This window comes from Megalops cyprinoides, chromosome 7, assembly GCF_013368585.1.
Source record: "Megalops cyprinoides isolate fMegCyp1 chromosome 7, fMegCyp1.pri, whole genome shotgun sequence".
NCBI lineage: Eukaryota > Metazoa > Chordata > Actinopteri > Elopiformes > Megalopidae > Megalops > Megalops cyprinoides.
The window spans coordinates 9,171,566-9,315,744 of record NC_050589.1 but is presented as its reverse complement, the minus strand read 5'-3'; the positions used below and the strand labels follow the sequence as shown (position 1 = coordinate 9,315,744).

General features: G+C 40.1%; 1 protein-coding gene across 1 annotated transcript; it reads left to right on the top strand.

The window, feature by feature from the left end:
* Window positions 1–56,350: 56,350 nt before the first annotated feature.
* kcnd1 (potassium voltage-gated channel, Shal-related subfamily, member 1) lies at window positions 56,351–138,098 on the top strand. Its single transcript, XM_036533918.1, has 6 exons — window positions 56,351–57,827; window positions 124,829–124,991; window positions 125,733–125,816; window positions 133,802–133,897; window positions 134,336–134,574; window positions 135,396–138,098. The coding sequence occupies exons 1-6, from the start codon at window positions 56,713–56,715 to the stop codon at window positions 135,598–135,600; spliced, it is 1,902 nt and encodes a 633-aa protein (XP_036389811.1). The 5' UTR covers window positions 56,351–56,712; the 3' UTR covers window positions 135,601–138,098.
* The last annotated feature ends 6,081 nt before the right edge of the window (window positions 138,099–144,179 follow it).

Here is a 144,179-nt window from a genome sequence, read left to right as displayed (position 1 = left end):
ACAAAATTTATATATTGGATTACCATGCAATTTATACTAAAACTGACAGGTGCTCATACGACAACAGCATTTTAATAGAATTCCAAATATCAAAACTGGTTTATAATTTGTAATTTTGTTAATTACTTGAAATGAGCTTTTCCCAACTAATAATTTGTAATCGCAATTTACATACAGGGTCCAATTACTTCAATTTTCCATTTCCATTTCCTGCTTTGTACCAGGAAAATACCTTTATCTTATCTAGAAGTTGAGAATAAACTTGAGCGCTGTTTTTCCATTTTATTATCACAGATATTCTATATTATGGCCAGATATTCATCAGATGTTGTCTGTGCTGAAATGTTAGCCATGGATAATCCATTTTAGTTCACGTGCACCTTCAAGAGTGTTCAAAATGAGCCAGCAAATCATAGCAAGTACAGCTTCAAAGACAGAGACAGAAATTTGTAAAGAACACAACCAACCTACCTATCTACACCATTGCATATATATTTCAAATGCTTTAAGCACACCAATTACATAGTAGTTACTCTCAGGTTCTGCATAAAAACTACTTACATCACCATTAACAATCACTTAAATTCATGGGGAAAACTCTGTAGATACGTTTACATACCTTTTTCCTTGTACCTTTGCCAATTATACATATGCTGCTATTCTAAATATTCTGTTGTTTCCAATAAACATGATTACAACACTAGCTAATGGGGGCAGGAACAGACTGGATTATGCCTCTGTACAGTTTACGGCCCATACTGCCTATATATTGAGGTAGTTAAATACAAGGGAAATTGGTAATGACCTTACAAGCATTTCTTCTGTTCAAGCACCATTACCAGACAGTTATTTGGCAATTACTTTGTAATTATGGCAAATAGTTTTAGCAAATGAAATAACCAAAAAAATGTTCGTTTCATTGATATTACTGGACTATTAAGTAAACACAAACTGTTAAAAGCACATTACTAGGCATCTACTCTGTTCTTAAAGCATTGTGAAAATAAGTGCAATGATTGCATCTTCCCATGTTTGTGGCTGCATTACTCATATACAGCTCGGTGGATGTTTCATGTTCTGAAAAGGCACGCGACTCCTTTACATGTGGGGTGTAATTCCATACCAAAGGTTGTGGTGACATGGGTGGCCTGGGACTGTCTGCTCTTTCATAGATGGACGTGTTATTGGAACCTGCCCGATGGAACCGTAGCCTGATTGTGTGGGCACACTTGGGTGGAACAGTCTCCCGACATGAATACAGCAGGAACCCTCAGCCTCTCCTTGGTCAAGACTCCCTCACCCTCTGACAGACCCCGAACCTGAGATAGCATCGGCCCTCCCCCACCCCCCGTCCCCCGTCCGACCCACCCCCCGCCCCCCCGTCCCCCCGCCCCCCTGCTCCCCGCCCCCCCGTCCCCCCGCCCCCCTGCCCCCCCGTCCCCCCGCCCCCCTGCCCCCCTGCTCCCTGCCCTCCTGCTCCCTGCCCTCCTGCTCCCTGCCCTCCCATAAGTACTTATAATTCTTGGCTCTCCCTTTATTTGGTTTGACAAAAGTGCTCCCTCTCCTCTATTTTACAGCTTGCCTTTAACCCTGTCCCTTTGATTAGCAGCGCAGAGCTTGTAAACGCGTACCCTGTAATGCACTGCAGAAGGGGTTATATTGGTCGTGACAGTCCATTAAATTGGCCAACTGGAGTCTATTTAATTCCCAAAGCCAATGGGCCACTGTGCCAGGGTTTTCTTGTGTTTTAGCAGCCAGGAAAATAAGAAAAAAAAAAAAACGGTAATACATTTTCCAGCACAAAATGTCGCACTTGCTGTTTGTTCTTTGTGATGTTTTCGGCATTCTCCAATGAGTAACAAAATGCTTCAGGCAAATCTACAGAGGTAAGGATTCTCTCCCTGTCCCAGGAGCTGAACAAAATGCTGAGCAGCACCTCCTATTGCAGCTCCTCTCATACAGTGAAGCATTGACAGCAGCTTGTGGGAATGAGGGTTTTTTGAGAATCCATCCGAGTGAGAAAATAACTGGCCTGAACTGCATACGCGGTCATGTCGGATTATCTCGAAAATGGCTGGAGCACAAAGACAGAGACATTATGGCTTTGAAACAATGCCTTCCTGATTGAATACCTCCATTGCACCCCGCTTAGTGCACTCAGCTCTGTGGATGCGCTCTGATTCATGGCTGTTTCTTTTTTTTTTTTTTTTTTTTCCCTGTCCTTTTCAGGTATACAACAACGAGACTCATTATGTAGATAATAAAATTTGTGGTGTCTCACAACAATAAACACACTGGTGTAATCCTCTGCATCGTGAAAAGGCCAAAAGCAAAGGTCACCGAATGTGATCCGGTACATCATCTCCTCTGTGATGTTTAAATATCAGCCACGCAGCGTGGCGGGTAGGGAACTGAACCTGCAATCAGTAGGTTGTGTGCTCAAATCCTGGGCATTCCACCCTCCTGTAATTACTTAACCTCAACTGTCTCCATAAATATTCAGATGTATAAATTGATAGTATGTTGGGGGGGAGAGTATTTTTACACTAAACATATAAATAATGTACTACACTATATAGGTAGCAGTGTGGCATAGTGGTAAGGAGCAGGGCTTGTAACTGAATGGTCACTAGTTTGATTCCACACTGGGGCACTGCTGTTGTACCCTTGAACAAGGTACTTAACCTAGAATAGAACTGTAACCTGTGTAAATTGGTGTCTGCTACATGACAATAATGCCATATAATAATGCAATCCAACTGGTTCAAGACATAAATGAGCAAAAGCCTTAAATCTTGTGCCAGCTACACATTTAGAGAAACAATTATGGAAAACTTGTGAAATGAGAGATGTAGAGAGAGAAGGGGGATAATCCTAAAGGGATTTATAAACTCAGAATACACAGAGTCGGGATGTGCTTCCCAATAAGGTGATAAAAAAACAGCACTTCTAAAAAAAGCTCTATTGGCAAAAACATTACGACTGTATAAACCCTCTGCAATTATGCAACCAATTACTCACTACATGAAGGAGACAAGGGAGGGAGTGCTCCCTGACTGGCATAACAGGCCCCCGACACAAAGATAAGCATTCTCAGTGTAAATACTGTAAATTCAATATTCTCTTCAGTCACCTACTGTCAAGTCTGCTAGTGTTGTTGAGAACAGGAGGAGAGTTCAGGAGTTTAAAGGGTATTTTGGCCCATCAGAGTGGAGTCTTCAGCACCTGCTGAGAGCCAAAATACTCACTGCTTTTGTTGTCCTAAATTATTTAACCTCTGAAGTGTGTCAGTCACTCGTAAAATACTTCAAACAATTAGTTTCAACTTATTTACCTTCACCTTTTCCAGGTCTCTTGTTTCATGAGATTAATGAAATGACTGGGTAATATAATAATGACCCAATACACAATGTTGTAAAATTAAACGCTTCTCTTCAGTTCACTTCCTGTGAATGGGGAAAACTAAAGAGCATTACCTCTATTATGAGCACATTGATATAGGCATCAGTTTAGCAGCCATTATAATGACACACATAGCAAAGGATTTATATAATAGAGAGTAAAGACTGAGGCCAGTTAATGTAGGACAGTGAAGCTGAAGCAGCTATGAAATAGCCTTTATAAAGGAGGAACACTGCTCTCTTTCAGCTAATGGCCTGAGAATTTAACAGAGGCAGAACAGGAAAGAGCGTAAGTGTCCAACTGAAGTATGCACCCGGACATCTGTATTGGGAGCTGTGTTATTGCTTCAGCCTACAACCAGTATAAAGTACTATCCTTCTTTCTTAGTATTCTGCTCAGGATGTTGTGTTTAATATCCTCATTTTGTGGCATGTCTAGTAAATTTTCCATGTTTTATCATCCGTATCCATATCTACTGCATTTTGAAGTGTCACAGTGTTGCATGCTGTCACAAAACGAACATAAGTTGTAATTACAATATTTTACCCCACCGTGATTCGCCTCTGAACTCTAAATACAAAATGCAGGAACACCAAAGGTTGTCCGTTTTCATCAGGTTTATGCTTAAGACAAGCTACCTAAAGAACCATGAAACCTGTTGAAACTCTGTTACCTTTGTGCTTATCATATTCTCCAGGTTAGTCAAGTATGCACCCCAGCTATTTTAACAGAGAAACCATGTGTCTTGTCCAAGCACTATGTACTGTGCAGTGAGGTGTAGCTCCCAATTTAGGAGTGACAGCCGTTTGATGCAGGTCCTGTTACATGCAGATAGCCATTCTCTCTTGGCTGTGTAATGGTCCTAGCAAAACCGTGCAAGCGAGAACCAAAGTCATCATTCCAGAAAATTCATACAGGTCTTAATGAAATGTAGATGGATATAGTGGAAAAAGGCAAATATATACAATGAACAGAATCATCCATTTTTGCGGTAACAACCGAAAGACATCTGCACAATGCCCTGACTCACTGTCATTCTTCTGCGACTGTCTTGATTCTTACCAGATAAATACTCTCCCTGTCACTGAAAGGTATTCAACACAAAACAGCACTCGTGATTTTACCTGACATGACACACCATCCAAACACGCTGTCAGCTGGAGAAACTGACTAAACTCAAAAAAGAACGAGCTTTGTCACCATTAATTATGACAGAAGTGTCAGATAAACATGGCTCAGGATATTTAAATGAGTTACACTACATGCTGTAAAGCAAAGCGTAGTTCTAGGTGCTTGGAAATGTTAAACTTCAAAATGTGTGGCCAGGGCATCAAAAAAAAAAAAAAAAAAAAAATTACCTTTGGCTTCCATATAACAAAACAATGATGTTGGGGGCTGAATAGCTGCCAGCTATGCTGTTTCTATATCCAGATGTCAGAGGGCTTCGGTCAAATTATAGCCTTATTTGTATGAGGCCAAAACTGGCATCTGTAAAATGAGGATTAGGTAAAAGTCATGTTCTGGATTGAAGACAACTGTTAGCGATTTTGTTGTGACAGCTATGCGTCTAAATCACCTTGTCTTGGGCACTGTGAGCTGTCATGGAGCTCTGTATGATGATCATCATCATCATCATCATCATCACCATCATCACCACCACTTTGAGATCACTTGCAGTAAAACATTACAGTTCAGAGACATACAAAAGTCACCAATACATCACTGTCATCACCATCGCCAACAAAATACATTCACTAGAACAAGAAATGGAAGTAAAACTGGGATGAAATGTATTTGTTAGAGTAAAGCAGAGTGTTAAATCAATGGGAAGCAGGTCTGTTGGGACCTTTGGGCCTTCTGGAGAGGGCAGTTCCCCTGGCTTTAGGACAGGGAGAGTCCGCAAGGAGGATAGGAGATGCAAGGGGTGGAGAGAGGAGAGGGGGTGGGGGTACAGGAACAGCTGATGCAACAGGAAGGAGAGGTTGGCGGGCAGTTTTATATATCATTTGCTTGTTTGGATTGGTTTGGAGAGAGTAAGTGTGGGTATAGGAATTACCTGATACCCAACTATTTAAACTTTCATAGTTCAGAATCCTTTACAATCTACAATTAAGATGAAAAACCTTGGTTGTGTGTACACTATGTAAAATGTATGGAGAACAACTAAGACCCTAAAGTCAATATTGATGGTACAACAGTCTATTCTGATGTGAGATCAGATCAAACTGACAGTATATTTTTCTTTTTTCATAGATTCATAGACTGATGCATTTATAGCATACGGTGGATGAGACAATCTGAACTAGATGGTCCTCACGTAGTACCTTTGAATGGTACCAAAAACCTGTATCACAACAGTGTATTCATTACCTTTATAGCATGTTCTTACAGGAGTACTAAGTTCAGAGGTCAGGTTGTCAAAATGACTGTTCTCTTGAATATGAAAAACTGGCGATAGCCAGATGGAATATTTGGAATCAGTATTATAGAAACCTCAGATCTTTTTTTCCCCTGGAGGAGAAGGTCATCATGGCAATTAGTAAGCCCACTCAGTACTTGAGGCAAAAAGTCACTTATTACAGCGGCTACCTGTGGCTTAATTATTTCCTTAAGTAAATGATGTAGCGGTTAAATGTCATCATAATTTCATCCTTTAGTTTACAACTTACTTCGCTTTTTCTCTGAAAAACCATTTTGAAGCAAAGCCTGAAAATGTCTCAAACTGACATTTCTCTTTTGATGATGTTCTTCTCTTTGATGTTCTTCACTAACTAGTTTACAATCATCCAAACATATGCATAAATGTCTCTCTAAAGACTGTAACCTATGAAATATGGGTTCTTAACCGCAATTCAGACATTACTGTTGTCTAAAATGTTAAAAATGACTTGGTTATTCAAAATGCTGCAATATCTCCAAATGGAGCACATCAACTAGACAGACGGTTGACCTCATGATGAAAAATGACCCTAATTCCATCAGAAGGACATTTTCATTGTTTGATCTGGACTCATGACAATGGCTTGCTCGGACCGCAGACCGAGACCCAGTTTAGGTTTCAAAAAGGTATTCATTAGATTGACCTGGGCTCTGTACCTTGTATGACAATACAGAAACCTGTGGCCCAAATGAACACCAAGCCCTGTCTCCTATATCTGTGCCTGTAGTTCCAGGATATTACGTTTCAGACCCTCAATGCTAGCTCTCTCTAGCCAGCCTCATCCATTATCCAACGGCTACCTGAGGCTTAAAAAAAAGTTTGACATGCCACAGCTAGACACAATAATGAAACGGATACGTGGCCCGCAGTAACAGAGGCAGCAAACCCCGGTGTGTGAGACTGGCATTGAACAGCACTGATATCACTGACAGCAAGTTACAGTAAAGTGGCAGGCTCCTTTCACACAAGCCCATTATGTGCGCAGTCGAGGAACTGCAAATTGCTAAACAAATCACACGCCCGGATCTCTTATGGAAAAGTATGAGTCAGACACAAGTGCGCAACAACCAGAACTGAGGTGAGGAGAGACAAGAGGGTCGGACTGAAGAGCTCGGGTTGTCGAGGAGTGGAAAGATGGCCCTGCGGGTTTTTACACACTGAGGGTGAACCACCTTGGCACACAGTTAATAAGCACGTCTCCCGGCATCACACAGATAAATGCACATTAAAAACTGAACAGAATCCCAAAATGCTGAGCCTTATACTTTCCCCAGGCCCCGATCCAGAACCTCTCAGAGATGTATGTTTTTTATGCAACAATGTAGTGTTAGTGTTAGAAAGAAACTTAATTTGTGTTAGGGGTAATGACCCGGTGCATAAAGCAAAAGACAGGGGCAGTAAAACACATTAGGATTTATGACAGAAATGTTGCCATTAGACATTGGGTTCTAACAGAGGAAAATCAATTTCTGGGGGTCTGGTTTTTATGGTTTCCCAATTTAGAACACATAAAAATGTACTAGTTCTGTGTGCTATGCAGGAGGGATATGAGTATGCATGGGAAATGTTCTCTTCCCTCTGCATTGGGAATTGGAATAAATATTTACATTGAGAAGAGCAAATCTTCGCTGAATAAATAACGTCAGAATTACCTACAAACACAGTTCAAAGTTGCAGAAATTGTGCACACAATGTCAAAAACGTTCAGTAAATAAGCTTAAGTTCTTCTCAGCCTTTAATGTGTTTACTGACAATCGACACAAATTACATTCAGCTCAGGGGAAGCAGATTATGTTTACCCCCTCTCTATTATTTCACTTTTTGAAATTTTTTGAGCAAAACTCAAACCTCCAGTCCAACAGTGATGGTCAACATCAATCATATTGCTGTGGTTACTACAATATTGATGCAGAAGAAAGGCTTGAATGGGGACTGTTACTATACAGGCTGTACCGGGGGGCAGAGGGTGCGGCTGCCCCAGGCCCACGGTTCTTCCAGTTACAAAGGGGCCCAATCTGCCTGACTCAACATTTTTGTTGTTTAGTTGAATATTTTGAATAAAGTTTGTTAGTGTGGCAAAAAAAAAAAAAAGTCGGACTGAGGGCGTAATGGTTTCAACCGAGCCCTAGCTAAGTTTCTCACCGCGATATTCATTTTGAATGAGCAAAGAGACAAGTTACAGAAAACTTTATTTGCGGTCTAGTATCCTTGTGTAAGTGTACAAACGGAAAAATTACACCCCCTGTTCGAGTCCCAAAATAGGAACTAGGCGATCATGACTCTTGTTTTATTCCCGTTGCCGTCACTGCTGACGGAGCCATGGTATTTAAAAATGGTCTCACGCAATGAGGTGTGCTGAAAAGCACACCTCATTATAATCGGCTTCTCTCTCCGTTCCGCCCTTCCGTCTCCATTCGTTTCCCCTTGGATCTGTCTTGCATCTCCATACAGCCTATAATAGGCTGTATAAGGGTCCACCACAGGTCCTTGCCCCCTCTGCAATGAGCCATCGCCTCCGCCCCTGTATACAGGTTTAGGATACAGAGGTGGCTTAGAGCTTTGAACCTTAGCAGCTATTGGCAAGCCCCATCAGACTCAGGACTGCTTCAGGAACATATTTTTGAGCAAACATCAAGACTGTAGTAAGACTAATGCTGGACATGTCTTATCTGGATGTTCTTACATAGATTTCTTACAATTGCAAATTGAAACTGCATTCTGATATGAATATTTGTATGCCATTAATTTGCGTCTGCTTGTTTCAACTGACGTATTTGAATTAGATGGTCAAAAAAAAAAAAAAACCCACAATTTTGCATTTTACTCATTTCTAGACAAACACACATGCCACACACACACGTTCCCCACACACACATGTGTGTGTGTGGAAAATAAAGTCAGCTCCACACTTATGATCTATTTCAATGCCAGGAGAGTACATCCTCTCTCACTTGAGCTGTTTCTCAATGTGCAACATATGTGAAGGTATAGAAATGGAAACCCGGGTTAGTAGAGCACACATAAAACCAATAACAAAGTCTCGGGTAGTACAAAGTCATTCAGCTCCTTGAAGCAAATACACAGCATAATGTTATATTGTTCAGTCCAGCTTTGCTAAAAGCATATAAAATAACTCACCACACTTTTCTGTTACAAGGACCACTGTTTATTGATACACCTGGAAATGGTGCAGTAGTACATCAAACTACATCTATAGTGTGGACTGCATACCTTACATTGCTCATACTGATTTCATTTCAGCATATCAATATTTTTTTATTCACATATAAAATGCAGCCTCTTCCATCTCAAAAATACCCCTACTAATATACAAAGTAGCTATATGCTATTGACATGAAAAATGATTACTCTGAGTATGACTTGATTTGTGGACTTTGATTAGGTGAGATACAGCATTGATGATGTGTGTGTGTGTGGTGTTTTTTTTGAGCAGTCACTATTAGTGTAAACACTATGTATGTACTTTCCCCTGTTGCTGTGGGTTTGAGTCCATTTGATGGGGACAAATAAAAAAGTGAAGTGAACCAGATTCAGGTAGGCTGTGGTCATTTCAAGCCTAAATGTACTCTTAAGTAGAACACATGTACAGGTGCCCATCAACAAAAACGAAAATGATGTGATTACCACGCGCTGGTGCAGGCTGTAGTTCAGCATGCTTGTAAAATTCTGCAGCGACTGGAGTCCCTTCTTTTGAGCATCTATTTTTCAAAGCAAAATATGCCTTCATAGGATTTATGTAGCCAAACTGAGGTGAGGTGTGCTCAACAAAGTACATAAATGGTTACTGTCTTGCAGTGCTTTGATGGATGGGTACAACAAAAAGTTGTTTGGAAGTAGAGTGGTCCTGTTGTGGACAGGGAGGACATTAAAAGCCAGGACTGATGTTTTGCATTTACAGTGATCTATTTTTATAGTACACATGACAAATTCCATAAACAATGGGAACATTTTGCAAACAGCTGTCACAGAAAATCAAGTAATTGGATCTTCATGGCCCAGCTGAACATGTTGTCATATGGCTAAATTACTTGGATATTTTGTGGAGGGCAGTTTGTAGCTCTTGGGTTCTGTGGACTATGAAAGAACAATGGGTTCGAGATCTAAATAGGGCCCAGATTTTCTTATATGATCTTTCCACCTTTTTCAGAGACAAATTGGTCAGTAACAGCCTTAGGGAGGGAAATATGCCAACTAAAGTAATCTCCAACCTCCCAAAAAAAAAAAAAAAAAAAAAAAAAATAGAACATGCTGCAATTTATACTGAATCTATTTAGTTGGTAAAAAAAAAAAAAAAAAAAAAAAAAAAAAAAAAAAAAAAAAAATTTACAATTACACTACTACTTTGATGTAAACATAATACATAGTAGTACTATTTTAGTAACTGTTGAAGTTCCAGATGAAGATTTGCGAGGAGAATTTGCAGACTATCCCTATGCAATTAACAAACCCGTGTTATCCACAGGTAAAAAATCCTTCTCATAACTTTTGTGTCAGCTGTTCACGGCATCCCTCCTCATCGCTTTTTACTTATGTCCCTGTGTATGATGTCCAAAATTGGGGGTGTACAACCTCAGTCTGCAGCAAGGTGTGATCAGACTCCAAGCCGAAGATAAGCACACCATACCCTCTTCAACAGTAACCCTTACACTTTGTATTAAAAATGATATCTATTGAACTGTTTGTATAAAAACAACTAGGTACCATGGAAGCATGAAATATCATTGACTTGAATGGTGTTCCTCCCCTTTGGTTACCTGCCAAATGTGCAGTACATCTTCATTCTACAAATGTCAAATTTACCTCCACTTACATCCGCAAAGACCCATTACTGTATTTGCCTGTAGCCAATTAATCATGCAGTGAAAGATTGTCATGCAGATACATGAAATTCAACACCAAATGTCAGTCCGTACAGTCAGCAGATACATAAATTCCACACCCTTACATGCTTACACACCCTTTCCAGAAATTACATATTACCTGAATTTACAGATACCTAGTGCTGCCAGTGCAGTGTGAAAGTAGTCAATAATCTCCAAAAAAAAAAAAGGGTATTTTTTTACTGTCTGTTAGCCTCTGCAAAAAAAAAAAAAAAAAGGTGTCTGCCAAGATCCAGTATTGTTCAGACACAAAACCATCAGCTTTTCGATTATGTCTGTCCTGTATTGGATTACATCTTGGAAACTCTACAGCATCTGATTTTGGTGCATCCCATTTTCTGTCTTTTGTGTGGCTAGGATGCTTATCATCTCTTACAACAAAATGCAATGCTACCTGTGCAAGGCTAAAAACATTTTATCAGAAAAGTACTTGCTTTTCACAAATTTTATTTATATAGTACACACACACACACACACACTATATACAAAAGCTTGTGTGAGGCTTCATGCACCTGAAAACTGAAACCAGATATTTTATAATAGTGTTCAAAAAGATCAAATAACCCATTGCTTATCAAGCAGTATAAGAGAAAATGGTTGATAACAAAAAGAACATGGTTATAACTGTATGATGGCATTGCCATTACAGGTGAAAGTACTCTACTCCAGATAGTTTTGCCTTTTTACACTCCACGCTGCAGAGTGCGTCTTCTTTTGTTGCCACATATTGGTAGTGAAAAGTTGTAAAAGCTAGTCTGTAGTCTTGGAAAGGTAACTAGCCATCTAGTCAGAATAGAGAGAGTCATATGCTAAGTGTTTTAGTAAAAAGTTGAACCCTAACCATCACTTAAATATTGAAATACATAAAGTTTGTCTGTGCAACTGATGGTACTCTGTCAAAACTTGATGACATCCACTTAATATGGCCACAGTTTTGAACAGCTCTGAATGATCCATGTCATTCGAGTTTATTCTTGAATTGGTCAATTTTGTGAATGCTTCCACTTGTATAGGGATTAAAGGGAGATACTCGCTGCAACCTTAAATCCTGACTATCAATGAAGCACAGAACTTTCTCAAGATTTAATTAAGTAAAAGTACAGTTTTGCCCTTTGAGCCTTATTCTCTGGTTTCACTGTATGAGAGATTGTCTGATCCATTTATTTCCAACAACAAAACATGTCATTAAAGAGCACCAATCGTCATTATTCATGCCCTCTCAGCTGGGGCTAGGGACAGGGCTTTTCCCTCCAAAGGAAGTCCTCGCTCTGAAGCTCTGTCTCCTCCTCCCACTGACTTCACTTCTCCTGGACACCGCATAGGCTTCTGTTCCGCATATCGCTGCATTGACTTTATGCTCTGGCGCATAAAAATGGCGGAAAAGAAATATAGATAGAAATAAAAGAGAGTGGCCATTAACAGAGGGCAATCTATCTGGTAATAGAAATCATTAGAGGTTTCATGAATAAATAATGTGTCCTCTTTCTTTCTCCCCCTGTATCTCTCTCAATCTTTCTCTCTCTCTCCACCCCTTGTTCTCCCTCTCACTCTCCCTCCCTCCCTCTCCCTCTCCTTCTTCCTCACGCACTCCACAGGAGGCTCTCTCTTTCTCTCTCCCCTCTTTTACCACCTTCCCGAATTTACTGGGGTAGAAGAAAGGGAGACTTAATTGAAATCTAATCGAGTCGATGAGGCAAGCTGGGGTAAATTTATAATGATGCTGGGAGTGGGGGGTCATGGGGAAGACAGAGGGGGTAAGGGGGAGATGGGGGTATGACTGAGGTAACGTCACGCAATGCCAAACAGAATATCTGAGGCCGGTCTGCTTAAAGGCGCAGTATGATTTGAATTTTAAAATGTAGATACTGATATCTGCCTAAAGATAAGCACTTTCAGACATACAGTATGTTGTGGATTGCTTGCATTAGTGCTTTGTGGGGGAAATGCAAGGCTTTAAGTTGTGCCAAGAAACTACTGATATTACCAAGAGCTGGGGTAACTAGTGCCACGTGTTTAGATGTATGAGGTATGCAAGTAAATCTTTAAAATATTGTGGACCTGTGGTTCACACCAGGGATTTGTATCAATTTACTGTGTTGGAAAATATCTTTATCAGCATATACTAAAGTAATTCCATTGATACAGACATATATTTGTATATCAACAGAATTACTTTAAGGTATGCACCTATACTACAATGCATAACAGTGTCAGTAACAATTAATCAGGTGTATGCATTCTCAGAATTTTATAGAAAAGTTCTGTCTAAAGTCTAAGCCCTGACAGTTCAGTTTACAAACAGAAATATTTTTTCTGTGCTAGATGAAAAGGTTTCAAAGACAGAGTAATATCTATTATTATCTGCAGATGCTCAGTGGAGTTGTGCAATATATCCATGTTCTTTAGTGAGGTAACCCCCCAATCCTCAAAAACTAACAAACTAAAAACCCTTAAAAACAATAGAATTCACATTGCAAATATAATGAACATCCCACATGGTGGATTTGTCCAGCTCCTTTTTAGACCTGCATGAGATAATCCTACAGGGTTTTATTCTCTTTATGTTCTCACAGGTTTTGTTCCACGTTTTTTGGAGGATGCAGATTTCTGCGTTTCTGGGTCTTAACGTGGGTGTGCTCTTCAGTTTGGGAAGCTGAATTCCTCTCCCTCTGATTTTCATCGTTGATGCATTTTAGAGATGACAGCTCCTTTTAACGAAAATTGCCTCCAGCTTCCCTGCATTTACCAATTTATTGAAATTAAATAATTAATTATCTGCTCATATTCTCCTCTGCTTTCTTACCCATGCCACTTCCTTTTTCCCACTGACGTATTCACAAGTGCGAATTATATACACATTATAACAGATACGAGTTACAACAGTACAAATCTCAAACTGCCACTAATGGAATTTTGCCTGAATTATGACAGGGAATTGTTTCTATACAAGAAACCTAATTAATGTCAATTTTAAAGTACAAATATAAAGCACATACATTGGAAAGCTTTTTCTTGTTTTTTTAATTTGCATAGGGAATACCCTTTGGTACGAACAACTTGCCAGCTGTGGTTGGTCTTCACATGGAGCAAAGTAAGGTTAAATATGCACATTAATTGTGGCTGCTTGCTTACTGACTGCCTTGTGTGTGCCATAACTGGGTTTGTGCCTCAGTTTTAGATCACTGTTCATAATTCTGTGTGGACACAGAGCAGGAAATCACTCTCCATCACATGTTTAGATAATGTAAATCTTTATGATTGTCAAAGATAATTATACAACATGACGGGTGCCCACATATATGCTGGGTATTTGATTACAACAGCTGTAATAGGCTTCTACAGAATTGCTTAGATGCAAGTATCTTTGAGTTAAACATCTCAACCCTTTCAGTCTGCAATTTGCCAGATCGTGACAATACAACATGATCATATTTCAAACAATAATCTCCAAGTAATTTCTGAAAATCATGTTGTTTCAAATTAATGATGTGACTGTGGGATATTTCTTTGGCAGCGAATTCTTGTAAATGTCTTTAATGTAGTGGAATGCATTAATGCAAATTTTCCAAGCCATCTACGCAAGTTTGCGTTGAATGCATTGCATTTGACCCAGACTGATGTCCTGATGGCTGTGCTTGTATTCCAAAATGAGGTTCCCAAATGCTGCTCATTTATGGTTTTTCATGGCTCTAATGGCATCTCTGTATGCAGCTAAACCTGTTTGTCTTTTCACAGTATAGAATCGAGGTTTTGCATAACTTGAGAGTAGGAGAGATGCTTATCATGTACTAATTGGAGGATACTGCTTCTACTTATCTGCCGTTAGTAAAAGACGTTTGTTATATACCCACAGACATCATAAACTATAAAAAAGGTCATATGTACTAATCCCAGTTTTACCTTCACTGTGTGTTGTGCTTTGAAATAAACTGGATAGCAGTCATACACCGCAGACTACAGTAGTAAATGATCACATATCAGACACCCATCACTTCAGAGTACAACTTCTGAGGTAATTCATATTTGATTATAAAAACTGAGGGCTAACCACAGGTTAGCTTTTGTTTCTGTCATGTCATGCATTTTAAATGTGCACTGCTGGCGTTAAAAATGCATAAGCAGCCACTTATAAAGCACTAATCTAAGATCCTAAGATGCTATACTAATTCTAATTGAGCCTAAGATGCTATACAGTTTTGTGAATCCAAGATTCACAATACCCTATAATCATTATGGTATTCTTTTTGAAGAATGTTTTGTCTTGACTACTTTGGAGGCCCTTGTGTTTTGAAATCAAGGTTAAGAATAAATTTACCCCAGCCATGATTTTGGCCACGGTTATTAGCCCACAGGTACAGGGCATTCATAATGCAAACATGAGGTATGTTGCCTCACAGTGCAACCTTGTTTTGAGGAGGGCAAGGTCTTAATACATCAGTGTGATCACATTAGAAGTCAATAAGGCAATGCACAGGTTTGGATCAGTGCACAAATTAGATTAGAAACTATACAGCAACACAGATTTATTGAATGGTCAAACTTTGTACACAAAGTCACTTGTTAGTAATAAATATAAAACCAGCCCATCACGAAAAAATACAAATCATTTTTAACAACTGAAACTGTAAATGTAACACCAAAGAATATCAATTGTTTGTGCAGCTGAAAGAATCAGTTGGCAGAAGGTTTCAGGATCAGCTTTGCCTGCAATTAATCATTCACACAGAACTTTTACCTTGATTTGATTTCTCCTTTGCTATCTACATACTTACTTTATTTATTTTTTCCTAAACAATCAAGCATCATCTGTACAGACAAAGACAAATGCCACTTCTGTCACAACCACAATGAGACCTTAAAAATTGCTGTGTTGTTCAACAAGTCAATTACTGATTTTACTTAATCACCCAATTAATCAAATTTGAACAGAGAGTCCAAAAGTCAGTACCAGCTGAATTACAGAGCAACAAACAAAGCAGAGTGTGAATCACGCAGAAAGCCAATATAACAGTGGTCTTTTAGAAGATCACCCATTAAGGATATTGTAAATATTCAGCCAATCACTAAATGCTATGTACCTAGCTACAAACTGCCTGAAAAACATGAAACAACCCAGAGAGTTTCCCATAACCACCCATAAAAAAAAGTTGTACCAATGAGTCACTAAAATATACGTCCAAAATCAGCTTTCCTAGGAAACTAGATGTGAAGCAGATCACTTGGATAATCAATTTCTTTGGATGGCACTACTGTCTGGTAGGTAATGGAATTGTATGAATCGTCATGCGAACAATGATGCTATTAGCAAACAGCACAAAGTTTCCACAGGTCAAACTTAGAAAAGCCACTTGCTGCAGCATTAAGAAATAAGAGTTAAGAGATAAGAGACTGTCATTATTCAGGAGAACAAAATTACAGTTTCTACCTGGTGTCAGTGCCAGGACAACATATAAGATGAACTTCAAAGCAACTAGAATGTATACAAAATGTATGAATATATAAATTGTGTATAAAAAACAAACAATATACTGCCTGTGCATTCACAGGAACTGTCAGCAAGAGTATGTAGATTATACATCACATATTACTGCCTCTATTGGGATTTTGATCAAGAATTTTGAAGAAACCCAAAAAGGTACCCCTTAACATTTTTAATTATGAAAAAAAACAAAAAAAAAAAAAAAAAAAAAAACCCACACACAACAACAACATTTACCCTACCTTTGATAATAACAATTTAACTAGCCATTTCAGTGGATGCAATGTAGTGTTTTATGCCATTACATTAACTTCACACACACTGCAAAAGTCTACTGATTTAAAGTGTAAGATATGCAGACAAAAATTGACTTGGCAAGCACAAGCAAGTAGTAGGTGCCGAATATTGTAATTTGGAAAATCATGTAAGCACAATGTCTATTTAGCATACCGCTTATTGCCTTCTGATATTTGCATAAACCAGTCCTGCTGAGGAAGATAGTGAGTTTAACAGTCTGCATGTACCTCCAAGAACTAATGATGCACCAATATTTTAGAGCTGATATGTGCATGTGTGGCCATGTAGCTATACATTTTATTTTAAAATCAAGACAAAGCAAATAACGGAACACACGATTGATTCAGTGCCAAACATGGCAGGACAATGCAATACATTAAATGAACATCCATTTCATTCCAGTATAGAATCAAACTAATTCATTACACAATTTAACATCATAAAACTGCATAGCAGTTATTCAGTGCTCATGAGATAATAAAATTACACTTTTAACTACAATATAAAAAGACATTCTTAATGTAAAAGTACAACCATCATAATAAACCAAATCATAACTCAATAAACCTCTCTCTAATTTGAAATAAGTTTCAGATATATGGGAATAAGTTTTATTTAGCAAAGGGTCAAAATAAACTGTTCAGAAGCAGCTGGCTATTGCGAGCCTTGTTGAAATAATCAATATTTTAACACTGAAAATACTCCTTTATAAAAACCTGCCAGAGTGCACTTCTACTCACTTAATGAAGTAAATACTGTTACATATAGCTAGCTACAATGAACTCCTTCAAATGTCACAGTAACAGAAGTACAAAGCCAGCCTATGGCCACCTGATTCTCACAGCTCACTAAAATAGTTTTGACTCTGCCTGGCAATTAGACAGAATGACAGGGGTTCATAGTAATGTATTCCAGAAGTTCACTGCCCTTCTTTATAGCAAGTGATATATTATTGGTAGATAACTGTCAGAAGTTATTCTGTGCTGGTTTATACAGCCAAAAGCTCATCCTTGGAACTGTGTTGCTTTAGAGTGATCAGTTTTATTCCTGAACTACACAATCAGTTTTCACAAGAAGTACTGAGTGCTAATGCACAACACCCTAAACCTGCCTCGCAGTATGCTGTGACATCAATAATCAGGACCTTATAGACCAGAGCCTGCCCAGAATTTCCTGAACCACTGCCTGCGATTGCTTATGAGGTGAAAAAGCAGCCCCAGGCACTATGGGAAATGTGGTTTACTTCTCATGTGTCATTTCTGGCTGATACCGGTCTTGTCACAAATATCGTAATATCCACATTTTATGTAGAAGTGCTGTTTAAGAACGAGAATGAAGACAGAATGACCAGCCTCAATCGGGTGGCTTTCACCAAGATTTCATCAGTGTATTTTTTTGCATGATAACATGTTAACACTTTTGTTAAAAAAAAAAAAAAAAAAAAAAAAAAAAAAAAAAAAAAAAAAAAACCCTGCCATAACAGACTAAATGATACCCTTACCTCAGATCTGCTATTAATCTGTAACCTTTGCACATGCTGTTCTCATCTCTGAAAAGCTGTGGCCAGTCGCAGTATTTATGGGAACACCTGCACTCAGCTATCTGTACACTGCTGCCAAGAGTGGCCGTTTACTCTTCCCCTAATCATGCTCCTGGGGGTTATTTGTAAGCAAAATGCCACTGTCCTACTTTTTTTTTTTTTTTACTTTCCTCCAAAAAAAGTGAAACTGGCATTTTTACCGTGAGACTTATTGCACAGTGAGAACTGCTAAAGGACTGACTGATTAGAGCCCTGAAGTGTGCATCAGTCGGTGTAAGACTTTTTAACGTCTTACATCGTTCGCTCAAGACGTTTTAACGGGACCATTTAAAACGGTGCTTGTTTTCTTTCCTTGTTTTTGTTTGTCTGAGCAGCCATATTGGATCATGGAGGTTTTGGGATATTTCAGCAGAACAGGGTGCTAAAAATCTGTCAGAAGAGGGCTGGGAAGCATGGTGAAATGTAATGATCCCAATCATCAGTGTGGATGATGTCAGTGTGACGGAATGCTGTGGCAGCTGACTGCTGTCTTGACTACAGTCCTTCTTACAGTATGGCAGCTGGAGTTGAACCCCCCCCCCCCCTCCTCCCATGACTTCACATGGGTTATGGGCTGTGAACAAATTTTGCAGTTGGAACTTAGAGGGAAGGGAGTGGTCTGGGAGGGTTGTTAGCCTGCTGCACATTCAACTTGAATGGACACACTTCTGTTCTTTTGTGCTGGGAGTCCCTCTAGATACGAGCTTCTGCTCAATGAATGTAATGTAATGAAATGCAATGGAGGATTTCAATGGTACACATCATTTGGCAAAAGAATTGCATAAAACACACAGAACTGAAAGTGGTCATCTTTGTTGCTTTTATGGATCGATGTCCTGGGGAACTTTTGTTTTCATGATCTGTCCTCAACAAAATAGTCCTTACATTGGTCCCCCTCAATTAATCAAGCATCTCAAAGCGAAATATTATCACTTCAACGCAGGCAAGAGATGCAAAAGTAATCCCCCTAGTGACGGGTGTAATAATTAAAGTGGAAAAAAGGGCCTATTTTTGAGACGGAACTAAATAAGTGCTTTAATTAAGGGAGTTGTCCGTGTAAAAGATGGTATCGTGCCGTTTGAAAGGGGACAGTGACGCACTAATCCTCCTTCTGATTCTGTTCCCGCTAATGAAGCCCGCTGACCTTCCAGATGAAGCGTCTCTCTCGGGTGGGGGGCAGAATTAGACTTGCGTTTATACACTTGAAACCTCTCAGAAAAGAGTGAAGGGGGCTTCCTCCTCCCCCCCCCCCAACGCCCATGGGGCTACACAACAAAATGGACTTCATCCTCTAATCACAATGCGATTAAAATCCAGCACGTGATTTTTGCCCTTTTTCTGAATGCATTGTGGTCCCACAGAAGTGTTTATCTGCTAAAAAACACTAAAAGACCTTCCTCTCACTATTTCAATAATTAAGGTCCAGATAAGTAAAGCAATGGCAAAAGACTGCAGATTGCCATATAACTGGAACTCACTCTTATTGGCGTATAACATTTAATGTTAGATTTAAATTTGTGCCCTTTGTTGTCAAAAAAAAAAAAAAAAGCCTGCTGTTTTGATATTTTTCCCTCTTTTGTGAAAAAACCCATGCATTGATGGATTGTAACAACACTCTAAGTGTTGTTTGTATAGTCTGATAAATGTTTTTGGAAATAGCTGCTCCCCCTCTGTGTGCCCCAAATGGCTTAAAATGCACTGTGGCTCCCTGTAAGTACAAGGGAAAGTCATCCCATCATTCAACTGTTAATGTAAAGTTCTGTATTACGCGTGCTGAAAGTGCATCGATTGTCATCATTTGGCCCACCCTTCAAATTATAACAGTGATTTCAGGCAAATGACTACAATCCTAAGTATACTGTAAATAATGTCTCATGTTCCCCTTTACAAATGCTGCTTAATGAGCTTGGAAGCTTGTAGTAGTGCGTGCAACCTCTAGTATAACAATGTAGCCTTACATTGCCTTTACCCCTTGTGTTATTAGATTAAGACAGATGCTCGGTCATCTTTGTGGATTTATATCTATGCTTTCGTTACCGCTTGATTAAACTGTAGGTCCTTTGGAGTCATCTCTCAGGATAGTATGACCCAATTCTCTTTTCTTTAGTCTGGAAATTTAACAGCCAGCAATTTTGGTGCAACACGAGAGGGGGGTTGCATGAGTTACAATTCAGTATACTCAATGGTTCCCTGTTCCTCAGATACTATGTGATGTTTCAGAGGCCATCATTCTTGTTGAAATGTTACACATTTTCACTGCATATATTAATTGAATATTCAGGACCCACTGCTAACACCTGCTCCACATTCACTCTACTTCCCCTCAGTATACACTCTGAATCAACGGGGGAGAAAAAAAAAAAAAAGCTAAAAGCTAAAAGCTCTTAATGCTACAGTGATAATGCACGAGACAATGTATATCAGACTATTTGGTTGCATGTGCAAAAACATACAAGGCTGGTCACATTCTAGATCAGCTCCCACTATTCACATACTGATTCTTCTAATATCCTAATTCTTTCACTAACTTTTATAAACGCTTCCCCTTTCTCTTCCCCCCCTCCCAAAAAAGTAAAATAAAACCAAGAACCAGACCAACCCCATCCCTCCCTAGTTTTGGTCTTGTACCTTTTTCTCAGAACCTACTTAGCTTTGCACTTGGTCTTTTATCTCAGCTAAACTCGCATCTTTACCTGGCAGGTGCAGCCGTTCAATTAAGAAATAAGCCAATTATCCAATACTTTTCTAGCCACACACACACATTCTCATGCTTTCAGGCTTTGCACAAGGTGAACCTGATAATGAGAAAAGCTTCTAATTTTGCAAGGTTTGCCTACTGTGAAGACACAGAGCAAGCAAAAAACAGTTATACATTAAACACAAAAGAACATGAAGGAAATTGTGTACATAATTGAAGATTATGTCATCTTCACATTGGGGTATTCAACTTTTTTCTTTACATTTTCAAGTAATTTCATTTGTGAAAAAAAATAACCGTCACCAGCACTTTTCAGATTTAATTGTCTCCTAATTGTGTCATTGACCCTGTTGGTTAAGATGGCTTAAATTTTTAATGGATTAGTTAGACTCACAACAGACATGTGGTAGAGAGAGCATTCTTCACATGATTGGAATATGTTAAGTTCTTGCACTGGATTTTTAATTAGTTTATGAAATTGTTTTGCATACCATAGCATTTTGAAGAGACAAGCAGAGTCATGTGTAAAAAGGATGACAGAGTGTTCTGTCATTGAGGGCATAATTCAGTGGCCAAGTCAAATGTAAAAGTATAAATACATGTTTCTGTAACTACTGTGGCACTGAAAATGTGAAAGATCAATGTTAACCCATTGTGTAGTTTGTGTGAAATACTGTACTGCATATTGTACATGCTCTGATGGCTATAATTACCTTGAGACGTGCAATAAAAATAATAACAGACTCACTTACCCAAGGCTGGAAAATTAATTAATGAAACCATGCATTGTGAGCATACACACATTTCTGTAACATTAACATTATACAATGTAATAAACAAGAGAAAAAACTTTTATTAGACCATTACATAATGAGTCGGTTTTGGTTCTCCACCTATTTTAAACAGACCAAACATTCAGTTCCTAAATCACAGTGAAATATTAAACAACAGAAAGATAATGGTAATGCATGTTCAAATATGTTTTCCAAAGAGTGCAAGCTTTGTTGTGATGTTATTTTTGTAAACACCTAGCCATTTAGGTAATACATATTGTAATAGTCACAGTGAGCAGTGATACCAAGAACACAGTATCCCTGCTAATCTCAGAACAGTTGGAGTCTAAATTGGGTTTTGGAAATGCAAACATATTTTTACAAATTGTCTCACTTCTGAGTCAGAAAAATATTTCAGTAAATATTGTCTTAGAATGTTTGACTGTAAATAATGCAGCTGAATACTCTTATTGAAAAAAAAAACAGTGTACTTTATGTCAAATATCAGTTTTTGAACTTTGCCAGCAATTAGATGTTATCATGTGATATTATGTAGTGAATGCAAATTCATTCATATTTATTTTTTCTGAATCACAAATAGTTTGTGAATGTTCCTAGATCACTGAAATTCAACACTTCCTGACCCCCCTCCCCGAGGTATACTGTCACTGTCCTTTTCTTTACTGCTAAGTAATCAAACGCTGTAAGACCAACCACATCAAAGTCTCAAGGTCATTCGGTGGCTGTAGGCAGAGTGCATGTATTGCAAGTTAAACCATGCACACACACACATGCACGCACGTGCAAACACGCACACACACACACACTCAAAAAGTCTACCCAATATTTCATCTCTTCTCTCAGATAACTTGGCCTAACAATAAGGAAAAAACTATTCAAAGAAAGGTCAAACCTATGGAGACCAAACAGAAAAATATATCTGCATTCTACCTTTTACATAATCTCATATTTTTGTTTTGTTCACTTTGAAATATCCCTCATAGTCTGTTCACCTCTGCTATTTTGTCCTCTCTGTGCTTTATATTTAGAATGACACTGTTGTGTTGCATCCCATATGCAAAATAATCACAAGTATACAAAGATTTAAATGATTTGAGGTGAATGATGTTTACACCACTGATACTCAGGCGGAGGTAAACTTTTGGTAAAGATAGAATTGTATTTTGAAAGCCTGTCTGTTCCCTGCACTTAGAGCAGATCTGATAGACCTCAACCTGGCAGTAGAAATATATGTACAAAACGGTAAAATTATTGCCATTTTATGCCATATAGTAGTGACCCCCTCAAATGGCAACAGATAAGCAAATGCAAAGCATTTTAATAAGTACATGACATAACAACTTTGCAGTAAGACATAACACAAGGAAACAGCAACACCATATATAAGAGCTGCATAGGATCATGGTAAGCAAACTGTCTACATAAATTATAGTATACAACAGCAAGGCTATAGAAGTATTTCTCCACAGCAAATGTTGGTTTATGTATTTAAGGCATGGACCCACATAGCCCTTCCTTCTGCTTCATCACAGGTGGCTGTGGTCCTCTCGTAGCATATCTCTGTGTAGCGGTTAATTAACTTCTCATCATTTCCCATTGATATTTTGTGATACAGCTAAAAAAACTAACTGACAGAAAAAAGCAAATTCCCCCAGGTTCCTATAGTACATAAAATCCAATTAACAGTGTTAGTACTGTGGAATTGACAGCTTTATCAGTGAACAATACAATCACAATCACAGAATAACATTATGAATGCAAAGTATAAGGTTGAAAAGTTAGGAATGGAGGATTATTTATAAGTTTAATATCTTCCACAGAGCAGAGACTGTGCTGATATTTTATTTAAAAAGACCTACGAGGGACTGAATGGTGTGCAAGAGATTTTATATTTATAAAATGTGGCTGCAAGCTGTGATTTAAAAAAGCACTCAGCACAAGGGGCCCCCTAAAATAACTAATCACATTCCACCCTGTCATCATTAGGGGGTCGAGCCCTGATATAGCTTGAAACCAGCTTTTAGTGAAGTGTGTAGTAATGTTGCGTGAATGTTGTGAATGCAGTAGAATGTGATTGGAATGTAGTTAGAAAGCAGATAGGAAAAGGGTGTGAATGTGATTAGACCATGGGTTTAGAATATGACCAGAAAGTGGTTATAGTGTCATTTGAATGCTGATTACAGTGTTGTTAGGTGTGATTAGAATGATGGTGATGTCACAATCAGAATGGCAATGATGAGAAAAGAGGAGGAAAAATGGCCAGAAATGTAATAATGATAGAACTAATAACAGTGGCAATGCTAATAATAGCGAGCAGGAGAGAAAGAGGGAGAGAGAGTGAGATTTATATATGATCATTCATTCATGTCTGTGAATATTGTTAGGCAATGTCAATATCGAGAAACTTAGTGGTATATTAAGTTTAATGTCCAGGCCATTTTCTGCCAGCCAGTTTCACAGCTTTCAACATAAGAGTCTCGTTATCCACTTCTTAGCATGCAGCTTCTGGAGGGACATATGCACTTTGATGAGTAAGAGGAGTAACATCCATTACGACGGTCATGAGATTGTTGATTACTGATAGCCTTTTCTTCCTTTGGCGCTATAAATACATTTCCAGCCGGCGTCGGGGATAATTCATTTGCGGAAGAGAGTTGCGTCATGTTGTCGTCATCTCACAGAAATGTGAGCTGCTCCTCTGGAGCTATAAAGGCTCTTCCTGTCACTCCTCTCATGATTTCCTTCCGTGCTTTGACCTTGTTTCAGCCCTCACACTGGATGGAGAGTACCGGTCTAATACATTATCCGGCCCTTTATACTCGGGGAGAGTACACTGCTACTATGGGAAGGACATCCTCGTTTTGTCTTGTGGTGATAAAGCATTAGTGATAAAGGAGTGCCTTAGTGATAAAGGAGTACCTGTAATGCCCACATGCTTTCACCAGCATCTGTATCACTATGCTGTGAAAGCATGTGTGGGAGCTACAACAGTCAGGCACTGTTTTTTTATCAGTGTATCTAGAGTTTTTCCCAGTCATTGAAAAGTTATAAATGTACAGATGTTTTCTGTTGCACCTCAGTGATAAAGGACTAACTGTAGTTGGTCCAGTAGCGGTGGAAGTGATCTTCCTCAGAATCTTCCTCTTCCTCTTCGGGTCTTCACCAGGGTCAGAGTTTGGTGTTGCCACTTTAGTTGAGAGACTGTGAATAAGCTTGGATTTCTGTACCAGTTAGAGCTTTCCGTTGTCTTTCAGAGTGGCAGGAAAGCAGCTGAAAAGCTAGACAAAGACACCATGAACATCACTAGCAATCACTTGAAGCTGGTCCTTGAATGAACACAAAAGTGCAGTCCTTTCAATGCACTGATAAACTTCTGTTTTTGTCTCTGTTTTCATAAAGAGTAGCAGTCTTTTGTGCAGCAATGAAGTGGGCTTTGTCTGCTGGTGACTAATGGGAGCGCATTACAAGGCTGCTACTTGAAAGGATTACCAATGTCCTGTGCGACTGTGAGCAAGTGCTGAAGTCTCTGGGAAAAGAAGCAGTTTCGTCTACTCATTTTTGTGGTACCTTTTGCACCCAACATCAGCTTATGTTCAGCAATTAGATCACTCTCTTCAGGATGAGACCCCATCCATCTTCTAATGGTCGATGATAAAGGTTTTCTATTGGCAAGCCTTTTTACTTTAATTGTTGGCCTTTACACAAACGACCTGGGATTACTACATCCATCTTCTATTTCGTGTTATGTTAGTGAAAATCCGTAGTTTCCCTGCGATGTGACTGTTTCCAGTCTAATATGCAGAAAATGAAGTTGTGAATCTTCTGTAAACTTGTAATTCCTAAAGCAATCACAGTTCTGCAAAACTAGCGTTGTAAACAGCTTCTCTGTTGCGAGATCGTATATTCAGGGTGTACACATCGCCCCTACACTTGTTTATTGTAGCCTCTTTTCAGGAGGTGCTTGTTTAAGGAGCGAATCCTCCATAATGCTGCTTATATAATTACCTCTCACAAACCTCCCACTTACCACAGTCTAATCTCGGTGTCAAATTTTTTCCTGTGCCTCAAGCACACTCTTCTGATGCAGCGCGATCACATGATGAAGCCTTTGTGTGTACCCCTGGAGAGGCAGTTCATTGTATCCCCATACAGTCACTCAGCGCCGCGGGCTGTGGGGCATGATTACACGTGTACTCTAGTGTACAGTGGCGAAAATCGTTCACGGCATTCGCGGAGCGGTCCACTGGCTCACAGCGGCCAGGCGAGCGGCTCGGTGAGTGTAGGTGGGATACATTCCGAGTTGTGTGACCGACCGTTTACCAACCTCCCACTGTGTGCCACACACTGTTTGTGAGGGCTTTGACCCCTGCAGTTTGAGGAATTCATACATTACAGATGACGTTTGGCCAGCTTGCGTGGATCTTGGTTACAGTGCACACACAGTGTGAGTGGTATTACATTGCATTATATTATTGTCATTTAGCAAACGCTCTTATCCAGAGCGATTTACATAGTTTACAGTCCTTACATGTTATCCATTTATACAGCTGGATATTTACTGAGGCAATTGTGGGTTAAGCACCTCATCCCAAGGGTACAGCTGCAGCAGGGAACCGAACCGGCAACCTTTTGCTTACAAGCCCTGCTCCTTACCACTATGCTACACTGCTGCCCCTATATATTAGTCTGTGAAGGTGAGATTGATGAAATTAGAGAAGCAGCTGAAAAAAAAACTTTGCCATCCTAGGGGCTGTTACCTCTTTAAGCGCCATAGAGATTTTCATCCTTTTGACAAACACTTGAGTGCACATGGGAATGTTTTCCATAAAAATGGACTGATGAAAAATTGATCATTCCGACGTGCAGCATGTTCATTCTTTCTTTCCCCCTTTTTTCTCATGCGTGGCTTGTCTGATGAGTTTTCCAATGGCTCCTTGCAGAGGGGCTAAACTCGCAGATTAACCCTGAAAATGACACGGAGCAAAAAAAAAAAAAAAAGAATGGGCCCCGGAGAATGGCGGGGGGGGGTGACTGAAACATCCCACCGTTAACCTTGCAGCATTTGTGTGACTGTTAGTGTTTGCGTTGCTGATTAGATGAGTGCTGCTCTTTGCTGACACATTATTTCACAGGTTTGCATAATCAGTAGCCTCTCGCCGTAACCGCTTGATGTTGCTTGACAAAGGCAGACCCTGTTAATGTGCTTCATTTAAGACCGGTGCTACAAAATGCACACCTCAGGACTTTGCGTGAGTTTATGTGTATATGTGTATGAGTGTGTGTGTGTCTGTGTGTTCAGCCATGCATGCATCTGTGTATGTGTGTGACTGTGTGTCGGTATGTGTCTGTATGTTTTCTGATCACTATCAGCTACATTCAAAAATTTTGCTTTTGCAAAGTCATAGATCATTATCATCATTATTGGTGTCTTGTAACCAGAATTCAAATGACATTAAACCATACAATCATAAAAAAGGCAAGAAGTTACTTTTATGTAAATTGCAATAAACTCCTTTTATGCATTAAAAAATATGCCTACTATTACCTGAAACTCCAGCCAGCTACCATCTTGGGTTTGGGTATTTTTCTATGTATACATCAAGAAAAAATAACAGGCACAAATATAAATGCACCGAAATGTAGCCATGTGCTCAGTTGGAAATAAATAGTCACTTTAGAAGGAATTAAACTAGTAGTTTCTTCCATTTTAGGTCTCAGCAATACATACATATATGCATTTGCAATGTATCATTCTTAGCACCTACCTGTGCTTACTGGTCAGTCTCTGTCCATGTTGGTGCTAATGACCTGTGCCTGATGCTATACACTATTGTAAAATTAATATAACGGCAAGACCTAAGAAACTTAAAAAACAAACGACAAAACTATCACCACAGAAATAACCAGATTTGCAACATGAAATAAAACTGAAAGAATTAAGTTGCCTGTAGGCAGTCTTTTATAACATAAATATTCATGTTTATGAAGATATATTTTACCAAGCAATACCAAGCCCTGTTTAGACGGATGAAAGCAAAACATTTCGAACACTGGTCACAGACAGTGCATTGCTAGTTGTCATAGTCTATGAAGAAAAGTGTTCTTTGGCCTGATGATAGCCTCTCTTTCTTCGTTGATGGTTTCCGTGAGAGATTTCATTGCAGAATGTCCCTGTGTGGTGTAGATTGTGTTTTTATAGCTGTGGTCTCATGCACTCAGGAGGAATGGTGCTTTTTGTTGCGTTGTATGCTTTGCCACTGAATGAGATAAATTATAGGCAGACAAAAAAAAAAAAACATGAACATAACCTTAATTTACAATGGCAATAATCAATGAGGTATTTTAAACATTTCTCGTTATGACCCCCTCCCTGCAACCACAAACACATCATACGCAATTCTGTTGTCAGTTATGCGTACTCAGATTAGATTGCAGGTCAAAAGGCAATTCAATCTAGCATTCACATAATCGGCCCGCCCCCGCCTTTCCCCGTGCCCACCAGCCAGCAGTGAAAATCACTGAACTGCTTATCCCATCTACATAAACACTGCATGAAAACCCAAGGTGCTTCTCTTTAACTTTTATTAGTCCTCCTTTGACTGTATTGTTCCAGGGGGAGGGGACATAAGACAGCCAGGGCCAGCTGTCTGTGGGAATGGCCACACCAAAAAAAAAAAAAAGAAAACATGATCTCATTCTTCTCTGCGAATAAAGGAAAACCGTGTTTGTCTCCATTTTGTCTTGAAGTTGTCAGAAGCCATCATACGCACTCACAGGCTTTCAGCGAAGTGACACCGTCTCGAAAGTGTCTATGACCTTGGTAAAGTGGTCTGTGACTTCTGACAAGGTGAATGTCAGAACTCCATGTCCAACACACAAAGCCGTGTTAGATGCCTAATAGCTAATATGATGGCACAAGGTCGAGGTAGGGTCTCATTGTGGCCTTGGTTGTACCATAGCTGAATGCTATCCATTTCACAAACAGTGATTTAAATGGACAGCTGACAAGCAAAATCATTTGCATGTTTATACTAATGGAACAACAGAGATCCTTGCTTATGGCCATCCTACAGGTAATTTTTTGGCACTCAAAATGGCAAACAATTCTAATGGTATTTTGTATGGAATATGTGTGTATTGTTTAAGAACTATATTGATTATTTTGTTGCCAGCCAAATTATAATATTTGATGTGTATGAAAGGGTAAAAACAGGGACAACAACCTTAATGCAACTGCTATATGTATCACTGCTTCAAGAACTGAAAAAAAAAAATCAATCATCAGTCAATCAAACTGCATTATGTCATATTTGAGTGTTTCCTTATGAAATTCTGTTGCAAAGAATTACATCACTTGTGACAGGCAAGCATCTACAAATGCTTGCAGTGATGCTTCCTGTCACTTGGGGCATGGTTTTTCCTAATGTGTGGATGCTATTATGTCATGTCTGAATGTTATGTCTTTTTACGTATATGTGGAACACATTCATAATGCATCACATAGAGCCGCGCCATAGAAAACGGTACCCTTGGCAGCTCACAGTACAGCCAGTAATTGAAATTCCTTTGCTTGCTAAAAAAAAAAAAAAAACATAGAAATGATTGTATGTGTTCCTTACAAATGATATTTTAATATTCAGGGCTAGGAAGGTTCCCTGCCAACAAGTGATAAGTGAATTTTGAATGAATTCTATTAAGCATCTTTAAAGTGAACAAGCCAGCAAGAGCTATCATACCCAGTGTCTTTGAGTTATGAACAACCTGATGATTTTCCTCAACACAATAAGCATGACCCAATAACAGTGGCAATTATGCTGACTTTTGACTTGGTATATAAACTAGGGCAAAAAAGGGACTGACAACAATATTACTGTGTTTTTTATTAATGTTAACTGATGTATTAAATCCATGTTGAATACCATAGCTTTTGTAAGGGGTAGAGTAAATCAACAAATAATTTTTTACAACCTGAAATGCACTGTATATTAAAATATGAAAAAAACACCAAAAAGATTCATACTAGAAATGCTATGAAAGAATATATAGATTTTTTCAACTTTTAAAACATTAGCTATGGCTTTCAGTTAGTTTTTTACAGTTAATGAAAATATAATTTTATTTTCTTCCCCCACAGAAAATATAACCCCACTCTGTCTAAAATTCGTATTTTTAATGGGAGGTGCATAGATGTATCTCACAATACTCTTCCACTCTTTACCAGAAATACACTATAAGTTCCATTGAAGTAACAACTACCTTAAACATTCATATGAAAACATTCGGCCAGGCTGAGGAAGAATGATTTTGTGGAAGTTGTTTGGTGAGGCTATTGAAAACAACTAGAACGGAAAGCCCATTTCCAGAAGTTCTTTTCTAAATATTTAAAGATCAAAAGGAGAAAAAGGAGAACTAAGGAAGTTTAATCTGGGAGAGAGAGCCCTCCATGCCCCTCTAACAAGCCGCCACCTGCAGAGTTCCCTCCTGGCTCATTACACACAGGTGTGCTGGCTGTTACTGCAGAAACAGGGCCAGGGCCCTCCGTGGTTCCGCAGCCCAGGTGAGGTGGGCGCTGTCCATGGTGCTGCGCCATCTCCTGTTCCAAACAGCAGCAGGCTGTGACTCCAGGCCAGGATACAGTTCCTGAAAGTTTTGATCACTTCAAATTCAACTCAAGCTGCTAATCTGTTACAACCGCACAGTAGTAAAGCATATCAAGGAACTGCTGATCAGCAAGGTCATCTTTCTGCATCAAAAAGTAGCATCCACGCTGCAGGGCTTAACACCCCCCCCCCCCCCCCCCCCCACATTAGGAAATGAGGGAAAAAATGTCATAACCTCATAAAAAACAAAAAACCTCATACATGACCGATCACTAAGATGTTTGCTCAAGATGATATGCTTTTGAAGGAACCATGCCAGTCAGAATATGCTGAGACAGTGGCATACTAAAGCAAAGCCAGAACAGCTGCCCTATTTTAGCTTGACTAACCTGAAAACATCTCCACAGGTGCTGATGAAGCAGGTATGGTGATTTTTTTTTAGTGTGGCAGACAAAGTATTTGGGCCAGAACAGTACATTTTAAGAAATCTGAGGAGCTTCCGTTTGTCTACTATACTACTGTTGAAGTTTGATCTCAAGCACAGGCTCACAAACCATCTTTACACAATACATTATCTTGGTATAGTGTTTATTACCAGCATGAAATTGCCCTAATGGTGATTTTGTTTAAAAAAACAGTGTTATATGCTTGCCAAAAGTCTTTTTTGAATTTTCTTAAGAAAGGCTGATTTGAATTTTTTATGGGTGTGATCAACGGCAAAGTCTAATCATTACGGTGATGCTAGACAATTACTGTTCTGATATCGGGTCAAGGCTGTATATTGTAATCCTGTTGCCTGTGGTCTTTATGTCAATTTGCATACATTCCTTTATATTTCTGACAAGTACAAAACAAAGTAAATGTGTCCACATTCGAAGGTACTGTTGGGGTACAACTGTAAGTACAACACTGCACATAAATAGGTGTTGTGTTGTTGGTATTGGTCTTTAACTCAAAGTATCTTGATCTTAGTCTTATTCTCAGACCAGTGTTATTATATTGTTCTCACTTGTTCATAGTTGCCATATGTGACCATACCATTGTAAGACCAATAATGATATTAATTAGAGTCACTTGAGAGTTCTGTAGGACCCGTATTTTGGTTTCCCATTCATTCACTTGTAATGGCCAAAAGGAGTGCAGAGCAGTGACATAGTTTTTTGTTACCTATTTTTTGGCCCCACCTTCCCATGCCTGATTGGACGCCAAGACTGTTGAATGACATTTATTTCCTGATCACCTCTTTGATCAGATGTCTCTCTGGCGCCACTGATCTCAAACAGAGACACAGTGCAGATCAATGTCTGGGGCTGCTTGCACAAAAACAGAAGCAGTGGGAAAGGTTCTGGTCAGAGGGTATGGACTGTCCTGATCACTCACTTTTACTCTTACTCTCTGATTGGCTGACACACAAACACAACTTTCATGGAAATGCTTCTGTTCTTGTGTTTGTTTTGCCGCAAATAAACTGCAGAATGGTGAGCAGAGAAGAGGGTTTTTTCATTGAAGAAAAATGTACTGGTTGTAGACTGCGGGCTGCACTGTTGACATGATCAGAATGCCCACTCTGGACTACTACCAATTTGACCCCTCACCCCCACTCTCTTGGCTGTTATTTCCCCCCAGGTCTGATGACTGACCAGGTGGACTTTTTCCTGCAGCAGAATGCCTTGCCCCACATGCTGATGCTGGAGTCACCGATCATTTGATTGACTGGTTGAGAGTGCACATCGATAAAATATTTATTACTGCACCATTTTTTTGTCTTTAAAAATAAACCTGTATGAGACCCCTTGCCCTCCCTACATCAAAATTTCATATGAAAATTGTTCTTTTCATTTTCTAAAATACACCTATTGAACACATGTTGGTGTGTATTTGTGTGTGTTTTGGAAATGGAATTTCTTTTTAAAGAGAGGGCAGTCTAAGTCTGGCAGGGGAGGAAAAACAGGTACATGCGAGAGGTCACAGACAGCAAGGCTTGTAAGCTGAATGGCTGGTGATTTTCAGCAATGCTCAAGTGTGCATCTATAGAGCGTTAGAGAAATGTTGTATTCATTGTCAAATATTTTATCAGAAAATAAAATTATACAGACCACAGTACCATTTATCATATTGGGGATAGCTGAGTGTAACCAGGGGCCTGGAGACTTCATGCAAGTCACAGAAAAAAAGAGGCATTCTCAGGCATATTCAGTATGACCAAGGGGAGTCTTTTTTAAAAAACAAATAAATGTACCAGGTTTGCTTGGATTCAGTCTATATCAGAATGAGTTGTGATGCAGGCAAAAAAATAAAAGGAAAAATAAGAAAGGGTACAAGAACAATAGGCAAACAGCTGCTAAACATTTTTATCCATTCTGGCTTGAAAGGTTAATTACCACTTGAAAGAAACAAGCTTTCTTCCAAATTGGTCTTGCATCTGGTAGGGAGACATATTCTTCCAGTGTTCCAGTGCTCCTAAATTAGGACAAGCTGTTTTAGATTTCGCTGCTCTCTGCCTGTTGTCATTGACTGGATATTGGACTCTGTACTCTGTACTTACAGAGCTTCTACAGTTATTCCAGACAAAAAAGTTTTAAATGTTCTCTGTGTGGAGTACGTGATGGAACTCACTTCAGCAAATATGGCCATGCTGCCATATTTATGCCAACTTTGGCGGATACTGCTGACATTTGGCTATATCAGGAGTCCAAAAAGGTGCTGACCCCCGTGTTTTGCTTAAAAAAAATGAATGTGGCCTCGTCCAAAATTGCATTCCTGTGACAAAGGAAAACAACGGTGTTTGTCATCATTCTACAGCAGCGTTTCCCAAACCCCTCCCGGAGGACCCCTTGTCCTGCATGTTTTAGATCTCTCCCTGCTCCAACACAGCTGATTCAAATGATCAACTCGTTACGAACTCCTGAAGCTGCTTAATAACAAACTGATCACTTAAGTCAGCTGTGTTGCAGCAGGGAGAGATCTAAAACATGCAGGACAAGGGGTCCTCCGGGGGAGGTTTGGGAAACACTGGATTCTACAGTGTCTAGACATGCAGTGCTACCAGTTTGTCTCGCTTGTTAGCGCTGTGAAAATATTAAATGTTACCTCAAACTGTTGAATCCCACCACGAAACAAGTGCGGACTAATGATTTTACAGCTTTTACTTCATAGTCACCAATTACACACAGCAAATATGATAAAGGCAGTGATGAGTAAGAGAGGGTTTAAAAAATACTCCAAATTGCAATCTAAAGCATGTCTTCAGTTCCTAATCCACTGATTAATGGATAATGGTGTTAGCGCAGAGAAGCACTGTTATTAATATTATTATCCTTTTTCATAAATTTATTTTCAAAATGAATCAGGCACATGCAAGGACAAAGATGGCCAGTCGTGAGTACTCCTGTCTTTTTTCTCTTCCTGCACTGGATATAGTTTCCGTAAAGCTGAACAGCATGGGTTTAAAACAGCATTAGTGAAAAGTGTCGATCCAAGCACTAGGACTTCTGGCCTGGGAATATCATTGATAAAAGAGCAAAATAATCAAAAATAAAACAGCTAAATGCACAATAAAATGAAACTCTTAATAGCTGGCACTGTCGGTGCCACAGCCAGATATTAGGCAGATTCAACACACACCATCACAATAAAACACACTTAACAAATAATGGCAAAATAGGGATGGAGGGAAATTCAGCTCAAAGAGTTTTTCATCCTCATTTTATCCACCACTGAAGGGAGCAGCCTTAATTACTGTCCTGATACAGACATCCTTCTTGTGTTACTGTTTGTAAGTACAGTGGAAATGCTACAAGATTGCACTTGCATGACCACTGTACTTTGGGCTGGATATGTGATGACCTTTTGACCTCACAGTAACATCAGTCTCTGAAGTTAGGAGGGGGCTTAAAGCAGTTCCCAAACTGTGGTACTCCAATGTGTTCCTTGTGGACTGGCAGCTGATGCAGATTTATTTAAAAATCGTTTATAAAACATTAAATGTATGTATAGATTATAGTCAATAAGACGTTACACGTGAGGTAACAGAGGTCGACAGTAAATTCGGTTTGCAATATGGCTAAATTAAACAATCCAAGTTCATGAAGTATGTAGGCCTAATTTACAGTGTTACTGATTTGATTTGATAGTTTAAACTACACCTGTAATTGAGCACATGCAACTGTTAGACATCAGCAATAAGCAATATTTACAACATCTAAAATGCTAGCAACACGTGCCTGAAAATATCTCGCTAGCGGACGTAACGTAGTTACAAGACATTAGTTATGGATAGCTACGTAACGTAACGTATCTCTCTCTTTTTTTTTTTAGCTAGGTAGCTAACCAGCTAGCGACGTAGTAACTACGTTTCAGTTGAAAAACGGAGTTTATCCCATTTTTGCGTTTCTCATTCTTGCTGAAACAGCGAGATGAACGCGGGTCAGCCGAATGACAGTAATTACATTACGTTATTGTGATTTAGCATACAATCCAGAGCGATTACATAGGTTACAGTTTTATCCATTTATACAGCTGTATATTTACTGAGGCAATTGTGGGAAAGGCACCGTGCCTAATGGTACAATAGCAGTGCCCTAGCAACCTTTCCTGCTCATTACCGTTCAACCAGAGTGCTGGCTAAAGTCGAAGTAATGCGGCTCAAATTTGAATCCGACTCCGATGCGAGATGTAAACAGTAGACAGACATCACATGAAAACAGGACCACTCGCTGCATTAGGATGGAATATGGAGAGGACGGGGTAAGTGCAGTAAGAATGGTTTAGTCACAGTAATTCGATAGTTATATTTGTAGTTTCCACCGTTAAATAAGCAAGTGTATTCATTTGTGAATACACTTGAAGCAAGTAGTTCATTCATTCATTCATTCACTCATTCCTTCCTTCAATGAGTCGTCCGTGAAATAAACTTTACATTGGGGCCGCCATCCGAAAAAGTTTGGAAACGACTGGCTTGAAGTACTGGTAAGAGGTGTTAATATGCGTATGCTGAGACTAATTATTTATAGTACTTCCAGTACATCTTAATTTTATTCTTTTTAGTCCACTTGTAACCAGAATCTGAGAGACGTAGTTCACACAATAGTGTTGGAGTTTTTTTTCTGCAGTTTTATTTGGGAAATTCTTTAAGAACTTCTCGTCGTTTGCTTATAATTGCTTTCGTTCAATCATCCGTTGTGAATGTGCTGCAGTGATATATTGCCTTTTCCCATTCTGTTAAAAATGTTACCACGTAGGCTACCAAGTAATTATTGTGACGTTAGCACTGACAGAGTGAGATGTACTATAATGAACCTGCAACACTCTGTCCCCTTTTCCACACTGTTCTGTAACAAATACACCAAACTAAATTTAAATATGAATTGTTGTAAGCATTCCTATTTGTCTACTTGATAACATTGTTGTTTCAGTTGCTTCTTGCAGTTAGCTATAAACATGTATCGCCACACACATGCACTCTCTCTCTTTCTCTCACACACACACACACACACACACACACACACACACACACACACACACACTGTGAGCCTGAACTGCAGTATCCCTAGGCTATTTGCATGCAGCTTTGGTGCTGAACTTCCAACCAATCGGTATCAATTTGTGGCTGGAGCTGAGTTTGCATTTCGCTGTATCTGAGTTTGTTGTGTTGTGATGTTTACCTGATCCATCATAGGGAAAATTAATCAGGAAAAAAACTATTGAATCCAAACAGTAATGCGAGAGAACAAATAAGCTTTGAGGGCCCGTTTCGCATTATGTACTCCTCACTGGCTAATATAAAGAGGTGGTGATGAAGTGGCAGTGTTTATTGTAACGATTATGAGTTTAACGTTACGTGCTCCTATTGATGATCATTTTCAGTTGGAAGGATATCAATCAGGTAATGTGGAGTTAAGTGTGCTGTCAGCACAATGCACAGTTATCTTATTAAGGTTTTTTTTTTTTGCATACTTTGCTTACCTTAATTTCAATTTTCAGCCGCCAGATGTAGCTTACACATGTGTGTATCGCTTAAAAAGGCAGATTAAAGTTATGCATTTTGAATAAAGTAATTTCACCCTGGAAACCATACCTCACTTCTGAGAGCCTGGTGGCCAACACAAACTCTCACTGAGTAACAGCCATTTGTCCTTATGCACATGTTCAGAGAACCCATCCACAGAACACACGACTTTCATCATGAAATCCGAGCAGATACATCTCAGAAACTGACACGCTTCTGGAACTGCTGAGCTGTGCCTTTTCAACGTATCTGCATAAAACGATGAAGTTAGAAATGTCAATATCAAATAATAGGAATGTCAATACCAAAAAAGGCCTCTGTGAGCTATAGTGTCCCACAGACTGACTGGCTTAAGCACCTTGACAGTGTTGACTGGAAGGTGCAAACATCATCCCCTGACGCTCTCTGCATCAACCCTGTGGCCAAGATTGAAAGTACACAGGTTATTTTCAGCATGAAAAGGACTGTGGTGGATTGCAGTGGGCTGAGTTATTTGGCTTTCTGGTCTTTGGAGGAAAGCTGGAATAAACCCTCGCAGCTTTGTCCAGCCAAAAGTGCTGGACACTCTGTTAACCTTGTACCATCTAAGTGTGGCCTGGGAATTCGCTCATTCCTGTTTTTTGTTATCTCTGCTGCCTTTGCCACTGCCTCACAGAGGGGGCTGAAATGTGTTTTGTGGTCCAGACCTTTAGCTATCTTGGGAGCTAGCTGGTATAGTGGTCCCTGACATTTTCTGACTGCCCCTGGGTAACTGTCAGCTCTTTCACAGATTGTGCCCTCTCCGGTTGGCTGTTGTTTAAGCTGTAGGGAGTGATGTTGTCAAATGGAAAACTGAATCGTCATGTCAATCTCCCCTTTCAAACAGCATTAAAACACAGTCTGCTATAGTGAAATGATTTCCTTTGGTTCTTGCTATCTAGCTAGTTATTGTTTCAAAGGCTGCAGACCACAATGTCTTACTGCCGAATAGCTTACCTCAAGAACGTGAGAACGTGCAGTGCAGGTCACGTGGTAATTTGTTCTTATAGAACACTGCACGACAGAGGACGTTATTTGATGTTGTTTGTGCACATATGGTCAATGAGCACGTTAGTGTAGCCAAATTAATTGATCACACTGGTTTAGTTAATTAATAACTCAGTGAATGGGATGCATCTTGCTGATGTATTTTATTTGCCTTCTGTGCCTCCATATTTCAGACCTCAGAGAGGATATTATGTTTATAGAGAGTAAACATTCTGCATTTTATTGACAGTTGTGCTGGGCTATCATATTTGATGAATTAAAATTTAACGTGTAATATTTGTCAAATATGAACTCAGTTGTCCATATTTGTGCACATTTTGGGCAAACTACACCCCAAACCTCCATTTCCCACTCTTGCAACTATTCTGGCAGGTACTTAAATGAGATTTATGCACACTTATATGAATTGTATGAATTGGCCACCAAGTCAGCATCCTGAATCTACTTTTAGATCCAACCAGATGCAGAAAACACTGAAAAACAACAAGTTATGCAACCAGAGAAGCAGGGACAGTCGTTCCCTCTGATTGCCACCTAAGCCATCACACAGCGAGTGAAGATGATAATGTTGGCACAGAGGATTACATTTCATTTCTTTTGTTCTACAGACTCCGACGTCAAACATGATTTGCTTGCTTATCCAGATGCCCGTGGTCTTCGGGGCCAGCTTGCTCTCTAACTAGAGGTCTGCAGGACTTCATAAATAATTTAATTAAAGATTAATTACTTTTGTTGCAAACTCTGTTTACCCCAGATGAGATTGGCCTAGAACCTGCTGATGGCTTTTGAAATTAGAACTCCTCCACGACGCAGACGGTGAGTGTACACAGCTGCCATGCGGGCAGTTTTTAATGAGGTACAAATTAAAGGAACGTCTGGACTCTTGATAAAGCCCTGTGTGCTCTGAGAGAGAGTGGCCCTTAATCAGAGCAAGTGTTGGACACAGGACTCAGAGGCCAGCGCTTGGATGTGTACAGTGTGCTCTTGTGGCTCCTTTAGAAGTTTACTTACTGTAGCGTCATAAGAACCTGTTCACATGGCACACAACTGCCATGAGGAAATCGCTGATGAAGCCGCCTATGCTGGTCACACTCAACTGAACAACTTCTGAAAAAAAAAATGCAAATAAGATTGAAAAAAGACATCAGATGACACAAGTTATGCAGTGTGGTATTTTTACCCACTGTAAGAGTAGTCTCCAGTATTTACTTAAATCAGCAGATGCCAGCAAGTATCGATATGCACATGCATACAAGACAAAGAGAACTATCAATATATAAAACACAAGTTATCCATTAGAGCATTCATTCCTGCACATTTCTACAGTACTGAAATCACAAAATAAAACAGCCCAGTCATGACAAAATCAAGATTATGGCCATACATCCCTTTCCCAGGCAGACTACCTGGTGTTCCTGTGACTTGGGATCTTTCTGAATAGTGGACTTAATCACTCAAGCTATCAGAAGGTATTTAATTTATTCACCAGCGCTCCACCAGCCAAGAGATTTGCTTTTCCAACTTGAATTCTTCATGTACAGACGAATGTGGTAGCCATTTTATTGCTTTGGCCTTTCTGAAATGAAATGATTGTAATTATTTTCCTGCTGAAGTCAAAATCTTTACGGTCCCTTAATTATGATTAAATGTGTCTTCTTGATTTACTAACCACTTGCATTAAGAGTAAGGCTGTCTCGAACTGAGGTTTTTCACTGCTTCTGGAGATTATACAGACAGTGGAACCTTTGAGTGATATCCTGAATTCTTGTGGTCAGGGTCTTTGGAAAGGGAACGAAGGAGGAAATCTTAACCAAAGTGCAAGTGGGGAAGGGTTACCTTGCAAGTTTTTGGCTTTTTTGTAGATTTAAGATTAAAAATCTAAACTGACCCCAAGTCAGCCCACCTCCACAGTGAGTTGTATGTGTGTGTGTGTGCGTGTGCGTGTGTTGGTGGGGAGGGGGGGGGGTACCTGTAAAGAAGTGTGGCTCTATGAGGTTGTACTTGTGTTTTTAAACAATTCTGCTCAGTGTTAATAAATGGGTCTCTCACATGTGAGGTTAAAGTTTTCTTTTAGTTGATTATCTTCAACTGATGATAGCATACGTTAGTGTATTCCAAACGTATAATTGTCACAGCACTGCTATTTGACACATGTTGTGACATTGCTTTCAACCATGCGTTGCTTTGCTAAATTGTACTGTACCATATTTGGCATAACTCCACCACTCAGCTGGTCAGTGGAGTGGGTAGTATAGCCCAAGGCAGAGTGCTGTGATGCCCTTATATTAATTTTCATCTTAATTTGCCCTTGCTGTCAATTAAAACCTATATTTTCTTTGCCATTCCCATGGTTGTATGTTTTATAGATAACATTGTTATACAGGTAGGAGATATTTGTACAAGCTTTAAAATTAATTATTGATTAAAATCAAGTATTGATAAAAAAACAACTGCACAGAGATATGAGACACACTCCATTAATAAAAAAAAATGCACCTAACATATATTCTGCCAGCATTTGCTTGAAATAATCTTTGCTCCCCTCTGTGATGATGTTACAATAGCTGGCTGTTGCTAGTTACTGACTGAACATGTTTGTGAATTTGCTTGTGAGCACTGAATATGAAACCTAGCATGCTACTATGCTGTACTTAGGCGTAACAGATATCTGTTGTTTTTTTTTGTTGCCGTCCAAAACCTAGGGAAGTTAACTTAGGGAAACTAACTCATTTCTTCTACAGTAGCTTCAGTGTCCCAACAGTGTAACATACAGAACAGATAACTGACAACTGTTTTCATAGTCTTTTCTCAAGGAGGACACAGTGGAATATTGTAAAGACTGTTAACTGTAAAATTAACACTGTTGTTTACTAGAAAAGGTCAGTTATGAACCATTTCTCTTTTGCAATGACAATGTGGGGAAGAGAATTATAAAGGGTCAGTTAACCCAGGGGATTATATGGTGGTTACATTGAAAGATCTTGGTAATTTAGCCAGGACACCATGGAACCCCCTACTCTTTGTGATAAGTGTCATGGAATCTAATAATCATTATAACTTGTCATTGGATTTAAATTAAATTGCAAAAACAACAGTCCATAATGCACTGAAAAGACATATAGCATAAAATTTAAATCTATTTGGTCTGTTATCACTATGGCGATAATGGAACACATGAAATAATGTTAAATACTTTCCAAAACCACAGGACATTCTTGTTACTACGTCAACATAATGCTATGGTCATTTCCAATATTGGCAGTATTAATGAGCACACATGACTAAGCAATGGTCTGTGGAAGTTAAATGGTCCAGAAATGGGAAATCCTACTTACATGTTATAGACAATCTACTTTACTGTAATGGTAGCGTCTCCAGTGACTTATTAATTAATTGAACCATATCTTCCACCTGAAATAGAATGCCTTTATTGTCATTGAACATTGTTGTACAACAAAATTAGCAGTTAACTAGAATTGTATTATACACTGTTAGATACAGAGGTTGCTTTAACAAACATGTATACACAAATCATACATATGGTATTAAATAAAGGGGGAAAAAGATATATTAGAGCAGAAAATGTCTGCATGTGGAAGGTTGCTGCTATTGCATGTTCTGTCCTTTTAAGATCCTGCACAATAAATAACTATATGATAACCCACTACAGTACTTACTGTCAGTAACATGATGCCCTTTGACTTCATTTAAGAGCAAGTAATGGTTCCAGCATATAGAGTGTCAGTAACGCTAGTTTCTTTCCCCTTATAATAACTTGAGCTCTTTATGACAGACAATGATCATCATTTCATCATTTAAGGACTGCAAATAGGATAAAGTGAATGTCAGGGCACACAAGCCATAAATTGTCTGCCTATGGGCCAAGCCTCCAGAACTCCAGAATATGGAGAGACTCCACAAGTCTCTCCATATTATTATCAGATATTTGAGATCTAAGGCCATTTACAAATTTGGCAAAGACTGTGTGTCTGGTTATCATTTAGCTGTAAACCCTTATCTGGATGTAGCTGGTTGGAATGTTTTTTTTTTCAGTGGCCTCTCCATATTTTGCCATTAAACTCTAAAAAGATTAACTTGGCTTGAGAAACGCTTCATAAAAGCTGTGGTCCGTTGCACAGAGCCAACTTATGTAAAGGGAACGATGGTGTCAATATGCAGAACTGTCTGTTTCATTTAGAATGTGTTACTTTTTTTTTTTTTTTTTTACAATTTTTTGTGTTTTTCTACTTATTTTGGAACTTTTAGCATATTGACAAGACACAAGATAAAAATGTGAGATGCTTCATTGAGAATGATAAATGCTGTGTATGTTTGTGTGATTTCATTGGAAAATAAAAGCATAGAATAATGTTTGAAATATGACTTGACATTTGGTCAGTCTAAAAAAAATACCTTAGGGAGATAAGCCTCGCTTCCAATTAGTATTTTTCTTGGAATTATTGATGGACATGTTGCATGCGTGTATTGATGGATTCCTGGATTCCTACATTGCAAACCTAGTTAACGTTTTCTTTTTTTTTTTCTCCAATATGGACCATCCCAGAGCTGATCATAAGGGAGGCCATAGCTGATTGCTTTCATGGGACATTTACATTTCAAGCAAAATGGATTTTGCTGATGCTGACAGATGTTCAGGGGCTGTGACCATAAAAGAATCGGGGGGAGACTGTGTGTGTTGAATGCCACTGCTTTGCTATTTTGGTAGTACGGTAAATATAAACAACATGCAGGACCGGCCACACATGCATACAAGAGTTATTATTATCAGTAAATGAATGAATGAATGAATAAATAATCGACCCCAGCTCTTTGTGTTTCTCTTGGCCTAGTCTTTGCATGGTAATGTTAAAGATATATGGTTGGCCCCATGTTTCAAGCAATCTAGGCGTACTCACTTCTAAAATGAGAAAAGTAAGAATTTGGTCTATTTCTCCCACCTAAATTAAAGCATTAATTTCAAGTATTTTTTTATTGTGCTTTCCATTAGCAGAATATATGTGTATATTTTTTTTAATTATGGTGCCTCGTCAACATGAAAAATACATTCTTGACTGTGCGCGTCTTTAAAGCTAAATTGATTAAGTTGACCCTATGCTGCTGAAGCACTGAAATATATGAGCATCTGTTGATAAGCTATTGATATTTAATGTTTGCTGAAACAGATGTTTACCATATAAGCACAGATGCTTTCCACATGCAACCAGTGTGCTCATCGCTGTGTTGATGGAGGTGCGCTGTGAGGAAAAATACACCAAGTCACAACAACGGATCAGTCTCTTTGGAAGAGAGTTCACGCAGCGTCTCGTGTTAGGAGCAGGATTCTCTATCTGTATTGATTTCGGTGTGCTAAAGAGGTAGATCATATAAAGGTGACACAGAGGCGGGTAAGAGGATTTACTGCTCTAAAGGGAAATGTCAAATACGCGATTTGCTCTGTTCCGTATTTTCTCTATTCTGTTCCATTCCAGACCCCATGCCTGTGTGAAGCTTGACTGTAAACAAATGCATTACTATTATGCTATAAAGGAGATCGCAGTGTGGCAGGCGTATGAATAACATAACATAAAGTCTTATTTTTGAAGACATTTACAGCTATGATCTGAATTATTAGTTCCCTACATTCTGCTCAGGTCGGTTCTGTCCTGCAGAGATCACTGTGGCAATTCAGGCAATGATCCATGGGTTTCTTAAGGAATGCATTTATCAGTGGTACAGAGGCCTTTTGTTTAGAGGAAGAAGCTGCCTCTGCCAAGGCTCTCTCTAAATCTACTCTGTCTCCGGCCTGGGTGCCATTTCTAATAGGAGGCAGCTGCAACAGTAGCTCCTCTCTGGATGTCACTCCTTTGCCAGCTCCTTTGCCACAGTTCTGTGGCCAAATTTCTGCCATTCATTTGCAAGTGGGTAATTTGGTTTGATTTGGGTGATACGGTAAATTGTGTGGTCGGGGACGGCTGTCAGTTTTGGGCACACGTCGGCACACAAATAGGCACTGTATGGGTTGGTTTAATGGGCAGACCCAGGTGTTCCAACGAACGTTTGAACTAGCAAATTCTTTGTTAAAGGGCACAAATACTGTATATTTTCACAGCAGAAAATAACACAGACAACAGGAGAAGCTATCCTTAATACATATTTATGAAGCAGACAAACACAGTTACCAATAATTATAAAAAAAACAATTGCTGAAATTGAACAAAACACATTAGCACACATAAGCAGCAGCAAAAATCTCAGGTTAATTCTCAAATAAAGGAAATGGCCAAAGACCAATTGATCAGTGTTGTTGAGCTGGTCCCATGAACCATGGCTGAAGAATTAGCATTTAGAATTTAAAATTTAGAATTAGAATTTAGCAGACATTGTTATCCAGAACAACTTACATTGGTTACAGTCTTACATGTTATCCATTTATACAGCTGACTATTAACATTGCAGCCAGATAACTTTAAAATGCATCCCTGGATCATTCAGGGATATTTTAGCAATATGTGTAATAAGCAATAGGTGTACGTTATTTTGCAGACCCTGGTTGTCTGGAACAGAGGTGTCAGCATTGCATGAGAGAGAAACTGTTTTGTGAGATGCGCACGCTCACAGCAGTGCAGTGGGAGTGTGGAGACGGGCTGAGACACTGGGCTGGGTTTTCTAAAGCCCACAGTTGAAAAGGAAAGTGAAGCGTTCTGAGTGCGCTTTCCGGGAGAGGCTCTAAACAAGCTAAAGTGCTGAAATGGCAGCAGCCATCCACACGGGCAAACTCCACCAGTAGCCATTCAAAATCAACTGCTTCAGAGCCACGCTAGCTCTTCAGGCATCAGAGACTTGCGATGCATTTACTCAGCAATAATCTCTAAAAATGCTCCAAACCTCCTATTCCCTTCACACAGGCTGCTGTAGAGTCTATCTCTCTGGGTGAGGTAGACACTTTAAGCGCATGCCTCTGCTTCTAGATTGCTGTGTTTGATTTGAGATAAGAAAGAATGTATGTTAACTGTTGTTTTATGTGTGGAACCACATAAGAAATCAAAATTCTCTTCACTTGATGTTATGCTTATACGACTGCGATATAGAATTGTTTTTTTTTTAGATTGCCACCATAGAGTCTCTCACTGAGCACATCTGCATGTGCAACACCACTTACCTTTCAAGGTCACATGCATGCTGGGGAAAAGGGAAACCACCAAGGTGCCTGCTAATGCCTCCCCCTGAAAAGAGACTGTTTATTATGATTATGGTGGAGAATATGATAAGGTGTTTATTGGTTGTGACTTGGACCAGAGCCACCAATTTCTTTAAGCAGCACTACACAGAGTAAGGACAGACCGCTAGGGAGATGCCCACACACCACAGTGACAGAGTCCTATAGGAATTCAGAGTCCTTAATGCTAAGCTGCTCTTCGGTGAAAGACACCCCCAGCAGCTTAATGTGTTTGACTAGATATTGACATGACAAATGCTACTGTTTCCGGGCCATTTCATGGCTCTTGTAAATGCGGAGCTGACTCGGCAGAAAAGTATTCACAGTCGTATTGTCGCCTGACCTTACAAATGTACTCAAAATAAGCAATCGACCCCCGGCATTTGTAATGTGCTGCTGCTCGTGTTTTATAAGAAGGGGACCAAGCTGCTGTTGCAGAAAGGGTTAGCATTTCTTTTTTAATGAATAGTTGTCAGTTATCATGAAATGAATACAAAGAAAAAAGATCATACTCTATATTGTATATGTAGATATTCATATGCACTGCAGCTTGTGTTTTATAATAAGGGGACCGAGCTGCTGTTGCAAGGAGGGTTACTGTTTTTTTAAATGAATAGTTGTCTTCATCATTATCATTAAATGAATACCAAAAAAAAAAGATAATATATTGTACATGTAGATATTCAGCACAGAAGTGGCAGTGTGTGATGAAAGGGCGCGGGTGTATAATCCTTGGCGTTCGGCGGTATAAAATGAACTCGTGTTTTGCTGGTCGTCCTCCCAGAGGATGAGCAGGGGTTTGGGAGGTTGTGCTCTGAATTCTAAGCGTGCTGTCAAATGCAATTTCCACCACACTTTCTGTTCCATATTCAAAGCTTTTAACTCATAAGTTAGCAAAATTCCAGCGGCTCCATGCGGACCTTTCATATTAAATTTATCTATCTGAAATGCTATTTTTTTCTCTCAATATTTTTCCATGCTCCTATCCTGTAATAAATTTTTCACGGTATCACTCAGAGAGCTTCCCAGTACAGAAGAGAGTCTGGATCTTTCCTAGTTTACCTGCCAACAAATGACAAACAACGACCCTGCCGTTTTGGATGATGTCCTTGCGTATGAATATGGTTAACACCATCATACCACGTCATGTTATGTGTGTTTTTAATTCTCATTGTTCTGCTACAGGCTGGCACTTGCCTTGGCAAATAAATCCTCTGGTTTTACTGAAGTTTTTAATTGTTTTTAATTTGTTTTTATCTTAGTTTATATGAGAGTATTGAGCTGTGGGAATCTGATAAGAGCAAAGGAAGAATTAATCCAAGTGGGGACTCTCTGGCCAGTGATTTTTCAAATAATATCTGCAGTATTTAACTAAACATATACTTTCAGACCCTTCAAGTCCTGCCGGTATTACTCAGGTATCTCTATAGCTTAAAAAACCTGAGGCAGTCTGAAATGATAGAGCAAACCCATATAGCCAAACTCTTGAACTGTTTTAATGATGTGTTTATGTGTTTAATGGAAAAGTTGCAATTTAATTAGTTCATGACCTCTAAAGTTTCTTTTTATAGTGCCGCTTGGAATAAATAAACTGTTTACATGAGTTAACATAAGTTTTTTGTTTAGATATTAAAAGAAAAGATTAAATTTTAATCATTGCAACACATACATCATCACAACCACCTGCCACCCCTTCTCTCAGAACATATTGTCATTAATAGGATCCAAACAACACCTGTTCATTGAGAATGCTATTCTGGTGCTATGGTAGCAAGACCTTTTCATATGAAAAAGCTTGCAGAAGCTTTTTAACAGACCTCATGAAGAAATAATATACCGGTCAGGTAAAGGAGCACCTAATGTGGTTACACACATCAGCTATTCTGGACTCATTCATGGTCCCTGTTTAAGATTCGATCTCCTTTTCCATCTCTGTTAACAGGCCTGTTTGAGAGCTGCAGAGCTCTGTATCAATGTGTAAGTATCACGGTCCCAGCTATTATTTGTCGAAGAGGCCACATCTCGAGTGTTGAAATGAAGTTCCAGTAGCCGCATGAGGGCTTTTTACACTCCTGCTTAAATCATTCATAGAAAGACACAAATAAATTAAACATGCAACAAACCCTACCTCGGGCTACAGGCGAGCACGCAAGGTACTCTATGCGAGAGGCAACTAAAAATAAGCAAATGGTGCTTATGAGAAGAAGGTTATTACTGAAGTAGTTAGAATTACGAGGGCTGAGTTTTGCTGGAAAATATAGCATCCGGTGGCGAATACAGTGTTTTAATAGATGCTGAACTGTGAACTGTGACTTTCAGCCATTCATGAATAAACTGAATTCACAGTATGCTAGTCAGAGTTGTCTGTCTGGGTTGTGAAGCCAGTAACGCTCCAGGCTATAAATGTGAGAACATGCTTTACAAGATGACTGGAGAGATGTTACCTGCCTATAGCATATCCCTGTAGGCATGTGCAGAACATGTGGAGGTTAAACAAAAACATAGAAATAGCCACACAATCCTACCATGACCTCTGACATCAAATTGGGGGGGTACTAACCTGTAACTAGTACTAGAATGAGTTATGTGACATGAAATCTTCAAAAACTGGAAAAAAAAATAAAAAGCATATGTATTGACAAAGGGGTCCCAACATTTGAAAGATAACTTCTCTGAGCAAAGACATAATGGATGAGTAAAGAAAGCCTGAGCATACATGTGAAAACCTGACATTATGTCATTTATTTCATATTCTTTACTGCACTACTGTAATTCATTATACACTTTCAAAAGAGAAATGACAGGATCAGATTTACTATGAAGGAGGAGCGGGCCCCAAGCCCCCAGAGTGTTTTAATGACTCATTTTTGGGCGGTAATTTGGGATCTAAAACTTTTATTTAGTTTCGATTGCAGCAAAAGCATGGATCATAAACCATACTGTACACATAAAATGTGTCATTTCGGTAGGTACAAAAGTTATTTCATTAAGGAAAGCTCATTACAGTTTCTTCCCCCCACAGAAGATTGAGCATCATTCAGTTTTTTTTTTCAGTTTACTTTTAATCCCCTGCAGAAAACTTTTTTTATTAGATTCCTCAAATAATCAATCGCTACAGTCACGTTAGAACATAGGTTTATATTATCAGCCCTGCTAGGCTTGTCATGCATATTACGTAAGCCTGCAGAACATTCAGTCACATGCTGATATAGTCTCATTCTCATGCCCGTTTCCATAATTTTTTTTCATAATAATGAAAATACATACACCTGCAATTTACCTTGTGCAGCAGTGAGGGGACTATACTTTCTCCTGTTCACTCCTGGAGTCCATAGTCCTCAGACAGAGACCGAACCAGCTTTCTGTCTGGAGGCTATTTCATTTACATTGTATTCATTTACACTGTATTCTGCCTGTCACTTTCTTTCCATAGCATTAGGCATGCTTTTAGCCTCACTCTCTGCTGTGACCATGGGGGGATATTCAGCTTGAGATGGACCCCATGGGTTAGCGAATGGGGGAAAACAGGTACCCCGGATAACCCTGGGCTGCCCTAGTCTCCCACTATCAATCCTGTGTCCCACTCCTTTCAGCAACACCGATCTCTGATCTGCTTCGGAGCAGTGTCCCCCAGGGAAAATGCATCCTGGCCTATCAACATATTCTGGGACAAATTCATTACCATGCTATTTCAGGCAACACCCAGCCAGGCCCCTTGCACAGAACAAAACCTGAGCTGACAATTTAGAATATGCTATACGACATAACATGTCACATCAAACTAATGAATTGAATCAGAAGAAATTAACGGCGTGGTGTGAAATTACAGTAAACTCTAAGATGTGAATCTGCTGCTGTAGGTAAAGTGTAGGTGCACAAGTGAAAATGATGCTGCCCTGAGGATCTCTGACATCGCTTCTTTTTTCAAGGGCTCTACTGTATCATTTTGGACATTTTCACAGGATATTGCTTTATCATATTTCTTTAGATCTGCTTTTAAAAATGCTTGTTAAATTGCATTTTGAAATACAAATCCAGGTGCATCTAAAGAGAATTAAAAATCATCAGCACTTTCACACAGTTCAGTTCGGAGCAAGAAATAATGCTTCTCTGGTCCCATTTATTTTTACAAGCTGAGAAGAATAACTGAATGATGAGGAACTGAACAGATTCTCTTTGTCCTGGCCATAGAAGGCAAACAGAATGCAGTCTGGAATCTGGTGCACCGAGCCATGACACAGTCACAGTGGAGGCTGCGCGGATCACAGCAGGGACGGCTGCTCTGTAATCTTAAGAGATCTCTCTGGGACCTGTCCAAAGCAGTTTTTAGTTCTGCTGATGTTCCACTCCTGGTTCAGCCTTAAGTGCATCCATTCAAACAAACTCAAAACAAATTTTCGCCACCTCCCCTTTCCCTGATCTCTGCCTTCAGTCAGTGTGAACAGTGCCTTAATGTCTCCCCGTTGCAGCCAATGATTGAAGGTGCAACACAGTGATAAAGACACACATAAGTGTTGAAAAATTAATTCCACTCCATCATGTCTGCAGAGCAGGCCAGACCTGACAATGCCTTTTCTTTTAGACACACCCACTTCTTACACTTACAGCATTTTAATATTGATTTTTTTTATGAAGTACACCCTGACTTAATGGTGACACTTAGCTGTTCTGTGCATTGCTATGCGACAGTAGGAGAAGCGTATAGGGTGACAGTCACTTTATTGTACATGCTGTTGTGCAGTGTATTTGTTGTAGAACTAGCTGTTCAAGGTCACTAACAACATTATGTCAAGCGTCATTGATGTAATTAATACAGAGGGAACACATGGCAGTGTAACGCAATTAAAAAAACTGTGTCTGTACCTAACATTGACATTTATATAAGGAGTCTTCAACTGTATTTATTTAATAAATTCATTTCCTGAATACATGAAAATGTTCATTTTCAAGTCTACATACATTGTAGACTTTTTGGTGAAACTACCTGCCAAGGATGTCTTTTCTGGTTTTGTATAAAATGTCCTGTCATTCCATTGGAATGGAAAATACTCTTTTCAAAGTCAATTTTGAAACTCAGATTTGACTTTGGACTTACACAGAAATTATTTGCCTGAACTAAGCACAAATCCAGTGGAGAATCCCTAATGTTATCAGCATTTACATAGTTGCTGGCTACCCCCATTACATTTACGAACTGAAGGGCCAGCTTCAGCTAACACTTACAGCAAAGAGTGCAATAAGAGATGATTGTAATAAATTTGCACAATTGCAGAGCTTTATGGAAAACTACTATGTTGGCCCAAATGTTATGATTATGCAGTTTACAAAATGCTGCTCGTTCTACTCTCAGATTGCTAAAGCAGTGGTACAGACAAAGCCAACAAAGAAAATATCTGACTACGGTAACCACCACAGAATTTTCTTTCACAAAATTAGCAAAGTTGAGTCAAACAAGTCTCCTGTAGAATACGTTTTAAATTGTATATTTTAAATGTATGAAATGGATTCATTTACTTGCTTTTGATTTTTTGATCTCCACCACCAAATGAGTATTTTATTATTTTATTATTTTTATCAAACTTTTCTGAAATATATATATTTTTCAAAATCACAGGTGATCCAAGCGCCAAACATTTTTGAACTCAACATCCAGGCTGGCCTGTCGTGAAACCTGTATTATCACATTTGAATTGGCGCACCCTTTAAAACCACCATTTTCAGAAATTGCATTCTGACTATAGATACCACTTTTTGCTCTGTGGGAAAGCAGGCTCAGTAAGAACTGTATCCCAGCTGCCGCAGACATTCTAAATGGAAATGATGGGGCTTTTGAACCCGAGTCTGGTGGTTTGCTAATGCTATCCTGTATTGGCTATACTGCTGGTCTGTGTTATAACCTGTACCATCTTATTTTTAGTATCAAAGTGTGTGAGCTGTAGAAAGAATATCCTGATGGGAGGATGCTGCTGTAGATGAGTGTAATATGATCATCCAAGTGTTTTTGCCATTGAACATTCAGTATACTTTCCCTTGTTTATATTGCTGTGTGTCTCTCTTGGATGGCAGGCTGGTGTCAGAAGTGAACATTAAAATGGTGAGCGTGTCTTTCTGATGCAGTGGCCACTTCTGGTTCTTGTGGTTTTCATACATATATGCATGAAAGAGTACCTCGATGACTGAGATTGATGATGACTGAGATTGAAGCCCCACTAATCCAGAATCAATACTTGATGGTTGATGACATCACAGGAATGACAACATCCCTGTGACATATTTTTTAAACTACTGCAAAATGATCTGTTTGTCTTAATGCAAAGCTGTTTGCACCGGGATTTTTGCTGTTCTGTCCCCAGACCATGAATGGTTAAAGCATTCCTATTAGAATGCAAAGTTTGTTGATCATCAGATTTATTCTCTAAGACAAGAATTCACTGTTTAAGTGGAATGGATGTTACAACACAGTCTACAGTATGGACAGCCCAGTGAGACTCAGCTGCAAATGGAAAATATCTATGAAAACAGTGCATGTTTTGCCTGTGTCACTGAGTCAATCTGAAGATGTTTTTGTAAAAGCCACCAATCACGGGCGGTAGCTCACGTCATCCCTTTCTTGAGAAACCAATTGCTTTTTTTTTTCACTTTATTGTAACCCAAGGATGTTGAACCTGCTGGAAATTGTATTGTTTGAATTTTATCTGAGCTGACGCCTCTCAGCTTAGTGAATGGGATGTTAAGGCCCGCCAGGGACCGTCCCATGAGGACAGGACAGGAGTGAAAAAGGGACCGAGGAGCCACACGGGGCGCGTGGCGTGCAAGCCAAACACTGCCACCCCAACAAAGGGAGGTCATTTGCAAACCAACAAAGAAGAACACCAACGTGGAAACAGCAGTGTAATGGAGAGTCAGGTGGAAACTGGCCTCAGAACTCTCCTTTCTTCTCCCCTCTCTCCCCCCTTTCTCTCTGTCTCTCTGTCTCTCTTTCTTTTCACTCCACCACTAAATGTTTCCATCCCATTGCTTTCTGTCAGCGGAGGATCTTTTTAAAATCCGTAAATTATTGATAAACTTCATGCACCCTGCACAAGCAGCCTTTAAAATGTATCTGTTCCTTCTCTATTCTGCTCTTTTGTGCCAGGGCTGCAGCTTATTGTGTGCTGTGTACACTCAATTCCTGTTCAGGAGAATAGCCTTCCATCCTCACACAGTACAACCGCTCACACTGTCTGACTTTAAATTGTGTTTTAAATCTGTTGACTTGGGAATGGCAGGGCATCAAGACCTTATTTTTGGGCAATGTGCCGTGTCCCGGCTGTTTCCAGTGTGAAGTCGGATCTTTTGGATCAATCCATTTCAGTACATTTGACTGATCAGTTTTTTGTTTGAGTGTATAGTGCTTGTTACCCATGTGTACCCAAGTAACATTGACATCTATGTTTTAGATGTCAATGTTACTTGCCAAGGAGACTGCTTATTAAGTGTGTTGTTCCAAGAATAAAATAGATAGAGACAATGATTGTAGGAATGAATTGAAAAATCTTTTTGATTAACTGATTGTTTTGGCTCAGTGGTTTTTAATAGTCTTATGCTTCAATATGGTTTTCTCAAATGAAATTTTAACACCTTGATATGGGCCTGTGGGCTATGGTTTAATGCATCAACCTAAACGCTGTTAGGGAATGCTTTGTTGTGGTCTGATCAAGGGCAGCGCCATTTCAGCATGAAGTCCTTGATCTTAGTCTCACATGAAACAGTTTTACTCATTTTCAAAAGCGATAACTTGGTCGACTAATCATCCCGTGTGAAAAATTAATCAACGTTAAAAAAAAAAAAAAATCTAATCAGCTTTCTACATACTGAATGCAAAATGCCTCATATTCACTGAAATGTTACCATAGGCGTTTTTTTTCTCAGTAGTCCCCCCCCCTCCTATGAAGTCAATCATCGCAGGAATGCGGAAATCAATTCGGCCATCCTTCGATGAGGAGCCCATTCCCCCCCCCCAACCCTCCCACCTCCCCCTGCCCTGTTAGAGCTAAACACTACCTCTGCATCTGTCGTTTATTTGCCTCCTCAGTGCTGGAACGAGGGGCGGCCATCCCATAAAAGATCAATACTGGCTCCTGTGAGAGAATCCACTTTGTTATTGTTGTTGCATTTCTCTTATCAGTTACAGTTTCCTGGATGGCCAGGAAATGCACTTTGCACATTTTGACAAAGCCGGACTCTATGCAACGTGAGCAGTGCAGCACTGAATGCGTAGCGTGGCTTCAGTGGAAGAAGAAATGCATCTGAGGCACGAATCGAGCACGGAACTGCATTAGGCCAATATGCAGCCTGGTGTTTTTTTTTTTTTTTGTTATCTGCTTATGGTGTTTCTACCTGTGCTGCAGTTTTGTAAGGTCAGTCTCATTTGTGTTCCTGCAAAAATAAATTCACTCAACTGAGGACTTTGTGGGGAAATAAATTCGATACCTTTTGATACCTGATTACCGATTGACAGGCAGGTTGATCCATTTAAAGGATCGTCAGTGTATGTTTGGCCTCCACGATGCATTGTGCAAAATGATTCTTCGGCCCTCAGTTGTATTCCATGATATGGAAATCCTAAGTTGATCAAAGGCTGTGTTGACTCTACGTTAGGATTTCTTTTGGTGGTGCTGTCTCGATTCAGTCATTTAAAACAGTGCGCAAAGTTTTACGTGCGCAAGGTCTGGAAAAGGATCTAGCAGAATGGTTGAGGTGCTGTTGTCTAGAATGGGTTGTCTAGAATTGTCATCACAGTGACAGTGGAGGCTTCTGTCTGTCTGTTTGCTGCGGTCATTGGCTACGGTTACAGATGGCCAGTGAGCGAGTGTCAGGCTGCTGAATGCAGTTTTAGCCCTTATGAATAATTAAAACAGAGCGATAAATACAGACTTGCTGCCGTTTTGTTTGCTTTTTCCCTCCTGTTTGTTTTTTCATGTCGGTGACTGTCGCAAGCGTCAAATTTCTGCAGTTTTTTTCCATACGCTACACCAGCACGGCACATTCTGCAGGTGTATTCCCGCCACAGCTGTCAGAGTTTTCCTATCGCGCTCGAAAACGATTGTGCAAATTCAATACCACCTTGCCAAGTGCTTGGGGAATATCAGGCCTGCCTCGTCTTCCTCCTCTGGTAATTAAAGCTTAAACACTTCTCAAAATACCATCAGCCACTGCTGGTCGTCTGCCTCTCTCATGCTTTCTCTCCCCCTCTCTCTACAGCACAAGAGTACACAAATAGAGTCTTGTGAAATCTTGTGTGGCAGTGTATTCCACGGAGTCACACTGTGGCCAGTAAGTGAGCCGAGTCGAACTTAGGACAGTATCCTTTCATGGTGTGAGCACAGTGACTGCCGTGAGCCCAGCCACGATCTTGGAATTCTCTCAAACCTATCAGTGTTGTCTTTATACCAGCACTCCCCTCATAATGTGAGATGTTCTCTCGTGTCCTGAAGTATTCAACATTAAGGAGAGAGAGAGAGAGAGCGAGAGCACGAGCGAGAGTGAGAGAGAGGGAGAGGGAGAGGAGAGAGAGAGAGAGAGAGAGAGAGAGAGAGAAGAGAGAGAGAGAGAGAGAGGGAGAGAGAGAGAGAGAACCGACAGATAGGGAGGGGGGTTGAGCAAGCAAATGAGAGAGAGAGCTAGAGTCTGCACAGACCAGAGTGAGAGAGAGAGACAGAGAGAGAGAGAGAGAGAGAGAGAGAGAGAGAGAGGGCAGGGAGAAGCTGGAGCACATCGCTGGAATCACTCCTGTACTTTCTATGTAGGATATGGTGCGATTGCAGCAGAGGGGGCTGGTTCTCGCCTGTTAATTCTATCCTTGTTTTTGCCTGTTTCCTCTGTTCTGACAAATTGGACCCCTTCACACGTCTCCTCTTCAGCTTCCAATGAAGGTAACTATGAATTTTAAAAAGTCATGAATACAGCATGATGCCTTTAAACATACCTATATGTATATATTTAAAAAAGCATGCATGCAGGAATATGTTGCACATTCAACTGTATGTGTATACATTAACACAGGCAGAGACATAGTAGAATCTGCATTGGAAATATTAGCGTCTATTTTTGACAACTGATGAGAGCATGCTTAAGGATGGGTGGTTGTGCACACAGCACAGAGCTAGTTTTTACTCATATTACTATTAATTTGCAGCAACTGCATCAGCAGTTCCTTTCGGCTTTAGGCTGCAACCTGCTGAGACCGGGGCAAATCTTTAAAGTAATGTTGTGCCCTTTCAGAAACAGGTGAAGAAGATAAAAACAGGAATGCTGTTTCACTCCTAAAACCACATCTGAGTCACACTGACAGTGGTTGGTTTTCTTGATTTTTGATTTTTAAAATTAAATTAAATTCTGTTTTATCCTATGCTAAGCGTAACAGGAGTTGTCTGTTGTTGGTGGTTGTGGGTAGTCAGATTGGTATTTCGTTGGGAGAGGAATGTTCTGTGCTGACAGTATCGTAGCTGGGCTGGGTCACCTGTCTGCTGAGCAGGGTTATGGTCCAAACCAAGGGGCACGTTGTACATGTGGCTGTGGAATGCGTTTCGTTGTGGGTGCCTGTCCGTTAGCTTACGTTTAGGTTAGGCCATGCTGATATGATTGAAATGAATTTGGTCTTGAAGTAGCAATAAGAAAAATGCTTGTAGATGTTTGGTAAAAGAACCCCAGGCAAAAAAGCAAGAAGAAAGAGAAAAAAATCCTCATAAGCACTCTGTTTACTTATTTTATTTTTCAAGTTTGCTGGACTGTAAAAGTTTTTTTATTCCTCATGGCAACCATTACATATTAAAAAGTACGATCTTTTTTCAATATTTCAATATGAACAAGTTTCACTTGTTTCAACTCTAGTGATAGCAAAAAAAGTCATTTATATATTTTTGGTAGTATGATTTCCTGTTTCAGTTTTGTTTAGATTTTTTGGTTTTATTCGGAGGTTTAGGCTTTGTTCTGCTCGTAATTTTGATATTAGTATTGATTAATGCTTTGCAGTATGTTAAACCTTCCACTTCGTATTTCAGAAATGGAATCTAGATCCTCAGTCTACTTCCTGTTAGTTGCTGTAATCTACATATCATACTAGGCATCATTATTAGTGAGTTCCCTTCTTTTTATCATAAGGATAATTTGCGTTAGGTTTACATAAACCTAAGTCCATTAAATCTAGGTCCAGATATAATACCTGATTTCTGTTTTTAAAGATCAGTCTTGAAGTAGTGGGATTAATTTCAGCTCCAGCTTTTACTAAATAAATTTGACCCTCTTCAGGGCTAAAGGTCACTGTCCAGATTGAAGCCAATGAGATCTGTCTTGGATGTGAGGCACCTTTGTGTGTTTGTATAGTGCAGCTTGCCTTTTTTTAAACCAAACAGAAAGAGCAGACCCCCCCCCCCCAGCCAGTCCTGCACAATATCTAAGTTGCATGTGTTGTGTGTCTTGACAGGTATATAGCGGGCCGACCATACAAGGAATAGAAACGCCGAAACAAGGGCCTTTCAGACAGCAGGGACACTGAATGCTCTCTCTAGGCTGGCTAGAGAGTGAATGACAGAGTGAGACACCCATATACTCAAAGCCGGAGAGCTATCCAGAGAGGGAGAGGGAGAGAGGGAGAGAGAGAGAGAGCAACAGAGGAAAAATTGTCTATCTTGCAACTTCGGAAACCATCATCACAATTTAATGTGAATCTGAAACGCAACAGCACTGCATCAAATCTGTCTTCAGTGAGGAGACGCGGCGAGTGAGGCCCAGAGACCTTAACCATTTGATTTCCTGAAAGCCTTCAGAGCATCATTTATCAGCCAAAGATCACTATTAAAGGAGAAGAGTTCTGTGTGGATCTGTATAAAGGAGGTCTCCTTTTCCAGTTTCTCTTCGCCTTAGGCCTGGTTTTCCTTTGGCTATTCCAATGGCCTGACATTTGAGTTCAGTCCTCTGTTGGCATCCATTGTCACCTTTCTCAAGCTCTGACAATGAAAAAAAGCACAGTCCCTCAGCTGGCTTTAAATTCTCCTTGAGAAACAAAAGTACAAAGAAAGAAAGACCTGGGGGGAAAAGAACTCGTAAATCCTGCAAGCCAGACCTGCCGTGGATTTCCCGCAGTTCGGATGATCAGATCGAGAAGACCAGCGCTTTTCCTCTTGATCCGAAAAGGTCCCGTGATAGCCGCTGGGCCCCGCTGCCCCTCTCTCCTCTCATCCATCACCCACCCCATCTGTTCCAACAACACCACGCTGAGCCACTGAGACAAACATGGCCGCCGGAGTGGCAACCTGGCTCCCCTTTGCCCGGGCGGCAGCCGTGGGCTGGCTTCCGCTGGCCAAGAAGACCATGCCCAAGCCGCCTGTGGACAAGAAGAGCCGCAGCGACGAGATCCTGTTCGTCAACGTCAGCGGGCTCCGCTTCCAGACGTGGAAGAATACCCTGGACCGTTACCCCGACACTCTGCTGGGCAGCTCGGAGAAGGAGTTCTTCTACAACGAGGACACCCAGGAGTATTTCTTCGACCGGGACCCCGAGATGTTCCGCCACATACTCAACTTCTACCGCACGGGCAAGCTCCACTACCCGCGCCACGAGTGCATCCAGGCCTTCGACGAGGAGCTGGCCTTCTACGGCATCGTGCCGGAGATCATAGGCGATTGCTGCATGGAAGAGTACCGCGACCGCAAGAAGGAAAACCAGGAGCGCCTGGCCGAAGACACGGAGGCCGAGATGGCCACCGACACCCCTCTGCCCCCCGACAGCACCTCCCGTGAGCGCTTGTGGAGGGCCTTCGAGAACCCCCACACCAGCACCATGGCCCTGGTCTTCTATTATGTCACAGGCTTCTTCATCGCCGTCTCCGTCATCGCCAACGTGGTGGAGACTGTCCCCTGCCGAGCGGCTAAGGGGGGCGTGAAGGATCTGCCCTGCGGTGAGAAGTATTCACTGGCCTTCTTCTGCATGGACACGGCCTGCGTGCTCATCTTCACCTTCGAGTACCTGATGAGGCTCTTCGCTGCGCCGAGCCGCTGCAAGTTCATGCGCTCAGTCATGAGCGTGATCGACGTGGTGGCCATCATGCCCTACTACATCGGCCTGGTCATGCCGGAGAACGAGGACGTGAGCGGCGCCTTTGTCACCCTGCGCGTCTTCCGGGTCTTCCGCATTTTCAAGTTCTCCCGCCACTCGCAGGGCCTGCGAATCTTGGGCTACACGCTGAAGAGCTGCGCCTCGGAGCTGGGCTTCCTGCTCTTCTCCCTCACCATGGCCATCATCATCTTCGCCACCGTCATGTTCTACGCTGAGAAGGGCACCAAGGGCACCAACTTCACCAGCATCCCCGCCTCATTCTGGTACACCATCGTCACCATGACGACGCTGGGGTGAGTCTTGTGCCCTCTGTGGGATTTTTTTTTGTATTTTCTAGTGATACCGACACCTGGTTGGTGTTTTTGAATGGTCCCATGTTACAAATCCACTCAGTCTAAGGTGTTCCCTTGGACCCTCTGGGGCTTTTCCAGACTGATGGGTGTGAAGTCATAGTAGCAGCTTACAGCTGAATAGGAGAAAGAGTGGATTTGTCTTCACCCCAGAGAAATGCCTTGGACTCTTCAAAAAGATCCCAGAGTGCTCTGTGTGAGTCATTCCCCAGCTACAACCTCCAGTCCACACCTACACTGATCTGAAGGCTAATACTATCAAACGCACCAGCCTCCCTGCATCTGTGTGATGAATGAGAATTGAATACAGTACAGGAGGCTTAGGAGGGGTGTCACAGAACTTGAAAGCATGGTATTTTTTGCACTCTGTACCATGCAGCTGGTAAGCATTTGAATAGGGAATAAAAAAAAAAGGTAGCAGCCGTTGTGTAATCACATTAGTGCCTTACGCTGTGTAGCAGAAAGCTGTACCGTAGGTGTGAATGTGCCTTTTTGGTTTTGGAGGGATGAAAGCTGAATTAAATGTAACTTAACAGTGTTTTAAAGCAATTAGAATTGGTTTCAGATCAACTTAATCCAGTGAATTAAGCATGTGTTTCACAATGAAGATCAAAGGTTAGAAAATTAATTGTATTAGGGGGGAGAATGATGGTGGAATAAGTGTAGCAAATGGAGAGACATGGAGAAGTTTGGAAATTAGAGACTCAGACTTGACTCGACTGATGTGTTTTACTGAATATTTAGGCTGCATCTCTTCATGTCCATATTTGAAATGATCTTGTTAACAATGTGAAAACGTATGCCATATTAGAAAATACAAGGGGATATATAACAGAGTAAATCTGGTAATTCTCCTGTGTGGAGAAAATGGAGAAATTAAACAATATTAATAGGTTTCAACACTGAAACTTATGATGAGTGAGTTTTTGGACTCAGGTGGTATTGAGCAGGCTGGGATATCAAGTGAACAGCTACTAACCAGTATTGTCTGTTTCCTTTGTTTATTTAAATGTGCGATGCACTTCAAAATCGACAACAAAATTGTCCCAATTCAACCAAAATAAGCATGTTTTCAGAAATTCCTGTGTTTCATCAAGACAAAACGTATTGCACAACCCTCCATCACCTGCTGAATATCCTTCAACAGAATGAGAGAGGTGTGACAGGACATATTACATATGGCCATATCTGTTTCATGCAGGTTAATCTGTGGAATAATTTAGCATCAGTAGCGTACAGATTGAAGCCTGCTGAGCATGGGGAAACTCCTCCATTTCTGAAGCTTCCTCTGCATTATTACATTCTGAGTCATCCTGCTTGTTTTTTTTTTTCTTTTTTTTCAGTGGGGATGGCAATCCTCCAGTCCATTAAACACAAATCAGTATGTGTCTGTACATTTAATGGCTTCAGCCGACGGGATTGCTTTTATTTCATTCCGTGTTCCTACCGATAAACGCGTTGCGGCTTGAACGCTTTTCAACTTTGCACCAAAAGGTGTATTTTTTTGGGGGGGGGGGTGGGGGTGTGGGGGGGGGGGTGAGCATGTAAAACCTGGGAGAGGTGTGTAGTGTGAAACCGTAAAAAGTGATGGGATGGCGCACGCGCGCTTGCCTGTGTGGAGTTATGGGCTGGGTTGAGTTGGGTGTCTCTAATTTCAATGCAGCCATTTGTTTGGTTTCCAGCGTGGCACTGTGTCCGCTACTGTTGAATACTAGAAAATGGATGCTTTTTATAGCAGCTCCCTGGTGGTGAAGCCGAGTCAAGTTCAATTTCTAGGCAGGGTCTGCTCGTCTTGCCCTCCCCTGGAACACCATGTTATCATGTGCCGGCTAGTTAGCCCTACGCTAACCTAATGATATCTTAGCGTCTTTGTGTGCTACATGCAGCATGCAGTCAGTGAAATAAACGAGCGCTGTCAGGTCTGCCCAGGTTACTATGTATTACTGATACAGCATAATCTTTCCTTTTGAGTGATGAAGGCTGGGTATGTTTCTGTGTCAAAGTGTCAGAGAAAAGGGAATCGGTTTTGCAAAGTTTATTTTTTTTATTTTATTATTTAAAAAAAAAATATATATATTTGTCACATTTAGGTGTGATGTCAAATGGCTTGTTTGGACCTTTCCTGGATTTCTCTTTTGTCTGACATGGGAAGCTGCTGCTTTGGTGATGGATGGAAGCTCTGTCTTAAGCAATCAATTTCCTGTGCTTTTCCAGCACCGGGAATCAATTAACACTACAGTTACAGAGGGGAGTCATCCATGCCAGGGCTTTCGGATTTGCATTGGATCCGATGATATACACAAACTTGACAATATGGGGAACTGGAGAATTGTTGCCGTGTTTTTCAGCCGAGCCTCCGCAGACGAGGAAGGAGCATTAAAAGGTGTCTTGTTTATGTTTCGGGAGGCCAGTCTGCGGCAGTCGCCTGCGGCTACAAACAGTTTTACATACCTGCCGCCTCTGTAAGTCTCAGCCCTGGGGAGGCCCGGTCTGAGAACGGTGAGACTGACGTAAAAACCTCGTCTCCGCCGAACAGAGTGACATAAACAAAATTAACACATCCTTAAGCCTTGTTTACTGTTACGGTACATGGGAACAGAGTGGCACTGTGAAATACACTTTCCCTGAAACAAAAATGAAATGCTGGGTCAACATAGATGCGGCTATGATTTAAAAAGTGATTCGGTTTGATATGTGTGTTATAAGGGAAAGGGTCCACACTGACAAAATAGCACTGACATAGACGTAGTATGAGCAATGTATCAGGCAATGTAGATTAACCTCTTATTTCATATTAAAAGTGGGACGGAAATTAGCCATAGTGATTTTATTCGTATTTGTAATGTGCTGCAAGCAGGTTTGGCTAGTATGATGGTCATGACATGGTCTCAACAACAAGGAACAGTTACAGAAAAAAAAAACAGAAAAAACATAAGAGGCAAAAACAAATGCTGTTCCCATCCCTAAAAGCCGCCACTCCTTTTTAACAATAAAGACTTAACTGCATTAATGTAATGTTCAATTTAATAATGACTTGGCACTGACAAAATCTGGACTGTAATGACTGTAGACATCTGTTCAAAAGCACACCGCCATGTCCTCCAATTCCCTCCTTCTGATGCCCACAAATTGCCTGTGCTCTCCCTCTCTCACACACACATGTAGAGTCTCAGCAGGTGGGTTAATGTTAGCTATCTCTGTACGATGGCAATTACGCTAAAGACAATGTACCTAATGTAAAAAGGCCTTTTCAAATTATAACTTAACATACTCATTCAAAGATAGCTTACTACCTCTACATGCTTTAAGTGTATTTCTATAGCTAGGAGTTTTCCTGTTCATGCTTGAACTGTGCTTTGCACCAAAAACATGCATAAAGGTGCAGAAATAGTTGATTAAGCTAGCATGTTCTCAGTTAATGTGTTTCCTAGCTTGATTCAGTCCAAAGAAAATTCTCCTTCTGTTTGTTTTTGGCAAGGTTCTTTGGTTGTACGTTGCAAATGATGATGGCTGTACACATATGCCAGACAACAGGTAGCACATTCGCGCATGCTGATGAGATCCAAATCCAGATCTCAAATGGAAACAGAGGGGTGGGAGGTGTCTATATTTCTTTCAAGCCATTCTGTGTCTTAAGTGACAGTAAGTGTTCCAATTGGCCACTAATGTCATTGGTCTAATTGGTAGCTACCATAGTAGTGGGCTGTAAGAGTAATGCATTACTTGTAGCTTAGTGTGCTGCCTCTTCACTTGTTGAATTGGAATTTTAACATATCAACTCAGAAAAAATGTGGTTGTATACTAAGTAGCTAGCTTAATCTGGAAGCCTAGTGTCTTTTTCTTTCAGCTTCATTGCATTTTCCCAGGATCCAATATATGTGGATTTGTCATAAGGGTAGAGTGTCATTGAGAAGGATTTGTTTGGCGGAGAAAATATATCACTTACATCTTGAAGTAGCTATTACACATATTCAGAATTGACCACAGAATTTGTACCGTAGTTCACATGCAATTGCCCATCATATCCCACGCACAATTCCTCCATACTCTGCGTCCCTGGATTGAATAATATCATAGTCTCGATATGATACATGTTATCACACCATCTTCTTTGTATGTTGCAACATGCAGCCCCTCTCAGAATGTGTCAGTTGGCTGGTTCTGTCTGACATGCATTCATAAATCATAAGCGGATGAAATTTGTCTAGCATGCTAATGCCCGCAATACAGTAAATCATTGCATACCACAACATTCTGGCCTATGCAGACCTGAAGATTATTGTAAAATGTGAAAGGTTTTGGGGTGAGTGATTTTGGTGGTTCATAAATCACAAAATTAATTTGCACCGACATATGTGATTCATTGTTGAATTCCTTTATTATTACCACATTATTATCACATTAAAAATGCATTGAGTCAATATAGCTTAGTGTTAAAGTTACAGTCGTAGAGATAGTCAGCAAGCAGGAAGAACCAGTGAAGAAATGACAAAGGTACTGAAGTAACGTGTCTCTGAAATGTTCTATAGTTAAACTGTGTGAAGTGTGTAAGATTTAAAGCTGGATGCTGTTTTATTTATATCACAGTTCACACCAGGTTGCTGGTATTTCACTGATATGGATGCTCTCTTCAGGTGACACACTTAGTTAGGCCGCCTGAGATTCCTTTTTTTTCCCCTTAATCATTTTGTAGACAACCGACCTCGTTTGATTCAATTTTACAGTACGATTACTACTGAGTTTGGTTCCTTTGGAGTTCATCATGTCTGAAATGATAATATTGTTCTCATGATATGGGATGCAAGTAAAGTAATGAATATCATTCATAAAAATAATTTTGGTCTGTATGTACACAGTGAACCTGTCCCTTCTTTCCTCTCCAAAGCTTCATACCTTCAAATTTGAGTGATGATATTCTTGCTTGAAAGTCAAGCACACTTGAACTTTGAATATTGTTCAAGTTATAAAATAGTCCATCATAAGCTGTTAGGAAGATTACATGTATAATAGAATAATTATTCAATTTTGAGCCAATTGGTGGCTGTAAAATGCATTGTTTTTGAAAATCAGAGCACTTAATTAGGTGGTAGCTACATACAGTAATGTGACAAGTGTCCCACCAACACAAAACCTAGATCCTTTTCTCATCAGCACCTGGGATGCATACAGGAAATATGTGTGGGGTTTCTTTGACTTTGTTGCCTGGAAGTATGACTCACATGCAGTACTGTAGGTGTCAGCTCTGAGGGATTGTCAATGCAGCTAACAACTGATTAGCAGTGTGTAAAGGGGTTGTGACCTTTCGGGCATGTGGCGGGGAGATCATTGATACTGGCTGGCTCCTGGCAGAGTTTCACTGATGAGCCAGAGAATGAAGGGGCAGGATGTGCACTCTCCCCACATACCAATAAGTGTCCGAGCAACGAACGCACAGACCAGCAAATAAATGCAGGAAGGACAGAGGTTACCTTCACGATAATATAAATCGGAGACCTGGATCCTCGCCCAGAGTCCCTCCCCAGGTTCCTCCCCGGGCGGATTACCTTACACGGTTACCTGGCAGTGTGGGGAGCACTGCAAAACTCTCATCTGTTCATCCGAGCTGGGATTTTGTGCGTGAGGCTAACATGCTACAGAGATCACCTGAGGTATTGTGCGCTAAGCCAGCCTCCTGTTGTGTGCCGCACTCACCAGCGATACCTTGTTCGGCTTCGTGCATTAATGCCGGTGTGCGCAGAGATTGCCCGTAATGTATGCTGATCAGAGCAGGGGAGACAGACTCTTCTGAGACTCCTCTCAATGACTGCGAGTTTCTATTTGCAATTACTTGACCCTGTCTCTGGCGGCAACTGACTTGATTTCTCATTAATGGAACTTAATACTTACGTTCTTTTCTTCCTCTTTTGACCTTGGGCCTACTTCCAGACCCAGGCCAACACTTTTTTTCCCAAGGAGTAAAGTCATTCAAGCCAGCACAGCCAATCAGTCCCCTCCTCCCCCTCGGTTAAAGGAACAGGGTTATTAAATTAACCCTGTGTGTGCCACGTTGCCTTATATGTGCTGCACATATTTTTTTTTCCTGTGTAAACTCTGCCCACATATTTCAGGCGTCAGCAAAAACCTTAGAATATATACTTTTGCTGTAATAACAAAAAGAACTGAAAACTAAAAAAGGCTCTTTTTTAACAACAAAAGCCCTGTAATCATTTTTTTAATCATCCAGTGTCAGCAAGAGACAAATGGAATTTCCTCCATGCCTTACTTACACGAATAAAACATCTGACAACCTGGCTACCTCCAGCTCAAACTCGAATTTTTCTAGAGGCTTGATGGTCATGGGCTTAAGAGGGTTAAGCTTGGTTTGGTTTCATATTCCCCTCCAAAGATAACTTGACAGTAACCCACTTGGGAATGATCCATTTCTGACAGATTCTCACCCACTGCGAGTGAAACACAATCAGCTGCTTTCCTTTTTAATAGAGGTCGAGGAGGACCTCAAGCTACTTCACATTGTGGAATAAAACAAGCACCTTTAACATGAAGAATCATACTTTCACAGCAAACTGAAGTCCCTTGTGCACTTGAATATAGGTCCAGATATCCAACCCCCACAGCAGACTTGTGTAGGAGGAGATTCGACTCATACTTGGAGTAAGAGGAATAAGAGAGATTCGACCAGTAGCCTGCAGACTTGGGCTAGTATCACGGTAGCCTGCAGTGAATCATGGGAGTTCTCTCAAAAAAACTGCAAATATGATCTTCAATTTAGTAATTCTGATTCACTTGATCATTCCATCATACCAAGACTAATGATATTGGTGTGTAGCATATCAACATCATGCAAGGTTACTTAAAGTTTTGTGTAAAAGCAACAAAAACAATGACAATAACAGCTACAGATACAACCTACAGCTCTCCAATGGTACAGAACTGGCGGAGAAAATCGCTACACGTCTATAAGCAATAAGCTGTTCCAGCACTGAAACGACCCTGTCTTCATGATAACCTGCATTGACTAGAGCAGCTTTGGGTTAATTAACAGGTCATAAAAGTTATATTAATTATTATCTGTGGCCTTAACTGTAGACTCACGATTTCACAGTTCATGCCTCCATTTTACACCAGTTGAGGGCTGGTTTTGTAAGCAGCATTGCTCTTGCATACGGGTCCCATCAGGTGTTGGATTGTGATGCTTCTCCATTACATTACTGTCATTTAGCAGACGCTCTTATCCAGAGGAACTTACATCGGTTACAGTTTTACATTTTATCCACTTATACAGCTGGATATTTACTGGGGAAATTCTGGGTTAAGCACCCCGCCCAAGGGTATAACAGCAGTGCCCCAGTGGGGAATCAAACCGGCAACCTTTCAGTTTCGATCCCTGCACCTTACCACTGTGTTACACTGCCATACATCAGTTACTGAAAGTGAAATGCATGAAAGTGCATGTACCGACATCAAGTCAGTGGAGGAAATATTCAGTTAACTTTGAGGTACAGTGCCACTAGGGATACTTTACTGAACCTATTTAAACCTGATATTCTGAAATGCAAGTTTCATTATGAAAATGCTATTATCATATCTGCCATATCATTTACTGAGCATGACACTCTTTATCCTATCTGTTAGTTTCGGACAAGCCTCTTATCCTATCTGTTCGTTTCGGACAAGCCTCTTTATGCCCATTGCCTCACTTCTCCCCAGAGTAATTTACTCCTAATACCTAACTCTCGCCATCTGCTATTGTATTATATAATAGTCTTGTTGGAAAAAAAACACTGTCCTTGAACAATGCTCTACTCTGTGGAATTAGTGACGCCACCCAAGTATTCCTCACAGAGAACACAGCCGTGCGTATTTGTCATAAATTTTGAAATTTTTTCAGTTGTCATGCAAGCTTTCATAAAATGTGTGAAATGGGTATATGCCCTGGTTCATACACACTAGCTTTGTAGTAAGTTAATAGTTATGATATAATGTAGCTAATGGTTTTTTCTTTATTTATGGGGGGGGTCACTGTAGGTGTCAAAACGAATTGCTTTTATTTTCCCACACTAAATCACAGACCTCCCAGAATTTTTCTACCCCCTGTAGGATGTTGGAGGTACCTCTATATTGTGATTTTTGTGTTTTCTGTGAATTTGTACAGTGTGCTCTGTTTACCTCTTTAAAGTTTTCTCTGCTGCTATCCATATTTCACATCTCTTAAAACTGTGGGTATACAGTACCTTCACACTGAGCTTTGGCTAGGGAAGTTGTCTAATTTTGCTCCTCATATGAAGTACTAATTTGTTTTACTGATTCACCCTGACAGCTAAGCTGGATTTGGTAAACAGTGTGCAGACTGCCTGCTTCACACAGAGCTACGCTGATAGGTGTTAGCTCCAGTGTTCTTGGCAAAGCCACTCTCTGGCTGTCCCAAACTGACCATGTAAGCATCCCGAAGTCGGAGCAGCCGAGATAAATCAAAAACAGCTGATTTGTGTTGAGTGTCGAGACGCGAAAAGGTCTGCTGTTCGTTTCTCAGCTCGGGGTTAGGCGTAGCGGCAGCGCGTGAGGTGAGTCACCACTTCACCTCAGAGAGCACTCCGAGATCCTGGGATGATATACAGTACGAATTGCAGCCATCACACCTGTCAGGCAAAGTGACATCCCTAGTAAATTCTGTACAGGATGACATTCCAGTCTGGCTATGAGGCCCACAATTCTAGCAATGAGATAATATTCCCTCAGTCTCCAAGCCTGCAGGCAGTCTCCATCTTCACCATCTAAAAAAAAAACTTGGTATAGTTACATATTGTTATGTCTGTCACTTGTAACCTGCAGAGTAGTTCACGGTAAGGCAGCTTATGTTACACTGGTTATATTATACATTGCTTGTATTGTTTGTGAGTGGAGTGGGCGATCTTTGTTCGTGTAACATTTCTTGTCATTTTGTTGGATGAACTTAGTGCTTATCTTTTGGAGCTGCTCTGGCTAAGGTCATTTGTTAGATGTTAATATAACATTAAATGTACTCATATCTTGTGTTTCCCCCTGAATGGGAGCATCTGCTGGATTTCAAAAAAATGTAAATGTGATGTTAAATGTACTCATTCTGTAAGTCACTCTGGATTAGAGCGTCTGCCAAGTGACAAAATGTAAATGTAGATGTAAGTAACATTGGACTCTGGATCAAAGATTCATGGCTTTAAATCCCACATGGGGCGCTGCTGGGGCACCGATGATTAAGGTTCTTTAATCTCAGGCGTGCCATTAAAAAAATCCAACTGTAGAAAGCGGTCGCTGGAAGTTGTAAAAGGCACCCTGGATAAAGGTGTCTGATAAGCTGATGATTAATACTGCCGCTTTTATTATATCGCGCTTATCCTGTGTTCTTTCTTAGTTTGTAAGTGAATGCTCCCATAAATGTAATGGGAAATATAATTTGTCCTGTGTTAGGGCTTGCTGCAGAGCTCTCCCTCATTCTCATTCCTTCCACTCGTGCAATGTGTCTGATCTCAGACTCCTTTCTGCTGACCATCTTCAGAGCACAAAAAACCTCTTTTCTTTTTTCTTTTTTAAGTGACCCTCATTAAAACCCATGGCTTGTTACAGCAAGGCCGTCCAGCCCCCCCCAGCTTTGACTTTGAGGCAGGGCGGCGCCGCAGGGGACAGAAGGCTGCTATTCTCCTGAGTAACAGATGTACTGATATACCCATGTCTTTGTGTGTTTTCCCTCTGTGGGTGTTTGCGTGGGTGTGGTCAGTCTGTGGTGCGATAGCCAGAAGCTGATAAATTTATGTAACATTTACATACTATACATCAAAGTACACACATAATCTTTGGCCTGTGGAACCCCCCCTTGTGTTTTCACTCCCACTGTGTTTCACTAGTGGTATGATGTCTGAAAGTAAAGCAGTCCTCTAGTCCTCATGCTATGTGGGACAGGATGAATGGAAAATCTCTCTCTCTCTCTCTCTCAAATGCACATACAGTATAGGAGGAAGTTAAGCCTGTAGCCCTCCTGTCTGTGTCATCATATATGCATGTATGCAGTAAATGCATGTTGGCTGGCTGCACTGCGGTTGACGTTTCTTTGCTTAGTCGGGGGCCGTTTCTGCGCAGGGGAGTTTTGTAACGTGGCATCTGCCTGAGTTTACTTACACAAGCCACTCTAATGCTCCCCTTCTTCAGCTGGTGCCTCTGCTGACAGTGTTCCTGACAGTGAGTGTGGGACAGAGAGGCAGACAGGGAGGATCGGTCTGTGACAACTGCACAGCATTTCCCGTACGCTCATACACTGGGAGCTGGTGACGTTTTGACAGACCGGTTTCAGGCTGAGTTTCTCATGAAGAAGTTTTGAAGTCCTTTAGTGTTCGACTGTGGTTAATGCTTGCACTGTCATTTTGACAGCGCCTTCGGCATCTGGACAGTGACAAGGCTGTATATAATCTCTCTGGAAAAAAAAAAGCAGACAACTGGATTTGCCACAGATAACTGGATTTGCCTACCCGTGAGGGTCCAGAGAGTGTCTCTGTATTGAGAGGATTAGTGTCACATAGCAACCAAACATCCCTCTTTTGACCCTCAAGTCATTTGAACGTTAGTATTATTACTACTAAAGTAATCACGATCAACATCGCCGTGGCGCAATGCTTTTGCAAAGTTAAACCAGACTGCGAAACATTGCCAAGCCATTTATAGCTACTGCATATAGAAAGAACCTTTAAAATTCAGATCTTACAAAACCAGAACATAAGGTTGTCGTTCACCTGCTGAGAAATACATTACGGGTCAAACCAGCCCTAAGACAAAAGGCGCGCAGCTGAATAAGCAGTTGAAGGAATACTCTCAAATCAGTCCATTTTAGAGCAAGGACATACCATAGTATCAAAGGCCTAGAGGTGTGCAGGTTCACTCGAACCATCTAAGGGTATGTGTCTCAAGACTGTGATTAGGGATGTGGAGGAGCGTACTGTCTAATTGTGCCGGGCAGTGCACTGTAGCAGTGAGAGGTAAAGAGGAAGCGAAACAGCTCTACAAATGGGGGAACAGATGGAGGGAGAGACACAACACCTGTAGAAGAGGAGTGTGTAGGCAGAGAAGGAGAACGGTGAAATATGGACGGGAGCAGAACTGTTGAGACAGCAGCGAGCCAGACCAAACATTATAAAACGGTCATGCAGCAGAGGAGTGGAACCATTGGGTGTTAAAAGTTGACGAATTGAGTGTGGGATGTAAAATAAAAATTACAGCGGTGAAGGCAGGAAATGACCTGGGTTGTGATTATGAAGCAAGAAACTGGCCGATTCAACATTTATTTAAAAAATAAAATAAAGCAGAAAAGCTTGGCATGAAGAATAAAAGCCAAGGAGTGTGCAGAGGGGAAAGGCAAGGGTATAACTGCAAGGTTTTTTGGCAGGAGAAGAAAAAAAAAAAAAGCTGATTGCTTTACTCCAGAGTCCACACACAGGAAGAGGTGAAAGAGACTGGGAGGAAAGTGCAGAACAGAAACTGAAGACAACTTTACTTTAATCTGACTGAGCATGAGGAGCACTGCATGAGACAGCAAAGAGAAGGGAGGAGACCTGAGGGTCTGGGGGGGGAGCGAGAGAGAGCTGAGCATCACCAGAATGGAAATGATAGAGGAATAATGGCAGGGCCTGAACCGGGCCCTAGGGGAATGCCTTTTCCCCCTCATACGTCATGCTACACTGATTTAACAAAGCCACTGCAGAAAGGGTCTTTGAGGAGTACTACACATCGTGCGCTCTTTACAGAAATATTAAAGGAAAATAGTCTATATTTAACTCTCTCGTGCACACGTATAAAAGAACAAAAAAAAAAAAACCCTGTCTTGTATTTTTAGCTTACATACCAACGTAGCATTCTGTTTTTAGCTTTTGAGGTTAATAATTTACCTATGTATTCACAATTGTGTACAAGACGCAAAAAAGGAATGAAAACCACTCTAGCTCACGCTGTGTGTAACGCTCACGCTTTGATAACCAGTTTTGTAATAAATGGTCCTTGCTGTGTATTCCTCTTTGCTGTTTCAGAGCAGACAGTTTACTTGCAGACCTAGTTTGTGTTCTTTCCCAATTTATCATTGAGCGTTAGCGTGCCTGTGCTTGGATTCCTTTGCAGCAGGATAAACCCTTTTGTGGGTGGATACTTTTAAAAGGACTTATAAATAGTTTATGAACATATGTTAATACATTTTGAAAATTTAGAACCATGGAAGAGTGAATATAAATACGCGCATAAAATAACAATTTACGTGAGATTTTAGTGCTGCGGCTAGATCAGCCCAGTGAAGGATTTTATTCCTTCTAGCACCGTGTACACAATTGTGCACTGATACAGGTTATGTAACACCTCTTAAGCAACTCAATGAACACAGCACATGGGCAGAATATATTTGTAATGGCATAAACAACGCAGTAATGGGAAAGCATAGAAATCTAGAGCTTTAAAAGTATTGAAAATGACTTTATTATTCCTACATAATGTAATTATGCATACTGCACACAGGAGGGGGAAATAAAGTTGTGGGCTATGTTAAAACAGAAGAAAAAAAGCATTGCCTAATCTTGTGTTAGGCCTGATTTTTAGTGTGCATCAAACGTGCAGAAACTGCTGAGGAATGAGAGACTTTGTGACTCTTTTGGAGTAAAACTGCCAGCACCTCTTCATCTCTCTTTCTCTCGCTTCCTTTCTTTCTGACCCCCCCTTCTCTCTGATCTAGGTACTGTAGCTTCTCACCAGCAAATTTATTTCTTCTGGAAATAATTGGGCTGCTCTCTCAGTCGGACAGCCTCTTGCTGTGGCCCTTCTGTGTTCTCGGGCTGACCTATTTACTGCCTGCGCAGAAAAGTGACAGCGCTGACGCTCCCCATCCCAAGTTAACGTCTGCCTCTGTTTTGTCCGTACTTCTCCCCCTGCGGGAGTCCCAGGGCAGACATCACACAGCTGCTTCGATTAAGCACGTCTTCTGTAAGTGCCACCGATGTAGAAATCATGTCCCCAAAGCCCTCCCACCCCCCCCAAAAAAGAATGTGTCTGAAACCATGTCTGGGGGTAATTGTAAATCTTTCAGTGCTGCTCCTCACTTTCTGAATGCAGTCTACCCAACATTTCACACCTGAGTGTAAGGTTTATACTTACCCAGCAGCTTTCTTGACCCCCCTTGCTTACTGTCAGTTGTTAAAAAAGGCAATGTGGTTATAGCTATTGACTATAGAAAAAGAGGCCTGGTGGTTGTGTTTATATTGCCATGACATCCATAGGATATTTCCAGATCACTCATATTGCACAACCTGGTAAACCTCCAATACTATCAAGGCTTGCTTTTTATTTCATCAAAACAAAGCTGTTGCCTGAAACAAATAAAGATATGAAATATACAAAATAAAAACATACACATTTCCCACCCACGCAGTTACCTGTGAAGTACAATCTTTTTGAAGCTTTCAGTCACCCCATTAATTCAATCTATACAATGTTTTAGGGTGTATTTTGAAGAGGCCTTGTGTTAAATAAATGAGTAGGTGTTGTTTTGATTTAAAAACGAGTCTATTAGTGAATCTGCAGGGTCAGAGCTGGGAATTGCTTGTTCTACAAAAAGATTCAATCAATGAACGGTGTTCTCTGCGGACAGGCAACGACTCTAATCCTCATTCTGCAGTCAGGGAGGATAATAACCTGGAGTTATGCAAATCCTGGAGGTATATTCACGAGGCATCCAGATTTATTCTTAGAAAACAAACAATGATAAAGCACTCAACTTGCTCGGAAAGACTGGTATAGAAATAACTCGTCTTCATTGGAGCGCCAGAGGTATTTATAACTGGTTAATCCACAGAGAAAATGAAGAAAGTTTTCTTATGGTAATTATCCCTAAGGTAAGACAGCCGATTTTTAATAAGCACAATCAGGGCCTGTTAGCGCAGAGTTTGGTACAAGCAATAACATTATTACTGCAGTTCTTTTACAATACATTTTGTGTTCTACAGTTGCCATTTTTGCTCTGAAAAATGAAAAAAAAATCTTTTTCTGGGTGAGAGTAAAACGACTAGTCCACACAGCACTACCTGTTACTGTAATTAGTACCTGATGAGCTAATTAGAGGAATCGCTCAGATAACCCAAAAAAAGGGAATTAATGCAGAATATGATCATCAACAACTACAATATTCTTGCCTTCACTACGGGGGGCTGATTCATTAAGATCCCCTGTATTTCCAGACCATCCCTTTAATTCATCCTGACAGAATCTATCAGGTATTCATAAAACCATCCAACGCTATAAATAACCTTCGCCGCCATGGTTTTTGCTTTGCCGGAGCTCTGCCGAGGCAGTGACAGACAGCTAAAGGGCAATTGCCTGAACTCCCTACAAGGCCTGTGGACACAGACTGTCCCTGCACTGCAACCGAACACAGTTTAGCCTCACGGCTACTCGGCTTTCGTCTTTGCCAGCAACGCAACAGTGGAGCCGCACACTGTCACCACCTGGGATTGAAGAGGACTCACCTGTCCGCAAAGGCAGGTGGTCACTGTCACCACCTGGGATTGAAGAGGACTCACCTGTCCGCAAAGGCAGGTGGTCACTGTCACCACCTGGGATTGAAGAGGACTCACCTGTCCGCAAAGGCAGGTGGTCAGTGTATTTCTGCCAAGCTGCAGCGGCTTGTGTTCTCCTCCGGGCATGCAGAAGGCTGTATAGACATTGGACATCAGATAATCCTAATTGCTGGCAAAAATAGCAATGTGTTTATGTGGCGGCAGTGTAGCATAGTGGTTAAGGGGCAGGACTCGTAACCGAAAGGTTGCCGGTTTGATCCCCGCTGGGACACTGCTGCTGTACCCTTGGGCAAGGTACTTAACCCACAATTGCCTCAGTAAATATCCAGCTGTATAAATGGATAACATTGTAAAGAACTGTAACCTATGTAAGTTGCTTTGGATAAAAGCGTCTGATAAATGTAAATGTTTATTTAACTCTCTCTCTCAGCAATCCCTCTGTGTGTCAGTGAGCAGAGTGCGTTGATGTGGTGTGTTTCTTTTTTGCCACCTTTTCATCATATCCTTTTTGATGCGAAGAATTGATGATGTGACCCTATGGCAATACTAAACGAACATTTCTCTACCTTGTGTTTGTAGTGGACTCAATAGAAGTGCCCATCCGCTGTTTTTATTAGCACAACACGCGTATCTGCACGTGCACTTTGTCATATAAAACAGCCTTTCTTGCCGTTTCACTCTCTGCTGCATCAGATGTGTAGTGTTGGAATCTATTGTTGTGCCAGCTACGTACGAGAGTCATGTAGGTTCATTTCAGTTATCAGGTTAGGTAAATGCTTAACACCAGGAACACGGATTAAATCATAGTTAGAAATAATATGGTACTTTACGTCACATGCTCTTTAACCTTCCTAAACAGATATGTTGGAATTCTTTTAAAGAAATAGGGCATGATGGAGGTGATTGCTGCTGTTAGGTACAAGGTTCACTCAAAAACTGACTCTGTTATGTCATGATGAAAAAGGTTATTAAATTTAGCATATGGCCACAGAGGTTGAATGTAAATGGTCCATGAACAGAAGATTAAAATTAGATATCTAGCTTGCTTTCTCCTTGGCTGGTCAAGTAGCAGTTGATTAGCTCATCTATAGGGTATAGATGTTCAGTAAATTGTGAAAGGCAGAAACAGTTTTTTCTAAGAAGACAACTGCACGGAAAACAGGAAGGAAAGGAAACTGCAAGGAAAACTAATCATTTTAACCCAAAACCAATTATTCTTTTTTATATAATTAAAATGATTTCACTTGAAGTGGAAAAAAAATGATTGAATTAAGTTCCTCTGCCTGCCGTGTTGATAGCTTGCTGGTTGCCACTGTCAGTTAGTGACCAGGTTTGATTAAGACTTGACCCTTTCATAGTTTTATTGTCAGCAGTTTAAGGCAGTAAATTATCCTGCATATGCTTAAAGTTAAAAACGAAGGCAGTTAAAACAGTTAAATAGTTAATGAGTTCTGGCCCGGCCATCTAGTGTACTAGCATATTGTTACTCTTTTGCTCTCATTTCCTTCTCTCTGTTGCTCTCCCTCTCCCCTCTCCTCTCCCTCTCTCTCTCTCTCTCTCTCTCTCTCTCTCTTTGTGTGTGTGTGTGTGTATGTGTGTGTGTGTGTCTTACACAGATATTTAGCTAACTGCCTGGCTCTGAGTAAATAATTTGCCTGACTGTTTAAAATGTATGCTGTTTTGTCCCACATATAACAACAGCATATTTTTTTGGTGGAATAGAGCATTAAGGTGGTTTATTTCATCCACTGCAATATCCCACAATCAGCAAATATCCCAGTGCTTTACAAGTTGTGCAGTTCTTCCCTTAATGTAAAGTGACAATCAAAGCCGCAGTCCCTCTCAGTTTATTGGGCTTCCTTGGCAAAAAAAAAGACATAGCTGAAAATGTTTATTTGTTTCAGAACACTTTTGAGTGCTTCCAATTTGAATCTCTGCTCACAATAGGACATTGCCTAAATTGAAATAAATATGGAGGTTGGACACTGTTGTAGAGTTGAATGAGGGGTGTAATCCCTATGCTATCAGTTCATCTCCCTGTATACTTATTGTATGTGTCTCAGAATACCATCCTTAGAGACACACACTTTCAGTACAATCAATGCAGAAATGCGTTTAATACTTTCAAGGGCTTTTCACACTTACGTTTGCCCCTGGCTAAGAGCTATCCTAGCCCCGGGCTAAGGCAGCTTTAAGCTCTAGGCTGAATGACACGTCATACTTGCACATTTCAAAGTGAGATCACAACACCTTTAGCCCAGGGGTTAACTGACCATGCTCCGAAGCGGAGTAGGGTTCACTGATATACCATGGATGAATTAAATTTTTGTTCTGATATCATTGCACATTGAGTGCCTGTTGCTTTTATAAAACATAATCCTTGTTGGATGAATTTACATTAAGAAGCTATTTAGCCGGCTACATAATGTAAAAAGGAGAGGCTAAATTTAACAAGTTATATTGACTACATGAAACAATTTGCGTACTACTGAAAAACACTCTTAGCCATGCCAATATTCATGATGTTCACAAAGACTAGCTAGTGAATCCAGTAGCACAGTATAGGAATATTAGTATAGCAGCTTTAGACTAGTTAGTGAATCCAGTAGCACAGTATAGGAACATTAATATAGCAGCTTTATTGTAATAGGCTTGGAAACAATTTTCATTGGAGAAATGATGTTTCACGTAGACGAATCAACAAAACTTTTAAATTTGGTCGCGATACTGTTTGAATATAAATAGCAAACACTTAGTTCAGCCAGCTCTGTTTTACTGAAGTGTTACGGCACCTGTAGTGTATCATCATGCTGTATGATCCATTCAGAAAGTATTCAAATATATTACACATTTGTTTTCTCATTTCAGTTTTATCTATTCGAGTTTTTCGTTTGTTTCTGACAAGTTTAATTATCATGGAACAAATTATTGTGATGAATTTATTAAGGCAAGGAGCTAGGATATAACATTGCTCACAAGTTGTGCTTGTCCAGCCGCTGTTAACCCTGGGCTTTGATGTGCAAGTGTGAATGGTTAACCCAGGGCAAAGCGTTAGTCTTGACTTATCGAATGCGTGTGAAACGAGGGTAAGATTCCCTGGGGTCAGTCTCAACCCATGGCTAAGGACAACCCTGGGCTAAAAAAAAACTAAGTGTGAAAAGCCCTTAAGGGTATTTTTCTATAGGAGCTGAGGACTTGAAGCAATTGCACAGGCCTCACACAACCACGTCTTTCTCCTCAAACAATGCTGCAAGCACAAGTAGCGTGCAAGATAGAGTAACATGACTTTAAACAGACACGTAATTGGAGCCTACCACCACTGTAGCCATTGGGCTAATACAACACCAAGAAAGGTTGACCCCTCTGACTGGGACATAGACTGCTGGCAGACTAACAGACTAAACTAAGCTCATGTCCAACACACACGTTAGGGTAGAAAGCCATGAGATCAGCCATACAGTATGAGGATTGAAGCCATGACAAGTTCACCTCATGGCACTAAGCAGGAGGGCGTGTTGGAAAGGGAGATGTTAACTCCTGTAGCTCATAGAGTTAAATGGGAACACTCCATGTCCGCAGTGCATCATCTCCCACGCTGCAGGCCAGACGGCACCTGGCACGCCCCTAGCACATCCCTACCATGGAAAAAACATTCATCCTTTTCTCCCAACCGTGCAACCCAGCGCTGCATCATGTTATCCTGCGTAAAGTGTTATCTGCAGCTTAGTCCTGACAATTGCAATCTTGGGTAACAGAAAAATAAAGGCAATGCTGACATATATGTCTTCAAGCAATGCCTTGAAGTAATGATAAAAAAACCCATAACAAAACCCCCTTCTTTCCCTATTGCTTCCATAAACATGTCAGTATGTTTGAACAGGGTACCTGTTCCATCAGTGTAAGCATATGCTGTAGCAGTCTACAAATGGCCATGTAGACGTTTCAGACATTTTAGCTCAAAGGCACCAGCTCATTGAGATACAATGTACTGCCTTACCGACCTGTTTATAGTGAGTAAATCACCAGAGAACAGTGACGCAAGTCGCCGTGTACTTTTTTTTTTTAGAGTAAAGCAATAACCTTTGATACTAAGCAGACCTGGCTGTTAAACATTGTGCCGTGACTCATTATTATCACTGTCATTGTTTATCCCTGCCTAATGGACTGGATGTGTGGGTGCAGCTTTAAAGACACTTTAAATGTAAAGACACCAGCTAAACACGTTTGCTTTCAATATCATTGAGTTATGAAACTGCTCAGTGTGAGTTATATATATTATGCAAAAAATTACGAAAAATTACTATTCTTTTAGGCATTAGTTTGCCGAAGACTTGCAGATGCATGTAATAGGCCCCTGGTTTTACAGTACATTCTTGGATAAGATATGTTGGGACTTATCAACACAATTATATCTGTAAAGTAAACAGGTAATTATTTCCCTGAACAAAAATATGGTAAACATACATGGAATGTAATCTAGTAGACTTTCACTCTTATCTGTGTGGGCTGGTGACATGGCTCTTAATATTGTCAACTCGTGTGAAAACCTGGAGCCTATGGGGAATGCCTAAAGCCCTGCTTCAGAGTGTCCACTGGTCTCTTTTTGTCACTGTGTATGTCAGGGGTTAACACTGTTATGCTCGCCAGCAAGACAACGCAGCCTGACTCAGACATCACACCCACAATGCACTTCTCTGGAGAACCGTTGAACACATTAGAGACTCTCAGAGATGCGGAGAGAAAATCGATTGTCCCACCATTTGTCTGTAAATGCTCCCATTCACTGTCATACCTACATACACACAGAAATGCAGACAAATGTCCTAGCGTATACTCCACACAGACAGAAGTAGTCACTCGATTATACATGCAGTATCCAAACAAGCAGACACTGTCACATTTAGAACAGATATTGTTATGTGGCTCCTGATGAACAATGAAAATGTTTGATATGGAGTCATATGGGCTTTTCCTGTGCAATGGCAATGGTTTGTCATGGTTTACAGCTATAATTTGCAAGCACAAAATGTTACAATATTGGCAGTTGTTTTTTGCTATGTGTAATTTTTCTTTTCACTTCTGAGAGTCACACTGTTGCTCTTTGTGTTCATATTTCATACTCATTTTATGACCAGTTTTGCTGTTTTCACTATTCCTGCAATATATAAATGTAAGTTACTAGCTAAAGTTACTGCTTTGCAGTAAACAAAACCATCAGTCCTGTGTTTTATTTGGCATTCCTGCAGATAGAAAGATGCATGTCTACTTAAGTCGTTAGCTCACTAGCTCATTTTTGTCAAATCTGTGAAGTTAACTTGGTTGCTAGTCTTGTTTTTGACTAGTTGTGAATGAAGTACTATGCCTTTCACCTAGCTAGCTGTTAGCTTGTCTTTGTGTAACTGACTGCAGGTGTTTGATTCGCTATCAGAGTTCCAGCTACTTGGAGGTTCACTACAAATAATTTTTCCTACTAAAAAATATGTATAAGCAGGAACTTTCCCCCCTATAGGCTAATTAATCAATGCCTGCATTTTCATACAAACCACAGATATAAACAGTAACCTGGATAAAATTTGATGAATAGATTAGGTGTAAAAACAGCTTGAATTGATTGATCAGTTTGATTAATTGCTAATAATTGCCAATTGATCAGTGACAGTTGCTACAACCCTTATGTACTGTGTACACAGAGACAAAATTCTTTGTTCTCACACAGATGGTGTTTGCGAGATCCTTGTAACCTCATCACAAGAGAAAGGAGGGAGGGAGAAAATAAAATAAAATCTGTAGCATGTCAAGAATCAATCTGAGCGTCAGTGGGGTGTGTTAACAGCTCAGCTTATCTGCTGGCAGCCTTTGCACTTCAGCTGTGCGATATTTCATTCATTATCATCCCCCCCAAGTCCCCCCCCCTTCCGATTGCCAGCACATGTCACAATTCTACCGGCGTCACAACTGTCCAGGAACTGACACGCCGGTGATTTATCAGGAGATCCCTGCAGTTCCCCGCTCAGCCCTCTTTCAGCAACGCTCTCGCTCTTTCGGCATTTAATCACCCGAGGACCCGATCTTCCCTTTTTGATTTATAGCCCCCTTACGAACATGCAAACTTTTTCCGGGCGGAATAAAGTTTCAATGTCACTTTGAAACAGAAACATGATTGCATGTTTTTTTTTTTTCCATAATCAGTACATGGCATATTTTTCTGTACACCACCAAAACTGTAATTAAAGAGGTGATGGAAGGTGAAAGAGGATTTTGTTAAAGCTTTTGCATAGACTGGAGGCTGTGATGAAAAATGACATACTGTGGGACTATTTTTATTAGCTGTCAAGACGAATTGAAAATATAGTACATGCTTACTATAGGCTGGTAGATGCTTTTGTAATTTTTTCAACCATTTAGATTTTATTCATGTTCAAGTCGAACTCAGTGACTTGACCATAGAATGTGTTCTTCCGTGAGATAGAATATGTTCTTCTGTGAGATCAGATGTAGCTACAGACTTTCAGCCCTGATTTGTTGTAGATTTGCTAAATTTCAGAGCCAGACAGTTCAGTGGAGGAAGGTTGTGGGGGGGCCTAGGTCTTTCTTGTAAATGCTTTGGGAGGAGCCCATTTAAGCACGCAAACATGAAACATTGCTATAAATAGGCTTGGAGGGATTCTGTTTCTTTTTTTTTTTTCCTTTGGAATTCGATGCTTAATATTGACATTTGAAATCAAGCCAAACCCCCCCACCAGCAGAGACAGTTAAACTGAATGAGAACCTAAACATTCTACAATGGGCTGGTTATTTTAGTTCATTGGTGCATTGGACATTCTATCTAAATGTGAAACAGAACTGTAGAATGTCCACAGGGAACATAACAATGGAACATACAGTAGGCGTACCTTCAGTGTTTATATTTCAATCATTTATCAGCTATTTATGTTTTTTCCATGGCATAGCTGGAGAATTGCGAAACTGCTTTACTACAGTATAGTTTTTTTAATGGAATTATGAAACTGAATACTGATTTAAACTGAATCACGCCAAGCCAATTTACAAAGCAGTTCAGTATTTATCCAAGTTCCTTTTTGAATGAAAACTTTCCTTAAAGATATGTATTGCAATGGAGGTCCATTTCTATTATGTACAACACTATGTCTGGTGTCTGTGTTTCTTCATCATTCATGAAATCAGCCAAATGGTACTGTAGTAACTGGAATCAATGTAATTACTCAAAAAATGTGAACCTTGTTGTTTATTCTATAAATCTGTATGTTTTATATAAGATGAGTAAAATGTTTAAATGTTTTCATTACTATATTGTTCATAGTTCTGTGCTGGTCTTCTAAAAATTATCTTAAATATTTTTTCCAGCTATGAATCAGCTGGAAGGTACTTATTTACACAGTGTCTCACATTTCAAATATTCAGAAGACTAAAGTGAATGCATTTAATTAAGTCCAGTGGAAACAGTCCAAAACTTACAGGGATAGTAAGTTACAACCATAAAGAGTGAAGAGCTATACAAAAGGATGATGCAATATTTTAATAAGGCTTACATATTCATTTAACACAAGCCTGAACTGAAGATACAATATCAGATTTGAGGAAGTAGTATAAATCACGGTTAATATTATGCAACCAACGTGTACATGCTAATTATTCTTATTTTTTTTTAATTTTTAGAATTGTCCCACTTGAACGATGCTGTTTAATGTACTACAAAACGAAGCATAGTTACATGAGCAATCATTGCTTGCGCATTGTCAAAACCCACAAACTGCAAAATTGGCAATTTTATTTTACTTGTATTTTTTAATTAAGAAGCGCTACCCTGTGTTCAGGATCCAAAGACGCGAGAAGCAACATTAACTGTCGAGGAGAGTGCTCATTGCAGGCTGTTACCACCTCTGTGCACAATTAGCGAAGTTTGAATTTATTCCAGCCGTCATTTCTGACATTAAGCAGGGGAGATTGTTGGGATATATCGGCCTCATTTCCCAATACTGCAATACGGGAAGCAGGGAGGTGAGCTGTCTGCGCTAGAGGCCTGGCTGCAGTGCAGTTTGAACAACTGAGATGAACACTCCAGGCTTTTAATGAAACGGCAGTGTTAAACTGGAAAGAAAAACTTTGTCCAATACCCTCATGGCACAGCAAGGCCCAGTCAGGTGTCAGGTGTATGTTGGGGTGGCGGTATAGCATACTGGTCAGGAGCAGGGCTCATAACCAAAAGGTTTGATTCTCTGCTTGGGGCACTGCTGTTTTGGCCCTGGGATAGGTATTTAACCCACACTTGCCTCAGTAAATATCCAGCTGTATAAATGGATAACATGTAAAAGCTGTAACCTATGTGAGTCACTCATAAGAGCATCTGCTAAATGACAGTAATGTAAATGTAATGTATTGCCACTTTCTTGTGTGCTAGTCAGCTGTATACTGTAAACCACTGAACAGGAAAAAATGTGTAATCACCCATCAGACTGTTATGTATTCTTCAGTAAAATATTTGGTTTTCAAGGAAACACTTTTCATTCCAGTTGATAGAATTGTTAAGTGGAGGATCCTTTAGCCTTAGCCTGTAACTCCATATGCTGGTAATAGTAAGGTCTCCAGGTATGTCACTGTGTAGCCAAGATGTGAGCAACATCTGTGCTGATTGTTAAGTTATAAATATTTTCATTTATGATCCTCAGGATATGACACAAAACATGAGGTTTATTGGTAACAAAGCATATGTTCATTACACATAACATGGTCTGCAAAAACTATTTGCTTAACTTTGGCCACACACATACGACACTTATGTACAAACACACAAGAAATGTATTGATTGAAATAAAGGGGGTTAAATCACTCTGTGGGTTTTGCAAGGCTGATAAACAGAGGTAATTTAAAAGGCATGGGATGCTGCTCTGAGGGTTGCCTCGCAAGGTGAAAAATGAAGTATAAAATTAGCAATTCCTCATCCGAGGTAATCGTCAGGGCTCTCAGATGATAATTAGACTTTGTAATCAGATCCGAGGCGGTCTCCTCCACAGTATTTCATCTCTCCAGCTCACAGTATCATTGTGCAGGGATGTTGTTTTTATTTCAGGTGCTTGTCATACGCTCCTTCTCATTGAGTTCTGTTGCCCTTGGCAGCAGAGCCAAGCTTTGCTCTGATTGTTCCTCAAAGTAAGTTTGATTTTATGCTTTACATAGAATTAAGAGATCATCTCCTATCCAAAGTGTGATTTAAAATGGTTGTTTGATCCAAGCAGCACTCTCAGTAATCTCCAATTTCAATTTTTCTTCCATAATCAGGGGAAGCACATGCATTACACCGAGGTAAAAAAAAAAAACAGTGGAACAATAAAATACACAGTTAATGCATAGAAAAACAGTACTATTGACAGTAAAAATAAGCCTCGCAGGAACATCTTTCTGAGACATGATTATAACTGCCATTTAGAACATAAACACCATGCATCAGTGCAAACCGAAGGGTATTTGTTTTAGTTGTTTTCATGCACAGTAGTCCATTCATGGCTGCTTTACAGATTTCCAGTGAGTGTATTTTATGAGTAGTAGCACCACCCAGTAAGAGGGGTGATCTTCAAGTGAAAATATAGTGTGGTGAAACAAGGAGTTAAACAGTCAGTGTTTTCTTCAGTGGAGGTCAAAGTAAAAGGCTTTTCAGTGTTATATTTAATGGCTTTAATCAAAATCCCAGGTAGCAACAGGTGCTGTTGTTCTATACGCCATTTTTTTTTAATTACAACACTGAAACAATCTTGATTAAAAAAAAAGAAAAGATTTGCCCCTAAACAGGAGGAAGGATGAAATAAACAAATGAGGACACTTGTATACATTTAGCATGCACGCTACCCTTAGGAGTTTCCTGTAGGGGAAACGAACCAATCCTTCAAGGAAATTGAGGTAAGCCGAGGTAAGACCATGCTGTCCTGCACCATTTCACTCACTGCCGGTGGTGTTTGTTAAAAGCGTCCTGATCGATGTCTGCCTCTCAGTACAGAACTTCAGAGAGTGATAACTGCCAGCTCCTCTCTCTGTCACCGTGAGCATTAGAGTGAATGTACTGTGCTATACTGATGGGTCTTGTCACATGCTGGGCCACCGAAGGAGAGAAAATGAACCTTGATAGGTGCTGATACTGATGCCTTCCGAATGAGCAGTAGCTACAGTATCGGATACTTCTTCACTGGAGATATAATGCCGTTTTCATCGAAAATGCAGCTGTCTGTAGTACCTTGTTTACCCCTCCTAAAATCACTCTGTCATAAGATGCCGCAGGGCGTTTGCATTTTATTCAGTTGAGACCATTATATATACCTGATATCTACATACATGCATGTGTGAGGCCTGCTTCATCAATTGACAGTTTTCATTGTTTTGAATCCACGTGTCTTTTTTAGTCAGTCATCTTGCACATAATTCTTAAGTGGTAACACCACAACCTTCAAATACAGAAGCATTTGTGTTCAGTAGAATAAAGAGCAATTGCTATTCAGAATAAAGATGTGTGCGTAGCCGTTCTTTTGATAATCACTTGCTTCTCTGTGTAGGCGCACAAATCAGTTATCAAAAACAGGAACAGTGGGTCTGTCAGATTGAACTTGAGGAGGTGGCTTCCAAGATATGACAATGAAAAGCATTAGGATGAAATGCCAGAAGCCTGGGCAGCATAAAACCCCTGCCTATTTATGCTGCAGAATAAGGCAAAATAATAAAAAAGTGAATCATAGGTCAGCTGATAGCTGTACAGACAGAGGGAACATGTATTTGATGCCCCTTTTGTGTCTTTCATGCATTTATTTCTTGAAATGGTAGAAGGCCAGAAAAGGCAGGTAGGTGGTAGCAAACAACTCAATATAAGGCACTCAGCAGAAGAGATTGAAACACCATTCCTTTCTCTCCCATTTTTTTTTTTAAATTTCTATCAATAAATAATTTAAAAAATATTGCACGCTCTTGATGGAAAACTGAGGAAAGGAAATGGGGATACCACTCCAAAAAGAAATCTATGAGCCATGTAGACCAAAAACAGAATAAAAGCAAAACAACATACCATTTCAGGAGCTGCACTGCAATTTCATAGCCTGTATGGTAACCAATAAAAATGGGATTTGCAAGACACTTGCATGCGCTGTAGAATACTGTGTAGTTTTTTTAAATCTATTGAGCAACTACTCTGTTCAACATAACTGCAATACAAGCAATATAAGAAGCTCACACTGAATATCTTAGGAAACTACAGAGGTAAGGTGCAAATAATTTTTTTAAGACATTCAGTGGGAGCTTATGTTATTTATAGCTTTGTATTAAACATAAAGTCTAGAACGTCTTTTTAAATTCTGTTAAAAAAAAATACCTTGTTCAACATAATTGTACATATGTAATACACTGAATATCTTACAAAAATACAGAGGTAAGCTACGAATACTTTGGTATCATATGCTGACCACAGCAAAAATGAAAATTCCAGTAGACTGTACTGTCCTGTATGTTACTTTTATTGGTCAGCATTAATTCAGGTTTAGTGTCGTCAAGCTGCAAGTAACCATCTCATTCATTGTCTCAGGCACTAACATTCTTAATAAGCTCCCAACAAAATAACATGGTCTAATTTACAATCGTAATTTCAAAATGACCATTTTTTTCAGCCAAACAAACTTATTATACTGCACTGTTGTGGCTGAATGAATCTGTTCTCATCGGTAAATGGGACTGGACATTTGTTTGTATTTGGCATTGATTACTCACAAAATGGCTGTTCTGGGAGGGAATGGTTGAGACTGTAGTGGACGGGAACTCTTTGAGGTATAGATTCACAAATGGATGTTAGATAATAATGACACAAAGCTGTACCCATTACTGGACTAAACTGGGGTTGACCAAAGAACCATACACATTAGCATTATCTTTAGTAGGTGAAGGAGCTTCCACTTGTGCAGTTTTACAATGAGGTTTTTTTCCCCGCTGTAAGCACTTTCACCAGTATGGCTGTGTTCAGTAAGTAGCTACAGTGTTTTGCTATATCTTGCTCATACTTTTTTTTACACAGCATTTGATTGTATTTATCTGTATCTGAAATAAGATACAGTGGATGTGTGTATACACGGGGAAGCGTGGGTAGGTGGGTGGGATTAAGAACTATATTTGAATGTAACTTTTTTACTGTTCGTACACAGTATTGTTTGTTAATATCAGTGACCTTCAAATATAAGGTGTCTAAGACTAAATATGTCAATATGAAATGCTTGCTGAAATTCATCACCCAGAGTTTAGTGCGAGGTGCTGCAGCAGTGACATTTAACGCCCCCTTAAACCAAAGTAAAGTAAATGCTACTTACATAAAGGAAAGCTTAATGGGACGTCCTTCTCAGTACACCGCAATGTGCCATCGGTACTCTTTTCTTCTCTTAACATCAATGTTTCATCTGAGCAAACGGGATATAAAGAAGTCATAAATACTTGAAGGTTATAAATACTTTATTGACCATTGGTGGAAGGCAGTGGAGGAGCTTTAAAAACAACTAACAATGTTAGTGATTTGCACACGATTGAAAATATATCTCTTCAAGAATTAAAAAAAGACTTCTGTCCCATGGGGAAACTTTCAGTCAGTCTGCATGCATTTTTAGGGCTGACAAAAATTTAGACAGGAAATACTCGTCAGGATTTTTGCAAATTAATGAGAGTAAATAGTCAATATTGGTGTAGGACATGAATTTTATATGCAGACTTTATTGTATGGATTTATTGATTTTATTGAATTTATGAATGTTTGGTTGTATCAGATTGTGTGAGATTACAGTGAAGGTTTAAACACAATTACAATGCAGAGACACAAGGTTAATGGATCCTTTGTGCTGTCCTTTTATTCTGAAGACATCACAGTATAATCAGCATGAATGAGGACATTCATGTCGCTTCATATACTTATGGCTTAATATGTAGCATTTATTTATATATTTATTTTCCATACTACCACAACATTTCATAACATCTCCCTAAAAAATGCTTGGAAAATCAAAGACTGCCTTTTTTTTTTTTTTTTACTTATAACCTGGAAGAACCAAAACAGAAAAAGCAATTAATAATGACCCTCCCTTCTTCACGCCAAGAGGTTTTTGTGTTGCAGAGACGCAGCTATATTTAGACCAATAAACAGGCTCCTGTGCAGTCAAATAAAAGCCATTTTCAGCACAGCAGCTGACATGCATTGCTGCACAGCCATGCGCTCCTAAGCTGCATCTTATTGAGAATCTGTCGCTTTGGCTGCATGTATAATGCACGTGTGCTTTGTCAAGGTACACTGGGCTTTATTCAAGCTATGAGGAGCGCATGGATTGCGTGGGGAGGGGGATTGGGGGTGGTCATAGCTTTCCGCCAGCAGATTGCATTTGTTTCCCCTTCACGAGCCCCACACTGCAGATAGATACATATTTCAGCATTGCTTAGAGTTACAAGATTTATATTACTCACACAGGAAAACAAGAGGGCCGTTGCAAACATATATTTTCGGGAGTAATTTCCTCTGCCTCGAGATTTGTTTTCCTCTCGAGAGGGACCACGAGGGTCCGAAAAAAGCACTCGAAGAACAAGCCCACATGGATCTGAAACCCCATTTGCCAAGCAGTATCCGCCGTTATGAATACAATAATTCTGGCTGTCATACAATTCTGTAATAATTTAAGATGATCGCTACTCTGCAATGCGAATGGATTTTAAGAGGGCTTCAGGCTACACAATTCAAATTCAGACTGTTTGCTATTCTAATGGCTTTCCTCCATATCATAATCACGTGCAGTACAGTAATAATATCATCATATATCTCTATCTAAAAACGGTAACTGAGATCCTGAGATACTGACATCTAGGTGCATTAAAGGGAGACTGTTACAACAGCAGATCACATCAGTAACACCTGCTTTCCGTGCTCTGCAAACACAAGTAAACTGATAATCTGCTGTGTCCACTATCCAGCAAGCCCCACAAGCAATATACAAAAAAGGATTGATGGGTTGTCTACCAAAAAATTGTTGTGCCGAACGTTTGTCTACAGTCTTTCAAACAGAGCAATAACATAGTAGTAGCAGTAGCAGTAATAAAGTGTAATTGGTTTCAGTATAGATTAATAATACAACTCAAAAGTGATCTATGTAACTAATTAGATAAGCTCTGAAAATCAGCTCTCTTGGATCCAATTGCTGTTATTATCATACTTATCTTATTGTCAAATTTAGTCAGCACAGCAGGATGTCAAGCAGTATTGAATGTAAATGCAGTTACAGCGTGTATATGAAATTTGTGAAATAAGTTATGGATAAAATAATTTTGTAATTTCTGGTCCAGTCTGGGCAACATCATCTTCATATTTGTCTTCATAACCAAAACACTCCCCAGTATCAAACATTTTGTGACTATATTAGTAGTACGTGCACTCACACACACACACGCGCACACACACACACACACACACACATACACACGCACACACAAATGCACGCAAGGCCAGCCAAAGCGACATATCTTTCTTTTCTCCATCAGTAGATTAACCTGAAAAATGGAGTCATGTCTATGCTGATCCTCCTGTGCTTTCTCTAAACTGTACAGTACAGTAAAGGCCAATATTTAGTGTTTATTTCTCCCTCTGTCCCCATTTCTGTTTCATTGATTATAAAGGAAATAAGACAAATTATGGAGCTGTGTCTTCCAATGGGTGCTCTCAGAATTCATTTATTTGCTTTATATATTTAATCCAGCAGGTTCTCCCGTAGAATGTTCCCAGCAGAACTACAACAGCAAATTTCAGTACACTAATGCTTGAAGAATTGACAGTAGCATTAGGATAGATCTACCAGACTCTGATCCAGACTCCTTTTTGAATGTATGGTATTGAAATCAGAGATTCTCAAAGCATGGCGGGCCACTACCAGTGCTTATCAACCAGAGCTGAAAAGTAAAATATTTTTCCCAAAGGTTATATCACAGTTTTGGAAGTATTGTGGATCCACAAATGAACAATTACAACATTACATTACAATTTTGGTCCACACCACAAGTAAAAATGTCTCTATCTTACATTGTAAGATAGAGACAAACTCTATGTATGTTTCTGAATAATTGCACAATAGGAAACTCCAGACAGATTTTATCATATGATGACTTGAGATTTTCCCCTCTTTACTTCAGAGGAATCCATAGTCCTGTCTAGGAAACAGAGTTACAAAGTGTATTCTGCTCATGCAAGTAAATAGCTGACAAAAATAACTAAAAATAGCCAAAAATCTGAAAAATGCTAATGTGTAACATGATTGAATCCTCGAAAGCACAGGTCATTTCTATTTTTAGCATATTTCCTTATTGAATGCATGTTGTATGTAATGTAATGAATATGATGCACACCATATAATATGTAACTTACTAATTAACTAACAAACCAAGGAAGAAAAGTAAATCTCAGAGGCAGTAACAAGTAAGCTGTAACACATTTGTAATACCTGCAGAACAGGAAAGTGAGCTGTCTTCTAGTCACATGACAATACTTGATGCAATTGAGTAGAACATGGAATGACATGTAATATATTGTTATTAGTATTATTTTGACAGCAGGCAAATACACAGGTCTGCATGAGAGACAGTTCCCATGTAATTGCCAGAACAATATCAGGGTCAGCTATAGATGTAGAAAAAGCAGACCCACACACACACACACACACAGAACCCCAACTGCTCTCTACCTTGATTCCGAAAAAAATCTTCATTTGTATAGAATGGCCCTTCTCTGCATTGTAAAACAATTTAGTTTCAGTCATTTATAAAATATATAAAGATCTTATACTATAATTCTCCCTTTGTCTCATTCATCACAAATAGATTTAAGTAAATTCGACCAATGCTAAGGAGCAAGAGAATGATTCACCCTGTTTACTTTACTAATGCTGAGATTATAGGGCTAGTAAGAGAACTATCACAGTATGATGCAGTATTACGCAACAGGGATTGTAACCGAAAGGTTGCTGGTTTGATTCCCCACTAAGACGCTGCTGTCGTACCTTTGGGAAAGGTACTTAAGCAAAATCACCTCAGTACATACCCAGCTGTATAAATGGATAAAATTGTAACCTGTGTAAATGACACTGGGTAAGAGCGTTTTGGTAAATGACAGTAATGTAAATGTAATATTTCACACCACGAATCACACTGTACGCAGGTTACATCCTGCGTTATGTCCAATGACTTGCACTTTCCCCTCGCTCTTTTATTAGTGCTATAGAAGCCTTTTAGGTGGCGACTGGTCTAGGTGATCTGTACACCAGGATAACCCCTGTACGTCCAGCATGCCTTATGTCTCTCTTATTGCTCTGAAAAGCTGTCTCTAAAAATTAAAGTACATCTCTCCCTGATCCATGAAGTAGTGGCAGAGCCCAGAGTTTTGTGGTTCTTGTTTTATTGTATGTATTTCAGCACTCCTGCCCCAAGTTCGATATAGCCTCTGCTAGTGTTTGTTGTTCATTGTTGTCCATTGTGGATTCTGATATGCCCAGGAGGATGTCATGATAAGCTTTGAGCATGTCGTTTGCATTGTCCAACACAAACACAGTCATGTTTTTGAAACTGACTTCAAACGCATTTAAACATTTCATTTGATGCCATCTGTCACTGAAGAGCAATTCACGTCGTTTAGATACTCTGCATCAGCCAGAATACCTCTCAGATCAGCCAAAATTAATTATCCTTGCAAAACAAAATATGCAAAATGTAATGATTTTTCTCATCTGTTGATTGATCACTGACTACAGATACACTATCAGATACTATCAGATGCACTTTGGAACAGTTCTTTGATTTTATCCAAGTCAGCAGTCTGCAGCAGAGACACCTGTAAAATTAACTGGCAAATGGAAATGGCGTTTAATACATCCTTGCTTAAAAATGCACATTTCAGGCTTTTTCTAGGGGAATATTTGTGCAAATGAGCACATTTATCACACCATTAATGACATCCTTCTTTTTCCTCTGCATATTTAACATGGATTCAACAATATTTAACAGGATTCCCTCTCCCCTGCGTCCATCTCAGACACTTTTAATGTGTTTTAAATACCAAAATAGTATTATGCTTTAATGACACTTTGCAAGTGGTGCAAACAAAAAGTTGTACCAGGAGTACATTGCTCCATATTTCACTTGTCTATGTCTCATTTTGTCATCCCTTACCAATTATGGTGTCAATTTTTTTTTCCTTTTGCGCCAATGAACTCCCAACTGTTGCAATTCTAATATCACTGTTAAAATATAGCATTGTTATTATTCACATGCCTGTGTGGAAATTTGAATACCTGCAGGAGTGCCTGGAGGTTGACCACTGGGATAAAGGCTGAAAGCACTGCAGGTCACATGGTGGAGCAAAGCTCTGGGCCCTCTTTTGTAACCTGTCTTTTTAAAATATCCACAATATATAGCAGGTGAGGGACTGGTCCTCCATCACATTAACCCCAATGCAGCTTCATACAAATGAATATTCTATTGTCTAGTGGAATTCCATGAAATTAAATAAGGGACTGGTTCAGTTTAATGCTAAGTGGTTTAGTTATTGTGAGCTGTGACATCAGTAACAATGTTTTGAGAGTTGTGTTTTGCCATCACTAGTTTTTTGTTGAAATTAAATAAGGGACTGGTTCAGTTTAATGCTAAGTGGTTTAGTTATTGTGAGCTGTGACATCAGTAACAATGTTTTGAGAGTTGTGTTTTGCCATCACTAGTTTTTTGTCTACTTGAAGAATACAATAAATGTAACAAGTACAAGTTATGATAGAAAGTTGTGTCTGAGATTTGATATTGACTTTTTATTTACAGCTGCGGCTAAATCAATGCCCGGTCGCAAGATTTGATTGCCTCCTTATTGCTAAACTAAGTTTAGTTCTGACAAAAGATATTGAGTCTGCAGTGATATAGCCCTCGAGCTTCATTATAATTAACTGTAATTTCACAAATGTTGCACATAATTCAAATTCATTGATACCATGTGTACAGTTCACAGGGAGTTGCCATGGTGAGCAAGTGAGAGGGAGCTCTTCTTCTGTTTACTGCTGACGTGCTGAATTTTCTAATAATGCCATTTGATAAGCTTTGATATTTACAGTTTCAGTAAAAATGGTAGTGGAAAATGAAGGACATATGTGCTAAGCCCCTGTGAGACCTTAGCTATATTCATAGCTACAATGACTATCAGTAGCTGTAGGATTCAACAGCCTAGGGCTTTCTTAGAAGTTGCCTCTTGTGAAAGGGTTGTAGACTGAATGAATGTTATTTATTCTGTATGCAAAATTATTAATGAGTTTTTAAAATTCCAAACTCCATTTTCCTTTTTCTCCACATGAAAAAGGTGACCGTCTGTTTGAGCAATTACGTGCAAGGTCACAGGGAAATAATGATTGCCACTAATAGATTGTGCATTAGATATGTGTACTGTAGATGCACTATTGACTTGATGCCATGACTTTTCTTTACAAATGATGCCATTGCTTCTCCATTCCAGAACCTAGAGGAAAAAACACATCTCTCATGGGTTTCTCAATGGCATTTTCCAATAAAAATGCTTTGCACATTACACAATGAACACATTTCTCCTTTTTAGTTGCGCAGTGTAATATGTATATTCATAAGTACTATCTACAGTCTTACCTGTAAAGTCATTTATAATCACCGTACAGTGTCTTGTAATACTTCAACATTGAAACTAAGAGAAGATAGAAAAATGTTTTCATACAAAGGTGGGAATGAATAGATTTGATTGCCGATGGCAACAAGAGGGAAAATACTGTGCTCTTGCTACATCACCCTGACTGCTGTACACAGTGTCATTAAACCACTCTAGTGAGTAGATTTCAGCAGAGCAGTAGAATTAATCCCATTCCACCATCTGACTTCAAGACCCTCTCCCTCCTTTGCCTGTGATCACTGAGGTCTGTGGCCATTATACTCTAATCTACCCCACTCAATCCACCTCTTTGCCTTACCTCTCTCACATATCTGCATCTCTCCTTCCTCTTCCTCTGTCTGACAGCCGTCCTTGTCTCACTTTCTTTCCCCCGTCTTGGCTAGCTGACAATCCGCCACTTATGCCCTCTACACTTGCCTTCTTTCTCAAAGTTGGCAACCCTTAACCTCAGCTCTCTCTCTTTAGTTTTTATCTCTATCCACCCATTATGCTTGTGTCCATTCCTTTCCTTGACTCCCTTTTTTATACCTCTCTCTTCTCCTTCTTTCCCCACCTTTCATCTTCTCTTCCTTACTTTCTATCTCCCCACTCTCTCCCCCTCCTATCTTGACCTCTCTCTTCTTTCATTCTATCCCTCTCCATTCTCCGGTCTCTGTTTCCCTCCCCCCCTCCCTCTCGGAGGGCTCGGTAGACGATGTGATGCTCCTTGGCTCGATACCGCACTCAGATAATGACTTCAGCGCTAGTTCGCATCCTGCTGTTTAGCCGTCTCCCGTCGACGAGCGGAAGCCAGACAGAGCATAGCGGAGGCAGGGAACCCGAGAGGCGAGCGAGAGACGGGGGGGGGAAAGGCTGGTAACCGAGGCGTGATGCTGTCATCAGGCGGGGCTGACAGACATGATGCTAATGCTAATGGCATCAGAGTGGGATTCGCAGGGGGGCATAGTGCCCCGTGATAACCAGGTGTGATGTTACAGGCATTCGTTTTTTTTTTCCCCCCAAAATCTGCTGTGCAGTGCGAATCTCTCAGATTGGTAATCAGAGGGTTGTTCGCTGTAATGGGGATGGGCTGTAAACACACTGCATTGAAAAGTGCACTTTATTTCACCATCTGGAGACTTTTATCATGGTCAGACTTATAGTATGGACCAACCCAGCCTCCAAGAATGGGAAAAAACTGTATATGAAGACCTTCTGCCATGGACGGGGCACAAGCAGAGGGGAAAGGGTAAATCTCTGTGACATTCAAACCTTTTAATTTTGCCTTACCATTTCATGTCCATCTTTCAGTAGTTTAATGATGTAGGTCACAAATTCTCTCTCCCCTCCCCCAAATTGAGGGGGGTGGTTACCCCTGCAATGACAGTACACTGCAGTTAGAGTCTGTGCTCTCAGGCCTGGTCAATCGGAATCACATCACTGCAGTAAATGGCAGCGTCCAGGGGGCTGAAGGCATTTCCTCTACCTGTGGCTTCCGCTAATAGCTGCGTATGTAAATCGACCTTCGGCTCCACAAGCTTGTTGGTCTAGTCAAGTGGACACGCTGCAGTCTCTCCCCCCCCACCTCCCCCCTCCACCACGGGACTACAGCCAAGCGGGCGCAGTCGGCTTCGATTGCGTTTCCCTGATGCAGGGGGTTCCTTGAAGGGCAAGGCTAAAAGGCACACAAATATGGTATAGCCTCCTGTATTATGTCATAAATAATTTACCCGTACAGCTCGCCTCAGAAAAAAAAAATCAGCTTTAATGAGACGCAGGCACTCATTCAAAATAACCTTTGAAGCAAATATTAAACCTAACGCCGGCTATTTGGAATTAATGTGCTGTAAATTCATGCTTTGCGAAACGCTTTTTGAATGGAAACCCGGCTACATGAGCTGAAAAGCAGATGTAAAGTAGCTGAGATTCGGCTATTAAAGCTGCGATTGATTTTCTATTCCGATGTGCGCCGATTTGCATCCATGTGAGGCGTGTTGCTGTGTGGGCGTTGCTGTGTGCTTGTCATCGCCCGACCCGAGCCGCTGTCTGTCAGGGATCCCCTAGTGATGTCAGGGATTCCTGCACCTCAGGGTGGCGGGAGGAGAGACAGGCGCGGTGAAGCGGCGACTGACTGTGCGGTGAGAACAGAATGGAGTCGTCAGAGTTCACAGGGGCCGGTAGTCCCCCAAATGTAAGGGCGTGATGTGGCTGCTTGTTCTCTGCTCTCCGACACCACCCCTCCCCAAGGAAATACACTCCCCAAATAGCCTCTATCGAATGACTTGGAAGCTCGTATTGATCTAGCGTGAGGTGAGTTATGGCTTGCGTGTGGCAAAAGGTGCGAGGCTATAAATGGAGATGGGAAAGTGAGGCTTCGTGAACCCCGTAAAGGGTGGAGCTATTGGGTGCTGTCAATCACTTGAATGAACCAATCAAAATACTTTGATCTACTGTGTAGAAACACCAATTGGCTCAAACCAGGGAGTCACTGGTAGTACATAATGGCATCACCCATTTTGTGCTTCGTGAAGCCTCACCTCTAGATATAAATACAGAAATGCAAATGAGCAATACTCAAAAAGTGAAATAAAAGCTTGCTTTTAGTATACCATGAATAGGTATGAATAGGTTGCCAGGTCATGTAGTTGGGGCAGAGACCCTTGCTGTGTTCAAGTCTAGACTTGATGCAGTTTTGGATACTCTTTAATTAAGAAATGGCGAGCTTAGTTGGGCTGAATGGCCTGTTCTCGTCATCATATGTTCTTATGTTCTTACCATCTTTCATTTTGTTGCCTGTGTAATTATTCTCTACTTCATTACTATATATAAAATGGTCTGGCACTGGTGTATCCATGAGCTGATAAACCTACTCTGCTACGGGGGATGACACTGCTCTAAGGTAATGTGTAATTGATTTAAAAAATTAATTATTGTTTTTGTTAACTTTTTGATGCAAACTCTGGGTCCCATTCCTGCCATGTAGCATCAAACATAAAGAGGCAAAACATAAACATAACACGTAAATTCACGTGAATTCCACTCAAATGTGCCAATAGTGTTGTTTTTGTAGAGCGCTATTGCACACATAGATGGCAGTGGGTGCTGAAAAATTTATGAGGTAGAGTACTGGGTCAAAACACATGTCATTGGGTATCATTCATCAAACGGAAAGGAAATGCCCTCACCTTCAGAAAAGCAATGTCCTTACCATTGAATTGAATGGCTTTGAAGAACAATAAAAAGAGGAATTTCCTGGAGTCCAAATATGAATTATATTAACCATGCAGGTGAGGAGGCATATTTTGTTTGGTAGCACGAGCAGTGGAGTGTGAGGCTGTGCCAAGTCTTTGGCTTAGCAGCAAATCACTGCTGTTTGTCAAAAGTGCTACCTCAGAGAGTCTGACGCAGAGAGGGGTTAAGAAGAAATGATCTGACTTTAAGCTCAATGCAGAAAGGGATGAAGGCACATTTAAAAAGCACATGCCCAACTGGAGGAGGGCAGGATTTCCCAGAATGCTCCTTGTTGAATGAGAGAGTGGACAGCATTAATGGGGGGCTAGACATCACAGTCGGTGGCATCATCCCAATCAGTCACAGTGATTGGCCCATTCTATCCGTCGTACTTGATCCCTCTCCTGCCAGCTCTAATTGTAAGAAATCCAGCCTGTAAATACCCTTTCAAGTCCAAACACAGTAATCGCCAAGTCCTCTAACAATGCAAAATCTGCCATTGTCTAACAGCCTGAGAGGCACTTGTACATCCCTTTGTTTCCAGTTACAGTGTAATTTTCCTGCTACTGAGGCGAATCTTAGAGTAGACTGAAAGCAGCCTATCACATGTGGCACATCATAAAATATTTACTTAATGCACGTTCTAAGAAATTCATGACAATATTATGAACGGGTGTGTGTATTTTAATGATTATTCAGGGAATTTTCTGTGACTTTGCTGGAGCTTCCTCAGATACACTAAGATATAAATGTGGTCCTTGTTTTCTGATACATTGTGCAGCAAGATACCATGACGCATACTGGTTTGTTTTAAATCTAATCTAATCCAATCTAAACTAATCCCATTTTCCCCTAGGGACAATGTACAATGTACAATGACAAAGCTTACACACAAAAGATAAAGTAAGTAAAAACACTTATTTATTCAAATCCATTCATATTTTCCTTAGGATTTTGTGTGGCAAAATCATTTAAGGTGCCATTTTTAATGAATGCAGTTTAAACAAGGGCTGTTCGTTGTGAGGTCCGGACTGCATGAGGAAAGAAACATTTATTGTAAATCTGACTGCACTTACCCAGCTATGTGGCATCTGCTCAAAATTGTACACACTAGGAAATGTATTGTATAGTAGTAGGAGTAATTGTTTTTTTTTTGTTGTTGTTCCTTGATCCATTCAGGTTCATACTGATGAAGCCTCACTTTATGATCAAACTTGAGTAAATAAAAGTTTGGTCAAAAGTGAGACTTGGAGACACTTCTGTAGGTGATGTTTAATGAAAAGATGGGGTGCCTGTGGAACCAATGTCACATCATTGTGTGTCAATACCACTATTATTATTTAGACTTAATTCACACCCACATCTCAAAGAGGAACACCAGTCACAGAGCTCATTTAAATTTCACACCTATCTTTTCTTTTGTGTGCTATGTTTATATGGATGTGTGAGGACGTGTGTGTATGTGAAAGAATGAATATGTCACTATTGATCAGAAGTTATAACCACTCAAATATTTCTTTGTGTGCACTATTATATTTCTTTAAGGATGTTGTAAATTTGCATCACACAACCAGATTTTGTCTTTCACTATATAATTTGCAAGAATAGTTTGTCAACAAAATTAGCATTCAAACACGAGTGCATTCCTTCTTTTCAAATGAAAGGGGAAATTTAATATTTTTCTTTGATATGTTGTAATTTTACATCTAACACAATTCTTAGCATTAATGAACTCAAGGCAAACTTATTGTTTACTGTTGATGATTTCATTTCTGCACATGGTCTTGTAGCTTGTGTGAATGTGTTCTGTAAATGTTCCATTCATAGAGATGTGTCAGGAATTGCCCTTGCCTGAAGACCTCATGCATTCTCTGAGGTGCGTGCTTAGGTCCTCCAACCATAAGAGGGCAATGTGGAGTGGCTTTGTCTTATTTAATAACGTTTCTTAGAAAGAAGAGAAGAAAGTGTATAACTAACTTTTCTGAGAGCCGGGGGAGAAAGACATTAAATGGTGTAGGTCTCTTTTGAATGTACAGCACAGCTGTATAGGTCATGTGACTAATTCATATGTCATATGTGATTGTGTAGGCTGACAATTCTCCTAAATTCAGCCAGTAAGTGAGCTAGCTTATTGAACCTTGCACAAATTACGGCAACCCAGGGGTGACACTATACAGTCCCGTTTGTGAGCGTTTCTGACAGCGTGTCTGACAGAGAGTCATTCCTTGAGGGCGCAGTTTTCTTGAAACTAAAAGTTCATTGAAACTAAAAGGTTGTAGAAATGAAAGCTTATAAAAATACATCTATGCACAGCAACGACACAGAAAAGGTTGTCTGATTTAGAAATGCTGTCAATTGAGAATGAATTTGGCAAGAGCTTTGCCCTACTTTGGGTTAGTGAAGGACTAACAGCAGCAAAAGCCCTAAAAATCTGCCTCTAAATGCTCCTAACAAGGACATGAAAGAAACTGCAAAATTTACTGCTAGTTTACTGAAGAAAACAAACAAGGACACTTGCTTCACTTTTGAAAATGAAGCTGTTTTTTGTTATTAATCTGTTTCAGAATCATGATACATGAGAAATTAAACAAATGAATATGTTACTGAAGTCACAGAAATTGTATCATTTTTGTGAATTTCTATGTGGCTGCTCCACTTTTAAGGTGCATCATTTTTTTTCATTAATAAATACATGAAGTTTCAGTATATGCAGTTGTTGGCTTCAGCACATATTGTATTAAATTTGAATCGCATTTTTTTACCCTTGATTTTTTGATTGCTTTTGATATTTTCACATTTGCAAAATCCTATAAAACAATAAAAACTGTTCATCAGTTTACATTGTACATCTTCAACATGGTAATGAAGTGGCAAGCTTATTTGGTAGTGTTCAAGGTAGGTTCACTAGACCTCCTGTGTACGTCATGGAGGACCCCAAAGACTAAAGCACATAAGGCTGTTCTCTAAAACATCTTTTGCAATAATAAATTAACTTGTAAAAATGTGTGTGTACATGAGCCATGGTGAAAGTGATTAGCTGGATGTCCCAAAACCCACCAATTAAGCGACCCCTTCAAGACAAATTTAAAATGCGTGGTTACGTCCAATCAAAACAATTTCCCTGGATTTAAATTTCCCATGGTGCCTTTTAAGATGCTTATTAGCAATTCCCGTTCACCTCCGAAGAAATGCTTGTACCGGATTAACTAAGAAAATGTAGCCGATGGATGTTTTTAACACAGAAAAAAATAAACATTCAACACTGCACCTTTTTGAAAGTTCTTACAAGCACTATGCTACACAGATATTTTGCATTTTAATTAAGAGCTTTAAACTCTTATTCTTAAAACCCTGCCCATCTTTTCAAATTTTCTGCCTATCTTGCTCTTTTTACTTCCATTACAAATATCTGGAGGGCTAGAACATCCAGAGCACTTTTATCCAAATTCTAATTTTCAGGCTCCTCCATCAAGTTTTTGTTTTCACTGTCCAAATAATATCTGTGGGAGTCAGTGCCGAATCTGTATAATTTTTTTTTAACAATTTGTAATTAAATGTTCTGAAAACATCAGCACTTTGCCAACTGGTATCTCAAACTTGAGTCATTCAATTTCATTTAATAGACATGGTGAGGGAATAAATATGATTGCTGTTCAAAGTGATTCTCCAACTCACTCCAAAGTTTTGTGACTTTACAGTTTCCCGAAGAATAGAGTTTTCATTGTTATCTTAATTTCATCCTTATTGGAGGACACATATCTTTCTTGATCTTTAAATTCTTATGTTGAAACATCTGCTCTAAAAAAGGTTGAATAAATGAGACTTTGTCCACTTCTGTGGAAAAGAAAATTCAAACACAAAACATTCAATCAAATTTTATTAAAAAGTCTGTGTACATTAAGAGCCAATGCTGTGCAAATAAGAGTGAGTTCAGTATAGAGTGAACCAGTGGAAGAGGAACAGGTCTGGGATCTGGATGCTGTTTCCATGCTGATGCATGGAACAGTTCCTAGCAATGAGTGGCACGCCATCCAACATATGTGTGATTCTGGTGACCCTTATGGTAATGGCAGGGGGTTGGCACAGTAAATTTCACACAGCACATTTTGGTGGAATATTCTATCGCTTGAGGTAAGCTTATGAAGCAGACCCCAGGAGTGCATGAGAGTCCAGTGTAGCAGTTTAAATCTCTCTCTGGAGTCAGTAGAACAGTAAAATAGTTCCCTGTGCCATGGAGTGACCTGTTGTGTTAGTGCAGTGAGGTAACCTGCTTTTCAGGAGTTGTCCCATATGCCTAAGATGGCCATGGTTCGATTCACTTTGAGGTTCAAACAAAGGAATGCTATTGGCTTCACTGCTCGGCTTGTTGCGGAAAAGAAACATTTACCCACTTGCTCAATTCAGTTAGTGTCTGCCTCTTCTCTTTCCTCACTTAGTTCAATGTTTGTCCCAGCACTGCTAAACACAGGATTGACTTTAATAGTTTGTAAAAAGTAGTGGACATGTGTACTGGAGTGAAACCAACGACATTTTAATATCTGGGGCAAATTAACATATTACCAAAGCACTGTATTAACTACCTTTGACTGCGAACCTGGGGACACAATGACAAGTTAAGACAAGACTGACTGTTAAGAAGGATAATTTGTTCATGCCGTTGAAACTGGCAAAGTTAAGTGGCAGGTTGTGAAGGGATACTTAACAAGGTTAAAGGGGGCCAGAGGGAGAGGTTTGCTCATATTGAAGTGCCATATATTATGGTGCTGACATTCTCAGCCTAGTCTAATATACAGGAGCTTGCAATCAGAACTCTCCAGGGGTTACCAAGGGCTTCCATTTGGCACGGCAACAGTTCCTACACTTCGGATATCCTTTATAAAGTACCTAGAGCATGGGCAGTGACAGGAAGAGACAAAGGAAGTTGCTTGGGACCACAGCTTCAAAGTGGCCCATCAAGAAAGGTGTCATTGGTTGTGTTTTCATTTTGGTCTAATTTTTACATACAATATATTGTTTTTGATAACATTTAGTTTTATGGAAAATTAACTCTTATCACAATGGAGTATCAAGCTGTGATTTTTCCCCAAACAATCTGATCTGGAGGTCCACTCTGGAGAACTAACATACGGTAATTGGATGCTCAGAGCACTAAAACAACTAAAGGAAGCACAAAGCTAGATTGAAAGCTTATGTTCATTGCAGTTCAGTAATTTAGACATGAAAGAGCTCATTTTTTACATTGTTTATTTATTGATTCACTCAATATTTAAAAAGCAATTCTAGTTCTATTCTAGTTCTGCAAAGCAATGCAAATGCAAATGTTGGGTAGGCTTAGCCGTTACAGTAGCCCCAGATTGGTAGTTTGATATTACAGTGGAAAAAAATGTTATTGTGGTCTCTGGAGATTTTTGTAGCTAAACTGAAAAGCTTTCAGATAATGTCTTGCTTATTTGTCTTAGTGGACTTTGTCAGTTGGAAGCTTGATACAGCATATGTCTAGACAAAGCACCACAATGTTGTCATTCTTTTATGTGAGCTTTTTAAAAGCCTACAAAACACCTTTTGCATGTAGCCCTTGGCTATTTTGTGACATGAACCAGTGGTTATTTTTAGGGTGACTGCTTGTAATATACCCCTTCCTTTGTGGTGGTAGAATGCTACAGGAATGACCTGGAGTAGCATGCTTTGTTGAGTGAGTGTTCTGTATGGACACAGACATGCTACATTGGTTTTCATGTATGTCATTTAGAGGCCTGTATCCCCTTATATGGACATCACGTGAGTAGCCTCTGCTAATTTACCAACTGCACATTGTGTGGCATTGCACGTAAAGCCCTGGGCAAGCAGCACACTGTGGATTTCTCCCCGTTGGCCAATGAGATGCTGATATGCTTGATGATGTAACAATGTAAGTTTTTAAAAAAAATTTTCTTCTTTCACCAGTATGTATCATCATTCTGTGCCACTTCGGCAGTACATTTTGAAATATGAGTTAAGAGTTCATTGCCATTTCTCTGGTGGATGTCTCAAGCTACAGATTTACTGTAACTCTCTGCTCTTTATTCGAACAAGATTTAGAGGATCAACTAATCCCCCCGTTTATCTCATGAATATGTAAAGCCAGTTCCCTCTTTTCTTCTTGCTGTTTTATCAGTCCTGTATGGCTGAACTCTTTAGATTTGAGTGATCCCTCTCTAAAATGATATAAGGATTTCAATTTTAATCCATTAGACACACAGGCACTTATCAGGCCCAGCTGCCTGTCTGTTAAATCTCTGATCCTTAAACCAGTCTCCTTACAGAGTCCGGATCCAGTGCTGCCTTTGTTCTCAGGTTGCCGAAGCAACTGTTGTTTCCCCCAGGCCAGGCCCTCTGAACTTCTCTGCTTTTAGTAATGTCCCCTGACCCTGCCTAACCGTTACTGACCACTGCATTTGAGTGTATATTCCAGTTCTTTGTAAAGTTCTGGAACTGAACGGTGCAGTCTAGTCGTGAATCACTAGCCACATTCCTTCACAAACTGCAGACCCACCTCGTCAAAGTGCACCTCATTTCCTCTACCCTAGTTCCCCTTTTACATAATATTTATACATACATTATATTTATACATAATATGTTGCAGTTTTGCTTTTCATTCTCATAATAATGGAGATATTGTGTTTCTCTTATGTGTTGAACTACGAATCAGGACCTAGCAGGGATCCAGCTTCAGTCAACTACAAAACAGAACATGTGATATCTAAATGGCAGTGCTACAACACCCACATGATGAGACGCCTGATTCTATGTGTACTCAGATTCAGTTTGATAAATTGAAGATTTCGCTCAATAAATGCGCTCAGTTTTTCTTCAGGAGGGGTTAACGTGTGGAAATGCTTGGCTTTGAAATGGCTGTGCAGCTTTGTGCCTGTAGTTGCATTAGTGAATCCAGAGGTTGATAATGAGGATGCAAATGGATCTGCTCAGTGTGACATTGCTGATGTATCTATGGTTGCTGAGTAAGGTACTTAGGGGGAAATTAGTAAGCTAAATTCGGTTGTATTGGTCTCACAAAAACCTTAAAGTTTTTGAAAATTTGAGCAAATATCCATGGTTTGCAGTAATGCTATTTACAACATTATGCTGCAAGTTTTGATAAATTCAAAGACATACAGTGTTTTTATTGTGGGCTGTAAAAAGTTCTAAAGATAATTAAATGATAAAATCATATATCACCCTCAGAAAACTGTGTGATCTTGACATTTTTACTATTTGCCATTATCTCCCAGGTGATCTGGCACATCTTTCAGCAGAAAGTTGAGGCATGAATTTCTCATGAACGCTCTCTGACAATTCAGTAGAATGTCTCATTTTACAGTTTTTACATGAGCTCACGTGTGAACCAATTCAAACCAATTTGAATTCAAATTTTCTAAGAACCAGAAAACTTGCTATACGCAATCAGGCTTTTCAATATACTCACCAGTTAACAACAATTACCTGTGACAGTGGTGGTAGATTCCAGAACTGCAGGCAGTTTTTTTTTTTGGAGAATTTCTATAAGACCTAAGTACAAGCAGCACGCAACTGAGAGAGGCAGACCCAAAAAGTAACAAAACATTTTAAATGTTATTAACAGTTATAATAATGTAATGCCTTATGATGGATGACCAGCAGTGCTGAAAGTAATGCCAGTATTTTATTCCCACAGGCTTCATTCCACCACATCACCATGGTAGTGCTATGGTCTCAATAGCCTGCAAGAGTTGAATTCTGATGCACTGAATGCCAATAAATTCTTCAACACAATATTGATATAGCAATAAATGAAATGTAATAAATGAAATATAAAACAGCACTGATAAAATGCAGCCTCTGATGATTACACATGTCTATGAGAAAGCGCGCAACCATTTCCTGAATTTATTTTCATCCTTTTGATACCCAGAAATCTCCTGGGCAATGTCCTCTCTCATACGTTGAAGTTAAATATGTAATGTAATTAAACAGTAGAGAGATCTTTTCTGATTAATATTTTTTTCAAATTATGGTAACATAAGGATCACTTCCTCAGAAGCATGTAGTACTGTAGAAGCCTGTTTTACATGTGGATAACAGTTTTCCCATCACTTCTCTGATGTGAAAACAGCTGATTATATCTCCTTTCAGGTTTTAACAATTGATGTTTTAATAAGATGTCAACTTAGAAAAAAAAATGTTGGGTTGTTGCATCTGGAGGCTTTCTCTGTTCTAGTGTAGCTGAATTATTTCGGCAGCTCCTATTGGCTGATTAAACGTGTTACTCACGTCTTTGAATGAATTTGCTCTGCCGATTCGGAGAGGATGTGTTACAACCAAATGAATCAATGGCGTGCTGCATATAAATTATAATTCACAAGCCATGAGAAGGACTGGTGGCCATTTCCAGCTTATGATCATGCATTTAGCAGAATTTTTAAGGAGAAATGCTGTAAATCAGCTCAAGTATGTTTTAGGTGGGCTATGGTTACCCGAGCCCTGTGCTGATTACAGCACTGCTCTGCTCATGTTGGCTTAATGCTTTTACTAAAATTATGGTGAACTGCAATAGGTAAAAGCCAAACAACTGCTAATTAATATGACTGAGAAATGATAATGATGTTATTAAAATCCCATGACCAGGGCCTGTTTTCGTCTGTTCAAATGTACCATTAAAATATAGCTCTCAGTACAATAACGCTGACCCACGCCTCCACATTGTGCATCACAGCATTGGTGACAAATTGATTTGTGCGAGAACACACCATCCGAATACAAATTCCCTCAAAGTGAGAGAATGAAGACAAAAGAGAAGTAAATATAAATGCAGAATAATTTCCTTTGAGTGGTTTGTTTAAGTCACACCTGATTGGTGTGCTAAAGGGGTTTTCTCCTCAGAGGAAAGCACTGAGGATTAGAATGCAAAGCTATCAAAGGAACACTGCTTCAGTAAATTAATTTCACTGTTTTGTGTTGGAAAGGTTAATACATTCTTCAATTTTGTTTTTGGTGAAACTGCTCCCACAGCTGAGTTTTCCTAATGCAACAGGAGGATAGGTGAGTAGGCTACTGACAGAACACAGGTTTGCAGGGCTTCCTTAATTAAAAAAAGACTACTACCCATCGTTTGTGTATCGTTGTTGTTTTGTTAGTACACTGAGTCTGTACCAAAGCTCAGCCTGTACTTTTATCATTTCCATTTTTAACACTTAAAAAAAAGCCAGCTGGTACTGAATGAGTCATCCAACTAAGGCAGAAGAGATCAAATAAAAGGACATGAAAATTTCAAGCTCATTTTCCTGTGGTGAGAACAATAAATATTCTTGTTTCAGATACATCCTTTCCAACCTCAGCATAATGACCACTGTCATTATTTTGGGACTGTTTTGTACTGTTGGTGTATTACAGGAGTTATACTGTTGGTGTATAACAGTAACAGGTTTTGACATTACGTGGCACTGCATCCATCCCTCACTGTAAAAGATCCTTAAGATCTTGTTGCAATTGATTATTTTAAGACACTGTTGGCAAAGACTGAATAAAAAGTGTTTTGTAAGCATCAGTCTCATTATTTTCATCCAATTCCCTTCAATTGATAATTTCAAAAGGCAATTTAAACGGAAAGTTTAAAATGAGGGGTCGCTGTAGATAGGACTTGTCTTAATGAAGCAGGTATGTGGAGCGATTAGCATTTCTGTCATGGTTCGTTCTCCTTTGAAGTTTTCCATTACTGAAAAGGTTTGAACTAAATGCCTAAATTTATCTACACAGCAGCAACTAAAAGGACCTTGTTTCTCAGCTTCAAATCCCCATAATGGTGTCTTGTTAAGATACTGAAATCTTACCTTTCTTTGTATATTATTGCACATTGACATTTTTCTGTATTCACAGTGGCACTGGTCAGCACTGAGTGACCCATTGTCATGTGTTCAGATGTGGTTTGTGGATTTGAGTATGTAGTGTTGTTCATGTGATCATATTATACTCACTTTTGTACCTTTGCTTTGAAAGTCATTTTGAAATACGAGTGTCAGCCACACAGCTAAATGCAAATATATGGAGTTTAATTGAGGGTCTTGGTCAAATTTTTTTTTCTATCCTTTTATTTCATGTACATTTCAATGATTTCCATATATCTACTTTCCATACCAGTACGTACTGATGTGATATACCATGGGCGGCCCACCTCTGTCTCTCATTGTCAGACAGGCCAGCAGTGCCCTGGTCCTCCATTATGTGAGATTTGAGTCTGAATCACTGTCAATCGTGACGTGCCCAGGTTATTACACATATTAATTATGGTATCATTTCATCTCCCTTTTCTTTCCTGTCATAAAAATATATGGGTCTCTGTGATGACGGTAGATTATCTCACAGTCACAGTACAGTGGGTGAGACACCAGGCAAGATTGCCACACAGTTTGACCAGATGATCCTTATGGTAAATGATATAGCTACTGGAAGAAAAATTTGATTTGAAAGCACAGTCACATACAATAAGATAAATCCTTTCAAAGGGGTAAGTGTGATGCTTTATATAGCTCTTATTATAGGCTTACATTGAATATTGCAATAAGATTACACATGAGGAGAGAAAGACCCACACCCATCCCCAGTACCGCAGCATTGAACATCACACTGGCTGTCTCTGAATGCTGTAAATCGTTATCCTTTCAAAGTACCAACTACAATCTCTTTTGGTTATAAAAACTGACAAAACCTATAAACTGATGCTTTTGTGGCATTTACTGTACAGCACAGTCAAAAATGCTGAAAATCCATGTGTCTTGCAATGATGTAAAACTAAAATAAATGAAAGTCGTTAAATTAATTGGGAATGGTATTGTAACGATAAAAATGGGAGAAACCGAAGTTTTTTTCAGAAGCAGAGTCTTTAGAATACAGCACAGATCTAACCACGCTTTATCAAGCTCTCCCTCGTTGTTTACGGAAAAGGGGAAAATTGGCCATCTTTATCAGAATTCTGTTTGCATTCTTTCGATTGCAGAGCGTAATGTTAAATCTCCCTTCTTTCGAGAACCCCGGAACGAGACGACCTAATTTATTTGAGCGGACCAAGACACAATGTTGTCAGATGGCAAACAGACCATGAATAAACATCCCTCCGATGGCTGTTCTGCATCTGTTTATCAACCCCTGACCATTACGCTGAACGCGGCACGCAATAAATTCATCGCCTCTTTCTTCTCCGCATGACAGCGACACGTTCGCCTTTTCCCCCCTCGGGACTCAACCAAAACAAATTACATCAAAAAAGGGAGAATAATCATTCTCTAAAAAAAAAAAAGGTTTAACAACTTGCTTTTGTCAGCACTCTTGTGCCTGGTTCATTGCAAGGTTAGAGGTCAGCCTTTCATAATCAGAATATAAAATACTGGCAGGTCTCGGTGACAGTCAGCTGTAAATTTCCTGGTTATCTTCATGAGACACACACTTCCACCTGAAACTGCCAGCCTTCAATAGCTAACCGGCGATTTCCGCCTCCGAGGCCTTGGGAGTACATATTGCAAAATAACTGATTTAATGACACTTGCGCATGAATTATTTTCAGCCACATTTTGCATGCTTGGTGTGTGTCTACTCATGTGTTTTTAATTTTGTTGTATAATTTTACAAAGAACAGCTGCTACTTATGAACACCTTGATTTGAAAAAAAAAAAAGCTCTTTTGCTTTGTTTAAACTTTTTAGCATTGCAGTAGGTTTTATCATGTATTTGCAGAGCAGACATCATCACCTAGGTACCCCTTTTCACAGATGGTGTTAGGCTTGAACTTCAAGCTCTTGTTTTACCCTTTCTTGTTAGCTTGATCGCTGAGCAGCTAGTGCTTCACCACCGCTCCTCACAATGCATGCTAATGTACCTCTAACTGGAATTGATCTCTTTGTAATCATTTGAAATCCCCTGACACTGGCTGTTTCCATGGCAGATACATAGCTAATGAGCGCACAGTGAAACATCTCCTAATTCAAACATATTAAATATTACATCACATACACCACTGTTGTCAGTACCCTAGGTCCCATTGTTGTTGGGGAAAAAAAACCTCTTTGTACAGGTATTATCCCGTACATGCTTATAAAATGCTTAAACAAGTGTTAAGCATTTAACTTGTCAATACTCCTAACTGACGTACGTGACCATTGAACTAACTAGAATGTTCCCGCAGCCCGTGTTTAGCCTGCTGCGAGACAGTCATTCATTTGGTGCGCTAAAACAGACGGCCAGTCAGTGTCAGTCATTTGCAGTGGACGTCAGCGTAAGGCCTTCAGCGAGCCTTTTTTTTTGCAATTTGTAATTTTATAGCTGCTCTGCTCTTTGCACGCGGGCCGTTCATGCTCCGCTACACCCTGCACAAGTTTCAGTGCATTTATCCCTCCTTGTTAACTGCGCGCAGAAAATTACTGCCGGGGGATTACTGAGTTTCACAGTCACTGTATTATCAGTGGACATTGCGGATCAGTAGCAGCTGTGGGACATCTGCCTCCCGGGAAGGAACACACGAATTTGTTAGCAGATCATTTCACTGAAACGTGGTTCAGGTTAACTGTCTGTATTTAACAACTGTATGTCTTACAGATGGCGTTATGTAAGTATACAGATTTTTTTTTTTAGAGCACCACAAAACAAGAACCTTGCCTAAATGAGCGACAGTAATACCGTATGTTAATAAAAATAAAGTAATAATGAAATTATTTACTGTTTACATTCATTTAAAATCATTCATGTTAAATCTGTGTGATTTTTCCACGTTTACAGTAAGGGTCTGCACATCTAACACTCTCCAGCTATTCAAAAGGACACATAGTCAAGGAACAAGGTGGCAGATTCTGACATGGAAAGAAGAAGCTAAAATGCAGCCAAAATATTTGTTTGGGCAAATATACAAATTTACAGATAGGGTAGCATAAAATATATCCACGGCTAAGTTTGGAATCTGGGGGAAAAGCATACTGAATTCTGTATACACATGATAGTGTAGTGGTTAAAGACCTGGAGCTGGAATGGTCAAAGTGCAGGTTCAAACAGTGGTTAAGAAGTAAGCCAATATAATCATTTGCTCTGATGTCAGAAAGGAACATGTTATACATGATATATTACTTAACAGCTGTCATGATTTAGTGTCATGATGTTTAAAAAAAAAACATTTAAAATCTACTAATCACAGGCCTGCCCCTGCTGTTGTAACCTTAAGCAATGTACTTGAACTGAAATTATTCAGTAAGTAACATGTAAAAACATTAGCTAGACCAACATAAGCAACTCTCCCTAGATAAAGGTATTTGCTTGGCAAATAAATCATTTAAAATATGTAATATAGGCCTACTGCCTGAGCCTAATTGAAATGTTCAGCATTGTGGAATAGCTATGAATTAGGATGTCTAGAGGATTATGTGATCAAAGCCTGGTTATGTAGCATTTTTCTATCAAGGATGGGTAATTTTAGCCAAGCAGGGTAAATTGGACCTGGAATTATCAAATTTGCAGATGGAACAATATCAATTAGTTCTATCTATTTGAAGCCTCTTATAACACACAGACACCAAAAGGGTCACAATACAATCTGTGCAAGTTTGATATTTTCTGCATTTGAAATGGAAGTTGAGTCATCCACAAGAATGCTGTGGGAAAAAAATGAGGGAGCGAAGATGTTGATGGGCCAATGTCTTGACATTCGCTGTCTTCAACATGTTTCTGTGGTCAAAAATAGACTACTGGTTGGCAGCAAAAAAATAACTGGCAGTTGGTACATTATGTCTCAATAAATTATTTGCTCATGCGCTGAAAGCTTATTTATTTATTTATTTGTTTGTTTCGGTGGAGTCCAGGTGCGTTCAAGAGATAATTAATAGCATTAGCTCACAGAGAGGAAATTCCCCACTCCATTTCCTTTTCAAGGGTTTTTGGTCCCTTGTTCATTATTGCATCCATCATTGCAAGATCCAATTAAATCATCAAGGAGCCTCTTATGAAGAGGAGCCCTACAAAGGGTGTTGAGTGAGTGCGCTGGCTTCCATTTGCCGGTCGGTCTCGTGCAGTACGAGAGTTTTCCTTTGCAACCCTCAGAGCTGTCACCCTTAATAAGGACTCTGCTCAAAATGTGTCAGTATTCACTGTAAGTGTATTGTGATTGCCTGCGGACCTCTAAACCAGACAGAGATAAGACTCCTGCCAATTTCCTGGCAGGTGGATCTATCTCACGTGTTGTTAGTGGGAATGGGAGGGGAGAAGTGAGAAGGTTTGTGCTCAGTGGTCCTGGTGAAATATTACTGATCCCAGTGAATATGTTCAGGTCTTTCCGGGTCCAGACACATGTAATGTTCAATAAATTAAAGCGTTTCTGGTCAATGCTGTGGGGTAACACAACTCTCAACCCATCCGGAGAGCATTCCTAAGAGAGTCAAGCACATTCTTGGCTCGTGATCAGCATGTTGCAGGTTTGAAGCCCTGGAGAGAGGCTGCTGTTGTGCTGTACATCTGAACAAGGTGCCTAACCTAAATCTCTTCAGAAATATCTGCAGCTGCATAAACTGAGAATATGTCACATGTAAAACTGCAAAGGATGTCTGCTTATCAACAAATAATACTACTAAAAAATACTACTACTATTGCTACTACTACTACTACTAACGATAAAAATAAAAATGACACTCTATTAAAAAAAATCACTTAAGTTCAAATAAAGCAAAGAAGGGACTATCCCTTCCATGATACTAATTTTGTATTTACGCATAAGTAGAATTAGTCTGACATTTTGCAGGAGTGAAAAATTAATTTTAGAGTCATAGAGCCTCTGGATTAAGCAGGGGTTCAGACCCCTTGAAAAAATATCTGGGAAAAAACTTGCACTCCTAAAATGACCAGTCATTCTGATTTAATATCTGCAGTATGTCAGTACCCAACATGCAAATCTCCACATGAGATAAGCAGTGGGGATAGACATGGAGAATCAATTACCAGGGTGGCTGTACGAGCATCCATTGTTCAAATGCTGACAGCACTACTTGAATACATGATACTGGCATGTTCATAGGGTCAGGTGTGGTGTCACTCTTATTTTCCCTAGAGATGTCTCTTTCACATATTGTGTGGGTTCCAACTTATTGTATGCAGTTCACTGAAATTATAAGCCCTGGTTACGTTCTGCCATTTGTGCTGCAAGTAATTATTTTCTTGAGTAAGTGTATTTGAAATTGTGGTACTCCTGGGCACCTGGGCTCCGCACTCAGAGGAATGGCTGGAGCCCTAGCAACACCTGGCACCCCTAGCAGAGCAATCAAAATTGCGCGTAGAAAGCCACTGTTATTGAACACTGCAGCAGGACAGCTGTAAAGTTAATGTGCTTCAATGGCACCCTGATGGATGTCCAAGCTCTGCAATCTGACTTGCCACTGATTGCAATGTGTGCAATGTGTGCATTGATTAACAAGGTCAACACATATTAATCCCCTCAATTGTAACACAAGGGTATGTGCTGGATTTTTGAACTGTCTTTCAGTTTCAGCAGTTTTCCACTGTATTCATATATAAATGTAATAAATGTTATACTGTTATGCTTATTGTGCTATATTATGATCTTTTCTGGACTATTGATTCTGGACTAACGATTATTGATTATATACTGTATTAGATTTTCAGTGCAACCAAAATGTGACTAAATGAAGCATGGCGTATTCTATTGGCCATTTACAAAATCCTAAGCATCCTACATTCCAAAAATCTAATCTTCTAGAACTTTCCAAAGACAGTTAAAAGACTGCCTGAGGACACTGAAAACAAATTTCTATCTTGCGTGCCAACATGTACGCATTTTGCAATAGCCTTACGTATTAACATAGAAAAACAGCGCACAAAAGATTGACTTCTGGCTGGGGAAACGCTGAAATATTGCCAAGCTGCATACATTTATCGTCCCAGGTACTGTTGCCAATGATTGTGTCAATCATGTGTCTACTGGCAGTAAAGCCAGTGGACACATGACACAATGTTCGCTTGGCCCGACACGCCTGTGCGTGACAGATTGGTTCATCAAACTGGATTCTCTGCCTCTCCGATTGAAGGTGGCGCTGCGCAGAAGCTTCATTTGAACTCAGTGCCACTTTACCTGCGGCTGCCTGAGATATGAACTGCCAATTTTTACTGTTAGCCCTTTGTCTTACCTGCCTTCTGCAATCCTAATGTGCTACAGATGGCTAACACAGCCTTCGTCAAACCGGCAAATCGTTCACAGTGACATTTATTTCGTAATATGTGTTTTGCTAATTAACCAATATTACGTAATAAAGAAAGATGTTGCTGGGGTTATGAAAGGTTTGTGATGCAGGGCTATTTGCAAGAAAAAACTATAATGTTTTTACTTCCTAATCAATTAAAAAAATGTAACATTTTTTTGCATCTTATAATATAATATTCCACAAAGAAAATGTAAAACGCAAGTAAAAGGCAAGACTGATTGAAGAGAGTGTTATGTATATATTAAGATTAATACTCGTTGTTACCATCAGCAAAATTATTACTCTACGATTAGAAGATATCACTAAATGTAAGCATGTACATGTGTAATTACTATAAATATATACAAACACACACACACACACACACACAAACATATCTGTTAGCTATTAGAGGTGGTTAGTATGTGCAAACACATGGCAGGCAGACTTTTACTATAGAGTTGTAAGTTGTTTATCAGTCAGATGAGCTGTAAATGAACAAATTAATCACTGCAACGATCACATTGCAAATCAATCACTTTAATTATCTGAAAGGAAAACAAAACAGCGGGAGTCAGTACTGACAGACGCCTGCTCTGTGTCCCGTGCCTGTGTATGAGCAGGACGGCGGAGGAGAAGGACATTGAGAGGTTAGGGACATGGGTTACGGGAAAAAAAAGGGAAAAACACGACACTTGATTGATGGGTTGTGAAATACACATCAGTCTCCACTCACACTGAAATAGCAGCACTGGAGAGATCCATAAAGCAACGTTTCTGCAATGTAATTTCCACATGCCTTCTCGACTTTCTGAGATGGAGGGTACTAACAACCCCCCTGGCTCCTTAACCCCATCTTTTCCAAACCCCACCTGATACAGTCTCATTTTGCCTATGTAGATGTTTGATGATGCTCATCGGGTGTTGACAGAAGTGGTAAAAATGTTTAATGTGGGATATTACTGAAATTCAGTTTAGTTTTCTCATAGTATAGAACATCGAGGTATTCAAAAATTCATACAATTTTAGGGATAAAGGCATTTAGGGATGAAGGATTTTATATGGTGAATCACTTTATCCAGATTGTATGAGCTGTGTGATGTATTTATAGAGGAGAATGTCCTCGCTTTAATAAATGGATGATTCAAATGAACATCACACCAACATAAATAGCAAATCCTTTAATTTTTATTCATTCATTCATTTATGTATTTTTGAAAGTACCCCAAGTTATAGTTCCGGCTTTGAGGGGGAAAAAAAAAAGTGTCACCTTAAAATGTACACAAAAAAGAAACCCAGAGGGAAGAAATATAGAGATATGTCCTACTTTTATCTGTAGAAAAACGCACTTCAATCAACAAGAATTTCCTATTGAATTTAGATGACAAAACTGTCAGTAAGATTCAAGAGAAACAAAAGAAAAGGTGCCTGAAATAGCTAAATTATGTTTAGAGGAACCATAAAGGATATTTTTACCCTGTTAGCAAGTCTATTTAAAGAAGAGAGTAACTGTGCAAAAGAAGAGTGCTGAGGAGGGAACACGGCACGTATGGCTTTGGTATACATTAGAAAACTAAGGGAGCAAAGCTGTCTTAGCGCGCATGCAATCAAAGATCCTGGTTAAGGAGTGGAATTTAGGGGTAGCGTTTTTCTCTCATGTCTCAGTAGGTCCACAATGCTTCAGTCGATCCTCTCCCTGAGCCACTGCCAAACATCCTTGACCCCTTTCTGGACCAACATCTAGGCCAGACTGCCTCCCCCTCCATCAGGGACATCTGACTCCGTCTTTCTATAGTACAAGAAAATTAAAGGGATTCTGCACTCTATAAGCCACTGTTGTGAGGAATGGTGTGACACAAATTGGTGTTTTGACCTGAACCTGTGGAGGCGTAGTGTAATGGATCTTGTTTTGAAGCCCCAGTGTTTTCTCTCAGTCCATGGATTCAGGGTGGCCACCACCTTTGATGTGGAACATCAAACAGTGGAATCCATCACAGATCGCTGTCTGTTCTGGATATGATTTTAATTTTATTGCAGCGGTGCTTAACCCGCAATCTGATGGCCACATTCAGCTGATTGGCATGCAACAGAGTCGCTGCTTTTTGTCAGACAAAATCAAATTTGTTAGAGGAGGAGAATGAACTGTTCTGAAGTACGACGGGATGAACACAACCTTGCAGCCAGTGAGGCGTCAATGGAGGAGTAACAGGAGCTTTGGGTGTGGGCCGCATTAGTGGTTAGAAACCACTGTGAAGCGTGCTTTGACGGTGCACACAAGCACACAGAAAATGTGTGTACTGTATTCACATCTGGCCAGTTCTCCTTCGGTCTTACTGCACCTGATGCCTCTACCCTGACAGCACTGTATCCGCTGAGGTTATGAAGTGAATTATATCTGTTGCAAGTCGGTGTGACATGCAATGCTGCAATACCTATTTTTACATCATGGCCGGAATTTATCATCCCTTTTCAGTTTTTGGCTTTGACACTCCTGCACATTAAAATGCATAACTCATACAGTCGGCTCACACACAGGCACACACTCACACACAAATCATGACATTGCTCATTCTACAATCATCATTATTGTTTTAACCATATCTCTGGGCCCCAGGCCTTCTACCCATATAGTGTAATCTGTGCTTCTTCAGATGCTGAGCAGGATTAGTAGCTCCAGTTGATGCGGGCTAGTCTGGGGAACTCTGTGCCCCTCGGGGGCTATTGAAATCAAGCAGAGAGTGGGAGGCCAAGTGATTAGGACAGCTGATGAGATGACTGGAGAACATCTTCAGATAAAAATGCAGGCAGCACAATCTGTGCTCAATCTTTCTCATTTGACTGTTGAGTGAATTTTGACTTTATTTCAAACTGATTAATATGGAAAGCCTCAGCAAGAAAATGTTCATGTGTTAAGAGACTGACGTGAGGATGTAGCAGCTTGAGAAAGAAGGACAAAAAATACCTTGTTTTAACCAAAGTCTGTAACTCCACAATTGTTATGAGCTTCAGAGAATGTGGGCTTGATGATACTGAAAGCTGTTTTAATTTAACAAGTGAGGAATTAGGAGGAATTTGCATGCTGAAGTATCTTACTGTGAATGTGAATGGCATTTATATTCACTGTAGTTCAGCGCAGTGGAGGGTCTTTTGTCTTATTCTTACATGTAACATTTGTGGCTATTTACTGGCCCAATACAAAGTTAAAAGTAGCCATTATACCACAGCTACAGACCACACACAATAAGTAACATTTGATATATATTCTGTTTGGAGGAAAGATTTGTTGCTTGGTCTTAATTCATTGTAATGATCTTCAAAAATGTACCTTTTTGCTGTGGTCCCCAACCCCCAAAGTTCTTCATTGACTGAGCCTTTGATAGCAGAGCTTCCCTCTGGGATACAGGAACCTACCCATTTTCTGTCAGTCTGCCACTGCGGAGTGAAGCAATTGATCATTCGAAAGACAATTAGTGCGGTTTTAAGAAGCATCAACAGTGATAGGTCAGCTCTTTAGCCAATTACAAGCCTTTAGCAGACCATTACTTCCTCTCCGCATTCTGCGAACTGCAAAAGTTTATGCACTTGGTAAGTGTTTCACTGGCTCAGGCCTCCAGGATATCAGCACTTTGACCATCTGCTTTTTTTCTGCAGCTGATCATGAAGTATGTCACAGAGAGTCAGGATACAAAAGACTAATTTCCATAATGACTTTTGGAAAACAATAAAGGCTGTTTATCCCCATGAATATGCAACATCTACTCAGGGAAGTAATGATTCAGGCCAGAAACCTTTGAGCTAAGCATCTTTGTAACCAAATCCTGACCCTCACATTCTATTCTGCTAATGGTTATGCGCAGATATACATCTAAACTTAACTATCTTTCTTCTGTGTTTGATAAATTTGCTCTAGTTTCCTTTTTGTGTGTTTGAATTTGACCACTCCCTATAGCCCTTAAGCTACAGCGGCTTTTCTTTGAAAAAGTGGTAGCTGCATGGGCTTACTACATAATGATGTATGCCCCTCTACATTTGTGTGAGTGTGCGTGTGTGTGTGTGCACACATTTGTGTGTGCATGTGTTTTGTTAATAGGATCTTAGAGGTGCAAAAGCTGTTGTATAAGCTATCCTAACTGAAGCCTTTTCTTTTTTAATTAATACTTTAAATTTTACTGAAGTTTTTGGAAATGAAAAATGAATGCTTTGAAATAATATTACCTCAGGGTGATAATTGTGAATTCATGAGCATAACTACACACGCTCTGATTTTTTTCATACTATGTTGAACAATGAAACCCTGTGCTCAGCATGAAAGTATGAGTCTTACTATGTCTCTTCAGCTTTTGTAAGTAAATGTGGGTCAATTTACAACTCTCATCAAATTCCCTAATGTAGCCAACCTGTACCAGCAAAGTATCTCTTCTTTCTGGGATGTAGTAATCACATGTACTACTGTGTACAGTGTAAGAAAATGGGACTGAAGGAATGGGAAGCATCACACAAAAACTGAAAGTTTTATCTTCTTGTTGACACTCCATGAATAAACCTGATCACCTCTTTGGGAGAGATGCCAGAGGCATCATCACAAATCTGCATTAGGTGACATGCTCACAGATAAAAGAGGTAGGCAAAAATTTAGGAGCACCTACCATTTGAGAGCAAGAGAGCAGAACAGCTACTAAAAGGGGCAATCTGAGTTAATTGTCGTAACACATGTTGATTTATTTAACGACAAAAGTCTCGCCTCTCTGATCCCAAAAGCGCTACCCGCACCTCCGCTCTCGTCCTTCAGTGCTGCGTCTGGCCTTACATCATCGGGACGCTCCCCTGGACTGTGGCCAAGGCCGGCGTTTACACCCTCCATTACCATCCCTCATGTGACATTAATAGAAGCTTCACAGCCAAACAATAAATTACTCGTTACACCCTCACCTTGTTACAGAAGCAGTGCGGCTTATGAAGTGTACTTACACAAGCGGCCAGTAACAAAACTAATGAGATCTGTTACGGCCCAAAAGTCTCCCATATTCCGATAATGCAGAAACAAAGCTCAAATCTGTAACACGAGCAAAAAATATGCCACCAAACCCAAGAGTTACCGGAAAATATTTTATTGAACAAAATTAAAAATTATGCAGTGTTGAATTAACAAAAATTTTAATGAAATTAAATTAATTAAACAAAACAAGAAAAGGAGCAAGTCTGGCCCCTCTACAATACCTGAACAAAATACCCCCCCCCCCCCAAAAAAAAAACTACAGCATAATAAAGTAAAACAACAAACTGCTACCTACCAGCTTGCCATGTGTGAAACGGACAACAGGGAAAAGCACAAGATAACTACAAAAGACAAAAGAAAACAAACACCGGACAGAGGTTAGCTGGAAGGAGGGGAGAGAGATACTTCTGTGGATAACCACCTTAAAAAGCAGCACAGGTGATAGCAATCAGCACCAAATTGCAGGAGAGCTCCCAGCTGTCAGGTAAGCAGAGCAGCAGCAGGTAAAAACTCCAGCACTGACATCACAGATCAAAGCCTGAAGTTCTCATTTAAGCATGTCACTGGTCACTAGGGTGCCTCATGTCTAATTGGTTGGTATATAAAATTAAGGATTAGGAATACAAAAGCTTTATAACTTTTGTTACTTTGTCAGAAACTTTTGTTTGCAAAAAGGGAAACAAAATTAATGGAAAGGGTAAAGATGTAGCACATTGCCCCATTTATCTGGAATCCACATCTCTCAGCTTTATCTGAATACATAGCAATATCAGAGCAAAAAGAGGGAAAATGGTGCAAAGGAAAAAAATGTCCAAATTCATCAGGTTTCTATGTGCTTCTATCTTATCTGATTATTCTCGAGAGGATTGAAAAATCTGTTGTAGGGTCTGTAGCTCTTTTAACTGTTGACTAAAATAATAATATGTACGTCTGTGATGTATTTTGATATTCTTTTTCTTACTGATTTTTACCGATTCTATAATTTACATTGGATTTGATGACATCACCAATGAGCAGAAACCTGGTAACAGCTAATGACTGCTTCAGTCAAAGGTGACAGTGCCCAGGAAGGAGGAGATGGAAGTGCAGGCTTTACTAGGAATACCTAAGAATAACTGAGAACACCTCTGATGTTATTTTCAGTCCTGAATAGGTCTTTTAACCGGCTGTTTTTAAGGTTCTGCAAATGTACCATTTTACTACATAAAGACGGATGGGCCTGTCATGTAAACAATGGTGTGTTTGCTGTCAGGGGCCGCTCGTGTCATCTATTACTCATGAGGTCAAAGAGCACTCATTTCAACGCATGAGAAAGATCGGCGGATGAGAGGAGAAATTGCCCCCACACTGTTCTCAGAAGACAGGCTGGAACAATAGAGGATGCTCGCATCACTGTTCTAAAGAGGGGGGCACGGATCTCATTACAAATTAGTCATCTGGTTTTTGCTGCTTAGCCAGGTATAGCCATCACTGATCCCATTGAAGGAGAGGAGATCGATGGCCATTGATTACCCACCCCACGTCCAGCATTCATCCTCTGTGGGCAAGCTAACGCGCCTTGTTGCCCGGACGCGGCAAACATGTAGGTGATTGTTTCATTACCTGCTCGCTTGCTTTAAGCCGCTACGAGATGCACTTCATTTGAGCCCATTTACTGTGATGATTCCGTTCACGCAACATGTGGTTCGCGACGCTGCAAAAGGAGCACTTATGATAAGCTCTTTTCCCAGAGTGCATTGCAAGCATGCATGTCAGCCTCTACCTGAATAATGAATTGTTTCAGAAATGATTTCGATTTTGCCATACACTTTTAATGAGAATAGGGTTGGAATGAGAAACCTCTAATTGGATGTGCAATTAACTCCCTCACACGTGGTATGAATGTACATGTGGATAATGAAGTCTTATTTTCAAACATTTACAACTTGAAATGTTTCCCATAATTGCTTTCCTTAGAGCCTTGTTAGCATATTTGGAGGTGTTTTGTGCTGTCTGAGTCAAGCTGCTTTCTTGATAGATCATTCAAAACTAATGTGAGTACACATTCCATCATGCCCTTCATATCCATGCATGAGTCCCAAGTTTGCTTTACCCTCAACGCTGAAAAAAGAAGAAACAATTTTATGTCTTTATTGCATTTTGTACAGATTGATAATTTGTTAATCAATTAATTTCTTTAACCACATGAAATATAAGCTAAATTCAATTTTTGGTCAAAAAAAGTAAAACATCTAAAACATCATCTGTTTTTAAACATTGAATAATCTGCGCATGAGAGGATAAAAGTTGACTGTCTGGTCCATTGAAAACAGTGATCTTAGATTAATTTGCATGACCAAAAGAGACTTTAAATCTTTCCTTCATGAAACTGAGCAGACATTTCTTGGATTTTGAAGACCTTGTTTCAGTGTTCAGTATTTTGCATAAACACTGCTGTGTAAGAATCACAAAAATTCCAAAGTTTTACTGTTTATGACTTTCCCAAGTAAATAATGCAATAGAAAGATCTTGCCACAGCAACAGAGTACTGTGACATTTCCCTGACAATACGTACCATGCCATTGTTTTCCCAGTCACTGTGCTTTGACTGTGTCAAGGTATCACAACCTGTTTTTATGCATTCGGAACTGCAAACTGAAATGAATAGCAGCTACAGGTCTTTGTTCTAAATGACAGAATTGGAATCCTGGCATCAACCTAGTGATCAAACCTGCCACCTCCTGTTTCAAACCTAAGTACTTAACCACTCTCCCACACCATCTACCTGTTTAGAGAAGAATTTCTGAGCAGTCTGGAAAAAAAAATGTAGTTGCTTTCTGCAATTATCCAGTATTGATTTTAAATCTATTGCTCAAAGAGTCTATTAGTAGATGCAGGTGCAATCTGATGTTGTAAATCAAATCTATGGATTTGATAACTCTAGACCAATCTATGTGCTATTAGAAGAGCTATCCATTTCTATAATGGGTGGAAAATGGCAGACAGAGCTAGACAAAAACTAGCAGAGCATGGACTCATTATTGTCTGGCTCAAGGGGTTAATGGTGTGTTTGGTCTTATTACGCTACTGCGTATGTAAGAGATAAAAGACCGAAATGACCTTAATAGAGGAGAAATGTGATTTAATTGGTGACTAATAATTTTCCTCTTCCCTCGCTGGCTGTGTGTTCCAATGCCTTGCTGAAAACGAGCCAGGAGCAAAAATCAGTAGGGAGGAGACGTGAATTTGGAAAGCCCAGCTTTGTTGCACATTTATCTGAAACATGCCTAAGCGTTGAGTCTTGGTCCCTGACCCCACCTTTCAGGGTGGTCTTGACCAGCAGCTGGATAAGGGCGGGGGTGACTGCCCCTCTCCTGTCAGGTGAAGGCAAAATGCAGTTGCAGAGTCAGGTGAAGGAGAGAATTGCACACACAGCAAGCACAGTGCATTCCACTACTAGCTAGGGAAAGACACTACCGAATGTATCCGTTGGACAATATACTTGCAGTATTACCTGAGTTGTAATACTGTTACTCATCAACAGATGTTGTTCCAAGAATAAGTTGAATATTTTCTACTTTACATTTTCCTCACGACATCTGAAAAAAGGCAATATTTTAAAAAGTTATCATTCTCATAAAGCAACCATTAGAAAAAAATTAAACTGATTTGAATTGGTTCATCTGAAACTTATTACACAATGCTGGTTATCAAATTCAATTGCAAAGCATGTCACTTCAATTCTTGCAAACAATTCTATTAACCTCTTACAAAGTGGTGAAATGGGACTGTTACGCCTGATCCATATAAGCAACAAAACATGGATTTTGATGTCGAACAGCTTCTCCTTTCTGTAGTTTGTCCAAGCATGAATATTAGTTTTTCCTTCTCCTTATTAAGGTCCTTGGCAGATTTGTTTTGGCCTGTTGACTTTGTTTTGCTTTTTTACAGTTGTGTTGTAGAGTTGTGTTGGGCACAATGTGAATCTTCTCTTTATGAACTGAAAGTTATGAAAGGACATGCTTCCCCTTTGACACTCAAAATGGTTCAACTTATCTTACTAATCCACAGTGTGTTTTTGAATTCAATTACTGTAGGCAATCTACAGTAGAGTTGACAGAAGTTGGCCGAGACATCTTGGAGTTTAACAGGAAAATATCCATCACCAAGGAAACCAGAGATATTATTTCCTTTGGCTCCATACTTTATATTATGTATATAATATATATATATACTGTAAGTTTTTACCATGCCAATTTGAGTTTCATCCTGATGTAATAATATGATAACAGAATAGAATAATTCAATATGTGAACAGTGAGAAGGGTGTGTAACACAGTTCTCTGTTACCCAGTAATTATTTTGGTTGGTGTTAGGAAATATTGCACACACACACACACACACACACACACAGAGCTTCCTAGGTACCTGGTAGAGATGCATGCATTGTCATTAGGCTACTGTACCTAGTTAAAGAGGTTAGCTAGCTTATATGTGCTGCACCACTGTACCTCTTAATGTTTCTGATGTGCGGCCTCTCTAAATTATCACTGAGTAAGAAAGATTTGAAGAGATCAGACATTGTGTGAAATCAGACCACGTCGCACGAAATGAAAGCAACAGCAGCTGATTGCAACGGGGAGCCTTTCAGCTCCTGCCAAAGAGAACCAATTTGTGAGTCACGTGGAGTACAGGTGTAGTCCTGCTGCACCTGGAGCTCTTTCAGCGCCGTGGCCAGCAAACGAGCGAGCGGCAAGGTGAGGACACGCCATCAAACAAAAGCCTGCCTCAGCCCTGCACACGCCGCTGTGTTTACGCCGGGGAACATAACTGACAGACATTCTGCAGGTGGCTTACACAGACAGCAGAGACGCTTAACAAGCTCACAGCAGAGCGTTTTGGCTGTGCCATCTAATAAACATTTCAGAGCGAGGGAGGAGTTCACTCGAAGTTCAGGGAAAGCGAGCACGCTTTACACTACAGAAGAAAACAAAAATCAATGACGTTTATGTTATTTGTCCAGAACTCTTGTCTGACTGATGCCCAATTAAACCTGATTAATTTCAAAGCTATCACACTGGTGGCATATGGAAAAAAAAAAGAAATTTGTCTTTCAAAATCCATTGGAAGGATTTAGAGCATACCATATCAGTGAATACTTTTCCCATAATCTCCTCAGAATTAGGCACTATTTTTTTTTTACTACAAACTCCCTTTTTATATGATAATAAATTATCAGTTTGAATTTATTGAATAAATACATACATTTTGGTCAGTCATCTTTTAGCAGTAATATTTGCAATATGACCCCTGACATGATTCGCAATCTGGACCCACTTGGACAGTTTAGCGGTTCATAAACATTATGCGGCTAAACGTATGAGTAGATCATTGTAATTTCTCTAACAGGTTCCCCCTAATACAGAATATGATGGCCGTTAAGCAGAGGCCTCTTTCCTGGCTCCTCCTCCTTGTTCTCCCTGCTCCGTCGGAGTGCAGCCTTTTAGCGGCCTAAGTGGAAGCCTGCTAATCAGTAGGCAGGTGGCAGTTTCCCCTCCCGCACCGCCGTGGCGGTGATGAATGTGGGAAATTTCGGTTCCACTACACCTGCCTGGCTTCAGACTTTTTTATTGCATTTCATACCCTGCTCCGCAGAAATGATTTATGGGCCAAATCCAGCAAAAATGGGAACGTGTGACCGGTGTATGTAGCATGCAATATATGTGTGTGTGCATTCACATGATTGTCTGTGTGTGTGTTTTCAGGGATCATGGTCCCTAACATGCCTCAGTATCAGCTATGGCAGGTGGCTGGTGACTTTGAGCTATGGTCAAACACATCTGAAGATAGGGTGATCATCCATCCTATTTTATAGAGGACAGAAGGGGACAGTTCCTCCTCTCTGTTGATGCTAACCTGTTGTCCTCTATTTTCTGTACCTCAGCTTTAGACCCAAAGCTGAATTTAAGATTATTGTTTTCATTGGTTAATATAGTTTTAGTCATCCTGCAAATGCCAAACTTGCTGTCACGCTTACATACTACTAATAACATCATTATGTTATGGCTGCCATTAAATTTTTGAATCATTTAGTGCTTAAATGCAAGAAAGTGTTTTACCCGTGATGGCACCCCAAAGTATTTTACAGCAGATGACACAAGTATGTATACAAAATGGTTTGCGTGCATACAGAAAATGTCATTATCAAAGTGAGTTCTAGATTTAAATTTAAATTCAATTTTTCAAAATTCTAAATTCTAATTTTAAATTCTAAGACACAGGTTGTTCTGTGTCTGTGTAAAAGTAGAGAAGTGCCATCATTTTTAACACATTGTGACCAGGTAGTTCTCATTAATCCCATCTAAATACCAGTTGCTGAATTGCTGGAAATATCTGACAAGTTACTTTCAGAACTAAGGCAAGAATGAATGCCCCAAAATAGTGTGAAAGTGCTTTAGCGTTGAGAGTAAATACTTGTGGATTGATTGAGATTTACCCTGTGTTTCTTGGCAACACTTTGAAGTTATTCAGAGCCTGGTTTGAAATTCGAAGAAATCCTGCGTCCTGCTCCATCTATAAGATAATGACTGACATCCCTAGAAAGCTTGAAAGAGGGATTTTAAATGTGTTTTTGGGGTTTGGCAAGATTATTTTAATGTTCAGCCCCTGTAACTGCTGCACCCTTTGAGGATTTTGTGAAACAGTCTTTTAGACTCAGATGACCTGTATGAAGGCTTCCCCACTGTGTTGCCCTGAAATGAATCCCAGCCAAGTGAGAAAGGGACATCGGAACCTCTTCAGCAAAGGCCAGATAGACTACAAAACAATCAACTGCTACATATTCTCAATACCAGACAGCTGTGCTCACACAGAACTTTTTCCCAAAATGACCATAGCTTGGAGAAAGAGGAAAGGACTGGGTGTGAAAGCAGAGTTCTAGATTTACATTCATTTTTCAGAGGACTGCAAAGACAGGCATTTTAACATCCTAGGGAACTGAAGACTGCTGAATGATGTCAGCAATGGGAAAGAAATATAAACACCAGCTGTTCCTCAAGTCATGACTATACATTTTGTTTTTTTTTTTTCTTTGCAGTGATTGTGATGCTGAATGAACACTTTATCTATGGACTAAATGCAATCCTCTGTTTGAAAAACCCATTTACAGCTATCTATCTTTTCTATCTAGCATGCTATGAGCAATTCAAGCAATATGTGTAAACCAATGCAAAAGTAGTGTTTTGCCACCATATTGAGTGTTTCTGAACGTGACCACAGACCAAGGGCTTTTACAAGTCTATATAGATCAAGTAACCATGCCTGATTAGTCTACCAGAAGTGAATGCTGTTAGGTAATGGCTTGTGAAGCCTGGCAATAATTGAGGTTGCAAATGACCGGGGATGAGAAAAGAAACTTGTAGACATCTAACCATTGTAAGTCATAAATACAGTACATTTTGCCTAGTTAAGATGCTTGCTGATGCCTATCACAAAAAAAGCAACTGAAGAAAAATAAAAAAGAAAGTATTTTTTAAAACCCCAACAAACAGAGCCAGCCTGAGCCCACAACAAACAGGAAAAGTGAGCTCCCCTCAGCATCCACACACCTGCATTTGAGGCCTGCTAATTAGGGCAGGTGCAGCTCATTAACCAATAGCTGTTAGCTGTTTACATTCAGACAATAGGTACCTTGACATGGAGCCTAAAATTCAGTTAATAATTGGATTCAAGCTCAATCGGAATGAAAATGCCTTGTGTAAACACCTTGAAACACTTTCTCCAATCCAATCGAGAATTCAATCGGATTTAAACAGGTGGTGTGGATTTCTGATAATCCTTTGGATAGGAAAATATTAGCCATGTAGACACTCAATCGTATCGCCTTCTGCACTTGGAACTTTCTGCACATGTTCATTACGCAAAGTAATGACCAAAAAGAGTGTCAAGTTTGACTAAAATAGGAGAATGCCATCAGGAAGAGAAAAAAATTGCAGTGCTGTCAAAAAAAACAACAAGCTGTAAGCCATTATGGCTGTAGGCTCCACATAAGAGAAAAGATGTGCATGAAGATGGTCAACATCCAAATCCAAACACCCTGTCTTCCTTACTTCTTATTTTGCTAAATCACTTCTTGAGTTCATGGTATATCATTTCGGAATTTAAAATGTTCTGTTTTTTCTTTCCTGTCTACAGTGTATATATGTATATATATATAGAATTCACCAATGCCATAGTTAGCAGCCTTGTAACAGTACAATTCTTGACCTACAAAAAGGACAGGTAACAGGAATACATGGTGGTGGTGGCTCGCAAATATTTCATCCAATTTATATCCTTCTGAAACTGTGAAATATGAAATATGTTGTAACTGTTGAAGTCCACATTTGTCAAAGTGAACACAAAATATTTTCATGGGAAAGATGTATTTCAATGCATAGTATTGCTGTTCCTAACAAGCTGTCACCACATTTCATTCCTGAGAGATCCTAGTAACACCATGCAGCAAATAAATGTGGGGTGTGCAGTGGAGTCAGTGAAATGCAGCTACTGTGGACATGCAAGACTCAAGAGCTGTATGCTCTTGCTTGTGCTTATCGTACTTGTGATTCCTGCAATATCCATCTTTATGAGTTAAACAGTTTCACCACTAGGCTACCAAAGCAATTAGAACCCCTGACCAGTGCTTGTCTAAATTTTTTTTGAATGCATTTGCTCTGCACCCTGACTTTTGAATCCGCAGTTGATCACACCCCTAATGATTCACCACCACCTCACCACCTAGTGAGACACAGTGAACTGCTAATATAGTAGTGATCCAAGGAATCCTCTGGAGTTCCAGCTGTGTCTTGCTGCAGTGTAACCCTTGTCATAATCAGCTAATGACATTTCCCAGACCCATACAGCAATGTCTGGGCCCAGTCTGCTCTCTGAGCAAGCACCTTTGCCAACTGAGCCACGCAGATGCTATAATTCTTGTATTAACACCAATGTTGCATGTGAAAACAGTCAGTGTATTCAATTGAGAAGGCCCTGAGATTGGTTTTTCCTGCCTCTAATGATACAGCTATATGTTGTCTATAGCCATGCAAGCAGACACACGCACGCGTGCACACGCACACACACACACACACACACACACACACACACACACAAAACACACACACAAAACACACACATACACACACACACACGCACACATTAATGCCACCTTTGTCTTGTTTTTGTCCATGGCAGGTATGGAGACATGGTACCCAACACCATTGCGGGCAAAATCTTTGGTTCCATCTGCTCTCTCAGTGGTGTCCTGGTGATCGCTCTGCCCGTTCCGGTCATCGTGTCCAACTTCAGCCGCATCTATCACCAGAACCAGAGGGCCGACAAGATGCGGGCACAGCAGGTACGAGGGATGTGACCAATAACAGGCGGGTATTACTACAACTCACCACAAGTCAGGAAGTCGACCTTTAACACCTCAAATGTAAAGTCAAAGCACACAGAACAAGTGGCCTGGAGTATAAACAGGATGAAACTTTGCAGATGCATGCATGTTTTATTTGGTTTCCAAATCTCTGCAATTATTGAAGACCTTCTCTCTTTCAACACAGGGCATTATAGCTTCTGAACTGGAGTGTCACTTTATAAGAGCAAGGTTCTGAATGTTTTGTGCTCACTAGTCTGGTATAACTTTAGTGTCAGCACAGAGTTCGCTGTTTTATCATAATTAAATCATTTTATTCAATTACATATACTTTGGAATCTTTGCTTGGTGTAATGTTAGTAAATTACATATTTACAAAATAATAGTGCACACTCAATATTTAAAACTATAATGAGGAGAATCTGAAGGGTATATTTGTAAGGGGGGCGTCTGCAACAGATTGAGGAATTTGCAGGTGAATTTGTACGTGGTACATGGTGTAATTTCTCCAGAAGCATCATTTTTTTTTGTTTTGTTTTTATTTTGCAGAATAATTTGTAGACATGCATGAATGTAATTTGTGAAACATCAGTCTGAGAGGGAACACACTGTTCTGAAATGGGAGTGTAATTCATTTAGCAGGCCTGTACACTGTCACTGTAACTGGGAGGCAAGTGCTGACGTGGGAGTCTTCAACTCGGTACTCTTGTGTCTTTTTAGAAAGTGAGACTCGCAAGGATCCGTCTGGCCAAGAAAGGGACCACCACTGCGTTCTTGCAGTACAAAGAGGACGGAGGATTAGAGGTAAGAGACACTTGCACAGCCTGCACTTTACTGGACACAGACCATAGGACCCATGCAGGGGTTTCCAAACTCTTGAGGGCTCACCCAGATATTTTGTTATGGAGCTGAGATTAACAGGTGGGTCAACATGGTGATTTAATCTCGATTTTGCTCCTCGGCTATGGGTTAAACGATAGGTGCAGCGTACACGCAGAACGCTTATTGGGTAAAACATCACGTGAATGTGTATTGATCTACAGAGCATTGTGTGCCTACTGCATACTCTCCTTTTATGTATTTCAGTGCATGTGCTCCTGTGTGCTCGCGGTGAAATGGGTAAATAGATTACCTGATCTGTTCAATACAAAAAGTAGCTGTGGAAGCAGTGGAAATGTAGAAATAAACAGATGTACTGTAGAAAGTAGTGACGTTAAGCTGTTTTCAAAGGTAATCCTATCAAGAGCGCCTTTATACTAAACATTATAGTGTTTACCCTTATGAAACAAAATCCAGTTAGCGTTAATATCTCATATATAAAGACAAATGGCATTAATTTTTTTTCAAAACAGCCCAGTTGATTACAACTACCACTACTAATACTACTACTACTACTACTACTACTACTAATAATAATAATAATAATAATAATAAGCATAATTTGTTGATGCGTAGATGAGAATGTGTGTATTATGTAGAATGATGGTGATGCAGAGCTATGTCATAGCGGTTTGCAAATCAAAGCTCTCAAATCCTAAAGGCAAAGTAACTGCAGTACTCAGTTTGGATGGCTCAGAATCCCTCATGTATTTTGTTGGTGGTTATTGAGGGCACTGAGAAGCAAGAAAAGCTAAGATTACTGGTTTGTTCTGATTCAAGATGATATTTGTACCTTGTTGACTTAGGCTTACTGCCGATGGCACATAAACAAATTCCCTCTCACATTCTGTTCAGATGAACTGAATAAAGTTCAGCCCCACTCTGGCCCTTTAAAGATCAAACATTCCACACCAAGTTATTCAATAACCAGCCAAACTGTAGGAATTGATTATTGTCTTTGAGGAATCCAACTTAAAGGTAAGCCTGACAGTCCCCAAAACATTTGCGCAGAGGAAAAACTATTTTGTAGCATCTTTGGTTAGAATCAGGGTTTGCTAATTGAGACCTTCAGACAGAGGGAACATGTGCTCTTTGGTTGGCTCCGATCACTCTCAAACCCTGAAACACTGCTTGTGTGTACATTAGATCTTTTCAAAACTCTGTAGTATCATGCTAATTCATTAGAATGAAAAAGGACATTTGTTTACCATAAGTTTATTCCCAGAACCAGAACACTGAAGACACAAAGACTGGCAAAGTGTGGCAGATATATGAAGCCCTGGTCCTTGATTGGTCAGAGAAGACGTTTCTTGAATGGAAGTGCCCTGGATAGCTCCACTGCAGCAGTTTTTTTCCAGCTCTTTCTAAATGACAAAATGACACTAACACAAACGCTGAGTAATGCTTAAATTGACTCAATTAAGGCAATAAGTTATTGAATCAGGAGCCTGAGTGGTTCTGTGGGAAGGAAATCCTCGGCGGCGAGAGAGAATGCCCTTGGTCTGGAGTGCTATTCTGGGGATGAGAGATTCACCCGGGCAGGTCTGTAAATAGGGCTGAATCTCATGCCTTTCAAAGGGAGTGGCTGTCTGCTCTCAGCAGAGCGGAAGAGACCACATTGACAACATCAGGAATGATCCATTAAAATATGAATGAAGCTACATACAGTAACACACGAATAGCAGTGCACTCCCCCAGTGTACGGCGGGGGGTTACTGTACTTCTATTAAACATTCCTGTAAGATCTGTTCCTCTGAGAGAGAGAGGCCGTGGAAGATAGTAAGGTTGCCAATGAGAGTCAGTGTGAGGCTGGGTCTGGTGTGGTTCTTTCTTGGCCTGGGCTCCTCAGACGGCCGAATGTCATACTGTCACACATTCATATTTTATCACCAGAGTCCTCTGGACTGAACTGAAACTGACAGTGCACTTACCACGCTGTATTACTGAGTTTTATCAAGCCCTGACTGGTACGCAGTGGAACAGAACCGATTCAGATAAGGTGATTTCGCTTTTAGCGCTGTGTTTCAAAAAAAAAACACTGAGGCAGGGGAGAGCTTGTTCCGTCGGGTGATTAGGAAACCAAATAAAGAAGATGAACGGAACGCATCCTGCCGTCTGCCTGTGACCTTTTGCACGTGGCAGCGCTGTGAGGTGTGTGTAATTAGGGAGTAAAACGCGGGGTCAGGGAACCAGCCATACGCCGGTAAGATCAAAGCCAGATGTTGCAGGCAGGTGGGCAGCCGAGTCTGGTGGTCTCAGAGACAGAGGGAGGTAATGATATTAGCAAAAGGGGACCATGACAGAGGGAAGGACATAATTACCCATCCTCTGTTTCCTTCCAATCCACTAGCTCGCTATTTGTGTCTCCTCCACACAGGTTAAATAGTTTTTTAATTAGTTTGGCTCATAAATTTCAGAGTGTCAGCTGCTGTTATTTTTCACCTCCTTGAATCTTGACGAATAAAATAAAAATATACAGAAAGATAAAACAGAGCAGTGAAATTAAATTTTTGCTCCTCCGTGCATCTTGAAGAGTGAGAGCAAAGAACACTAAGCTTCTAGTATATCCACGTGGCTCCAGGTTTCATCTTGGTGTAATCACAGAAATGCCCTATATGACTATGTATTATATCATATGTGTGCACATTAGTAATCCTATACTGTAGATCCTTGAATGATCCTATTCTAGCCCAAAGGTTTTCCTTCAGTTATTCTATTGAATTATTCAGTTTCGGTGTCTGGTGTGCCTCTGTTCTTCATTTTCTTTTATTTATCCTTTTTTTATTTGGACTTTGCTCTCATTTTATATATTTTTTTTATTGACAGCCATAGTTGTGGATATAAAAATAGGATGGAGATGTGGAGAAAGGAACAACTTCCAGGGGTTGACAGACACCATGTTTTACTGCAGAGGCAACACACTGTGTCTGGGATATTGATTGCTCATTTTCTAGCTGCAGTGTGGCTGAGTTTCGACAGGAACACCGAGAGGCCCGAGAGCTTTTTTCACCCCACACTAAAACGATATTCTTCAAAGGCCCAAGTTCATCACAATATTCCCCCAAATTACACCCATAATGAAAGGGAATTGTTTGGTCTAAGAAATCGCCCCACTGCACTGGAACCTGCTGACGCACAATATCAAGGAAGTTAATTGTACCGGAAGCAATTTGTCAGTTTGATTCCTTTTTTCTTTCTCCACTTTGTCTTTAAAAGTAATGAATATTTATCATACTAGATTTACTGTTACAGAGAAAAAAAAGCCAAGGCTGAAAAAAAAGCTGTGGTGTGTTGATTCTCCCATGACATTCTTCTCTTTGTTTTTACTTACAGATGCATACATTTATCCACCCAATGCCATGATTACCACCACACAAGATATTAGGCTGACATCACCGTACATAGATAGCATGGATGTGCTTGTATATTGCAGTGTGTTTCGGCTATTCTCAGCATTGCGCACACGGACTACAGAGCAGCAGGAAGTGCCTCCTTTCCTGTTTCATGTGATACACACACCTAGGTGGATTAAGGCAGCGATCACATTCTCAGACATATTTTCAGCATGGTAATCTATCCTCACACCCAAGGAGAGAGAGAGAGAGAGAGAGATCCCCTCCTTCCTGTGACTGTGATTTAAACAGCATAACGGGGAGAGATGGGGTAAGATTGGATTCTCATCTTCGCTAATGCACCCAGGTTAGGTTCTGACTGAGTAATCTTTATACTGTTTCTTCTCTGCAGCTGAAAGCCGCTATAATCCAATATTTACAATCCCAGAGTGAAGGGATATTTTTTTCCGCATGGATCTATAAACCCATTACTAACAGTGCTGCAGAGCTATTTATAAACCCTGATGTTTTCTCTCAGGTCTTTCAGGGTTTTATGTTTTTTCCCAGTGTTCTTTCTTTTGTCTTACCTGTTTTCTCTCTCAGACATGATTTTGACAAGAGAGGAGACCGCTGTCTCTGCTCGTGAAGTCACAGCTTGCTCATGCTCAGAAAAAAAAGACAAGATTGTTTCACAATTCTTTTTCTTTTTCCCTAGAAGCACACAATTTATGCCATTCACAGGGGCACACCATGATTTCTTGGTGTCATGTAGATAGCATGCAAATTAATGGTGGCATTACAAAGATAGGACATAAGCATAGATCCTTGTCCACCTCAATTTAATGTTTTTGTTCTTCAGTATCAAGTAAAAGGGGGACATCCCTCAGAAACCTTGCCTGATGGGCTCTTCCTTTGAATATACAAACTTGTGCAAATGCAAAGTATAAAAATTCTAGCTCTGTTGTTTTACCTGCCCTTACCCCTTTGTTTCTCGCAACTCTGCGTATTTATTGACGTAATTTAAAGTTCTCTCAGTATGGGTGTGAAAGTGACAGAGCAGATCACTGCCCTCACAACAGAAGAGGTTTAAAGGGGGGGGGGGGGGGTTCTCACAGGCAGTGCATACAAATAAAATTCCTCTCAACATGCAGGTAAAATATTCAACCATTAGCACTCAACCGTTAGCATTCACACAAACGACCCTCACAACTGTGGCACTCCCTGCCGCTAATCCCAAACGCAATTTAAGCGCATTTAAACGCGGCTACATGATTACGAACAGGTTTTCCCCATTACCAATCATTCAATTACACCCCATTACCTTCACACTCAATTATCTAGCTGAAAGACACTCAGATGCCAATTATGAAAATGACAGTTATCCCTTCTTTGTTTACCAGTGATTGGTACATCACTGCGTCCTCTTAGGTCACCCGGTGATGGATTCATTTCCTTTCCTGTCAGAGTGACATTTGTGTGTCCTTGTCCCTCTGTGAAGCCTCTGTGCAGGGGGGGGGGCACAGCTCCTGACATTGTCATGACCCTGACTAAGTTATGAATCAATGGCTGTATAATTTGCCCCCCGTTGCCTTTAAGAGACCAAAAGCGGTGACTTTCAACACAAACCCAATTTGTTTTTATTTTTAATTATTGACGAGCTTATCGGACACATCTGTATTGATCCCAGCAGACAAACCCCCCCCCCCCATCCCCCACCCCCAAGCTCAGGGCTGCCAATACTGCAGTTTTTAAGGCCCGGCCACGTGTGTCTAACAGAGCTGTTTTCTCCATCCTCGACTGTCAGACCCTCAGTCTCAGAGATAAGATCAGCTGAATTTAAATGACTTTGATGGGCTGTTCCCTGTCTGTAAGCAATGGCTGTGATAAACCTCCCCAGACCTGGAACCGTCAAGCCTGAGATCCAGATGTTTATCTCTGTGACCACAAAGGAACACATCATTCAGTTATGGTTAATTTCAGATGTTAACCTTGCCTTCCAGGAGGGGGAAATGGTAGGTAATAGTCTGACTAAGGGAAACAGGATGTTTTGACAGAAACATGAGTGCATTAAGTATGTCATCCTTTCACGGTGCTCGACAAGCTTATTGATTCAGAAACAATATCAATGGATCTCAGTGACTCAGTGTATACAGTGCGAGACAACCCATATGTGAGTTTTGTTAATCTTACAACACATAGTGCCATAAAAACAGGATAAGTGCTCAGCTGAGACAACCGACTCCAATGCCACTGTAACATCTACAAGGTAACATGCACCATTATGCGACAAGAAAGCAATGCTGGTATATCATTGGGGTTATCAAGTGGGCACCTCCTTTCACTATTGTTTTGTTGAGTTAGGCGCACGACACCTCGGGAAGGCTCAAAAGTGAGTTCTGGTGCCCCAGAACCACCCCCCCTCCATACCTGCTCTCACCTCCTATGCTACCCACCTACCATACTAAACAGCTGACTATACAATGGAAAACGACAGATTACCTAAGTGGCTTGCTGCATACTCATCTATGATCAATCACACTGAAATATGCACCACTAATATAGAATACTGTATGGTTTGGTCATGGTATTATGATGTAAAACTATTGAGTAAAGTACTGAGAGAGACTTATGGCACGTAATCCCCTTAGTGTCAATAAAGGAAGGCTGAAGGTGGATGTTATTGAACTATTAAGAAATTTTTAAAGGCCTTACAGAGATTCACCACTAAGGCTCTTAAGTTCTCTGATATTAACTGGAGGAAGCAGGCGGAAATGAGTCTACAGTAGATTTCTAACTTGGACTTAAATTATGCCTTTGCCTGTTGTAAAAATGTGGAAATTTGTGTTGTGGTGTGTAGTGGAGTCTTTTTCACTCCAGAGAGATTCGCTCCAGAGTAAAGGAGTAAATGATAAGCTAAACTCTTGGGTCTCTCATTTAAATCTTGCACTTTCATGCTGAGCATTGTGTGTTGACATAGTGGTAAGGAGCTGGGCTCATAACCTAAATGATGGTGGATCAAATCCTTGGTGAGCAGCAGCTTTGTTTTAACTCTTGGGAGATGAACTTAAACTGAATTGCCTCTGTAAACATCCGGCTCTGCTAATGGAAAATGAAGGCAGGTTTTGATTGAATCCAGGGATTTGTGGAGTTAGAATCCCTCAGCCGATATAGTCATGAGCCCTCTTTAAAAGGCTGTGTTTTTCACTGTGTGCTGGCTGTCTGAGCATGTGACAGACATCTACAGCAGGCTGTGGATAAAAGGCAGCTGGAGAAAAGTGAGGTGGTGTTATGGACTCGCAGAGAGAGGGCATGTATGAGTGGAGTGATGACAGGAATTCAGTGGTTTTACTGACATGTTTTAACCACCTGTCGTTAGATTCGTATGACTTTAGACGCTAAACTCGGCAGCTGAGAATTCTAAATTTGCTGGGATGTGACTTTGATACTGTTAAGCCTGTCTGTTCTGTCTGTAGGTTATTTAAGGAACAACCTGAAGTTACTACTCCACTGGGAATTAAGTTCCTGCCTTCTACTGAATTTTACCCGTCAAGGTTTTGATGACATTTCATGTGCTCCAGCCTCCCATTTTCGTCATAAATATCCTTCCTCATCCTACTGGATTATAATAATCTCTTATTAGACATACTGTACCTGATAGTAAGGAAGAATCAACAGTCACAGAGCTTTGTGGCTCTAAGGCATTAAGATGCTAAATATATGTGTGTATATATTTCCATAATTCCATGAGCTGTGTAGTTGGAGCAAAATTATCACAGTGCAGCAGCGGACATTTAACGGAAAAGTTCCTGGTTTGTATTTTGAGCCCTTGTGCACTCTAGTGGAGTTTACCTGTACAAAGATATTGTAAAATAAGGTCTGAGAGGATAACATACTCTAAGATATCAGAGCCTTCCTGAATTTCACAGAATGTCAATGACAATGAAAGTTAATTGTAAAAAGTTAATTGCTAGCGATGCAGTGTAGGATGGCACTATGGGAAGGAAGACTTAAAACAGAAGATGGTGCATCTAAAAGGAATTAACATTAATTTTCATCAATTACATTTGATAGTTTAATGTTAGTTTCTTGGGCATGTGACCCTTGAGAAGGCTGATGAAGACTGTCCTAAAGTTTATTGGCATCAAAGTTAGTAGGTAAATGGAATAGGGTGTTTGATGTATGTTTGTTTATTTTTTTTTTAAGTAGATGAGTAGTACATTGCACAGATAATGATTATCTAACCATGATTACATGAATGATTTTTCCCTTATACATTATCCAGTACAATAATTTAGTTAAGGACAATAAAGCTTGAAAGTTTTTTTGTTTGTTTGCCAGAAACTATTTGGTTGCAATGCATTTTATTTGTTTTCTTGCTCTTTTTTTGCAATTTGATGTTTGAAGCAGTACCATAGAGACACCATGTGATTGAAGTAAGCGTTGTGCAGCAAGGCTCATAAAATATCTTTTACATCATTTTTTTTTTTCTGTCAGCGTGGAAATTTGGCTCATTCACGGCGGGAGTTATGTTGACTGCTGACTGCTGTTTCTCCACATCTCTCTCTCCCCTTCCCTCAGGACCGTGACAGCAACAGCACAGCACTCTGTGTGAAGAACAGGTCTTCCTTCGAGCACCAACATCACCATCTTCTGCACTGCCTGGAAAAAACCACCGTGGGTATCCCGGGCATTGACGTTCACCTGTTTCCTGGGCCTCTGGATTGCTATTTTTCTGTGTCAGCAACTGCTGTTTTTTTATGACTTAAGGGTCAAGGGGTGGTTTTATATGATTTGTTGTCATTGTCTGTTATTGATATATTTGAGCTGGGATCAGAAACAGGCAGATAGGGGGAGTTTATACTGTTGAATGTTCCCGGAGGGATACTTTTGCATTTCACCTGCTCTGATGTATGGTAGCATACTTTGGCCTCCCTCGTCTAGTCAGTTTGCACAAGTTGGGCTTGAATAGTGTTACGCTCACACTCACCGGATGGGAGTTTTGTTAGCCTGGTCTGACACTGTTGCTCATTTAACTTGTATGGATACACTTCTGTTCTATAGTGCTGGATAAGAGTGTCTCCTAAATGAATGTAATGTAATGTAATGTTTCAGAACCACGAGTTCACGGACGAGCTGACCTACAGTGAGATGTGCATGACTGAGTCCGTGGGCTACCGCACCAGCCGCAGCACCTCTCTGTCCAGCCAGCAGGGCCTGTCCTCCTCCTGCTGCCCACGGCGGGCCAAGAGGAGGGCCATCCGCCTGGCCAACTCCACCGTGTCTGTCAGCAGGGGCAGCGTGCAGGAGCTCGACACTTTACAGATTCAGAAGACTGCGGCTGGGCCTCAGAGGTTAGGACTCGTTATCACCTTTTCCCTGTGACTTCCCCTGTCATTTCCTCCTATTTAAGATGATTTTTTTGGAGGGTTCAGCTGATTTTGCTTGAATGAAGGATGAATGCATTATTTAGATCACCCCCCCCCCCTTTCATTTCAACCCTGTCATGATGGTTTGAAAGTTAATCAAACAACATGACTGCATTCAGAGAACTTACTGTATTTTAATACAGCAGAACTAGGATTAAAGAACTAGCTCGCTTTGTGGTTTTCATCATGACGTGATTAATGGACGTTTGATGTATTAGTTCAAATTGAAAAAAGTTGGATGTAGTGGGTACTGATCTCTTGATATGTTGGCATATTTGCATTTTAATCATATGAAGACTGGCAGGCTGCATTTATACAAGCTGTAGTATCAGGGACACTTATATTCATGTGATAGTACTCTTTATATTCTTTATATAAGGTGCTTCATTTAAAACAAAAATATTTATTCATTTTCATCATGACTCAACAGACACAAAGTAACATGAGGGAGTTTTTGGATTTCTCATTGTACTGTAATTATGGCAATGTTATTTGGAACTCAACAATAGGATCTCCAGTTTAGCACGGCAGCAATCATCGAGCTTCATTATTTTTAACAACATGAGCAGTATTTCCAAAATGCTATGGAAATAACTATCTGAATGGATTTTATTTGCAGTTGTTAAAATGTCGGCAGCAGACTGCTTTGTGGGGAAGGGACTGACATTGGTTTGTTTGCTCTGTGTGTGTGTGTGTGTGTGTGTGTGTGTGTGTGTGTGTGTGTGTGTGCGCACACCTGTGTGCAGCCGTTCCAGTCTAAACGCCAGGACCGAAGACCTCAAGCTGAACTGTGACGACAGGGACTACACCGCCGCCATCATCAGTATCCCCACCCCGCCGGCCAACACCCCCGATGAGAGCCTACCTCCCTCACCGGCCATCCCCGGCATCCTGCGCAACTCGCGCTCCAGCACCTACACCCAGGAAACAGTCAAGATCTCCTCTTTATAACCGTCCCCAAGCACAGCAGCGCCCCCTATTGCACAGGAGGAAGATGAGGAGGGAGCTCAGGGTGGAAGACAGTGGAGCGCACAGAACTTTAGAGGATAAACCTTTCTACACTGCTGGTAACTGCTTCAATCCAAAAAAAGCAATGTGTACTGAAATATTAGAATCGAGGAAAAAAAAGTGAATTGGAGACAAGTGATTAACTCTTATGCAATTCACGTTTTAACAAACAGAATACGTTCTGGAAGAATTTCGCTAGAGATTTTTTTTAGTTGGGCGGCATGGGGGGGGCATGGAGTGGGACGGGAGGAGTAGCTTAAATATTGGTTATGCGAGTACAAGAGTCTCAAACACAACTACAGAGAGACAATGGCATGGTTGATCAAGTCTTTCTTTTTGTGTGGAGGTGGTTGAGGAAGGATACCAGTGTGACAAGAATCTGCAAGCCTTGTTTTGGACTTGGAGAACAGACATAAGGGGACAAGGCGATTGGAGAGACTTTTCTTCCAACAAAAAATATTCTTGGTGGCATTGAAGACCTATCACTTTTCAAAGATATGCAAAATTAGAATAAGAGCAGGAGAAAAAAAGAAACATATACATGTGTGTGTTTATATATACATATGAAACTCACAGGGAGGGATTACACAAATAGATTCTAAATATACATTATTATATTAATACATAAATACAACTTTACAGAGAGAAATGAATACTGTATTCTGCAATAGATTTAGTCACACTAAGGATCTAAAAAAAGAGGGGAAACTAGTTGGAGGTACATATGTAACATATTTTGTATCATACTTCTCTAAATCACATGCATCTTCCAACCCTACCAAAAAAAAGAAGAATGTCAGTGTTCTGACTAGCTTAATACAAACAGTGCATGTTCCTGTACAGTAGCTGGTGGAGAAGAGAGCGGCCAATTGGCTGTTCTTGCCACCTTATGCATGGTACTGTATTCTTTTTTCTTGGTTTTGTTTCTTTCCTCCCGATATCAGTGATGACAACATCTAGAAAAAAAAAAGAATAAAACAAAATAAAAAAAGTGGTTCACCAGACATGTACATTTGAAAAAAAAAAAAAATAGATTCATCTAAAAAGAGAACATTCAGGCATGTTCCTCGCAAGAATGAAAGCTGGGCGAGTGAGAGTGTGTGTGTGCGTGTCAGGTTGGGAGGAATTGTGTTACTTGATCACAAATATGCATGGATACCGTTGTAGGTATTTTACGTGTTTTCTCCTTGTTAGAAAATAAAACATAGAAGAGGGATCTAACGGCATTGGATGTCATTGTGAGAGACTAAGGGCCCGTGGAATATTACACAGGAAGAAATGAGGGCTCGCAGATTCAAGCACTGTGGCTCAGTTCACAGTAAGGTTTATTGAATGGACTCGTTATCCAGTTGTCATTTTAAGTTCTGATGTTGTGATGTTGTTTTGTACTGACCAGTGAACAGGCTTTTTGATACCCCATCCATAATACTTCAGCTTGAGAGTGATTCTAATTCGGATCAGTGACACTGATGCTGCCTACCTATTTGAATATTCTTCCTCAGAATTTCCATTACGTTAACGTTATATGGGCTATTATTTCCGTTGTTTCCTGTCTGTACACATACTGTGACAGAGGTTTACGAGAAAGAGCTGTCTTTCATATACAGCACAAAGGAGGCATTCTGTATTTGCTATATTTTCAGTTACACATTATTCTATACAGAAATCATCTGTGAAGAATCACACAAAGATTGTGTTTCCAGACTTTTTTGTTTTGTTTAATTCTCCCAATTATGTTCGTAGCACCAACTGCAGGTAGATTCAGACAGGTGGCGCCAGCATATTTAGCAGAGGAGGTTTATTGACTCTCTGTTGGAAGATTTAGAGGTAGCGACCAGGAACCAAAAGCACAGCGGCGTGTACTCGATTCTCCACTAATAAAGCTAACAGACTCCAGAGGGCAATGTTGTGGGCTTCCTTCTTCCCCGTTGTCAATAGGACGGTCAGTGTGACTTTAGTTACAGCTGACACACAGAGCATGTCCATTAACGGGTTTGCAGGTTCACAGAGACATCAGGGGAGGGAAAGAGCTGGTTTTAGGCTGCCTGCGGTGGCTGGGGGAAGAGATTTTGCCACTGGTGAGTCTGGCATGAACCGAAATAATCAGATTGAGATAACAGGTCATCAGGGTGCTGTACTCTTGGTCCAAGAACTAAGTTCACAGGAGCTTCCTCACGTAGAGCACACCCTCATGTAGAGCACACAGCCGGCAGTTTCAGCCACATCAAAGCAGAGCATTTTGTCCCCCAAGCCTTGGCAGATAAAGATGGCACGCTGGTGCCGAAGGAGAGGATTTTTTAACTCGAGCGACTTGACTCAGGAGCCCGAACACGGCCATGCTTTCTCTGCTTTCCTCTTCCGAAGTTACCTTCCAGCTCATCGATCCGGAGAAGGCTGTCTCGGGAGAGGGGCCTCAAGCTCGGCTACCTTCCGCGCTTAGGAACGCTCTCATGCCTTCACTCAGTCAAAAAAAATATTTCACCCTCTCACAAATCAGCATCCAACTGCGGAACCAGAGCTGGTCAGCATGTTCATGTTCACATCGCCGAACAGGCAATCGCCCTGGTTACTACCCGTGTGACACTCTATGCACAACCCACATGAATCCCGACCAATTTCAATTCTTGCATCACAAAACACAATGCATAATAAAGAGTCCATCGAACCGTTCAGAGATAAACCATTAATCACGTTTTGTAATAAACACAGTTTATGAAACGATTAATCACAATCAGTGAGTAAATCTCATTTTTGTGTAAAAAAGATGACAGCATGGGCCATTACCTGTATGGCTTATATAGAAACTGTTGGAACTGTTTTGTGCCTGAAGGCAACTGCAAAGCAGTAAAAAGGACATCCATCTGGTTGATGTATACAATAACCCCTTTCATCATTATTCTTCTCCTTCTCTATAAACAGTTATTGGATGAGACAGAGAGGGGAAACACTGATAAAAAGGAATAATTGAAAATAAATGAATAAATAAAATAGTACTTCCTTAACCCATCCTAAGATTTTGGGTTTTACTCAATCCTGCATTGATCCTCACTTTACCATGTTATAATCATTCTAAAATTATGAGGCAGCTGTAGACACCATACATAAGTGTACTATGTTGAGGGACTTGCTGGTAATTCAGTACCTTCCAGCCTTGTTCTTTCTCAGGAGAGCAGATGTACAATTAGGCACACTGCCTTCAAATAAATGGCTTCAGTACCTTTCCCCTGCTGTAATAACTAAGTCAGTTTTGCCTAGCGGTATGAGTTAGCTCCACATCTTCCAGCTGCCCACTCATGAGGTGCAATTTAAGTTTTCTGGTCTTCTTGCGGGAGGTTTATCTCACTATGATTCTTTGTAGTCTCTTCTGCCGACTGCAGGGTGTGGGTCAATCAACATTTATATCTACGTCTAATTGTTTTCCTATTAACGATTAAAGATTTCCTTAATGTTCTTCATTTCAAACAGCTATTTGATCAAGTCACCACGTGCTGTAGATCCACAACAATTGCCCATTTTTTGCCATATATCCATGGGTATTTGTATTTTGTTCCTCTTGAGAACCCTGCTTTCTTGAAACAGTGATTTAAAAGAGGCATACATTCACATTGTTCGAGTGTGGGTTTCCTCTACATTTCCGCCAGTACTGCTAATATGCCAATGTGATTGTTGCCTCAGGTTTGGCTATTCTTTTAGGTTGGACCATTATACGAGTTCATGCTTGGTCTGGTTAATTTGTAAAAATCAGCTAATGAGTAATGTAAGCAATATGATAGAGATCAATGAATTTACATTTCCTTCCCCAATTCAGTTTTATATAGGGTTGTTTAATCAAGTGACTATGTTGTCTGTTGTTCTTTTGGGATTGGGCCATTACTGATTAAGCATAGATGGGTGCATTAAGGATCTTTATTTCTGATCTAGTGAACCATTAGTATATTATTAGCACATATACAAAAATACAGCCAGGTTTTCAGTATTCAAGTTAGTGTTAGAATCAGTTTTATAACTATTTGTTTCAACACTCCTTATGTACACTAAAACATTTTGGGACTAAAAGAACCAATGGCTTCATTTGTGTGCTTACCGCTGTGCAGCATTGTCCCTATCATTTTTTTTCTTTAGTGCCCAAATAATGGTGTTTATTGTTTACCGGTCGATACTATCAGTCAGGTAGATAAATGAATCAGCAGTTTACCTTAACATCATGGAGTACCCAGCTCAGAGTTTGCATCACTGAAAATAAGCTGCAAATATGTTTTTTCCCTCTTCCTCTCTGTCTGGATGCGAATGTTCCTGGAGGTTTTGAAAATCAATTTTGTTTCTCTCATTTTCATGCTGACAGATTGTGCTGGCTAATAAACCAGTTATGTTCCACTGTAACTTATAATAACTTTTCAGTCATGAAGTAACCTCCAACCAATTAGATAATAAATCAACCAGCTGTACATTTCCAACAAACCTTCGTAACATTTTCTAACTGACAGCATAATTGTTTTTTTTTTCCCTCCAGTTATGTAATAACTTATAGTAGGTCTTCGTTTTATACAAGGACATAATTCAAACTGGCAAATATCACTTAAAATCTGTACTTATTTTTACTGATAAAGCACTTTCAAAGTTTTTTTTTTTTTTGCTCCCAGTATTCCTACTGGTCATCAACATAAATTTTTAAACGGCCTTCTCAAAGTTAGATGTACAATACAGTACAGTTTTTTCATGGGTTCCATTCACTAAAATAAGTCAACAGATGATATTAAGAATGCATAACATAAAGGACAGCCAAAGAAGGATACAACCCTTCTACAGATTTCGCTCCTTGTTTTCCCATTGATTTTGCAATGCATTTAATTATTTACCTTGATCAATCTTGGATTACGTTTCTGAATACCCTGACTTTGGTTCATTCCCAGTCTATTCACATTTCTGCAAAATGCTGGAGTAACGTTGGTGGTTCTGCTTTATAATTCAGTTCACAGTGCAACCTCCATACACTACTGCCTCCAGATCCATCATTATTCATTTATTCTTGGCAAACACAAATCAATTTTTAAAATGCTTTAGATTAAACAAAAATATTTAGCAGATAATGAAGCAGCCCATTTTGTGCAGCAGTTCTACTTATTTTAAATTTTACAGATGGAACCTATGCAAAGTTTTGGCCAAGTGCCCATAAATTGCAAGCCTTTATTAATGTGATCATCAGATAATACACATCTCATTTATTTCACATTAATCCATAAATAATCCATAAATGAAAGCCATCATCTTCCACTGACATTTAACATTTAACCATTTTTTATTCTTATTATTGTTATTTTTAGCAGTAGTGACCTTGTTTAATCCAAGAAAACGTTCTACAGTAAAGGACTTTGAATTCTGTTCCTGTGCTGTTTTTGCTATTTTAAATATGAAACTGAAGCAGAAATAATTTTAAGGAAATCTATAACATGAAGCAAAATTACAGGGAAATTCTCGATTAGTGTCCTTGAGGTGGTTATGAAAATTATGAGTCAGTGATTATGTACAGAACAGGTACATGTTTCACTGTATAATTAAACGCAGAGAGGTGCATGCAGGGGAAAAAAAACCTCTTACCGGCTGTTGTAACTAAAGCTCTGTGTGGAATTCAAAGATGAATAAAATATGGCTTCTATTGACCAGAGTATGACCTTAATGGGGTAATCTGAATATTTCTTCCATAAAAGTAGGGCCCCAGATTGCATGCACTGGTAGTGGCTTCCAATCCCTGGCTCCAGCCACGTATCGGAACCCATCTCTACCGAGCCCCCAAGCACACCCAAAGCACTGCTGCAGACTTCGTCAGTGGACAAGTCAGAAGTGCAGTCATTTCTTTACTCAGGGAAAGGGAGGGAGCAGAGAGAGAGAGCACAGCGCAGTAGGTGACGTGGGTCACACTTTCCACACATAGATCTTGAGAAATGTACTTGCCATCTGTGAGATGGCACTTGACAGCGGTGCATGTGAGTACCATCTGTACCCTTGTGCTCAATTAGTGTCGCAATAAAACTCGGACACATTGGATTACATTACGTGCACACATGGACCAGAATGCTTTCACAACTTCAGAAATAGAACCACTCCGTGGTATGTGTTAGCTTTCTCTCTGATACGCACAGTCCCGTAACACTGCTCATGATTACAAAACAGCACAATAGATATAGTTTTAACGCGATTATGGATTTTAAATGATGTTTGCCAGGTCGCACCATTCTGTTCGGCGGAATGAATGGTTTGGAATGTGATTCCATTGCTGGTGTGATGATTTTGTTTATTTATTGTTATAATCATTCTTATGCTGATGCTTAGCTCGAATGCTTTGTGGATTTTTGCAGTGTGAACATGCTGCACTCAAGTCATCTGATGAAAGAAAAACTGGCACCGCAGTTTTGAAAATGAAGCTGTCTCTGAAATTTTGGGCGCTGTTTGCGGTTCATTTTATGCAGCAGTAAAGATGGTGGTTCCGCTGTTGGTGATGTTTGGCTTATCAGTAAATATTCAGTGGACAACATGTCATGCATTGTATAACTGTCTTAGAAAAATGAATTAGAGGTCCTAGGGAAGTTGAGTCAGACATATGACAACAGAGTACAGGCCATGGAAAGGTTCAGATTGCATCTTAAACTTAGGTGTCATGTCATAATCGAATTGTCCAACATAATGCTAGTCACATCATAACAGATGTAGCAGTAATGACAACACTGCCAAATGAAGGGTTGAATATAGTTTTGCAACAAAATAAATATGTTCATGTACCAAAACGTAAAGACAGTGACCAATGAAAAAGAGGTACTGAAAAGCACACTGAGCGGGCCTTCACAGAAACACCCAGCCATTTGAATTAAAACCTTATGAAATGTTTTGTTTTTATTTTCATAAATGTGGTCTCTTCATAATAGAGGTGTTGCATATGAAGGGTGTGATTAAAAGGGTGGGTCAAAGTTTTTATTTCATTTTAAAATCTAAAATGGCTCATTTTATAATGGACTCAGTACTACCATACATACGTACATACTTCAATAGGCTGGATAATTTGCTATGCATGCATTGTGAAGCAATAATGACTGATATGTTTGAATGAATGACCAACATGAAATATCGCATGCAGTGTATAAAAAATAATAAAAATACACTTTTCAGAATTCCAGTGCATAACATATCAGATATTCAGGGAAACAGAACAACCCTATGTATCCCACTGCTAACACCACCACGTCCTTCCTAAGGATGTCCTTCTGTAGGCATAAGAGCTGTTGTTTACCGCCTTAAAGATATCATTATGTAGACACTTTCACTACTCGAATGCTGAATCCATGGATAGAACATTCTTTACTTTATTTCTGCAGACAAGAGACGAGCAAACAGAGTTACATTCCAACAGTTTGAACAAAATCATAATAAAGACGTATTTGGATTGGCAGAGATTGCGTTGAAACTTTCACCCACCCGACACACATGTTGCCGAGGGAGAGCAGTGCACAGTGATGTCTGCTTTCCTTTCAGCGGCTCAGTTCTTGCATTCAGAAAAAAAAATGCACCTGGCACTGAACTCTGGGTTTATTTATTTATGTATGTACTGTTTCATTTCTTTATTTTTTGATAAGAGTGTGGGTCAAAGTTTTGAAGTCTTGGCCAGAAAGGCTGTTTGCAGGTCCAGTAGACAGTCGGTGTGTGGCCTGCCTGACTTACAAATGAAAATCATTAAATAAAAGCTTAAAACAAAAAAATGTGTGCGTAATACGATTATGTGTGCAGCCAGTGTGGCTCCGCTATTTTGAACTTGAAGATGGATCGTGAAGATTTATCGCAACAGGTACCTGAGGCGACTAAAATTACTTCACAGTTGTCTCGTCTTTATCTGCATCAGACGCTAATGTTCCCATTCATTTTACCTGAGAAAATAGAGGCTTAGAGCCTGCAGACTTAATGAACTGCAATAATGCTCAAACAGCAGGGTTTCCCAGGGAAGTTTCTCTTTGCTCCCAGTTTTCAACAGTGTGAACTACATTATTGACAATACTGCACATCATCCTATAGTCAGTCTCATGAACAATAACCTCCTGAAAATCAGAGCTACAGTAGGTAAAGAACGTTTCTAAATCAGAGTTACAGAGATCAGTGCCTTTGCATCTGTGCAATTTCCTTGAAATGTATTTCGTTTTGCACTGAAGGGTTTACAGTTTATGTACATGCGTTTGACCTTTTTCGGAAAATGTGCACTTCAATTGATGGGACAGTTATTGCATCCCTTATCTCCTAGCTACAAACAAAACGACACAAACAGCTCTTTCAGTTTATGGCCTGCGGGTTCAGCTACTGATTCAGCTCCTTCCAATCTCTGCCGCGAATCTCTGGTACCCATTTACGGTGAACCAAAAGTTACTTATTAAGATGATATCGTGGTTAGTGTGTAGCTGCAGTGGCCTTCCAATGTTTTTGTACTTGTGCCAAACTGTGTAAAAATGGATACAACATGGCATGCACTTGGTGTCTTTTAACACATT

Bases quoted from the DNA above. Each gene is read 5' to 3' on its own strand.
- kcnd1 (XM_036533918.1), top strand. From the start codon at position 56,713: ATGGCCGCCGGAGTGGCAACCTGGCTCCCCTTTGCCCGGGCGGCAGCC. The intron at 57,828-124,828 runs GTGAGTCTTGTG...TGTCCATGGCAG, and splicing joins GTCACCATGACGACGCTGGG to GTATGGAGACATGGTACCCA. The intron at 125,817-133,801 runs GTAAGAGACACT...CCCTTCCCTCAG, and splicing joins AAGAGGACGGAGGATTAGAG to GACCGTGACAGCAACAGCAC.